Genomic DNA, 116,234 nt, shown 5'->3' with positions numbered 1-116,234 from the left:
TCTGACAGATTTAATTGGCAGTTAGTGTTGGTTTTCTCCTGTTTTATCTTCAGACTGTCTATCTAACTAATTAAATACATTTGATGGAACAAAAGGCATCCCATAACCATTTATTTTAAACACATTGAATGCTTTACCATGTCCTTGCTCTTCTGTTTTGATTTGCAAAATTAAAATGTAAAACAACCCCTGCAGCCTTCTTAAACTTCTTTAACTCTAAACTCCTCGATTCTTCTACTTATCTATAAAAAGGGATGCCCCGATTGACCACCCACCCAAACCACCCATTTTTGTACACACATCAAATTTGAGGCAATGGCACTGCAACCTACTCTAGTTATCAGGTTTAGATTTTATTTGAGCAATATGATAAGTTTCGTTTTTAGTGAATGGCATTTGGTTTTAAGAATTAGTAGAGTTCTTTATTTGTTTGTTTTTTGATGAAAATCTTAAAACTGTCACTGAAACTTCACCTTCCACTGAATTAAAGCTAAATGTTTTGACTTTGTGGTTGTTTAATATGTTAAATATTTCTCTTTGTTGAATGTGTTAAATATATTTTTTAACAACATAAAAGAATATTCTTTTATGTGTCTGTAAGAAACTGTGGGGCTTGTTTTCTGCTTTGGCTTCACTCTTTTCAGTCTAAGAAGTTGCTGATTTCATTAGACTGTGAACACAGTTTATAGTCTTTGTTCTCTCTGCTGATGGATAATTGCGACAGACAAGCACCATCATCACCGCACTGTTGAAATTTTGCAGTTTCCAGATACTTTGGTGTTGTAATATCTGATGTTATAGTGTTCTGTGGAAGGGCTTATTGCATTTATAATGAGGTTGTCCTTAATCATGATGCTTGCATGATCTGATATGTGGTGTTTTACTGTTGCATAAGAATAAAGCACAGAGCAGAGCAGCTTTTGAGGCACCTTTCTTAAATTTGAATAATTTTTTGACTTCAGAGATGAGTGCGACAAATGAACTCTAGATCATCATCTGCATCAAAATTAGGCTGAACATTACTCACAACAACATCTGCCTCATCCACACTAGCACTACTCACTTTCAACAATAACTCTTTCATCAAGGTCGTCATCAGGATCATTTGCATCAGCATCATGATCATTATTTACAACATAATCTGTATCTCTATCTGTATTAGGTCCAACATCAGCATTAATCATTCTCCTTTCTATATACTGCCGCCCCTCTTGTAAAGGGGGTATAATTGATGGTTTATATTAGTATTGTATTTTGTATCGTCTTGTTTATTCTTGTCTTTTTCTAACACCCTACGTATGACTGAGAGAGCTCTGCACAAGAATTCCAACAGCTGGTTTATGTATAAAAGGGAAACAATGAACCTTGAACCTCGAACCTTACTCGAAGCTTTCAACACCGTCCTCTTTGGCGCCATCTCGTGGCCAAAAGTATGAAGAGCAGCTTGGATCTACAACTTGAAATGAACTTCGTCATTATGATAGCCAACTCTACAGAGCTGATTTGACAGGTTTTGTTTATTATCCTGTGACAATTCCGTGTGGTATCAGGCTACCATTGTGGTGCTTTGAACATGTTTTTTGGGGGGAGGCGGTGAAAAAAAATAATGTTATATCTATTTGATTAATAAATATTTTTGGTGAATAAACACATGCTGGTTAATGAATGGTTGGCTGATGGCTGGTTGATGAATTTTTGATGAATTCCAGGTGAGTGTTACAGTATGGATCAAAGTGACAGTCTGGTTCCCAGTGCATCTATGTGTCTATTATGTCTAATATCTTTGCTCATATTGTTAAATAGTCTGCAGTCTACAAGATTTCTGAAGGGGTTATATATATTAAAGAAATTACCTGTTTTGCGAGTATCTTTATTACTGTGTTATTGTACATACTCTAAAATACAACGTAATACATCATAGACCAACAAGTGTTTTACATCCTTCTCAATACAAACAATAATATCTTGGCAAATACTGCAAATCTTTTTTTTTGGCAGAAGATAACTTTTTTTCAGCAACTTTTTTTTTTTAAATCTTGAAAGCAGTAACGTCTCTTTCAAAGGTTCAGCTCAGTCACATCTATGTGTAGGAAATCCCTCACCTTACACTGCTGCCAGGCACAGACAAAGTACATGTATTTTCAACCTGGATGGGTGAATAGAAGAACCAAAAAATAGTTCATCATTAACAGAAATGTAAGTACTATATAGCTGGCTTAAACAAACTATCACCTGTAAATCTTGTATTTTGTTGTTTGAGTGCAGGGCAGAAAAGTTCCCTTAGTATTAATTTGACACACCAATGTTGTGTCATAACAAACAGAGGGAGCTGTTGCAACTGTTAAGAAACTCGAGGGAGACAACTTTGCAAAAAAAACCCTCAAAACACTCAACAGTCTTGGCTTCAGATTTTGACTTCTTTTCCACCTTGTCAGCGCTTATGACGCAATATGAGCAGGTGGCAAGGGGATGTGGAGGTGGTACAGTTTGGTGTTAAGGATGTCTGGGATTATGGTGTTGAATGCTGAGCTGTAGTCCATGAAGAACATCCTCACATAACTCTTCTTGTTCTCCATTTGGTTCAACACTTTGTGAAGGTTGACAGTATCCTCTGTGGACAGGTTTGCTCTGTAAGCAAAATGGTAGGGGTCGAGAGAGGGATGTAAGCAGTCTCTGATGTGCTATGATACCATCTGTTTAAAACACGTCAGGATTACAGACGTGAGGCCTATGAGTATGTAGTCATTGAGGCTGTCTATATCAGTCTTTTTGGGGATAGGAATGATGGTGGAGACCTTCAGACAGTTGGGAACGGTGGCATTAGTCAGGCAGAGGTTGAACAGCCTGGTGAGGATCCCTGACTCAACTCAATACGTGACTGTATGGTAAGAATTGAGTAAATGTGTGGTGTGTAAGATTGCAGAGAATGGTTGTGTGGGAAAAGTTGATGTGTGTGTAAAAACAGTGAGAAATGGGATTTCAAAATGTTGAAAATGGGGAACAAAAACGAGAAAAAAAAAAAAGAGAGAGGAGTGTAGAAATGTGTGTAAAAGTTGTTTCCAACTAGAGGGAGAGGGTGGTACTGCAGGCCACCAGCTCCCCTATGGTGGACACACATGAAAAATTCTTTTTAGCAAAATTGTTGATAAAAATAAACAAAAAAAAAATAGGAAGAGGGTTTGGTGTTTTTCAATGTAGAACAACTACAATCTCTCTGGGTTTTTAAGAAAGGGGAGTTCAGAACCAGAGAGGGGAGATGTGTTGTTTTAAGCAATGAGAAGAATAATCAAAATGTCTCAGTGTGTCACTTGCAGGTGAAGAGCAGACCCGGATCAATTTTCCACGTGCAGCAGTCGGAAGAAAATTATAGGTTAACACCATTAGAAACACTCAAGCCAAGTTTTGGTTGAATTGTTTTACAGCTTAACTTCCATGTGTTTGTCACCCTGAGAACACAAGCTCCAAGAATCTCTCCCTGAAGACTAGAAATGCAGTTCCAGAACAACGATGGATCTCAAGAGCTCACAGCAGCATCCTGAGCAGTGAAGAAAAGCTCCAGCAGCAACAGCTGTGCAAGACAGCGACAGCAAGGAGAAAAATGGCATCATCATGACTGGATGGATGGATGTGCATTTCCAACGAGCTGCACCTTCACTTTGAAAAGACTGCTTGAGTTGGACATTTGCCACTTTCGGCGCAAAAATGGCAAAATGAGACAGTGGAAAACACAGGACAAAGCTGAAAGACAACTGACTCTCACTGGACTGCTGCAAGGGGGAGAGATGAGATGAGACCACAGTCAAAGGAGAAGGGGACAACATGGAGGAAGGCTGTTGTAGTGTGGGAATGAAATTTGTGTTTAGGAAACTGGGAAGAAAAAAACGACTGCCTTGCGTGGAGAATTGAAAAGTGTCTGGAGCACCGCAAAGAGGAGAGGTACACAAAAATTACACAAACAGAAAAATGCATTAATCCTACTGATAGGTTTGTAGCTTAAACCTATTCGCTGGAACGTTGAAGACAATATAATTACACAGCAAAGCAATACACGAGTAGGCAAAGTTCTTCATGTTTCTCGTGCACGGGAGAGAACCGGACAAACGCCGTTCCTTCGCTTGACCCCAGTTGCTCTCGTCCGCTCCCCCGTAACACTGCTCTTTTATTGAGGTTACATGAATATGCATAGGTTCATTAACATACGACGTCTACATACAAACAAAGAGTACCTTGCCTGTGTGTGTGTGTGTGTGTGTGTGTGTGTGTGTGTGTGTGTGTGTGTGTGTGTGTGTGTGTGTGTGTGTGTGTGTGTGTGTGTGTGTGTCTGTGTGTCTGTGTGTGTGTGTGTGGTCAGAGTGTGACCCCATAAATGACTTCCCTAAACCTGCTGGTCTGGAAGTCCAGCAGTTCATCTAAACAAAAGGCACTTAGCCTAAAACAGATATAGCTACGTTTATCCTACCATAAAACAATAAGAGAAGGTACGACCTCTTCCCATGCTCCCAGGATGTAGGTGTGGATTCCAGAACACTCTGGAATGCACACCAAGCCTTTGCAGCCTGCTAAAGATCACACATCCTATCACTACACAATTAATTATACACCTCTAAGCATATATGGTTAAATATTTCTAAGCATAAATGACAATCAACAATACAAAACCTAACATTCCCCCCTTTTTGACCTTTATGCTAGAAAAGTTCCCAGTTATGATCACCTCATGTCTGACAGTTTCAATGCAAACATTTTTATACACAGCATATGTCAAATCACCCTAAATTACTGTAAACACACACAGTTTGACAAATGTAGTAACAGTTATCATATTTCTCATTCAATGGTAAACTGCATCCTACGAGCAAACAAATGAATTGTTAATTTAATAGTTAAAATAAGAAAGTAACATTTTCAAAAACATCTCAGCTCTGCGGTGATCACCCATCATCGGTGCAGAGTGGTTTTAGTTCGGCAGGGCGTCATGAATGTCTCTTCCAGTTGTTTCCATCACTGTCCATAGGACCAGAGTCCAAATGTATGTAGAATAGAAATTCAAACATACCAGTTAGTTTTGTTGTTTGTCAACATGGGTCTCAGTTATCTCCAAAGCTGCAGACCTCTTCAGCACTCGGGTTTTATGGCCTCTACCAACCTCCATCACCTCACTTCAGGCCTTCGTCCTGCGAGGGGGATACTTATGACTCCTCCATTGTCCATGCTCTGCAGAAAAACCCCTCTGTGGAAAGGATGCTGGGTCCAGTTATCTTACTGCTGTTATGATCCCAGCAGTCTTCAGAGTGTCATCATATGCACAGTACAGTGGCACAGCATTAGGTGATGTTCATAGGAAACTGCTGCCATCACCACCATAGCTTCTGGTTCATGTGCTTTTCATAGAATCATGATGTCATCCTTGGACTCCCTCTGCGCTGTCGATGGAGCTTGGCACGCTCCCCTCATCCTTCAGGTGCCCGTCTGTTGTTCACAATCTCCTCTGTTGGCCTCTGGAAAGCCCCCTTGGCACAGATCTCATTCCAACGCAGTTTCGTGGTCCTTGCTGGCACACGCACACGCACGCACGCACGCACGCACACGCACCAAGCACAACTGGATGACTGACGTGGAGTCTCACGCAATGATCCGTGCATGCGTGTGCGTGTGTGTGCCCGCGATTGTATGTGTCCTGACGGCTGCTTCTATTGTGTTCCCAGGAGAGGGGTGGAGTGCCAGACAGCAGCCAGCACGGGGAGTGCTGAGACACGGGAGCGGAGAGCACAAACACTGGGAGAATACACACGGGAGTCTGGGGAAAGCACGGGAATTTACTGTTGTTATTTCCACACACTGTAAATAAACGCACTGTTTATACACAGAGCACCGCGCCTGGGTCCTCCTTCCCCACACCCCCCACGGTTTGCCATGCCATACCGTGACAGAATAATCCAGCGTCGGTGGAAGCTCCATCACTCTTCTAAATAGCTCCACCGACGAGCCCAGATGAGGAGCAGGTGTGCGGCAAGGACTTCGGGTGTGGCCAGCCCTCAAGTCAGGCCACGCCCCCAGGGCTGAAGGTGCCTGTAACTTGGCCACAGAAGAAAGGCAACACAGCCACCTGCCTACATACAGATGTGCACAGGGGCAGTGCAGACAACACACCAAATAATAATAATAATGATAATGATAATAACAATAATAATAACAACAACAACAATAACAACAGTCCTAGTCCCCACTGCCCATGGACCCCGAGTCCCCAGAGCCGGGTCCGTGACAGTATGCATTCTTAGAAAAACAAACATTAGCAACACACATTGACCATCCCGGTGGTCAGGCGCAGGTCGACAGGTTCCAGAAGTGCCATAAAAAGACCATAAAGTTAACCATCCATAGCTGTGGAAAGAAGCGACACTAGTTTTCAACACAGGAAATTTCTCACATGTTATTCACATTGTCAAAGTAACCTTCACATTTTCCCAAAAACACAGTGTAACAGCATCACCACTCATAACCTATAAACACAGTTTTCTTCACACACAAACCCAGAAATACTGTAGTAGAAAAACATCAACCAGCTGTCCTGGTATAAATCACATGATCAATTCACATGAAGAACTGTAATGCTGTAGAAAAGAAAATGCAAATGTTAGCGCTGCGCAGGTGTATACACACTTTCTCACAGTTTCCTCTGTGAGCAACACAAGGTAGTGAATAACACCCCTGGTAGATGCACAGACACAGAAAGTGGCACTTAAAAGGTTAAATGATCATGCAACCTCAAATGTTGCTGGCATCTTTCTGCTCCTGTAAAAGGAAACACACATAGATTCATCTGCACCTTTGTTAGGTGGGGGTTAACTTCGCACAGTCGTGTTACATCAGTAAAGTCTTGTCAGCTTTTGTCAGCTTTTTTTTCCCTTTCACTCATTCATTCATGCATTCATTCTTTCTTTGCTGATAGTGGAATCGATCGTCGCATTACGTTTCCACTCTCAGCAAAATGACGTCATTTCAAAAAGAAAAAGAAGAACTTTAGATCGGATTACCTCGCTGAATCCTTTTTGGACAGGAACTTACTCTCTAATTGTCCCAGATAAGTGACTTTCTCCTGAGCCCATTTTAATGTGGAGAAACTCACTTGTAACAATTTTCTCGACGACGTGTCGTACAGCGCTTTCTGTTCTAATCGTGCAGATCTGCTCAAACAGAGATTATCGAACAAAACTTTCAATGCACGGTGAAAGTAACAAAATAAAAAGGCCTTGTTAAGTCATGACACATGCTCCTCATCTCAGGAGGGTAAATCATACCATTAGCATGGTTTATCATACCATCATACTAATTGGCAGGCTCAACTTCACAACAAAAGAAAAATCATCAGCTAGATTCACTCCAAACCAACCATCAGCTGCACAACACACAACATAAGCCTAACATCTTATTAACTATGAGTTTAATCCCCAAGTCTGTGCTCTTCACTCATTTAGGCCACAGATTTTATTCAGTTTTCCTTTTTCCCTTCATCATAAAACATGTGACATGTTGTCATGCACTTCACAAAAGAAGTTTGTTCTGATGTATTCAGAGTTGTGTATTTAGGTACAGGATTCACTCGCACATCAAAACAGGAAACTCAGTGTTTTGGAGTCTCCACTCAACACACAACAAACTCCAACACATCCCATTCACTCGTGCTAGAATTCAGTCACCTTTCCTTAATCTAAGAACGATCAACTAATTTGCATATCAGCTATTAACCCACTAAGATGACAGGACAACAGAAATGCATATTCAAAATGTTATCACAAAAATAGAATTTCCCTCATACAGTAAATTACTTGTACTGCATCAAACAGGAAGCATCTCCCAATTTACTATATTAACAGCTAAATTTATTGTCTGATCACTGGTTGGTCAAACCAGAATCTTTTTTTTCCACAAAAGTTAAACTGTTGTCCTGCAACCTAGAGAGTTAGTTGTCAGCATTGGATAAATTCAGCATTTGATAACAAGTGTCTGTTAAATTCACACTATTTTAACACCGATGAAAGATAACAAGCTGATCTTCATTGCATGTGTGTTTGTGTTATTAGGCAGGTTTAATCAATGTCTGTGGAGCTGCATCTCCAGCAGGGCATGTTCTTAAAGCTGCCTTTCCTACACACTTCTCTGCTATTATTTGATCATTTCTTAACTAATGTGCTATGAGTCCACTGGTCTTTACATCACACTAAGTGACTTGGACAAGATGATAAACAGACTCACATGCTTAAGATGTTGTCTAATCTTCATGAGCTCTCTTGTGTTTGTGTTAGTAGGGTTAATGCATGTTTTGCTTGTGTGTGTGATTTTGTATATGTTTCTTTTTGCAGTGTTTCAGACTCCTTCTCAATTTTCCAACTTAAGCAGTCAGTTTTCTTTTCCCCAGGTTTGCTAACCCAAATTTTGATTTCCCATATTAAAAACAAAATTCCTATGTGTTCTCACCACTCCTCTCACTCTGTTGTCCTCTCCCACTTCAACAGTCCAATAGCAGGCAGTTCTCCTTCAGCTTTGTCCTGTGTTTCACTGTCTCTTCTTGCCATTTTACTCCAAAGGTGGCAAATGTCAAACTCCAACAGTCTCCTCAGTTCTCCTCAAATGTTCTTGTCACATGCACAGTGAAGTTGCAGCTTGTTGGAAACACAGTGCCATTCATCCAATCAGGCAGAATGATGGGTTTGCTCTTCTTCTCTGATGCTGTTTGTCCACACTGCTGCTGCTTGCTGGGACTCTTTGCTCAGGACTTTGCTGCTGTCTCTTTATCTGCCATGTTATTGCTCTTTGGAACTGCATTCCTTGTCTTCAGGGAGGAGTGAGAGCTAGCTTGTGAGTTTGAGAGACACATGGTGCTGTAAATACGTTAGCCAGAAACCTGGCCTGAACGTTTCCAATGATGTTAACCCTTTAAGACCTACCATAGAACCAAGTCCGCCAGAGCTTATATTATATTTTTACATGCTGTGGAGCCATTTTTGGGAGCATTTCAAGTTGCTATACATCAATACAACCATTATAGCCCAGATTTTAAAAATATGTCTGCATAAAGTGTATAGTACTTACATAAATTGCAAAAAAGTGCAATAAACTACAAAAGAAATTAAAATCGTTTTTGTTTTTTTAACATATATTTATAGTTAGAGAAATTTAAGAGGCTTATCCCTCAAAACTGTAAATACAAAAAAGTTGCACAAAATAGTTTCCCACCACAGGAAATTTATTTTGAGTGTCTTCATAGTTTTATTTTTGAAATACACCAATTTTTATACACTGCAGGAAAAACGAAAATAAATGTTATAATGCAAATTTGCAAAAAAGCAGCATATGCATCAAAATAAACTATTTCCAGCAATGCAATATGAGTCCTAAGCATCCCAGAAACGACACAGGAAGTCATAAAGTCAAAGATAACTTTTAAAAACACCAGTATAGGCTCGTGAGGCTATATGGTAAAAAAAAACTACAGAGGTTTTCCGCGAAAATGACGTCACTTCCGGTTTCGGGCAGGTCATGGCGGACATGCGATAGTTCGCGCTGACGTCTATTCCAACGTAGGAAGTGTTATGAACAGCTGATCGGATCGGCAAAGCGTGTTTCTGGAATATTATGTTTTTGTTGCTGCAAGCGCTTTTTATGCAGTTTTTGCAAAGCTATATGTGGAAGGAAACTGTGACCGAGGACAAGCTGATGGCATAAGATGTAAGTACAACTCCTCCGGTTTCATATGGAAAAAAAATTATTGCGCTAGCTTATGTGGTTGCAGAGCTACCGGGATTTAAAAATAGTTATGCAAAACAGAGCATGCCGCTCTGACCGGTTTTAAAGGGTTAAACTATAACTTTCTTCCGACCGCTGCATGTGGAAAATTGATTCAGATCTGCTTTTCATCTGAAAGTGACAAACTTAGACATTTTCATTATTATTATCACTGCTTAATCAACACCCATCTCTCTCTGTTTTTTGAACTCTCCTTTCTTAAAAGCAGAAAATGAGATTGTAGTTGTTCTTGGCTGATAAACACAAAACATTTTTCCTATGATTATTTTTCATCTACAATGTAAATTTTGTCTCTTTTTTACTCCTTTTTTTTCCCCTTTACAATAGCTGGTGACCTGCAGAATCACCGCTCTCACAATCAGAGGCAATTACTTTTACACAGCGCACAAAAACACTGTGACGTCAGACACATTCACACTCACTTTTTTCATCTGCGTAAATAAATCATTTGGCCAATGGCATGTGCCATGGTGATCCATAAATATGATCACAAGTTTATTTAATTATTTTCAACCCAACAAAACAAATAAACAAGAACATGATGCTGATGCTATGAACACTCTACACACATGAGTCAAGATGCAGAAAAACTGCTGCGCATCTGAAAGAAGAAGCTGAACTCACAGAAACGCTGCACACTCCAGTTATCACACTTATCATAGTTCTGTTTCCCTCTCTTTGATGAGTTCTCAGACAGCTCTCGATCTGATAATGTGTAGCTTGCTCATCAGCTCAGAAGAGACCGCAACGCAACCTCACACAGTGGTTGCGTGCTTTTCCCCACACAGTGGCAAAGACTTGCACTTTCATATTCAATTCAGCTTCTCCATCAAGTACTTTTAGCTGTTTCATACAGGGTTCAGCATATTAGTTTCACAGGCGTGCTCTATATCTCAACAATGGCTCATATTAGGATGACAATTTTTCCAAACAGGTCAAGTGCCTCTATGCACGTCATTAGTTTAAATATTTACCTATTTTACTTCAGCTCATATGTCATTGTACTGAATTTGAGCAACCCTAAGCTTAATGCAGATTACTTTTAACAATTATCCACCTCAATTAAATCTATGGTCTGGAGCACAGGCTGTTGTCGATCAGGGCAAGCTAAAGAATAAACATTTTGTGTCAGCAAGGGGTTGGGGAAAGCCATTCACCAGAGCATATCTTAAGTGCTGCTGATGTGGGCTGGCCTTCTCCACACGCTCTTCAAGGCTGGTGTGTTTTCTGAAAACTTCTAACATTTGAATATCTTCCATTTATAAGCCTGCGATTAACCGCACGGCTCAGGTCCGCGTGAAACCCGCGCGACCGTGCTCGCGTGAACCCGCGCAGCTAAGGAGCCGTCGCTCTCTTTTATTTAATTACTTTGCGCTGCCAGGAGCAAAGTCCAGCATAAACGTCTGTCACCCTCTGACGCACTCTTGGTTGCTTTGGAACCCATGATAACAACAACAGCCAGTGTCACAGACCACGTGTTCTGCTCCGCACCCGCTCACACAAACACACTCAAACACAACAACAACAACAACACAAAATAGGCCTACTCCGGACTCGCACCGGACCGCTCGGGACACTAACCCAGGTGTGGGACACTAACCCAGTCGCGCGACAAAACCCAATGAAGGGACGCTCGGGACACAAACCCAGGGCGATTTCAAAACCAGACACTCACCGGACGCTTGGGCCCTTGGGCGATTTTACCAAAACCTCTTCGGGACACTAACCCAGTTCTGCGGTTATAGAGTCGCTCTCTCAACTTACTCGGCGTTGCTTAGCGTGTAATGTAGCCTCAAATCATCGAGGAGAAAAGACAGACAGCCAATCCACCTGCCCGATGACAAATTCTCACGTCTCGGGACTTTACTACAGGAACTTCCTGGCTGACGTCAGTCTTTCAGCGTGTCTCTTCTCCCCTCGGTGAATGTCGACTCCAGGGCTCCGGCTCTCGAAGGACCAATTAATGATAGGTTTGTAGCTTAAACCTATTCGCTGGAACGTTGAAGACAATATAATTACACAGCAAAGCAATACACGAGTAGGCAAAGTTCTTCATGTTTCTCGTGCACGGGAGAGAACCGGACAAACGCCGTTCCTTCGCTTGACCCCAGTTGCTCTCGTCCGCTCCCCCGTAACACTGCTCTTTTATTGAGGTTACATGAATATGCATAGGTTCATTAACATACGACGTCTACATACAAACAAAGAGTACCTTGCCTGTGCGTTGTGTAAGTGTGTGTGTGTGTGTGTGTGTGTGTGTGTGTGTGTGTGTGTGTGTGTGTGTGTGTGTGTGTGTGTGTGTGTGTGTGTGTGTGTGTGTGTGTGTGTGTGTGTGTGTGTGGTCAGAGTGTGACCCCATAAATGACTTCCCTAAACCTGCTGGTCTGGAAGTCCAGCAGTTCATCTAAACAAAAGGCACTTAGCCTAAAACAGATATAGCTACGTTTATCCTACCATAAAACAATAAAACAAGGTACGACCTCTTCCCATGCTCCCAGGATGTAGGTGTGGATTCCAGAACACTCTGGAATCCACACCAAGCCTTTGCAGCCTGCTAAAGATCACACATCCTATCACTACACAATTAATTATACACCTCTAAGCATATATGGTTAAATATTTCTAAGCATAAATGACAATCCAACAATACAAAACCTAACACCTACTAACACAAACACACATGCAATGAAGCTCATGAAGACCAAATAGCATTTTAAGCATGCATTTCTGTTACCATCATCTTGTCCGGTTCACTTAGTAGGTTAAGAAGTGATACATAGACTAGTGAACTTGTCACGGTCTGCCGGGGCAAGCCGTGTGGTGGTTATTTAGGACCCGGAAGCGGCAGCTCAGGTGCAGATGAGTGTTTATTTACAAAAGGAAAATACAACAGCAATGGCGCGGGTGAAGCAGTAACAGAAAACCTAAACTGTGCAAACTAACAAAACAAACCAGAAACGTGGAAGCAGGGAAGTCCGGGGAAAAACACACAGAGAGACGGATGGAGAGACGCAGGGAGACCGAGGGGAAACAACACAGACGAACCAGCGACGACTAAGACAGAAGACACGACTTAAAAACACTCAGAGAACACAGGGAGATTACACACAGGTGGGGGGCACAGCTGGGAGTGATTAACGTGACGAGACTAGGGAGGCAACTGAAAACACTCACATAAGACGCAGACCTTCACAATAAAACAGGAAACACACACACGCAAAGACACCGACTAGGAAACGCGGACTTAACAGAATACACTAAACAGGAGGAATAGAACCAAAATCACTAATAGAAAACACAAAACGCTGGGTCAACAGGACCCAGGATCATGACAGTACCCCCCCCTCAAAGGCTGGCACCAGACAGCCCAACAAGAAAACAAAAACCAAAAAACAGAAAACAACCCAACCAGGGCGGGCGGTGGGGGTCCAGGACGGAGGGCTCGGAGCAAAACAGAACAGGCGCACAAGAGGGACAAAAAAAACAAAAAAACAAAAAACAAAACACGAGCCAGCACCAAAAGCAACAACAAAAGAACACACCGGCGCCCAAGAAAACAGTGTCCAAAACAAAAGAGTTCAGGGGGCCGGCCAGGGGGCCGACAGCACAGGAGTCCAAACAGTTCAGGGGGCCGACCGTGCGGACGGCAACGGTGGCGACGCGGAAACAGTTCGGGAGGCCGACCGTGCGGAAGGCAACGGCGGCGACTCAGACGAAGGGGGTCCGGAGGCCGGCCGCGAGGAAGGCCACGGCGGCGACGTGGAAGCAGTTCAGGGGGCCGACTGTGCAGACGGCAACGGCGGCGACCCAGGCGACGGGGGTCCGGAGGCCGACCGTGCGGAAGGCAACGGTGGCGACTCAGACGAAGGGGGTCCGGGGGCCGGCCGCGAGGAAGGCAACGGCGGCGACGTGGAAGCAGTTCAGGGGGCCGACCGTGCAGACGGCAACGGCGGCGACCCAGGCGACGGGGGTCCGGAGGCCGACCGTGCGGAAGGCCACGGCGGCGACACAGGCGACGGGGGTCCGGAGGCCGACCGTGCGGAAGGCAACGGCGGCGACGTGGAAGCAGTTCAGGGGGCCGACCGTGCAGACGGCAACGGCGGCGACCCAGGTGACGGGAGTCCGGAGGCCGGCCGCGCGGAAGGCAACGGCGGCGACTCAGGCAAAGGGAGTCTGGGGGCCGCTTAAGACGGCGAAGGAGGCCGGCCGCGCGGAAGGCAACGGCGGCGACTCAGGCAAAGGGAGTCTGGGGGCCGCTTAAGACGGCGAAGGGGTCCGGCCAGTGGCCAGGAAAGTGGCCGGTTAGCTGCAGCCCCAGTTGAGGCTGGACCAGACGAGGGCGAAGCGGATGCAGCCGGACCAGACGAGGGCGAAGCGGATGCAGCCGGACCAGACGAGGGCGAAGCGGATGCAGCCGGACCAGACGAGGGCGAAGCGGATGCAGCCGGACCAGACGAGGGCGAAGCGGATGCAGCCGGACCAGACGAGGGCGAAGCGGATGCAGCCGGACCAGACGAGGGCGAAGCGGATGCAGCCGGACCAGACGAGGGCGAAGCGGATGCAGCCGGACCAGACGAGGGCGAAGAGGATGCAGCCGGACCAGACGAGGGCGAAGAGGATGCAGCCGGACCAGACGAGGGCGAAGACCTGGAGGCTGGACCAGACGAAGGTGAAGAGGCCGCAGCTGGCGTGGATGAAGAGGCCGCAGCTGGCGTGGAGGAAGAGGCCGCAGCTAGCGTGGAGGAAGAGGCCGCAGGTGGCGGCGTGGAGGCCGAGGCTGCAGGTGGCGGCGTAGAGGCCGGAGGCGGAAGCACTGCAGGCGGCGGCGTGGAGGCCGGAGGCGGAAGCACTGCAGGCGGCGGCGTGGAGGCCGGAGGCGGAAGCACTGCAGGCGGCGGCGTGGAGGCCGGAGGCGGAAGCACTGCAGGCGGCGGCGTGGAGGCCGGAGGCGGAAGCGCTGCAGGCGGCGGCGTGGAGGCCGGAGGCGGAAGCGCTGCAGGCGGCGGCGTGGGAGCCGGAGGCGGAAGCGCTGGAGGCGGAAGCGCTGCAGGCGGCGGCGTGGGGGCCGGAGGCGGAAGCGCTGCAGGTGGCGGCGTGGAAGCCGGAGGCGGCGTGGAAGCCGGAGGCGGAAGCGCTGCAGGTGGCGGCGTGGAAGCCGGAGGCGGCGTGGAAGCCGGAGGCGGAAGCGCAGCAGGCTGGACGGGTCCCTCGGACCCTCCAGCGGAGACAGAAGACAAAGGCCGGAGCGGTCCCTCTGACCCTCCAGCGGAGACAGGAGACAAAGGCCGGAGCGGTCCCTCGGACCCTCCAGCGGAGACAGAAGACAAAGGCCGGAGCGGTCCCTCGGACCCTCCAGCGGAGACAGGAGACAAAGGCCGGAGCGGTCCCTCGGACCCTCCAGCTGAAGCCATCACTAAGCCAGCAGTCATGGAGGCTACTAGCTGACACAAAGGTGACCGGCAATTCACTGAGCACTGGCTCTGCTCAGGCAACGCTGACATGGTGCAGTTCTCAGGTGGCTGCTTAAACTTCAGGGGTCCAGAATCAGCTGGGGACTGAGACCTAGCCTCTGGGGAAGCCCTGGAGCGGCAAACTGTGCCAATGGCAGCTAGACCATGAAAAGCACCCTGAGTGGTAATAAGACTTTCTCCCTGCATGGGGTGAACGAGTGACACTGGAGGCGCAGGGGCCTGGACTACAGGTGACACTGGAGGCGCAGGGGCCTGGACTACAGGTGACACTGGAGGCGCAGGGGCCTGGACTACAGGTGACACTGGAGGCGCAGGGGCCTGGACTACAGGTGACACTGGAGGCGCAGGGGCCTGGACTACAGGTGACACTGGAGGCGCAGGGGCCTGGACTACAGGTGACACTGGAGGCGCAGGGGCCTGGACTACAGGTGACACTGGAGGCGCAGGGGCCTGGACTACAGGTGACACTGGAGGCGCAGGGGCCTGGACTACAGGTGACACTGGAGGCGCAGGGGCCTGGACTACAGGTGACACTGGAGGCGCAGGGGCCTGGACTACAGGTGACACTGGAGGCGCAGGGGCCTGAACTACAGGTGACACTGGAGGCCGCGGTGACAGTGGAGCTACGGGTAGCGGGGGCACTGGAGCTACGGGTGACACTGGAGGCACTGGAGCGCGAGCTGAAAGTGACTGCGGAGACTGAGCTGAAAGTGACTGCGGAGACTGAGCTGAAAGTGGCTGCGGGGCGGCTGGCTGAGCTGACAGTGGCTGCCGGGCGGCTGGCTGAGCTGACAGTGGCTGCCGGGCGGCTGGCTGAGCTGACAGTGGCTGCCGGGCGGCTGGCTGAGCTGACAGTGGCTGCCGGGCGGCTGGCTGAGCTGACAGTGGCTGCCGGGCGGCTGGCTGAGCTGACAGTGGCTGCCGGGCGGCTGGCTGAGCTGACAGTGGCTGCTGGGCAGACGGCAAGCTGGTCACACCTTCATCTGCTGCGCAGAACACAGCCCCTGAATGAACAGTCACACAGTCAAAAAACGGAAAAGAGTCACCACTCACCACAGCCGGCGAATTAGAAGTCCGAACGTCCGGCTGTGGGGTGGCGCGCCGGCGGCGCGATCGGCGTTTCCTCCCCGCAGACGGCTCCGACGGGCCGGGCAGGATCACATCCGACGAGTCGGGCAGCGAGGCAGGAGTGGCTGAGAGAAGGTGGGGAGTGTGCTGGAGAAACGCCTGCATGGTCGGGGGAAGTGATTTCAAAAGCCATGGGAGGCCGGAAAAGAGCCGTTGTAGCCGCTCTTCAACGGTGCGGCGAAGCTCGTATGGAGGGTTCTCCAGCCACAGCCCGAGGAGAATCTCCACGTTGTAGCTGATGTCATCCTGGAGCTCCTCGGACGGATCGAGTGCCGCAGGGTCCATGTTGGCTGGTTCGTACTGTCACGGTCTGCCGGGGCAAGCCGTGTGGTGGTTATTTAGGACCCGGAAGCGGCAGCTCAGGTGCAGATGAGTGTTTATTTACAAAAGGAAAATACAACAGCAATGGCGCGGGTGAAGCAGTAACAGAAAACCTAAACTGTGCAAACTAACAAAACAAACCAGAAACGTGGAAGCAGGGAAGTCCGGGGAAAAACACACAGAGAGACGGATGGAGAGACGCAGGGAGACCGAGGGGAAACAACACAGACGAACCAGCGACGACTAAGACAGAAGACACGACTTAAAAACACTCAGAGAACACAGGGAGATTACACACAGGTGGGGGGCACAGCTGGGAGTGATTAACGTGACGAGACTAGGGAGGCAACTGAAAACACTCACATAAGACGCAGACCTTCACAATAAAACAGGAAACACACACACGCAAAGACACCGACTAGGAAACGCGGACTTAACAGAATACACTAAACAGGAGGAATAGAACCAAAATCACTAATAGAAAACACAAAACGCTGGGTCAACAGGACCCAGGATCATGACAGAACTAGTATTATTTTTGGGGAAGGATGATTGAATCAGCGGTGAACAGAATGCTGCAGGAGGGTCAGATGAGTGGGGACTAATAGATTATTGAGTTTCTGGTTTCTGATGTGTGAGGGAGGTCTTATCATGACACATGGGGAAAACAAAAACTCATTTTCTAATAGAATATTGCTGTTGTGTGAGGTGTGTGTGACTGGTGGATGAAAGTTTTGGGGATTTACGTGGCTGATGCATTTTCTTTTGGTACCACTTTGAACCTGCCAATTAGTTTTGTTTTTTCATCATTCTAACAGAGTATGCTTAGACAAGTCCTAAAACTAGGCCTTCATATTTTTTTTTGATTTTTAACAGTGCACTGAGATTTTTGTTTGGCAATTTTCTCTTTTTCAAGCAGGCCTGCAAGATTGGAATCGAAAGCGCTACACAACATGTTGATCAATCGCAAGTGAGCTTCTCCAAAATTAAAATGGGCTCGGGAGAAAGCCACTTATTTGGGACAATCAGAAAACAAGTCCCTGGCAAAAAGGATTCAGCGAGGTAATCCAGTCTAAATACTTTCTTTTTCTTTTTTGAAATGACGTCATTGCTGGCAGTAGAAACTTATTGCGTCACGAGAGGTTCTACTGTCAGCAAATAAAAATGGGGACTGACTGGACTGACAAAAGCTTTGACTAAGTTGACACCAGTATGCAAGATTGCACCTCCACCATGACCTGACAAAAGGGTGGATGTATGTATGTTTCTTTTTACAGGAGCAGAAAGATGACAGCAGCAGGTTGCATGGGCTTTTGGGCCGTGCTGACTTAACCTTTTAAATGCCACTTTCTGTGTCTGTGAATTTACCAGCTGTGTGTTTTTCATGACCTTGTATTGTTTACAGTGCAGAGGTCACTGTGAGAAAGTGTGCATACAGACGCGTTGCGCTAACATCTACATCACTTGCATGCATCATCTACAGTTGATGCATGCAGGTTTGACCTGTATAGGACTTTCTTTCACTTAGGTATTAATCACGTTATTGTAATGCCTTGGTGCCACTGGATTTTAACATGTCTGACACTCATACTTAAGACAAATGGTAGGGGGTGTAGTAAGAATGTTGGGGGAAACAGGAACTCCAGAGGACCAGTCTTTTGTCTCTTCGAGGACTCTGGGAAGTAGCAAGGGAGTGTGAACCTTAAGGTGTGAAACAGCTGGGTACTGGCTTTTGTTCCTGAAGAAGGTATTTAACTGAGAGCTATGTTAGGCTCAGAGAGACTCTGCTGACCGTCTGTCCCGCGGTCATGCAGGGACTTCATCAAGCTTGGTTGTCTGTTCTTTGTGTGTGTTGATTAAAGAATGTTAGCTACCGCTCACCGCTCGTCTGCAGGCTTTATTTAAATGGAAAACTTCCACAACAGACCACAGACCCTTGGACCCAAACCAAGCAAAGAACGTGTTGAGCGCTTCTCCTAGATTGTAACAGTATCAATAGCTCATCAGACACAAGTGGGTGACAATTCTCAGGGGTGCGGGGCACAGACTCGGAATGAGTGCTACCCATGACTTGAACACAGAGTGAGCAAGTGAGAGACCCTGGCAGCACTCAGGGAAGGCTGGGGGACCATGACAGTTTGTGTCTTTGTCTGCTTCCCGTTTTATTTCGGTGGTCTCTCGTCTTGTGTGCTTGTGTACTTGTGTCTGGGTCAACTTTGCTAGCAAGAGATAGAGAAGCGTTGAAAGGCTGCTCCAACGGAACTAATTGTTTCAGAGAAAAACACGAACACAGTGTACAGTCGAGTCTTATTTCTTCACGTCATTAGGCCACAAATAGAGGTGACATGAGCCACATGATTGAGCCACAGGCATTACAGCCTCTTATTGCGTGTTTCGTTTGGGTTTCCAGCGATGCGTGGAATTACCAAAGATAGAGAGGGCATAGCCTAACATATGAAACAGGAAAAGACCGCTGTGTAATCCATTTATTGCAAGAAAGTAACCATATTCTGAATACCACCTTTTTTAAATAGTAACTGTAACGGAATACAGTTACTCATGTTTTGTATTTTAAATACGTAACACCATTACATGTATTCTGTTACTCCCCAATCAGCATCAAACTCAAGGGGTGGATGAAGGTGATAGACAGGTCTGGTCTCCCTGGGCAGTTCAAGCCATGGGTTTAGCAGCAGATTCTCTCATGAATTATCTGGCCCTCGCTCGTATATGAGGTGCCCATGACTATAGTCCCATTTCTTGCTTGCTTGGACAGCAAGACTGGGAGGAGTTGGAAGGAAGAAGAGGCAGTGCTGGGATTGGGAGCATTCCTTCAGTCCTGGTCAACAAGAAGGAAAGACGTTAACTAGTTCTTGAGGAGGTGCACTTATTCTGATAAAGTGGGAGCAGGCAATGAAGCAAAATGTCAGCTGGCAAGATATCTGCTCATGTAACCCCCAGAGGATTAAATTCCTCATCCAGGAAGTTTGACTTGCTTCCCAGATGTTCTCATGGTACAAGGTTGAGTAGCCAGCCTGTCGCCTTTGTTCAGGGACAGGGACCCTCGAGCACATCTTGAACACTCGCTGTGTGGGACCGAGCTAAGGACCAGATCCTAGAGTCTATTGCAGAGGCAATCAGCAAGGGGATTAAAGATAACTGGTGCAGCACTGTCGTAACCAGAACCATCAGGATAGTCACTGCTGGATAGCAACCAGAGAACCAGCCCAAAAACTGAAAGGGAGGCTTGATTGCAACCGCATAAGACTGGCAGTTCAACAGGTTTATTTAAATTTGATCTTTTTAGGTCCCACAGTAACTCTATCCTCCTGCCTTCTGAAGGGAAATATTCTGAGCTGTGGCTGCTTGACTGACACCTATATATCTACTTATATGGACTGCATTATTTCAAAGAATTCTACTGTGCATATTCATCTCTGTCTCAACAAATGAAAGAAATGTGGTCACTGGTAAAATAAGGATACCAGCCAAACTATCTATTTCACAACTTGGAGTCATGGAGACCGACAGAACCCCACATGCTGAGCACTGGAAAGAATTCAAAAGGTTTATTTACAGGTTTGTTTGAGGGGAAAAAATAATGTAATCAGTGAGGCATTTTAAGGTCCCTAAGTGGCAGCGAAGGTATTATGGGTTTCCAAGGCACACACACACTCTGAAGTATAAAGCTCACAGGCCTCAGGCAAACATGGAAAGGTCTGCACAGAGACACAGAAAGAGTTATGTACCCACCTGACGCAAAGATCTGGCAATGACTGAGTGTCTGCTCCAACCTTAAGTAGCCGGCCTGATTGTTCAACTAGCTGCAGGTGATTCAGATCAGCTGAGCAACCACTGAGGGAAGGTAAACACTATACCCACAAAACACATGCACAGACTGACAGGGGAGAAAGAAAGAGAGAGAAAAAGAGTGACGGAAATCCAGCATGACACCGGGAACCCACTGCTAAATAACACAGAACAGGAAGTTAAAGGCAACGGTTATGTGTGTATGTAAGTAACACTTCTGATTACATTTTTGTGTGTATGTCATATTGTTATTCAAAAAGGTTTATGCTCAATTTCTTCTTTGCTGATGTGATTCTTGCTCATGGGAACTGTTTTCCTGATTGAATGTGAAATGTTCTCTTACATAAATATATTCCAGCATCAGGTTGTTTGTATTGTTGTTTAATCTCCGGAGCTATGGAAGTGTATGTTTTTGTTAAATACATTTGCACAAATTTGTTTCTAATGCTCTGAATCTATAGGGTCAAATATTTAGCAGGTATTATCTAACAAGAATAAAGATAAAACTCTCAAATGTGAAGGAAGCTATAACCAGAAGTGGCTGTTAGCAGGGCTAAATTATGCCAGAACAATCCAGAAAGGCATTTGGCACCTTCAGTTATTAAGCAATTAATGCAAATAGGGTGATGAATGCATAATACCATTGAGTGAGTTATTTTTTTTAAAAAAATATAAGCTCTCATTGCTTCCAGCTGAGGGCATGGAGATATTTGCTCAACAATAAAAAAAAAATAGTCGCATCCCACACGCTCTGCTTACATCTTCAGCATATCCTGTTTTCCACCTCTATCACTGTAAAGTGGACGTGGTGTAGATAAGATAAGAGTTGGATCTCAATATATTATTTAATAATATTTGGGTATTGTTATCAGATATGTAAGATATTTAGCAGATGCTATGTAGATCACCATCTAATATCTCTGAAATATTTAAGCTTAATACCTAATCTCTTAATGCTTTATGTTTCTACTCTAGAAACATGAGTTTTTGTTTCACAGAAAACTGTTGTGTAGAAAATGTTGTTGTGTTTTCTGATGGCAACAAATGATGTTAGTATTTAAAATGTTTGAGATTTGTTTGAAATTGGTACACAATTAATTAGTTCTACTTAGGGTTGGGCGATATGTAAAAATTTTCCAACCGACAATTGTAAGCCCAATAATCAACGATGGGCAATATATTCGCACATACGCAGACTTTTAAAGGGCGGGGCAATGTAATCATGAAAAGACTGATTTGCATGTTTACAAAACAGAAAAACTCCAAACATGGACGAACTAATTGCCAAAAAATATAAAGTCGCCAATTTGGGATTTCTTTGGCTTTAAACCAGATGAAAGAAGTAAATCTAAGGATGTAACCAAAGCGGTGTGCCACTTGTGCAGACAATGCGAGAATTTGCTCGCGGATGAAAGACGGTGCTGTTAAAACATCGCAAACATTATTTTTTCTTTTGACTACTTTTACTAGCTCTATCATTATGAGCAGATTTACACATGGACAAATAAATCAATCAATCGCCCTTGTAAAAACGATAGTCCATATATTTGTCCAATCGCCCAACCCTAGTTCTATTGTAATTTTGGAATATTTGACTACAGGTTTTCCTTATTATTGATACAGTCCAGTCACTTGGCAGTGTTCATTCTCATAAAGAAACCTAAAATGGCCATACAAATGAATGTAGTACATATAACCAAAAGAAACAATAGGCAACCAAAACAGCAAGTGAAAATGAAGCAAGCTCCTTAACTTTGGGATCTACTGTTTTGTTATAAATTTTGACATACATGTACATACAAGCTCTTAATGTTTCTGTGAAACTGGAAAAGGAAGTTGTGGTGGAGGGTTGCAGCATTGGTGTGTCGCTAACAGCAACCTTCTATCTACACACTGATTCAGAAAGCCATTGAACCAGAGCAGAATAAATTCAGCTGAGAGTAAAAGATTTCCTTCAGCAACACCACATACTTCTCTTAGGTTGAAAAACAGCCAGCGATAAGTGTACGGTCGTTTTCATAACTGGCCATTACTGTTTCAAGTATAAAACGCATGAAGAGCATGAATCAGACTGAAAGTCAATATAGACTCTTACAAACAGAACTACATTTCCTGAATTACACTAACTGTATCTTTTTTTTCTATTGCTGATGCACTGGACTTTTACCCCCTACAGGGTGTGCACTGCAACATTTTTTAAACTACTTACATGAGGACATTTGTTTTGAGTGGTAAATGGACTGTTTTTTTTATATCACTTTTTTTACTCTACCAGAACTTAAAGGGCTTTATACAACATGCCCCATTCCCCCATCCAAACACACATTCATACTCCAGTGGATGCCACAAAGAGCAACTTGGAGTTTGAGTCTAGCCCAGGGATATTTGTCATGCAGACTAGAGACGCCGGGGACAAAAGCACCAACTTTGCAATTAATAGATGGCCTGCTCTACCTTCCGCGCTATGGCCACCCCTTTACATTGTAGGTTCCACACAGTTGTCCCCATTTCAGTTACATATGCTGAAGTTATTCTACTTAACCATGGGCACCGATACATTTTAAAAGATTAGCATAGATTGCAAAAGGACCAGTGATATTTTTAACATACTTGATACCATAGGTATTTCCTGTTGCAAGAGATGTCAATTTCGGAAAAAGAAAATCATTGACAAACTGTTCCTAAGCAACAGAAAACAGAACTATAGAGGTTAAAGCCTACATGTTATTTTCCCCTGCGCTGCTGGAATCACAAATATCTTAAAACACTATGAATTAATTGTCTACTTGGGGAAAACAATGTATGTATAAAATGATTATTTCTTCCCTGAGTTTTGTTGTAGGTGTAACTATATCATTTTTAATTCTAATTATAAGTTCATAAATGATTACAGGAGAGTAAAACATAGGAAGAGGTCCTTTATTAACCCATCTAAGACAAACTGTTAACATGCTGCTGTTTTGCATCGTAGTTAATATTAACCACTGGTGTTAGTTGTTGCTTGTTATGGGATGAACAAAGAGGTGTGTCACATGTGACTTCAGCGTGACTGTTTCCGGCTTCTAACATTTTATATCAGTTAATCTTTGAACTCTCGAGTTACATCCTGAAAGTCTTTGATGAAAGTTGCAGAATGGAATTTTAGTTGTTGTTAAGTCTGGAAACTTTCTTCTGCTTGGTGAGTAAATACATTTACCTTATCACACCAAATACAGAAGATTCTACAATTTGTGAAGTTCTACAGCTGATGCAAAAAGTCGACTGCCTCATTTCTTTGGCACTGATCAGTGATCAAAGTGAATAAAAGACATTTTATTCACCACTATATAAAATGCAAATATCAAAAGTATCAACTGAGCAATATTTAAGGTGCTTATTTTACTTCTTTATTTATGCATTTAACTATTTACATAGATAGGTTGGAAATAAAACCGTTCAATATAATGTGATGGATCAGTGAACGTTTGAACAGGCAGCTGTCTTTTACTCTGTTTTTAAATTGTCTGAAAAAAGCTAAATGTTTTAGTATTATGGAGTATATTTTTTCTAAACTGTGATTGGTATTTTGTTCTTTTTTGGTTTAGGTCCATAATGGAATCTACCGTGAACAGTGGAGTGATTCTTTCAGTTTACATCATTTCCTTCCTGATTGGCTTCCCCTGTAATCTCTTGGCTATCTATGCATTTAGTACTAAGATTCGCTCCAAGCCACTTCCAACAGACATCCTGCTACTCAACCTGTCTGTCTCTGACCTGCTGTTTTTGATCATTCTGCCTCTCAAGATGCACGAGGCAGCATCTGGTATGAAATGGAATTTACCTTATTTCATGTGCTCCATCACATCCTTCACATTTTTCTCCACAATCTACACCAGCTCCTTGCTGCTGATGGCGGTCAGCGTGGTTCGCTACATAGGAGCAGCATTTCCTATCACCTATCAGAAGCTGCACAAACCCGTGTATGCAGTTGTTATCAGTGCTGTTATTTGGCTGATCTCGACAGCACACTGCAGTATTGTTTTTGTCATCCAGCATCACCCATCTTTGGCCAGCAATAATTCCAGTACTTGGTGCTATGAGCATTTTACAGACGAGCAGAAGCAGATCCTCCTCCCAGTACGTCTGGAGTTTTTCTTTGTACTCTGCCTCATACCTCTTCTTATTTGTGTTTACTGCTACTTGCGCTGCATCTCGATTCTGTACAGCCGGCCCAGGATATCCCAGATGCAGAAACAGAAGGCCATTGGCATGGCCTCAGGGACTCTTGCTGTGTTCCTCATTTGTGTTCTGCCATACAATTTATCTCATTTAGTGGGTTACATCCAGGGACAAAGCCCAGAGTGGAGGTACTACAGCTTGCTGCTTAGTTGTTTCAACACCTGTATTGATCCAATCATTTTCTACTTTTCCTCCTCCATCTTCCGCTTGTCAAGTGAAAAGTTCATTTTCAGGAATTGTATGCTCAGTCCTTCACGGTTCCAAGGACATGTCAACAGCTCTAGCTAGACTAACATTTCCTTTCATTAGTAATTGTTCATATTTAGTTTGATTATATTTGTTTGAGTGCACATTACAAAGATAAAATAATATGCAGTATGTAATCTCATTACAGTCTACTTAACTCTTATGTCTGGCACATTTTATCTTAATCTAAAATATATCCAAGTTTTCTGCTCCCCACTCACACAAACTATTTTTGGTGATTAAAAAACATTGTTGCATAACACTGGTGGCGCATAGTGGAAAAGTGAGGTCATTTTGATATAAACTGATGCATTATTACCTGATCTAATCACTTTGCATGTGTTTAGAAAATGTGTTTACTGATAGCGAGACATAAGAATTTTTTTGAAATAGCTGTACAGGGTTTTTCTGAACTTCCTCATAACTGCTGCATTTTCAATGACTCAAAATAAAATGTTAATGAAAATAGAAGTGTTTATAAAACTGAAATGTATTTTGGATTTTATTTTTTTAAAGCAAAGATGGCATTTTTCTTATTCTGTAATGCTATCTATTGATTTGTTTTACTATTAGCATAATACCTTAATATTACATATCTTGAAAACACTCATTTACATTAACAATCCTGCGCAGAAGGTCATAAGCAGGGCCGATCAGCCTCGAATGCTTGCCTGGAAACTTGCCTGTCACAGCACTGTAAATGGCCACTGCACGCAGTTCAAAGAAAATTGGTCTGGTATGCAGAGAGGTGCACGTAATATAATTTATCATTCTATAGGTAATGCTCAATTCAGTTGCTGTGAACATTTTGAGAACTTTATTTAAAGAACATGGACACAAAAACAAACAAACAAAAAAACAAAAAAACAACAACAATAATAATAATAATAATGATAATAATAATAGACAGAAGAACATCATATTAAGTCAAACCGACAGTCTTCTGGTTAAACTTATTGAAATTTACTATAATTTACTTCTTATTGAAGATACTTGAAAGGTGAAATTAGTAATAAGCAGATGTTCAATAGGTTTGATTAAATTTGGTCTATTCAGATCCCCCAGTTATCCTTTCCCAGTCTACCTGTCTCCTGAAACAAGATGTTCTGAGAAGTGTCAGCCAAGTAGACACAATACCTTTGACACCCATTCATCCATTTTCTACCAATTCAGGGCCCCAGCTGTCAGAGGGCAAGAGGTAGGGTACACCGTGGACAGGTTGGAAGTCTCTCACAGGGCTAACACAAAGACATAGACAGACAACCATTCACACTCACATTCACACCTATGGGCAATTTAGAATCACCAGTTAACCTAACCCCACTAACTGCATGTCTTTGGTTTGCGGGAGGAAGCCAGATTACCCAGAGAGAACCCAGAGAAAAATGGGGAGACCACGCAAACTCCACACAGAGACCCTGGCCTGACGGTGGAATTGAACTCAGGACCTTCGTGCTGTGTGACAACATGATACCTCTATATTATTTCAAGCGATTCTTTAGTGCTCATTCAACTCTGTCTCGACAAATGAATACAAAAATTTGGTCTCTGGTAAAATAAGGATCCCAGCTAAACTATGAACAGTGCAACCTGGATAACACTCAGAAATAACACCAGACAGCTGTCTGAAGGCAATGTGTGTATGTTAGTAATATTTCTGATTAAAAGTTATTGAGTGTGTGTCATATTGTTACTCAAAAAGCTTTATTCTCGGTGGCCTCTTTGCTAATGTGGTCGTGCTTGGACCGCATTAGTATTAGAAGTTGGAACTGTTATCCTGATTGACTGTGAAATGTTCTATAATAAAAATATATTCCACCATCAGATTGTTTTGTATTGTGTAATCTTTGAAACTATAAAACTGGATATTTTGTTGAATAATTTACACAAATGTATTTCTAATGTTCTAAATTTAAAAGAGACCTTTAATTGCTTGGTTAAGGTCACATATTATTCTTGACTAACAAGAATAAAGATACAAGTCTGAAAGGTAAAGAAAGTCAGCAGATGTACTTTGGCTTTTAGTAAAGGGTTAAACTGGGCAAGAAGAATCTGGTAAGGCATTCAGTATTTTCAGTAAATGAGAAATTAAATCTGAGGTGCTGATTAATGCATAATATCGAGTGCATGGTGATATTTGCTCAAAAACTAAGAAATAATCACTTCCCACAGTCCTCCTTACATCCTTAACACATCCTGTTGTCCTGCTTATCACTGTGATGTGGGCACGGTGCAGATAAGATAAATTTCCCTCAAACTAAATCTACATCTAGCTTGTACTACAGAAGAGGAGTGAACAGATTTTTTTTTCTGTTTTTGTGGGTTTTTCAGAGGGATTATTTTTTTTAAGTAAGGAGATTTCTGATGAACTTTTCACGATGATGATTAGATTCACTCACCAAATTTTACCTTTGATACCAACTTTATATTGTCTAGGAGAGTGGTCCCCAACCCCACGGGCCAATCATTTGGTACCGGGCCGCGAGAGTTGAGGCAGCGAATCATGAAGCAGCAACAATTACAGTAACTTGTTTTTAAATTATGTTTTCCACACATTAAACCACTATGTTATGTATCTTTTTCTCATCTGTCAAACCCCACTTTAACCCCTGGTGGTCAGTGTTAGTGTTTTGATATAACAAGGAGTATATGGGATAAACTCAGGATATAGAGCAGACCGTCAATCTTCAGCTCTTTCAGTCTATGTGCTGTAAAGTCCTTAGGCATGACATAAACCACAAATCGCCCCTGATGCATCCAGTGACTTTGACTTAAGGAGAGTATAAACTCTCCTTAAGTCAAAGAAAACAGTTTTTATACTAAAGGCTTCATGTTTAGGTAATCTCCACAGTGCTCCTGAAACCACAAATGTCTCATGGATCAATGGAAAATAATTTATCATAAATTCTAATATATGCAGGTTTCTGACCTGATAAAATCCAAATTACTATGATAATAATTTATTTTGGTGACAGGAGGTCCTTTGTTAACATATCTAAGATGAAAGTCAACATGAGCTGCGGTTATTTATTTTAGTTAATATTAACCTACTGGCGTCTGCTGTTAGTCATTATAGTGTGCCCCAGTGTGTCACATGGAGTTTTAAGCTTCTAACACTTTATATCAACTCATCTTTAAACTTGGATTAGAAACTGGAGGTCTTTGATGAAAAGAACAGAACAGAGTGTTAATTGTGAAGTTTTGACATCGGAGAAATATTTTACCGCTTGGTAAGTAAAAATATACCAAGATCCTATTTGCCACTGAAAATAATCTACTGATGACAGCTGACTGTCTCATTTGTTTTAGCACCTCTAAGTGATTGAAGTAATGAAACACATTTTCCTAAATAACTGTATCTATACTAACGTAAAATGTTAATTGTTTAGCAAGCAACACTGATGCTCTAGTATTATCTATTGATCATAACTGCAAGACACTGATTTTCCTTTATTGTTTGACTAGAGACATTCACTTTCTGAAGTTTGAAAATTCCTACATTACTTGCCAATTAACATCTGTAAATTTAGTGTATTCCTTACTGTTTGATTTGATATATTAGATTTAATAATACTGTATAAGATGTATGAGAAGCATAGAAGAAGAAGTTAATCTGTGTTGTTTATTTTGGTTTAGGTCCATAATGGAGTCCACTGTGAGCAGTGAGATCATTCTCTTCATTTACATCATTTCATTCCTGATTGGCTTCCCCTGCAATCTCTTAGCTCTCTATGCGTTTAGTGTCAAGATCCACTCCAAGCCACTTCCAACAGACATCCTGCTACTCAACCTGACTGTCTCTGACCTGCTGTTTTTGATCATTCTGCCTCTCAAGATGCACGAGGCAGCATCTGGTATGAAATGGAATTTATCTCATTTCATGTGCTCCATCACATCCTTCACCTTTTTCTCCACAATCTACACCAGCTCCTTGCTGCTGATGGCAGTCAGCGTGGTCCGCTACATAGGAGCAGCATTTCCTATCACCTATCATAAACTGCACAAACCCGTGTATGCAGTTGCTATTAGTGCTGTTATTTGGCTGATCTCAACAGCACACTGCAGTATCGCTTTCATCATCCAGCATCACTCATCTCTGTCCAGCAATAACTCCAGTGTGTGCTATGAACACATCACAAAAAAGCAGCTGGAGATCCTCCTCCCAGTACGTCTGGAGTTTTTCTTTGTACTCTGCCTCATACCTCTTCTTATTTGTGTTTACTGCTACTTGCGCTGCATCTCGATTCTGTACAGCCTGTCCAGGATATCCCAGATGCAGAAACAGAAGGCCATTGGCATGGCCTCAGGGACTCTTGCTGTGTTCCTCATTTGTGTTCTGCCATACAATTTATCTCATTTAGTGGGTTACATCCAGGGACAAAGCCCAGAGTGGAGGTACTACACCTTTCTGCTTAGCTGTTTCAACACTTGCATTGATCCCATTATCTTCTACTTTTCCTCCTCCAACTTCTACTTCTTCAGAGAAAAGATTATTTTTAGGAAGTGTAGGTGCACTGATTCAAGGCTGCGAGCGCAGACCAACAGCTCTAGCTAAGATTGAAAATGTAAAAATTACTTCATATTTAATATCACATGTACATATTCATTTTATTCTATTAATTTACTATAAATTACAGAAATTATATCAGGATTTGAGCCTTATATTTAACAATTTATACATACAGACCTGTATCTGAAATCTTTTAAAATATTCAAGCTTAAATTTGGATATCTTACTATTGCTTATGATCCTAAGCTGTTTAATGGGATTGTCTTATCCTTGACCATTTTCTTTAAATAATAAATAAATAAAATAAATTAAAAAAAATACACATTTGGTACATATGCAGTTTTCCAAATTTTATTGTTTTCCACCACGGTGCCAATCTTTAAATGTAAACTAATGTCTTCCGCAGCCCTGACACACTTTTTCCTCTTTACATTAACGTGGGCCAGCCACTCTTCTGCACTCATGCATTCTGTAGGCACACATGTAGAATATACCTGGAAAACATCAACAAAAGTCATCTTTAAAGAGATATAGAGACAATTTCTATAATATAACATGCCAAAGAGACTTTGATTTCTGATGGTAAGACATATATTTTGTGTATGAAGTAGAAGATTTAGAAAATATATACTGGATATTTTGACCTGTAAAGACTGTACTAACTCAGAAATGCAGCAGCTTTAAAATATATAAGTATGGATAAAATTTTCAGAGAAAGAAAGTGTTCATAAAACTCAAATGTATTTGTGTTTTTATAATTAAGAAATTGATAAATGAGACCTGCTGTAATGTTGGTTTATTCAATGCTTTTCTGCATTTCCAAAAACTGATAAATATCACTGTACTGATACTAAGATTGATCTAGATAAACAAACCTGCAAAGAAGGTCATTAGCAGGGCCACCCAGCCTAGAATGTAGGACCAAGAGAAGCGCCAGTCACCAAAGCGCTTGCCCAGGAAGTTCACAGTCACCCCAGTGTAAATGGCCATTGCAAGCAGAACAAAGAGAGCTGGTATAGTGGACACACAGTTAATCATCATATAATTCTTGTGTGCAAAAATAATGATACTTTCAGTTTCCAAATAACCACTTTACATAAATGTTAGAATGTAAATTGTTTTCTGCATCAATGACTTACTAGAAACAAAGAACATGATTCCAGCGGCAAATGATCGGTTGAACCGCTCAAAGGCAGAAAAGTGGGCAAAGGAGAGGATTCCTGCGATGATGCCAGCAAAGCATGACATGGCCGACAGGATCATAAAAGCACGAGTGGCATTCCAGTATGCTGAGGAGGAGTAAAACAAGAAAATACTATGAAGATGTATGCTAGAAGAACTACAACATACTAGCACTACCCAGGAAATTACAGATGTATTTATTATATATTTTAAATGTTTAAAAAAAGATAAATTTGAGTTCAGAATAAGATTCTCTCCAAATATAACTCATAAACTTGTAACTTTCTCTGTTGTAATGCATAATATAAATAAAAAAACAAAACAAAAGACAACTTTAATCAACTTGAACTTGCATTGGAATATATTAATAATTTAATATATTTACTAAAAATATTTGAGATCTATTTTGGGGTACGGACTCTTTGATTCCTTGTGCGGTGTATGGTTTTAATTGCAATTAATACAATTTATTCCTATTTCATTTATGACATCAGCAGCAGCTGTTATGGTAGCCAAACATTAGTATGATGTAATGCTGAAACCAAGGGGCATCGTGGGTTATTGCCACCAATACGGGGATCCAAAGTTAGTCTTTTTGTCCTCAGAGTGACATAGATTAGTTGGATGAGGTGGGAAGTTCAAGTAGTGGACATAATGATCATTTTAAATTACATATTTGAAAAACTGATTTTTCATAGTCTGCAGTTGTCATGTCCAAAACTGCCCACTCTCAGCAGTCCTTTGTATTATAAACACAGATGAGCCACTTTTAGCATGCAAATAAGTTTATTAAGAATAAAAGGTAAACCATTATATGTGCTAAGCATCAGCAATGTAACTGTGATCATACTGGCATGCTAACATTAGAGCAAATACCACAGAGGTTGGCTATAAACTTGGTCTTGGACTTTCAATCTAATAGTATAAACGTAATGTCTAATGAAAGTCAAGAAATTCCTGTTGATGCACCTTAAAAGTAAGAAAAGTTGGCTTCTGACCAGATAAACAACTGTCTCCGAGGAGGATCACTGTTCCTTACAAAGTTTTAAATGTAATGAATTTGGGTGGAGGACGATTTCCCTACTTACCAATGCTGTCAGTTTGCATGTAGCACTTTCCAGACATGCAGTATCTCCACAAGCCCTGATGGGCGAAGCTGCCAGACAGACGGTACTGCATCCAGTAGTCTGTGGCTGTGGAGACCACCAACAGGATGTTCCCCACAATGGCACAAAAAAGGCCCCCTCCCATGAAGCTGTACATCATGAGTGATCCTATGACTGTGGTTAAGGCTTTATGCACTGTCAAAAGAAAAAAGAAGATAGGAATCAGTGGTGCAAGAGTAAAGCTGCAGGAAAGAAAATAGTAATTTTCTTTACAGCATGGTGCTATAATGTTAATGTTTATTAAGTAGGGAATGGTTTTAAGAGACAGTAACACCATGAAGAAGTAGATGGAAAGAATAAAAACAAAAACTGCCCACATGTAGTTGCCACCACATGTCTGTCACTATGGCGTTGCATTCATTCAGACTTCATTTATATTAAATCAGAAAGGCTAAATGCATTCTTATAAAACCACTTCACTTCCAGGAATTAGTGAATATATACCATTGCACTCCCCGAATCCTAGCGTGACACATAGTCAGTTTGTGAGTCAATCCAAAACAAAGCGATTGCATTATTAATAAAGATATTTTCTATCATGTTCTATCAAACATGAAGTATTATGTGGGTCTTATAGTTAATTGATCTAAGTTTATGCATATAATTTGTTTTATCAACGCAGTTATCTCTCACAACAAAGCAAAGGACAGCTGCAGACCTGGATAAACAAATCATGCCACCTGCAATGCAATCAGCTCATAGCAACACGTGCTCTCTCGCTCACTCTTTGAATGTGTTTTATGTGCTTACAACTGCATCAAATAAACTGCCACAAAAAAACAAATAAGGAAATAGACTGGCAGTATAATCAACAAATAACTTCCAATGATGTGAAAGGCAGTGACAGCTGATACAAATAAAATCTGGATGTAACTAGAGGTCATTTTAGGGTAAGGGTATAGTTGCATAAGTAATCAGCACTCATGGATCAGACTAAACCCATCTTCATACTCATCCTTTACTTTAATTTCAGCAAAACATTTGTGGATTTTCACGACTATATCTTGTGTTAACAAACTCTGTCCAGGTACAGACAGATATAAACACTCAAAACAGCCTTTGTGGAAATTCCAGTAACAGTTTCCATTTTGCTATTATGGCACACACACATACACATTGAAAACAGTATCAGCTACAATACCAACTATGCACTTGCACTATCAGCCTTGGTAAATATTGAACAACTTTAAAAACATATCAAGCATCTGTTCCAAGTCATGTGGGTTCAGTTTTTCTCTGAGCTGTAAGAGCAAAATTAAGACAGCATACATCTGCAACACTGGTGTGTAACATCTGAACATCATATTTCTGTCAGGATGTATAAAACAAACAGACAAATCTACAATCTCAAGTTCTTTATGGGATGAAATCTTTAGAATCATTAGAAATGCTTGATGTATTATTTAAAACTATCTATGAATATACTGAAAATAAAGACCCTGAAACATGAAATATACACACATTATTACGAAATAGTCACAGTGCATGAAAACTGGTTAGCATCCAGTGTTATCCATTCTAGTTTATAAATTCTACTGCCATTAACAAATCCTCCCCCACCATCATCTCACCTGAATTCCTCAGGATAAATCAACCCTCTTAAGTATCAGGCTTTCCTTAGGGAAAGAGTGAGAGAGAGTGCAAGCCAGGAGTGAGCGAATGTCAAAGAGGATGGCCTAGGCTGAATTCCAAAAGGTTAACCCCCCACTTTTCTGTTGATGGAGGCAAAATCCTTTAAAACAATCAGCACAGTACAAATGGATATGAGTTGGTGTGCAAAAAGCCATGTGACACGTTCCTGCTGAACTACATGGGAGCATTTGGGGAGGTGGTGGTGGTGGGGGGGGGGGGGGGGGGGGGTCAGGGGATGCTATTGGGGTAAGGGGGAGGGTTTGTGATGCGAGGCCGCAGCAGCACAGTCCTTGTCTGTTGTTCTGTTTGGTGTTCTGGAACTGTGGATGTGCAAAGGCTTGCAGTACTGCTGCGGTCAATGGAACGTGCTGAAGTGCACACTTTCTTTCAGTGTAACTGGGGCGTGGTCATGGGGACACGTTGATGCTTAAAACAGATACGTAAACTTACACAGTTCATGTAGAGTGTGCTCTGCATGTTCACAGTGAATATGTGATGATGTTGACAAGGCAGTTGCCTAACAGTTAAAGGTTGCCGTTTATTGCATAGTTAAAGAAATATCAGCTAAACCTACCCTGACTGGATTTATTCTACTAACACTAGCACACGTGTATCAGTAATCTCAACGGCCGGTAATCTCAATCGTTTACACCATCACTGTTCTATTGTAATCCATTACAACAATTATGATAAATTGTCAGGGGCTGATGTAATGTGGTTGGTTTTTGTTGGATAGAAATGGTTTAAATTGAACTGTGTTACTGAGTAGTGTGTTTGACCCACCACACTACCACCACCACCACAAACTACAACCAAATAATAAGCATACAATAATATTGATCTCTTTGACAGCATCATTTCATAATCTTTTCTGGATAAATTACAGTGTATAAACAATCTAATATTTGCCAAATATTAGGCAACAGTAACCAGTCACAGATTATATATGATACATCTGTTTAAATCTCTAAAACTCTTTGTTTCCTGAAATTTGTTCTTGCCCTGTGACAATAAGGGGAGACCACCCACTCATTGTTACCCTGAATGAATTTATCATTAGTAGGAAAAAGATTTCAGCATCTTACTTGCACACTGCACAACACAACACACCCCCTCAGTGAAACCTTGTCTCCTAGTTCCTCATTTCTGCAATCATTTTAATAAATGTTACGCCATGGCTGTACTTGGCTAGTTGTAGTCTAGTCTGTAAGCTGTCTGTCTGTAACCTAACATATAACTGTAGAGTTGTTTCTTATTTACTAAGCAGAAATTAATAGTATTTCACGATGCCACTTTTTTCAGTTCGTATTTCTAAGTACGTGCTGGTTTCCAGATAATGCTGCTGGCCACACGTCATATAACCTCGTGATAGAGATAAAGAGATAATAGGATTGATAAATGCAAAAATCCCCTAAAGGGGGAATGACATAATGTGTTGTGACCTTTACTGATCTCTTGTCATATTGTGTTTTTTTTTTATTCACTGTTTATGCATTTAACACATTTTTACTATGAATGCACTGAGGGTCAAGAAGCCAAACAACCCACAAATTCTCTGTAATTTTCACAAGAAGAACTCTGATGATGCAATTGTAGTTCTTCTTCATTTTGATCATGAATGCTGTCAGTCAAACAGATGAGAAAGAAGTTTTAAGTCAGACCCACAGCTGCTGTGGTGTCATGTTTGCTTAAAGACGGTGTTGACAGGTTTGTTCATCTAACCACCATATAAATCTTTCACAAGATCAACTGCACATTTGCAAAACATATGATCAATATGATTGAAAGAAATAGACTGTTGTTAATTAGGACTGAAGTGATAATACACTGACTAAATTATAACTATTTTGTTTAGTATTTAAGACTGAGACAAGCAATAAGCACTAAATAAACATCTTTAGGGAGTAATCGCACGCTGTACTAATGGTCCTCACTCTGTGAAAATTAGAAGCTTTTGCCAAGTTTTTCCCCAAAAGTCAATGTTGTACCATGTGGCTGAAAACTGTGAGAAATCATGAGAAAGAAGAAGAAAGAAGAGGATAAAATGAAACACCAGACGAGAAAATACAAAAACAGAGGATTGTCAAGTTAAAGCAAAACAGCGCTGACCAAACACTAATGAAGCAATTTCAACACAAGTGTGACTGTCGTAATTTTTTGCCACTTATGTTCTCTACTTGGAAAGCTAAAACCTCAAGAGCACTTCCTCAAAGTGTATAATAGTGTTGAATATTAGCAGCTTAATTTGAAAATCTGCATTATAAGATTTTCAAATGACCAGATTTGTGTGCATTGTTCATTATTTTCATGGATGATGCACATAAAGATTTAACTGAGAGAAAACTGTAACTTTTTCACTATTGTTATAGGGTTAAATAAATCCTTTTACTAAAATATTTAATTTAGCAATGCATAAGAGTGGCAATGAGTTTGTGAGCTTATTGCAGATTGACTTACTTTGCCTGTAGTAAACTACAAAATTTTAGAGGATAGAGGAAGCCAAATATTATAAATACAGACTTGTCAAACCATGTTTAACCATATTCTTTCCTCTACTTTCTTCTTTCAAGTTCATGTTCATGTTACGGCACTAGAGCACCATCTACTGCACAGATGTATAATATCAGCTCACCACAATGAAAAAAGCATTGCTGAGAGAAGCTGTCACTAACCACCACCCTCACCACTAGCCATGGAAAGTTATTTTTTCTCACAGTGTACCTAATGTGCATGCAATTTACATAGGCATTTAAATTTAATGTTACTCCTTGAGATTGTACTTATCTCACCTTGAGGTGTGTTATTGGTACTTTTACTTAAGTAAACTGTTTTCTCCTTCTACCACACTTCACCACTTCTGCATTTCTGTGCCTCCCAAAGACAAGATCACCTTATTCCGAAGTAAAATCTGCTACATAATTATGTACCACAAAAGAAAATGACTGTCATAAAGGATGATGAAGGGTCTATAAATGAGCCCCACATGATTTCAAGTAAACATTAGAAATGAGAATTGATTTTTATACCTTTAAATTTAGTTGCTTATGTTAATCCTTGTCCATTTGTGTTCATCAATTCTTTCCATTATGCTGCAGCGTCTTGTGTGGATGATGCTCAAGATTTGACATGAATGTTTATCGAAACATTAGCACTTCTAGCATTGGGCTAGAAAAGGATAGTGCCCACTAGGTCAACTGACCTTTTGAACAAAAACACTGAGTTGCATCATGGGATTTTTGCATTTAGATGATTTTAAAACAGGGGCTGATCCAAAAGGACCATGTCAAGTCATATTCTTGTCTCAACAGGGGAACTCTCGACTCTCACCACAATGAAAAAATAAAAAGTTAATCAGTCCATAAATATTATGGTGACGATGGGATCTAATGGTGAAACATATGGCTTGAGGATTAGGATATGCAAAACAGCATTTGCTGGGGAAATCAGCTCTTCCAAGGAAGTGATCCTTCCTTCTTCACTCTTTTTCTAACTGTAGTGTAATTACTTTAAACATTTATAGAGGTGGTCACACTTGCTGACGATCAGTTAATAGTGCTCTCTTAATATCTATGAGAGCAGGAAGGGTATAGTTGGCTTTTCACAGGACTGCTTCTGCATTTTGGCCTAATTTTTCCTAAATAAATAACTATACAGTGTAACATGCCATGTTTGTAGTTCATCTCTAACATAATTTTAAGAACTGCTATGAATCTTAAAAGAAAGTTATTTTTCATGACATTAGATTCCCCAGAAAATGTAGGAAACAAACAGTCAAGAAAAACTTGAACAAAATCAAGATTTCATTAAAAATTTTAAATTCAAATAATGTTTGCCAATATTTTTAAAACAACAGAAAAACCTGGGCAAAAGCCCATGATGCTGGCCTACGAAAGTGCACTACTACACAGGATATTAACTTGTCCTGTATTTTAAAAATTATCCTTTAATTTTTAAAATTAAAGTGAGTGTGTGTGTGTATATATATATATATATATATATATACACACACATCCATCTACAAGTGGAAATCTCAGTTCTCACTTATAACAGACACACAGAATGACAGAAGAATAGAGATCCTTATTTTAGATATACAATATACAAAATAAATACACAAAAAGGGTTACCATCCACATCAATACAATTTAAAAAAAAAAAAAAAAAGCTTAGACGGTTGTAGCAACTCTGGTAGGTGGTGGAGGGATAAATGCGGGCAGAGACACTGATTTTTCAGAGAGAGTCTAAAAGAAAAAAGAGAAAACCCTTATTTTCTGTGATAAATGGAAGCAGTTACCCACTACATCTATTTATTTGCTATAGTAAGACTACCTTCTGTAACCTGTAGTAGTCAGGGGGGGACTTCAGCGCTCCTTTCAGCATGTTATTCACGGCGATATTTGGTTGGCTGTTTTTTACCTGTGGAGGGCATGACATGCACAAAATGTAATCATCAAATATAACAACGATTCATTGTGCAATGTGAATTCTTTTTTTTAAATAAACCAGGCTTCAACACAAATGCAATATGAGTACAGTGGGATAAATGTAAGTAGTTAACTGTAACTAGCAGTAAAATTATCCAGATAAATTCCTGCACATTAATTATGCTGGCTAGTGTATTTCAAACCTTATCAACTGCTCTGGGAACTGGATATCTTGGCTGATGACCTATGAAAAGCAAACATAAAAGTCCAAAGAAAAGCATCACAGTAAGTAACTAAATAAGTCAGTGTAAATGTGATTTATATTTAGTATTTAAATTCACCTACTTTTGTTCCTGATGCAGTAGACACCAAGGTAGATGAGGCCAATCAGCAAAAGAAGGAACAGAAGGCTGCAGGGGATTCCTGCTGCAATGCCAGCAATAGCAGGACCACTCAGTCCTTCACCTGCCATCAACACGACAGACTGTAACCAAAAATGTTACTGTAGGCTCATCACTAACAATGAGATAAGAGCTGTTTCACACACACAGCTGTGCTATACCTGGACCAATTCTTCGGCTCTTAGACGGCTCTCCATTGGTCATACGAGCTTTGGGGATGACTTGAAACCAGTAGGTCAGCTTGGGATCAAGGAAAAAGATATCCGTACTCCTGGCAGAACCAGGTTTCTGCTGGATTGTGCGATATACATTTGAGCTGCTTTTAGTCAGAGAGGCATTGCGATTTTTGCTCAGAAGGTCTGGTCCTTTCATTTGGATGTCGAACCCTTAACAAAATCACATACAATTCTGTTTTGTAGCATCACAATTCACAGAGGAAACCAGTTAATTCTAGCAGATCTCTCAAGATTTCAGTGATCAATGTTAGAGCTTACTGAAACGGGTAATTGTATATACATAAGCTAGCCGATACTAGCCATAACCAAAACTGGCATATATTTTTCCTAGTAGTTTCATCTTTAAAATATTTTGCCCAAAACACAGCTCCATGTAGATGGTAGTTTCACAGACAACACATTATTTACACCCCTATCTTCTATTTTGAGTTTCTGTTTTCACACTAGCAGTATTCATTCACATGGGTTATGGAATATCAAAACAAGAAGGGTGAGTCTGTGTTTTTTCTTTAGAGATAATCTTGTGAAGATAAGTCAAACTAGCACATTTAAGACCTTCCCTTAATTTTAGTACCTGTAACAACAGACATAGATGGGACCTCCCAGGTCAACGTGACGATGGTCCCGTTTCGGTTAGGGAACAAACTGGAATCTGAGATGGATGGTCCTGGAAAGAGAGAGGGATTGTGAGAGTAGGGGAGATCAAGGAAGGGCAGAAGAAGGGGGGAGGCGAGGGTACACCAAAACTGAAGAGCTTTGTCTGAAAGGAAACTGCATTCTCAGGTATTACTTAGCTCTGTTTCTGAGGGCCCATTGTGCCTTTGTTTCAGGCAATGCGAGCAGTACTCCAAAGCAGCAGAATCCTTACATTTTAATGGCACATATTTAACTTTAGAGTCGACACAAAAATGTCAAAATATGTTTAAATATTTTATTTTTAAGTGGATCTACAAATAACAATTACTTTGATACCATTTTCTCAACTTTGATTTGAAAACTCTAACTGCTTTCTAAACATTACTGCCTCAGAACTGAGAACCTAAAACAAGAAACTGTTGGTTATTTTTGTTAGTTATTTTAATTATAAAACCAGCTGAAGATTTATGTCCTTACATTTTCACTCATCTGACCTGACTTGTTTCCTTTACTGTTTTACATACAAAAATACAATTTTATACTTTTATCTACCTAGATATGAATGTCAACTATTACTTTTAGTTGTCAGTGTTTTTACATAGTCAGACAGGTACATTTAAAGATCTGAGTAATCAACCCCTTTTTTAACAAATTATTTTAACTAGTAACTTCCATCACCTGTTAAACATGGTAATGTAAGAAATATATTTCTCTATAAAATTAAATTGAACAAGTGACTTATACCTTGTAGCTGAATTTCTCTTTTCTTGCTGCCCAGAGGGTTCCTGCATGTGCAGGTGTAGTTTTGGAGAAGAAAGTTGCTGACACTGTAATGACGAATCATAAGCTGTGAGGTGTTGCTGCTGATCTGGTATGTGGACCCGTTGGTGACAGTCTCATTGCTACTGAACCATGACACAACAGCTTTAGGTGATGCCTCACTGAAACAGCGGACTGTCACCACTATTTTGCCCCCAGAGTCAACTGTGGTTCTCATAATTGGAAGGAATGCTACAGGACCACCTGGAGAACACAAGGTGCCTGTTTAGACTCGACTGCCAAAGTCAATAAAGCACATTATGCATACATTATGTGGATTTGTTATGAGTTAAAAATTTAAAACTTGCTTGCAGTGATATTGCACTTATTATGTTCAACCGGGTGTTCTGCCATGCACTGGATTGTTTTCCCATTTAGATTATCTGATGCATTGACGGTTAAGCTGAAGTTCCCTGTTCCACTGCTGGAGTTGCTTAGCTCTGGAAAAGACAGCTGGGCCTGTGGGGTTCCCCCTACCCATTCACAGTGATATTGCAGGTTGATGGCATTCACTGACTGCACCGAGCACTCAGGGTTGCCCACCGGCCGCTCTGTCCCAAGATAAAATGAATCTGTTATTAATGTCTGGGTACACATTTAAATATTTTATTTAGATAAATGTAAACAGCATTAGATGAGTACTATGTACTATGTACAGCAAACCATGACAAACTAAACTATAATTCTCAATCCAGATTGAGAACAATTTCACAAAAACATGACCTAAAAGATAAAATGTCTACTTTTCCACATACCATAAACAGTTAAGGTCATGTTCTTTTGGCGGCTTTCGTTTGTATCTTCATTGACCAGCCTGCATGTGTAAACACCTCCTTGACTGGTTTGTACATTTGTTAGATTCAGGACTCCTTTTAGGGAAATGATCTTCCCACCAAAGACCCACTCAGCGATTGGCTGTGGGAATCCATTAGCCTGACAGGAGAGGTTCAAAGAGTCTCCTGCTAAATAAAAAGACTGAAGTGGAAGGGCCTCAAGTGTAGGCTCATCAGGTCCATCTATAACACACCATGGAGAGTTATAAGAAAACAGGGATATAAATAAAGAGACTTATAAGTATATAAATAAAGAAGACTTTAAGCTGTAAAACTTTTAAACTGTTAAACTTACACCACACAGAGACATTTTGAGATGCCGTTGCATTTCTGAAGGGGTTTGTCAGTAACACAGCGTACTCTCCTGTGTCATTTCGGTTCGGCCTGAGGATCACAAGACTATTTGCCTGTGTCTTCACTAAATAGTGTGAGCTGTTTTTTATTTCAATGCCATTGAAGAACCACATTTGTTGCTCAAACACTCCTTGGAGCATGCTATGCTGCAGGGTAAAGTTCTCAGTTCCCTCTTTGATAAGACCCGGCTGTGAGCTCAGAGTCAAGCTCTGGATGTATTCTGTAAATAAAAACATGAAAGGAAAGAAGAACCACTAGATGATTATATCTACTCTAGTATACTGCCTTTCCTTTCTAATGCATCAGTCTTATTAAGACGGCAGGTACATATAAAAGATAAACTGCATAACTTGTTGTTTAATATTTAAAGAGTTATATTTAACATTTTATCTAAGCCATCAACAACAGCACGTCTTCCAGGAAGATATGCCCACTCACCAAATATTTTCAGAGTGAAAGTAGTTGAGGCTCTTTCCATTCCAGATTTAACCATTTCGATGGTGTAGTCACCGGTGTAGTTAAGTAGAACATTAAAAAAGGTGAGGGATGCACTTTGTTTCTCTATCCTGATTACCAGTGTTGGTCAAGTTACTTGAAAAAAGTAATCAGTAATTAATTACTGATTACTTCCTCAAAAAAGTAATCCCGTTACTTTACTGATTACTTATTTTCAAAAGTAATTAATTACTTAGTTACTTAGTTACTTTTTAAAAACACGATTTACAACCTGAATAGGTGATAAAGCGATAGATCTTTCAGCCCAATTCTACTTTTTCTGCATAATCCATCATACAAAATGTAATCAAATGGAAAAGTCTCTTTTTAAAACTTGTTTTGTTAGTTTTAATCTTTTAACTTTATGCATGAAGCAAAATTTTAATTATATGCACCATTCTCTGACTGGAAGAAATTAGTTTAACATTTAAACCTATTTTCTGCACTTTCCAGCACATAATATATATATATATATATATATATATATATATATATATATATATATATATATATATATATATATATATATATATATATATGTGTGTGTGTGTGTGTGTGTGTTTACACTCACTCTTTCAGATGCAAGTAAAACACAGCAGAAAATAAATAAAGTCAAAGACTAGCGGGCCTTTTGCTCTATTTTCACCTGTAAAGCAGGAGTAGAGTAGGCGGAGGTTTATCCTGGTGCAGGTGTGCCGCAGCGGTCAGTGGAAGGATACCGCAGTTTCTCTGTGAGTTTCTCATTACGACGTAGCTACTCGGTGCTTGCTTGGAAGTTTAGGGGGTTTTTTTCGCTGTAAAAAGAAGTTTTCTTCCCACGCACAGCGGACACTAATGTTTTTGTCACTTTTTACGGAATCAAACTCAAAATAAGGTCAGTACGAACATCACACTCGCTTACGTCACTGTCATGAGACATTCTCGCAAGAAAATCACGGTTTTAGTAACGCAGTAACGCAGCGTTCCTACGGGAAAGTAACGGTAATCTAATTACCGTTTTTGCAATAATAATCCCATACTTTACTCGTTACTTGAAAAAAGTAATCGGATTACAGTAACGCGTTACAAGTAACGCGTTACTGCCCATCTCTGCTGATTACACTACTGAAAGTTGCAGCTACAGATGGATCAGCACTGGAATTTATAGTCCATGTAGCAATACTTAAAACCCCCTTAAACCAGCTAACAACTGGGTCAGGGGCACCACTGAAGGACACAGCCAGAGTCACATTTTCGCCAGCTACAGCATTCACCCTGGGACCAGCAGGAGAAACCAGCAGTTCACAGCGGGCACCTGTGAGGATGTAGCCAACTGAATTAGGAAGGAAATTGCAAGGTCACGCAATAAGTCTGCTAACATCAAAATAATGCCAATTAAACAGGATTACTGTCGTATAATCTTACAATCCGGAACAATGCTGTCGTTACAGAAACGCACAAAAAAGCCCTCTTTTTCTAACCCTAAAAATGACACAAAAATTTCTAATACTAACAAACAAAATCACACAGATAAGTGTCATAAGGCGTAACTACGCTTTAGTCTCACCTTGGAAAGTAAAAAATGATAAAATGGCCAGAAACAACGAGCTTAATCTCTTGAATTCCTTTACACAAGGCATTTTTTGTAAAACTTTAAGCACGCTTGTTATTAGAAGCAACCGTTAGTATTTCCAGTACAAAAGCAGAGACGAAAAACAAAAACGTCTTGTAAAGTCCTAAAGCGGTAACTTCTGTATCAGCAGAAGCTCCAGCGGACAGCCAGGCGCGTGAGTATCCCACCTGTACTCACTCGATTGTGCACGTGAGGCCACGCCCCTTACGTAATTACACACAACAGCCCCTTTATTTGTATCTGCTTGCTGATAAAATAACATAATATTTCCTTAATACAACTGGTATAAATATACCAGGTATATTAACTAAAGAAGAGGTGGAGAGAACGTTTAAGTAACAACTTTACCTGCGTCACCATAGTTCTGGTACCCTCATCTTAGCAGTCAATGATGTATGCTAATATGGGAAAGTCAAGAGGCCTGCCTGTCCATGTACGTGTTCATACAGTACCCAGTTTTAAATCACATACCTATGTGCTAAAAACCACCAGGCTTTTTGTATGGAGACCAAAACCTAAAAAAAGTGACATTTGTAGTTTGGAATAAATCAACTGAATATATCAAAACAATAAATCTGTAATAAAGTGCTATAATAACTAGGCTATATTTTGAAATTATGCTGTAAAGTGTAAAAAAAACAAACAAAAGAAACCACATTTTCAAGATTTATTCGCAGGTTACTTTTACAATTTCTCAGTTTATTCTTATTTTTGTAAAGGAGGAGGCAGTTTTGCTGTTTTATTCTAAGCAAACAATGTTGGAACTTCTTCTGAAACCTGGATTCCATTTTTCTTTTCACAGGTGCTCTAATAATACATTACAGATTAAAGACACATGACCTAAGAATCACGCTTTTACTGGTCTTAAAAAAAACAAAACAAGTATTAGGACCACACTTAAGGTTAAACTCGAAACACTAGTTTGAGATTAAACCTGTTGTTTTAAGTCAAAAACCTACACAGGTACTATACCACTATACCCTTTACAAAATGCCTTTTGTAGAGAGGTTAGAGGAGAAAAAAAAAGGAAGAAAGAAAAAAAAAAATCATACTTAGGAATCAGTTTTGGTAACTTGGAAATTATTTGTCTTTTAGCACATAAACACAATATGGTGGTAAATAAGACACAATAAGATCTGATCAACACATTTTGGACTAAAATGGAGTAAAACAGTATTTAGCATTTAGCATTAATATTTAGCATTTCAAGTTTAATCTCAAAATGAACAATATTCTTTGTGTCGCTAATACTCTGCCGTACAAAATGAACATCAGAATTAAAAATTTTAAAATAAACTGCCATTTCACAGGTTTTAAAAAATGCCTTGCAGACTATATTTAAAGGATAAAATGTAAGCTACTGTAAACTCAAAGGAAATACCAAGAGACCAGACACAGCTGTAGATATGAAAAAGACTGGCTGCTTTATTGTTATTGTAATGTTCTGTACAATCAAAAGAGAACTTAGGCGCTTACGGTAAAATTCCAATTTAGGATCACGTTCCCCTGCTCATACTGAGAGACACCGTCTAGTCAATCCTCACAGTCACAGTAGTCAAGATATTAATGCTAGCAGACATCTTCAAATCAACATGTTGGGTGGTTCTGTATTTACATACGTCATTTACAAAAATTGCACCTCTTAACATGTCTGACTACAGATATACAAGAATTAACAGATGAGATGAAGCAGCTGAAATGCATCAAACTGGTGAAGTTTGGGTACAGTTCAATACAAACAGCAGCATGAGTGATGGGAAGATTCTGGATTTAAATTACTGCATAAACACCGCTTTTTATAGCATTGTGATAAAATGAAACAAATGAACTACTCTGCAAGTTCAAATGCATTCACAAGACAAGATGATTCTTTTGGGCTTGTCTGACTGCGGGACAGTGTGTCTCAATATTTCTCCACTTCTATCAGTACCTCCCTGCATATCCTCAGGAGCCACAGTTTCAAACAGAGGGATTAGACCAACACATAAGCTTGTCCTGTGGTTGGGCTTATGTAGTTCAGTCTCGTTATTCATTAGAGAGTCCTGCAAGGAGAGAAAATAACATAGATAAGTAATTCAAGACAAGAGTAGCAATTAGCATCTTTAATTACTTTTTCTTTAATCGCCACAAGACACACAATATCATTTGCCATAACAAAATAAATGTGACTTTTTCCCCCCTCAAAATGAGATGAGATTGTTATAAAAAGGATAATAATGCTCTACACAAACAATTCTATCATTCATCACAAGAGTTAATTTTACTGCACTCTTAAAAAGTTGTAATCAAGAGGTAGATATAGGTCTATTGTGGATAATTAATTTGTGGTATGCAATTTTCTTTTACCAATTCATTAATGATGCATTGTTCCTTTTCCCAGAATACCTTAAAATTAAAAATACTCTATTAATCTCTTTTTGTAAAAAAGGCCTGTTATAATTACTTGATCTAATATAAAATTCATACCTTTTTTCAAACAAATATAGTTTAGAGTTTGCACAGAAATATAATTGTGGGATTTTTAAGATATAGATACAGGTGGAAAGGTCATAAATGCATGAAACCTATTAATACTAATACATGGGATCACCAGCTGAGAAGATCTAGCATACGTTGCTGAGGCACACTGGCAAGGGGAAAGAAAATGAAAATAGCAGGTGAGCTAGAAGGTGCTTAGTCATGCCAGAGAAAATGACCCTGATGTCTTTAAAAATGTAACTTTTTGCTTAACTTTCTGATGAAAACTATTAATTCACTGATACTCACCTCTGTTAGGTTCTGCACTCCCAGCTTATGTGCTTAAGCCTCTATACCCTCCCTGCCTCTTTCAGTTTGACCACTAGGTCTTCCACTGTCTCCACCTTCATCCCTGCCTGCCTCTGTGGAGGCTCCTCCACTTTCAACACCTCCAACCGTGAAGTCACATCTACCCCCAAGTCTGCAGGCTTCACAGTAGCAATCTTCTTCTTCTTGGCTTTCTGAAACAAGTTATGCACAAAGGGTGAATAAAATAATTACTCCTCTTTTTAACTACTTTATAGCAGGTTAGGTCTTAAAGGTAAACCCAGCAATTACAGTCAGAACCTGTCTCTAATCTTGTCCCAGAAATCAGCAACATGATCTTAATGACTTTTTAGCGTCTTTCGTTTCTGAACATCATTTCAGCTGCTTACCATGATATTAGGCAGTGTGGCATATCTGGGGGTGTTGAGTCGAAGGTCTGCAGTGATCACTGCTGGTGTGTTGATCTTAATATGTTCCAGACCACCATCGATTTCTCTGACCAAATTAATCTTGTCTCCTTCCAAGGACACCTCTGATGCAAAGGTACCCTGCAATGTGAAGATACGTATAATTTCACAAAATAAATACATTAAAAAAAATTCAGAGTAGGATCTCCCCTGGGAACTGTTCCTCTATTTTCATCTGCTACACATTATATGGGACTCAATCAGTTAATGCCATCTGCTGGTTTGCTAGTGTAACTACAACTACAAATAATCTTGACTACAGGAGTAATGTATGCAACCCAAATTTATAAATAATTTTTGACATTTACATTACAATGTCTGTCTATCCAAGTGCCCAACCTGGACACTGTAAATAAGATTAAAATGCTCTGTTTTAGCCAGCCAAAGGAGAACTTCACTCCATCTATCCAGGCAGCCTTTGACTTTGGCTTTGTTGATATGTGCAGGATTACTGTAGATCTTACTGACTCAAACTAGCTTTTACCAACTTTGATAAGGTTAGTGAAGGCTATTGGGAACAGGAACATATCCTCTTATCATTACTGCTATACAACACCCACGAAGAAACAGAAAACACAGAAAATCTACAAAAAAAGAAAAGAAAAGAAAGAAAATAAACTGATACCGACATAATTATGGGGTCAAATATCTCAGTGCTACTATTTAAGGTAGTCTTACCTGAGGCCAGTCCAGTAAAGCTGCTGTCATCTGGCCAGTCTGATTGCAATCATCATCGATGGCCTATGAAATAAACACAAGTCCTTAATTACTTAACAGCAGTGCAAGTATTGTTTAGAGTATGCAAACTAAGAACGCAATTTGAGAGAGTGTGAGGAAAATAAACTAACTGAAATCTTTAACCTGTTTGCCAAGGAGAATAAGCTGAGCATCCTCCTGTTTGGCAAGAGCTGCCAGGATCTTAGAGACCTGAAGGGGTCCCAGGTTTTCATAGTCTTTCCCACTCACATCCACATGAATGCCACGGTCAGCCCCCATGGCAAGGGCAGTACGGATGGTCTCCTGAGTTAGAAAAAACACATGTAAGAGAACTTTTCTTTGGCTTGATGTTTGATGACAACCCTGAAATTATAATTGCTGATAACCTTAAACATATTAAAAGTACATTTATGTTAACATCATAATAATCACTTTCTGCTTACTGTGAGTCTGACAGGTTATATGCATGGGATTTCAAAAGTTCTTTTACATGTAAAATAATACACCTAAAAAAAACTCCAACAAGCAGTTAACTTGCTAAATTACTGTCTCGCCCCAGCTCATTCACCTGCGACTGCTGTGGCCCACAGCTGACAGCCACAACCTCCTTAATAAGCTTCTTCTCCTTCAGCTTGACCGCCTCCTCTACAGCAATCTCACAGAAGGGGTTCATTGAGTGCTTAACACCATCTGTCACCACGCCAGTGTTGTCTGGCTTCACACGGATCTGTGGAGAAACAAAACAATAGTTTTGGTTCCACAACCAAATGACGATTTTAGGCTAACATTAGCTAGCAGAGCACAGAATGTCAAATAAGTGAGCAAAGAAAAATACATTTAAAATCGCGAAAGAAAATAGGTAATTTGACCTAAGATATTACCTTAACTGCATAGTCAATGACACGCTTAACTCCGACGAGAACACGGCCAGACATTGTAGCTGAAACGTTTAACTATAACAGACAACTAGCGCTACACAGTCACCGCAATGAACCTTCACTGAAGAAGCAGTCGGAATTATTTCAGGGTGAAACCAGAGGAGGGACTAAAGTGACCGCCCCCCACTCTAGCCAATGAAATGTTGGCATTATCCAGTGTTGTAGGTTACGATTGGCTGTCGTGTGTAAGTTGGTTGCTAAACTCAACAAAAAGTCGCCGGTCGCCGCAATTTCGTTGACTGAATAACAGTTCAAACTTACTGCGATTGTTGGTGAATGACACTTATATCACTTCCATTACTATCGTAATGATTATCTTATTGATCAACTTGGTTAAAATGAGTGAATTACGATGAACCACATACGAATCACACGGTGCCCCACATATCTATGTAATAAACAAAACCCAGAGAAGAAAAGTTCCGCTTATATGGGGCAAAGGTCACGAATAACAGAGTGACATAATGACAATCATATTGAGTGTCAAAAAACGTTTTAACTCCACCTGATAGACGATAAGTCAGTGTACTCCTCGTGCCAGTCCCTGGCTAAATGGGTTGGGTTAGATCAAAAAGGTCATTCAACATAAAGTTTTACCAAATCAAGCATGCATTAAGAATGCTATTTACATGCAAGTTGCCATCAAGGTGCCAATAGAAACTGTGCTACTAGTGGCCGGAGACAAAGAAACAGGAGAGGGGAAGGCATGTTCAGAGCCAAAAAGAGAGAAAGATAGGCGGGAATGAGGTGAGTGTGTGATTGTGAAAGCAAAAGAGCTGGCTGATATAATGAAGCGAAGGAAAATAGATATATTGCGTTTAGAGGAGACCAGGTGGAAGGGAACGATGGCCAGACAGATGAGGTCAAGCAAGAGTCTCAGTGGACTATAACATTATAGTCTTAATGATAAAGTTGTGAGAGAGTAAGGAGCAGGTGGAAGAGAGCCTGGAGAGGTGAAGGTCTGTTCTGGAGAGAAGAGGAGTGAACGTTTATAGAACTGAGATATAATATGTGTGTGAATAGGAGGAAAACAGGCATAACAGTGAAGTTGGTTGAGTTTAAATACCTGGGGTAAACCCAGTATTGGCATTATGGATGAGCCCCAGGGGTCCAGGCCTGCCAACTAAAGCCACTATGCCACCTCAGTTAAATTCTGCTAATAAACTTGAAGAATTTATACAATTTGGTAATGAAAAACATAAAGACCAGTACCATCAGTAAATTATTGCATTGCAAACTCAATTTAATTATTCAGTTCACGGCAGTTTAGTACTTCTACAGCAATCATGTTAACCAGGAGGACACTGAGTGGATAGGCCTATGCAGGTCAGACTTTGGGAGGTACTTCTCATGTCTGTCTGACACCAAAAAAGATCATTCATCAGCTTGTGCATTTGGTTTTAAAGCATGACCCTACAAGAAAGCTGCAAAACAAATGGAAATGTGTTGAGGATATGTGCTCATCTGTCCTAGTGCATGGTGAGTTCACTGATCCCCCTTTGCATTTAGAGAAAATCTAGCTCCTGCTTTGTCTCTTATAAATGGCTACATTTCTCTGTATGTGTATTATGTGTGTACGGCTGTAAGTATGTATAACATGTATAACGTATGTATAACGTATAACATAATGGTGATTAGTGACAGAAGGATACTAGCAAGAGTGCAAATTTACAAGATAGTAGTAAAACCTGCTGTGATGTATGTACAGGAGGCAGATCTTAAGATGCAAATATTTACATTGGGAGTGACCAAAATGAACAGGATTAGAAATGTGTACATCAGAGGGACAGCTCAGGTTGAGCAGTTTTAGACACAAGGTTAGAGAGACATGGCTGAGATGGTTTGGACATGTGAAGAGGAGGGATAGTCCATGCATTGCACTAGGATGCTGAAGATAGAGCTGCCAGGCCGGTGGAAAAGAGGAAGACTACGGAGGAGGTTTATGGAGTTAAGGAGGATATGCATAGGGTAGTGTGGAAGAAGAGGAGGCTACAGATAGGGTGAGAAGTAGGCAGATAGTCTGCTGTGGGGACCTCTAAAGGGAGCAGAAGAAGGAAGAAATATGTGAGTCAGTTTATCGTTTATCAGGTTGAGTTAAAAAGTTAGAAAAAAACACACACACACAGACAAAATATTCAACTTTTTTAGCTTCCTACATGTGGACATCACATTTTTGGGTTGTCTGACAAAATACAAAATTTTGGTCTTCAAGTATAATGTCCACTTACGAGGACATTATACTTGCCACTGTTCTATCGAAATTTAAAACGAATGTCCTCATATGTGGATCTCATTTATAATATGTCCAGTGTTCACTGAAAATGTGTTATTAGCACACTTGTTTTGCTTTACTTTCTTTCTTTCGACTTCAGTTTGTTTTGTTTTTCTTATTTTGGCCCGCAATAATTAGTAAAATCATGGAGGCAAAAATAAAAGAATAGTTTGAAATAATCTTCTAAGCTTATTTTGTTTTTTGTTATTAGAATACACTTAAATGCCACTTTGTACGCAAGTCTTTGTGTTAACGAAGACTAATGCGCTCATAAATAATAACAATATTGCATTAATACCTGGTTCAGATCTGAGCCAGAACATCGTGCCACTCTCTCGCGCATTAATAATAATAATTATAATAAAAGCTACGTGCATAAGTTACTTGTGGAGCCTGTTCGTTACTCCCAGATCACCGACAGAGAAGCTTTTTGTTTGCATTTCAATTGGTTTGCAACACTCGGTGTCTTCCCCACGCTCTAGCTGATGTTAATTCGCACTTTTATGGTCACGGTGGGGGTGAGAAACCGTAGCGAAACGTTATCGACCGTGGTCCCCGGCAAGCAGCAAATCCCTCCGGCTCGACAGCTGATCGAGAGGAGTTACCTCGGATCACCCAGCGACAGCAGCAGCGGCCTCCATTTTAACTTCGACACCGAGCCGTACCTCACGTGTCCTGGGCTGTCTCTCTCACATGACCCGAGTGTTTGTTCCCGTGATCAGCACTTCCATCTCCGTCTGTGACACCGAATATCACTTTTTATTTCAACACTGATGGATATGCTTGAACCGAGTCTGGACACCGCAAGGTAACTCGGTCAAAATGGCTAACTGAAACAAGCTAGCCGCAACATGCTATTTCACACAGCTAGTTTACGACGCTAAACAAGGCCTTACTTATAAAGTGTTGTCAAAACGAATTTAATGTGTAGACTACAGCTAAGTTAGCAACACAGGTGGACAACTCTTTAAGCGGTATAACTTAGTTATATCCAAGAATAGTAGTGTTCATAGTCAATAGCTAAGAGAGCTTAAGCTAGCTTTTAAAACAAATAACTATTCTCAGCCACTCTTGGTAAACCAAGGGCAGTTGCTGTGCTGTGTTTTTCATTATAATTGTCCTGCTGGCTGACTGACTTCCCAGACATCACTTGCCACCCCTTACGGTGAAGTGGAGGGTCAGTTATTACTTTAATTTAATACATTGATATATAATTTTCACGAACATTAGCTGGTTGCGTAGCTTCTAACAACTGAGGTATTTCTGTATCCGCTTTGCAGCCAAGAAAAACAAGAAGAGGAGGTTGTCCAGGGATCTGAAGGTAAGGATTTATTTACTAAGCTGTCATTGACCACACTGTAGTTTTGTGTGCGTACACAATACTTTAAAAAAAAAGCCACAAGCTCTTTCCTCGGTACACTTGCTTTTCTTTATGTGCTGCAACATTGAGCTTCGTTATTTACAGCTACACTCGGGGCTTTTTAGCTGTGTAGTTACTTTTCCATTCTAACTCCTGTTTCTTTATCCCCCTTTTCCCTTGAAGACGGGACAGGAGAAGAGCAGACAGCTGTTACAATAGCCAGTGTACCTCAGGCTGCAACATTTGGTGACCATAACATACAATATCAGTTCCGCACCGAGGGTGGGCAGGTAAGTAGTTAATGGATGGAAGTGTGGACACTACTGATTGTTGCTGTTTAATACCCATTTCAGAAAGAGTCTAAGTGTTCCTAATTGCATAAGGGCCTAGACAGTTAGCATAAATTGCCTCTGTTTAGCACTTATGAGAGTACACAAACAGCACAGAGTGGTTAAATGTCCATGGGGTGTTTGTGCAGCACGATAATTACCAACTGAGAACTCTCAGCTGCATATTGATGGAGGTGGTTGAAAAGATGCTTGGACATATGGCAAACAACAGTGAGTGATTATATATGTTGAAGAACCATACTCCCGACAACAGTCCTTAATGTTTAGGCTTACATTTTCTTTTTATCTGATTGTTTTTCTTTTTCTGGGTGCTTTGACACCCTCCTTTATTACAAAGTCAGGAGGAAAGCACTCAATAAATTCCCTGAAGGTATCAATGTTTATAGTCTTTTTTTATAGCCTCAAAATTGACTGTTGACCTTTGTACAAAAGTGTCTCCTTCCTGTTCACTATGTGGTTTTCACACCACTGTTGGTCAGTGGTAAACAATGGGTCAGTAATGCCAGCATGTACACTAAAAAAAAGGTATTGTGACATTCATGTTGGTTTACCCTTACTGGGTGATTTGCGCTGGAGGAAATTGAGTCAGTGATCCATGTGGTTCAGGCATAAACAAGACTAGTGTGAGCAATCATGTGATTTCAGTCTGGTCTGGGATTGGCATGAGACTGCTGTCACATGTCAGTCAGGAGGAAAGTCACATGATAGAGGGATACAAATACTGATTCTTCGAACAAACAAGCTCATTTTCCTTGCTATTTAAAATTAAATCAGGCGCATTCTGAAGCGTAAGCATATTGTGGGATGGTGAGATCAGTGCACAAGTGAGGTTAGAACTGTAGTGTCAGGATACTAGGCTGAGCAGTACGGAAGCAACAGATATGATAAACAAATCAACAAGTCAGGTAAGGTGCTGTTTTATACACGGTATGATTGAATAATGCAAAAAGAAAAATACATCGAGTAAGGATATAAATGGAGAAGCAACTAGTTGCTCTCTTTGTTTTCTTCTTATTCTCTCTTTTTACCCACATTTGCTTTTCGTCTGTGCAGGTGACGTATCGTGTTGTCCAGGTGACTGACCAACACCTTGATGGAAGAGATGATGCAGGAGGAGCAGTGAGCGTTGTCTCAACAGCTGCATTCACCGGGGCTCCTCAAGCTGTGGCACAGGTATCAAAATTTTACACTTTTGAATGGACCGAAGGGAAACCACTAGTAGTTTAAACAGTTTTTTAAAGCTTCCTTTTTTTATTTACGTGTTAAAGGATAAGGTTGAAGTTAATTTCTGCGTATTGCCATTTGTAGCAGTCTCACTGAAAACAACTAAAACCAGTGTTATTCTAATTTCTTTTGTTTCTTTGCACACACTTATCATGTTTTAAAACATCAAGTTTACAAATACTGTTAAAGACATGAAAAATATCATGGATCAGTATATACATCTATTGGCTGAAAAGTAGGTATATGAAGTTATTACTGTCTCAGTAATATTATTTTAGCTATAAATTATGTCTGACAGTGCAGAGTGTGGCTGTAAGTAAAGCACACAGCCATGCTCTTGTATTGAATCATTTTTTTCCCCCGCTTTATGTAATGTTTTATGCAGACCAACACTAACAAACATTGCTGTCTATGAGTGAAACAAGATGGTGTAACCAGTTTTTGGTTTCAAGCTGGTAAAATAGTATTAACTTGCAGAAAGGTGTGTTGTTTTGGTTACTTTATGCTTATTAGCAAATTGTGAACTGTTGTGAGTACTTTTGAGTACACAGATAAAGCTTTTCGCTTTATCTGTATATATATAATTCAAAAACGTAATAGGTATATAGTTAATACAGATCATTTCTTATTTGTGGTATTTGGGAAAAATGCAGTTTAAAAAAAAAACAGTGTTGTATATCTATTATTATCAGTTATTCTCAGTAGTACTTACATTCCATATCACATCATCTCTACTTCACTGATTCACTGAAATTGTAGCAGCGGCTGTAATTTCTCTAAGCTTGCCAAGATGGAAAAAATGGTCTAAAGAGTGAATTGTGTGCCCGAATATAATATCTAGTCAACACAAAGTGAGTCATATAGGTGTGTAGTTTCAATGTGTGTAGTGCCAGTAGTTGTTGCACAAGAACTGCAGTAACAGTCGGAGCACAGTTTGAGCTAAAAATATGCAATTTTTCTAGCAAGAACAGACCAAATTTGTTTTCATTAGTGCTATACTGATGGCTTTACTGACCTTGCTATTATCCCTGCTAACAAGATCACTGCTGCTTCTTTGCCTCCCTTTATCCTAGCTGTCAAATGGAACTGTGTCTTGCTTGGGGGGGTTTAGCAGGGATACCAGTATTGAGTCTGACAGAGGATGAGGTGTGTGTTTACCTGCTGTGACTGCTCCATTGCTGCTCGTTCATGGCTCTCCTCTGTCTCTCTCTTATCTGTCACAGGCTGTGATCCAGAACCCTTTCAGTAATGGAGGAAGCCCAGCAGGAGAGGCAGTGGGAGGGGAGACCCGCTTCGCTTACTTCCCCGCAACTGCGGTGAGCGACGGGACTGTGTCTGTGCAGGCCGCCACGGACCCCACACTCACACAGGCAGGGGGTGAGTCAGTTCTCGCACCTAATTTGGGCTGGGGCTTATCACAGTGCTGCAGAGCTAATTAAGCTATTATTTTCAGTGACAAACAGAAGTGTGTTTTGAAGTACCTTAAGGACAGAATAGCTGTCCTTTTTTTTTTATTAGTGGAACACGATCCTGACAGTTTGAGCTGATAACAAAGAAAGCAGGGCCATATACAGCAGATACAAAGAATAAGCAATATATCTAATCCCTCCCTGTTGAGATAAATTATCTATGCTGAGCCTCTAAATATCAATATTTTCATTCTGTATGTAGCTTTTATAAATAGATTTCCTCACCAGCTTGATTTTCTAGAGTGACTACCCCACGAATCCCAGTGGTGGTGCTTTATATGACAAAAGTGGGTGAAGTAATACATGTTCATTCATATTTACATATGTTCACTAATATATATTTGGTGAGGAAGAAGCAAAGCAATCCAAAGATGATAATGACAATTGCACTTGCTTTTTATATATATATTTTTTTTACACATGATAAACCTAAATATGTGTTGCAGAATCAATTTGCTCTGTGATTCCTTCCTCCCAATTTGGATATTTTTGATCAGTAAGTTATTTTAAAATGTAATTTATGATGCTGGAGAACGCAGTTTTCTCCAACTGTGAATCAGCAATTTTTAAGGGTCATTAGATCTTTATTAAAGTTGTAATAATTATGAGAAATATTTTAAATTGCACATACCCATCAGCTCATTTTAATCTGTTTCAGATTCCTAACTTGGCAATGTGACTGAAACATTTTTTGCCATGACTAAAGTTTGCCTCCTCCAAGTCAAATATTATCAGATGCCAAAATTAAATTTGCCATGCTTACCATGTTTACTTGTTTACTTCATGTCACATGTCTTCCTCTTTCCTACCATATGCCATCATCTGGCTGTATTACCCGTCCTTGTGGTTTTATGCTGGTTGTCAGGGTCAGGCTATCATTGGCTGAAGCTGTGTTCACTGAGCGTTGTAAGTGCTCAGTTGACCTAGAGAACAAGATGTAGGCTTTAATGCCTTTTTTTAAACTAAAAAATAAACAAAACAAAAAACTGCCATCTACCTATTATGGATTATTCCGCCAGATCTAGAGCTAGCAGGCACACTGTTACTGCTGGCTGGCAGTTGACTGTTGGATGGTCATTATTTGTCTTCAGGATTGTTATGAAGGAGTCGAACATTGCGGGTCTCCAAGGATTTTATGTAGGAGAATGTACAGCCTGGACAGGAGTTATTGTAGGAACTTGTAATTCATCACCCAGTGTTCCTGCTGCTGGCGGTGCTTCTTGCTGTCATTTTGGCCCAGACTTGGGGTCTAAAAATGCTTGAAACTGTGATTCAACATATCTCCAACATAAATCTATAGACCCAAGGCTGAAAGAGGCAGTTCAAGTGCCACATTTAAGATTTTAGCCCTATACCTCATACGATATCATATTGTCCACAATAATTTTGGTATAACTATTTGCAATACATAAAAGTGTCTCGTCTTGATAAATATAGCATTTATGTTCGCTAGGGTACACAACAAGTCCAAGCATGTCTTAGTCTGAGAACTACATGTCAGCCTCCATTGATGATTTAGTGACCAATGCTTTGCAAAATACACAAGAAAACAGTTCACCCTAAAAGTAGAAACAGCAAATTTGTTTAACCACTTGAAGCAAAGGGCATACAACCAGGCTATGAAGAAGATGCTAGCTGACACAAAAATAAACAAATGCGGCTATTACTCTAGTTGCGTTTGGTATGACTGGAAAAGCAAGCATTGCATGAAAATTACTGATGTGTTGTTTAAAAAGCTCCAAGCAAAATCCAAAATTCTGGATAAAAAAAAATATTGTTAAATTTCAATTTTATTATGTGCTCCTAACTAAAAATGTAAATCGCTTTTTGTGCGTTGGAAGAAAAATTCCACAAAAACAATTAAATGTAACTCCCGCTCATTGTCTCACTTACCACTAATACGTATAATAAATTACAGCTTTGTAATTTAATAAACTGGAATTACACAGTTCCACAAAAACAATTAAGTGTAACAGTGCAGGCTGCTAAAGTGTGGCTGGTTTAAGTTGCTTTTTTGTTAAACTAAAATATTAGGCAGTTATATTTTTATTTTACCTAAAAGAAAAAAAGGGTGGAGAATTCCCTTCATTTTGTTTGCACTGATAAATGCTGCTGCCTGCAAACTGCAATCACCAATAAAATGTTCAATATTTTTCTTCTGTGTCATCAAAAATAACATTTCCTTGAACTACTGTGATATAATTTTGAGGCTACATCACCCACCCCTAATATCCAATGTGACCTTACATTATGCATTGTTTGTGTCTTCTTGAGAGAGATGGATACTTTGGACATATAGAAATAAGACAATATTTTGCTGACTATAACATATATATGGATGTATGTAGTAGTTTGTGGCAGCAAAACTACACAAACAAGTAGCAGGCACATGGCACTGAAACTTTCATAGTAAAAGAACAAAATAATGATTACTTTTTTTTGTTATTGTGTAATCCAACTCATGTTTATGATTAAAAAACACAAATGAAATGGGTTTAAAACCCCACCTGAGCACCTGAGCTCAGTCACGCTCCAGTAAAACACCTATTTAGAGGCACATCTGGGGTCACACAAGGTCATTGCATTGATTCCTTAAATCATTAGGTTTCTTTGATGTAGCTCATCCATTGCTAATTACAGACATAGCTTGTCAAGCTCATGCAGCACATCCACACACACACTGCTTTTCTCTCTCGCTGAGCATTGTGTGTCTACTTCCATCACATGACTTAAACCCACAGAAGTCAGACACCCTTAAGGCCATATCAGTTGATGCACCTCAGCTGTAACTTGTATAATAGGCTCGGCTAGGTGCAGCTTTAAGAGTGAGATTGGAGCCAAAGTGTTAATGCAGTTTGATATAAAAAGCAAAGCACTTAATGTGCATTGAGCATCTTAAAACATTAAGACGTGGCCTCATTCAGAGGGAGCATCTGCAGTCTGCTTTAGCAGCAGATTGGAAAGCCAGAGTGCCTGGTTAAAAGACTGAATGTACCTTGCTGTTTTCATCTGAGAAATACTGATTTTCTTGTGCGTTTTCTGTTAGTGACTGATTCTGCGTTTTAGTCCTTGATCACATTCTTTGAAAAAGAAATAACTACAGGCTGAATGTCTGTGTCAAGACCTGTTATTTGGGAAGGTTTTCTGTGAGAGGACCTTCATTGTTTGTGGATTTTTTTTTTTTTTGTGGCAGAAAATTGTGTTGCTCATTTTGTTTGTCAGGCCAGGTCTGCCATCTTGCTGACCCAGATGACAAGATTAGGTGGCTTAAGATAAAATAAGTGGATTTATTTCTTGATGATGTTTTGGCTCTTGAATGAATATGGTATGGATGAGTAGTGTTAGTAGAATATTCTTCTGTCTACATCTTGAGTTGAGCCTGTTTCTACACAGTTGGCACAGTTGCATCCTTACAAGAAATTTCGGGGTTCCACTTTGCTAGTTGGCTTAAGGATTTCTGTGTTATTTTATCATTGTGCCAGATGTGGCTTTTCTCTACTTTCCTCCCACAGTTTAATGACATGCACGTTAGGTTAGTCGGTGATTCTGAATCAGTCGTAGGTGTGGATGTCAGTTTAAATGGTTGCCTGGCTCTTTGTGTTAGCCCTGTGTTGAGCTGGCGACTTGTCCCTGCCTGTTGTCCAATTTCAGCTGGGACAAGCTCCAGCCACCTTCCCCTGGATCCTCGTTGGATAAGCACTTAAAAAATTAAATGAATCAAGTCAGTCTTCTGTGAAATGTTGAGCTGTCTTACTCTTCATTGTTGACTGATTACACCTGTGCCTTCCACAGGTCAGTTTTATGTGATGATGACCCCTCCTGATGTCATTCAGACAGGAACACCACGAACCATTGCTCCACGAACACAGCCATACCCTGCGTAAGTATCATCTCTGTCATCTGCTGTTTGTGTGATGGAAACAATATTGCCATTGCAGCTTGAGACACATAAAACTAGGCATGTTTTAATTTCACTGTTTAAAAGTAGATTTAATGACAAAAGCTGTTAAATAAATCTAATATCATAATAATAAAGTTACTAGGTTTCAGTTAATTTTGATAAGGGCTTTACGCATTTATTGCAGCAATAAATGATTTGTGTTTAGCAGTGTGGCTCTGCTCTCTTAATGCTTCAGAGTGCATCTCTACAAAACACATCCTTTCAAGAAATGGTATCCATCAGAGTCTGAATTAGTACTGTCATAACAACGAGGGCATAGATTATCATTAAAAGATAAATATAACAGCAAGATAAAAATGTTTTTTGCACTTTTTCAAAAAGCCTCTAAGATTGTGATGCATTGAAAAGGCAATAAAAATCAAGTGAAAAGCAAAACATTGAAAAGAGTGATGATAATAAGACGGCACTGTGAGCAAGGAGAAGAGCTGCAGCTTTGTGAGCTATGTTGTGTGTGCATAGACTGTATAAAAGAAGGATCTGTTTTCCCAGGCATAAAAAAGGACTCCAATGTGGAATTGACTTAAACCTATATACTTTCTAATGGCCAGCAGTGAGCGACCCCTGTGGTTACAAAAAGAAGCCTATGAGAGACAACCCTAGTGCTCTCCAGCAAACATTTTCCTAATGAGCTTTTGGTCTTAATTGCTACTTTTAAGTCTTATTTAACATAGCAAGATGTTCATTTTGTGAATTATCATTCCTGTTTTAAGGTATACAGTAAAGCAGTGTAAGTTTCAACCGTGTGACTAAAAAGGGTTGCTACTGTGTTGGTTTTGGAGTCAGATCTACCCCTTTTTCATACATCTAGTTTCAAAAAGCCAAGATATTGATCCGCAAATTGCTCGAATCGAGGTGGCAGAACAGAAGCTAAAAAATGAAAGGGTGAATATGTCGTAATAAACCGTTTAAAATAGTTTCCTAAATTCAGAATTTAAATGAGATGTATTTTCAAAATCAGTATTTAGCACGCTATAACTGTAACTGCTAATGCAAGAGGAGAGTGTAGAAGTAGAGTTAAACTGCAATGCAGCAGATTGGAATGATGTATTAGTAGTAATCTATCTGAGCAAAAATGAATGAATGTTCTATTCAAACATGACTGAAAGACTATTGTGACGTCCATTTGAACAACTGCAAGGCTCAAATTTCTCAGCCTTGCTGCCACTGCTGTTTTCTTTTACTCAAGGCTGTTTTTCTGCCCAGGTAATCTCTCTTGTGTTCACCCCGAGTTCATGGTTATGATTGATTTTTAAGGATTTTTTTTTTGATTTTTTTTTCACATGGAAGCCACAAATCTTTTTTTTTTTACCTTTCGAACTCTCATACTGTTTATCGCTAAAATTCACAACATCCATTATTCTAATCATGTATCAAAGGGATCCATCTCAGACTCTCCAACTGTTAGCCACATGCTGGTGATTGCTGTTATTAAGATCATCAGCAGGCTCACCTGAGCAAAGGGTTTTAATTTTAATTGCATGCGAACCAAGCTGGTTTTGGCCTACTACTGGTTTTTATTCAGAAAAGGGAATTTAAACAAGCTTTATTTATTTATTTCATGGTTCATTTGAGTGCCAAAACACACCGGCACAAGAGCCATAGCCCTGTGAGATTCAAGGCTCATGAATGTCGGCTAGGTTTTGTTTTTTTGTTTTGTTTTTTGTACCCTGTTTGGTACGAGCCAGTTTTTTGCCTGGTTGGTCACTTAAAAATTAACACATGACCCAATATCAAATTGAGTTAGCTCCGAGCCTAAGTGAACATTCCTCTGATTTCATCCAGGCCTATACTTAACCTTTAACTCGTGAAAGTGATTGGATTGTGGTCAATCAGATAACACTGCTATAAGGAATAGCAACCAGGATACAGCACTTTATCTTCTATTTATCTTCTATCTAAGCTGTTTTTTACATTTCACTTCTCATTTATTTATTTATGTATTTATTTATTTATCTATTTATTTTTCCAAGAACTAGAGATTATTTTTTTGTTCTTCTGTTCAGGGCACATTTAAGGGGAGTTGTGACTTACTGTACATGAATAATTTATGATTTTCAGTGACTTCAAATAGAATTATATTTACATGTAAAGTGATGAACCGTGACGTTTTCGTTGGCATGTGAGCAAAGTGAATGAAAACTACCCAACCTATCTGCCATTCACAGAGATGAAAACGAGCTGCTGCAACATGAAGTTTTAAACTGGTGAGGACAGTTTCCACATTTCTCCCCACTCCTCTTACAGCAAATGAACTAATCAAATTAGATCACAAGAAGCAAAGAAGCACACAAACCTCTGCCCTTCACTTTTCTCCACCCCTCCCTTCCTCCCTGGTGATTCTCCCTGCTCTTGATGTGTGAGACACAGGTGTAGCAATTTTTCAGCGCTGACCCTGATCCATTGTTGTTAGTACTGCTTGTGGCAAATGTATTTTTCCATTAGGACTAGAAATCAGGTCATTGTTCTCCATCTGGAAACAAATGGCTCACTCCACACTTTTATTTTAGTATAATTTTCAAAGTGTTTTTTGTTATAGCCATTTGAGTTTGGTTCTCTTTCAGCCTAGTTTTAAAGTTGGTCATAAAACTATATGGACAGCATTTGCTCTTTAAGTGCATTTTGTTGATATGACAGGGATATTGAGATAAATTGAGCCAATGGAAGCCATGTGCTTTCACTTGGAACATCTACTTTCAAAATAAGTAGTTATTTGTGAATAACTAGCTAATACTCACAAATTTTTGTGCTCATTTTTTGAGACCATGACAGTAATATACACAGGATCTTTTAAAAAAAGAAATTTTAAATTATTATTATTATTTTTTTTTTTAGAATTATTTTTCTGAACTCATCCATCGAGGTGATTTGAATCTCAGCCTGCAGTCTCTTGTTTTTCACTGTGTAATTTAATGAAATATTGTCAAGGCCATGGCTTGGTGACATAAAAGTAAAACTTTGGAAGAGGGTGGAGAGTGGAGGTGCATTGGTAAATGATTACATTTGTCATTTTACAGATCAATAAAAAATTGTGCAGACCTTTTTTGTTTTATACATGCTGTATTCAACATATGGAAAGTCTTCTACCAGAGGAAACGTACTCTTAATTCTTGGGGTTTCTCTGACAGCCTTTACTCTCGGGGGCACTTAAAAGAGGTGTGCAGGGAAAAAACATTCCTCTAGGCATGTACATTTAGTTATTCAAACCGCCATCCGCATATTTTAACACTTTGCCTAAGAGTACTGTTTGGCTGCTGAATCCATTATACAGCTGAAATCCCATTAAGATGTGTTAAGATACATGTGAGAGTGCCGTTTGGCTTAGCTTCATTTGAGATAGTCAGCTATCAGCAGTCAAGTTGTGTTGATTGGACACAAATTCTCTGCAGTAGACTAGAAAAGATTTGTTTTAAGGCAGACAATGAAGACAAACAACCTCATAGGTAATTTATTACATCACGCAAATTGCAGGCAAAATTGCAGTGGCAATAAGGAGTAGTTTAATTTATTTTCAGAATTTTGTAGTCCCCGGTGTTCAATTAGTGAAACCGACACTTGGTTGTACAGCTATCAACCACAGCTTTAAACCTAGTTGAAAGGAATAACATTGATTACCTTTTTATAATGTAATGCTCTGTCAGGACATCCCGGGTCCTGCCTTTTATGTGGCAGGTGCCTTCAGTGTACACTAGACCACGTTTGATTATGCGTGAGTGTGTTATTGGTCTGTTCATGCCATGGTGGGTGGTATGATAAGTCTCCTTGTCACGTCTCTGAGACTTAATTAACTGAATCCTGGGGGAGGTTGCAAAGACAAGAGACAGTTGTGTCATTAGGTGTACACCACAACTTCAGTAAGCAGCATCTGGTTTTCTACAGTGTTGTAATTTTACAGCATAATAAAGCATTGCACTTCCTCCAGGCCACACCTGGGAAGAGGACAGCCAGCTAAAGTAAGGAGGCTAGCTGATTCTCAGTATTCCAGACAAGGCAGCTTGGCTCAAGGCTGCAGGCGTCAGGACTGCATATGTGACCTCATAGGGCTGTGCATCATTTAATATTTCTACCAAAGGCACTAACCATCTTCAGAGGCTCATTTTAAATGGCAATAACAATAGGCTTGAATTTAAAGATAACAGTGAAGAATGGTTTTTAATAGGCAAAGGATTTGGAGGATTGGATTGGATTTGTGTCCGATTGTATGGAGCGCAGAGATGGGAGATATTGTAGTGTATGAAAAGTGTTTTATTTCCTGTCTATCTGCAGGAAAATGGATGGACCCCGAACACCAAGAGATGAAAGGAGAAGAGCACAACATAATGAAGGTGGGTAATTAGTCATGATTGTGGCTTTTGATTTCATCAGACAGTCTTAACACAATGCCGTGTGGTGCCTAAATGGAACATTTTTTGATGAAAGAAAATCACTAAGCCCCCTCAAAATATTCTGTTAAGAGTAAAAAAAAAAAACAGCATATTATTTTGACCAGCCACTAGAGGTTGCTGTTGAGCTGTCAAAGTCAGTCAGGAATGTCGGTACTGACGAGATCCGGCGGATGAAAACCTTGTTTTGTAAAACAGAATGACCTGTGATCTTTTACTGTAGCTTAAATTAGAAATCTGGAAATGTGGCTTGTATGCATATACTCCTTTTAAAAACAGTTCTTCTTTCATCTCTGTTCATCAGTCGAAAGACGGCGAAGAGACAAGATCAACAACTGGATTGTCACACTTTCCAAGATTATCCCAGACTGCAGTATGGATAGCACCAAAACCGGAGCAGTAAGCAGTTTGTTTGTCTTTTAAATTTGCGCTTGACTCATTAATACTCTATAAAAATTTTATTTATCACAATAATTATATTTCTTTCTTTTTTAAAAAAAAACTGTGACAATGCCTCTGTATTTATAGAGCAAAGGAGGCATCCTGTCTAAAGCTTGTGACTATATTCGTGAGCTGAGGCAAAGCAACCAGAGGCTGCAAGAGAGTCTGAAGGAAGTGGAGAGGATACAAATGGACAATGAGTTGTGCAGACAGCAGGTATGAATATCAGTCTTTGCTCTAGGCTGCAAATGGGGCATCAAGTGAAGTTTCCGTGGCTTTGGTAATGTGTAAAGAAGGGCTATGAATGATAATTCAGAGTCCTCCTTTGAGGTGGTTGGGTGTAGCAGATAAATAAACTTGCGCATAATAAGGCAGGCATACTGGGCTGCATATGTGGCTGTGAAGATTGCCACTGCATTGAATAGATTAGTTTGCTTTATAATTCAATGCAACATTCTTTCACTTAAGTCTCAGAAGCATGAAATCCACCTAGCCCCCATATGCATCTTCATTTCTCTGAAACAAACCCCCTGAGACTTCAGGCTGCATAGCTGATCATCACAGCCTGACAAAGTGGATCAAAGAATTTGCACTCAGATAATGAGAAGTGTTACCTGAAATCAGTGCTTTGAGAGACTGTGGGAATAATATACACAGGGGTTGTGTGGGAACTAAGTGCATGCTAATGCACTCAAAAGTATTGTGAAATCTTGCAGCTCTGAGTCTCTTGCTTGAATCTTTGGTCTGCAAGCGATTCAGTGATATATTCTTATTCAGATGCTCAAAGCTGAATATCCTTCCTCAGTCCCTCAGTGGGGAGGCAATGAATTCAGGATTCGCCCAGGGGAAATGTAGCAGAGATGACATACCTCAAGATTTGATAATCCAGTTGGTTGTGGGCATCGGTGTCTTACAGGGTATACACACACTGCTCTCTAATCTCAGGGATTGCATAGTCCTGTGTATACATTAGTCAGCTCTCAGTATTCAAAGGAAAAAGTTTGGTCAGTAAAGTTAAGGCTGTATTTTTCTGTGGAGAATGTTGTGGATGATGCTTTTTTTCTTCTTTGGTTTAAGATTGAAGAGCTGAAAAATGAAAACGCATTGCTCCGAGCGCAACTCCAGCAGCACGGCATCGAAATGGTTGGAGAAACGCCACCACAGTGAATGAAACCAAAAGAGCAGCGCAGGGCACACCCACTCAGACATATAACTGACACAGTGGGAAACAACGCAAGAAAAAAAAACAACAACAAAAAAACGAGAGACTTTATGGAGAATCACTTTCTTTTTAGTGAATGCATCCTCCCCTGGGTTCCCAGGTTGTGAACCCTTCACTAGCCGATTTTGGCTGCACTTGACTTTTCCAATCGTATTGAGATAACCACCCGCTGCAGCTGAGTAGAAATGTGCTCCAAGAAAAGATGCCCACTCACCTTTATCAGGGTGCTTTACTGTAGGACTAGCTATGAGAGAGACCCTCTGCTGCCCTTCTTTATTTGTATTTATGTAGCTTCATTCATGGACTACGATGTTTGTCAGTTATTTCTTTCCTTCCCAAACCCTTTGCCTCGTTATTAATTTTGACTTACTTCATGCTTTTATTCTGTTTGTGTTTTTGAGTTCTGTATTAATATTTTGTTTTTAGCCCCTTTAATTTATTAGTCTGCTTGCTGACAGAAGCCTTGATGGAGACCCGTTACGATGAAATTTATGCATCCAGAGAAGCCGACATCAAAGTATGAAAAACATGATTCTACAGACAGAAATAATGTGACACACATAGCTTACCTAGACCCAAAGACAAACAAGAATCTGTGCTTGCTGATGATTCTGGGCTGATTTATGTAAATATGGCTTCTCATGTTTTAATACAGATGTTACAGAATGTTAAAGCAGATTATCTCCGGGAGTAAACAATCAATAACTCATTAGTTCCATGCTGGCAATTGTCAAAACAATTACAACAAAGTGTGTGCAATCTATGAAGTTCAGTTTGCTGAGGCTAAAATGTGGTTTACTTGAAGTGTTGGGCATTTGCTGGTGAAGTGGTATTTAAATACAAAGTGAAATGTTAGAATGTGGAACATGCAGACACGTCAAACTTCATGTTGTGGAGAGGTGAGCGGGGCAAATCCCAACTTTTGCCACATAATATTTAGGTACTGTGGGTTTTGTTTTCATCCTTTGTCGTGTGACTTACCTGTGTCCCAGTACATGCAAGAATAATCCCCATGTTTCATTTCAATCTGTTTGCTCTATTTTGGTATTGCAACACTTCAAATGGAGCTCAACGCACAAGGGGGTGGGGGGCACCCTGGAGAGCAGTGCTCAAAGACTTTGCTCACTATAGAAAATGAGTACACGGAAATTCTGTGTTGCAGTTCTTAGTTGAGCATGACTCATTCTCTACGAAAAGACTAAATAGTTTGCATGCGGGTAACTTGGAAATGATCTTACATATTTCTCCACCCACGCAGGCAAACAATAAGAAAACTGTAATTGGTTGTACAAACAGCAAAAGGCAACATTAACGTTGCTGAAGGTTTTGTGAATGAATATAAATGATGTGTTTTGTTTTTTTTGTTTGTTTGTTTTTTCCAACTTGGGAAAATGTGAGTGGAAGAAAGATGTCAAACTTCACTTAATAGAGCACGATTGCTTCTCCTTGTATCAACAGCTCAGGATCCAGCAAAGAAAAACCAACACTCAGACCCCTGGCAACATCGGGCAGCCTATCACATTTTAATATCTCAGACTTGCTTGTGCTTTTAAAAGTGCTGTTCTGCTGCAACAACTGGATTCAAACCTGGGCGATATAGTGCAAGTGTCTGGTCTATCAAATAAGGCTCCTAGCCAAAGTCGAATGATAGATGTTTTGCAGTAGATTTTTTTTTCTTTACACCTCAGTGAGGAGAGATGTGAATGTGAAGAAATGAGTACTGCTTAAAAGATGGTTGATCACAAATCAAAGGTCATTCGTGGCTTACTTTTTTTTTTTCTTGCATTTCTTTTTTGAAATGGCAAAAGGAAGAAAAAAAAATCCTCTTTTCCTCTGTGTAGCAGCCTCACTGTTCTCAGGTTAGAGACATGTTTTCTAAGCAAAATGGTGGAAAATAAAACTTTCACTATCTAAACATCTTTGTCTGTGGATCATCGTTTACCAGATCTTAAGAAAAGCTGAATATATATTTTATTTCCATCTGCCCAGTAGCATTGTATATTATTATATACATTATTATAAGTTTCATTGTAATTTAAGACATTGATTTCCCTTTACCTTTTATTCTTAAATACATTTGCTCTAATTAAACCTAATCATCCCATTGATGTGTAAAAATTCAATGAAAACTAACCTTATTATGACTGTAAAATAAGTTCAATCCTTCTTTTTTTTAAAAACAAAAATTAATTATCTAGAATTACTTGTCCCTAACATAGATATAGTAGGCTATCATTTTTGGCTATCAAATCATTAAGTCAACACAGTTTACATAAAAGAGTGGGTGTGACCTGTAGGAAACACAGACGGGTCTACATGCAGCCGAGTGGGATATTTAATATTTTAATGAAGTAAAATAAAAACGGCTTCAAACTAAAATCAGCACGACTGCTACGGGAAAAGCAGCTGTATATGTTTTAAAATGTGGTACACTATGTTTAGACAAAAAAAATTTGCTGTGGTTGGTTTAGCTTTGACAGCACTATATTAATAAATTCTATGTTATGCCAGGAAGAAAAGCCAGCAAAAATACTGACTGTGCAAATGAAGCGGCCTATCACTATCACAAGAGGACCACAACCATGTATTTAGTTAAATTAGTGTGCAACTTTAATAAAAGGTATTTGTGTGAGGTGTAAGACAGTTTTAGCTGGTTTGTTTTAAATGCAACCCTGACGGTGTTAAACAGCTGGAGAGCTGCTGATTCATAGTACACACCCCAATCCTGTTTAGTGTGCTTTCTTCCAAATGATTAATATACAATGTGCATGTCTCACCATGCATGCAGCCTGTTGCTCCTATTATTTTTTTCTTTAATCTCTACTCTTTGAACTTTTTAAATTTTGCACTTTCTCAACAGTTTCCCCCTGAGATTAAAGTATTCTGATCTGATCTGATAACAACAAATATCCCACCAGTTTTATAAAGATTTAGGTAATGTTAAGTCCCCATTTATAGAGAGATGGATAGCTATTAAGTCTTTTAAATAAATCTTAATACTTAGACAAGTAGGATTTTTTTTAAATGTGCGACCTCAAACGGTTACAATACCTTTTTAAAAAAGGAGCTTTCAACATAGCATAAAATAGTGTCATTGATTTGCATTAAAATTTTCCAAAAGGCACAAACAATAAAAACATCCAGTTCCATCACTTGAAAAGCTGAGGCGACACCTAGCAGATAGCTGCTGGTTACAGCTGCCTCCTTTAGCCCGACCATGGCTCTTAACTTTAAACCTTAACTCGTCCATTTTAGGTTTATTAATTCCATGAACGGTTCGCAGCCGAGTGTGAAGCGGTGGGAATGAGAATCAGCACCTCCAAATCTGAGGCCATGGTTCTCAGCCGGAAAAGGGTGGAGTGCCCACTCCGGGTCAGGGACGAGTTCCTGCCCCAACTGGTAAATGGCCTGTATTTGTAAAGCGCTTTCCTAGTCCCTAAGGACCCCATAGCGCTTTACATATCCAGTCATCCACCCATTCATACACACATTCACACACTGGTGATGGCAAGCTATACTGTAGCCACAGCCACCCTGGGGCGCACTGACAGAGGCGAGTGGAGGACTTCAAGTATCTCGGGGTCTTGTTCACGAGTGATGGGAGAAGGGAGCTGGAGATTGACAGATGGATTGGTGCAGCGGCTGCGGCGATGCGGACGCTGTACCGGTCTGTTGTGGTGAAGAGAGAGCTGAGTGTAAAAGTGAAGCTCTCCCTCACCTATGATCACGAGCTGTGGGTAGTGACCGAAAGAACGAGATCGCAAATACAAGCGGTGGAAATGGGCTTCCTCCGAAGGGTGGCTGGCCTCTCCCTTAGAGATAGGGTGAGAAGTTCGGCCCTTCGGGAGGGGCTCAGAGTAGAGCTGCTGCTCCCCCACATTGAAAGGAGCCAGTTGAGGTGGTTCGGGCATCTGACAAGGATGCCTCCTGGGCGAGGTTTTCCGGGCATGTCCCACTAGGAGGAGGCCCCGAGGCAGACCCAGGACACGCTGGAGAGATTATATCTCTCGGCTGGCCTGGGAACACCTTGTTGTTCCCCTGGACAAGCTGGAGGAGGTGACTGGGGAGAGGGAGGTCTGGGCTTCTCTGCTTGGGCTGCTGCCCCCGAGACCCGGCCCCGGATTAGCCGAAGAAAATGGATGGATGGATAACTCCATAAAACCTTTTTTTTTTTTTTTTTGACCAGACTGTAAAAAGATTATGCTATGAAGTTTGTCACTTTAACATGGGAGTCTTTAAAGGTTTCATTGCTTTTGGTGCAGTATGGCGGAGCGGCTGTTCGCAATGTGGTTCTAAAGGTTGCTGATGGCTCTAATCTGAGTAATTTTTAAAAGTCGATGTGGTTTTTACTATATGTGGCTCAACAGTGGAACACTACATTTCATTTGCCACCAGTTGAGAGTCCTGGATTTGACTACCTTTAAAATGTGCTTTTTTCACAGCAGTCTTTGGACATAATTGCAGGAAGAAGCATGGGTGTCCATGATAACCACTGCCTTTCACTTAGATGTGCATGTGGCAGGGATCTGGTCCAGGTCCTGGGCATGTTAGTTAGTAATTGGGACAATACATCTTTCTTGTTGTGAACAGTTGGCAGGTTGAACTAACACAAAAAATGTCTATATTCTCAACAAAACGTGCAGGGTATAGGGTTATATTGTCTTGTCAGTGTGGAACAGAGATACAGGTTTAAATATATTTTTGAATTTTCTCTTGCAAGGATAGAGTTACTATGGGTTACGTGTCCCATGTGTACTCAAATCCACACAATCAACACACTGGTAAGTATTTAGAAGATATAGAGGGCACCTTGGGGGAGAAAGATCAATGATGGATGAAAGCTATATCCAAGCCCTTAGTGAGATTGCGTTGGGCAGGGCTACATTCTGCTGTTCTTAAAAGAGAAGCTGCTATTTTATATAGATAGATAGATAGATAGAGATATATGTAGACTGCTGTTTGCACAGGCACAATAACACATGCACTGAGTATTCACTTGACTGAGAGTATGTGCTAAATTTGATTTGGTTTTGTTTTCAGGCTTGTCAGCTGCCATTTAAACATGCATAGACAACCAGGCAGGCAGGCAGGCGTCTGTGTGTCCCTGTTTCTGTTTGAAGTGGATGATCTCTGATCCCACGTACCTCTCTGATTGGGACATGCGTAGTCTCTCTCCGTCTGTCTGTTTTCCTTCTTCAACCCGAAAGCGTTCTGAATTGAGTCAGGCAAAGCTGAAATAATACTGAATTGGAAAGGAAAATTAAATGACATAAAGACATGTTTCTTTAATAAATGTTATAGGAAGCATGTACCAGGGAGTTCAACCTTCACCTCTAAGACCAGATAAATCACTTAGAATTAATTGATGTATTAATTGGAAGAAGAAAGTCTCTCCGCTTTGAGCAATGGATTGTTATTGCCGAAATTGTATTTAATGGATTTGAATCAGTGATTTAGGTCTGGTCAGTACTCAGTGAATGTCTGCTACACATTTGCCTGCAGGAAGGGAGAGAAAAAGCCACTTCTATAAAATCCTTTATGTGATTTGGATAAGTCCTTTTTTAATTTTTCTTTTGTTTTTTTTGGTGTGTGTGTGTGTGTGTGTGTGTGTATGTGTGTGTGCACATCTACCAAAGGACATGGTTGAGTGATTTTCATTGAACTCATGCTGGCCAACACATTCTCCTGGAAACCCACAGTTTCATGGCCTGCAGGCTTGTCTTACCTTTGTGCTTTTTTAGCTACAGGAGCACACTGTCAGGAGCATGTATTGTCCACTGCCCGAGCTTGTTACACATTCCCCCTCTCTCTGAGGTTATTTGTTGAAAAAGCCTGACAGAAAGAGTCTTATTCCACCTGACATACAATGTGCCTCACACCACACTTACCTCTTTCTTGGTTGTACATTAATAATGACATAGCACCTGTCACACTCATAAGAGAAGTATCAGCACAAAGGTTTCTATTCTGCTGCTGTCATAAATGGAGCATAGGTTTTTTTGTTTGTTTGTTCGTTTCGCCTTTTTGTGCATCCAGAGTGTCATATTTGACGGTATTTCCAGCACTGATCAAACTGACGCATCAAACTGGTGCACATGTTGAAAGACGCGTGTCTCTGTCTTAAAGCTGTGGGTCATGTAGTTTGGATTGCACCAAACGTATTGTTTGAAGTACCATCGCTGGGGATAAACACTGAATATCTCCCTGTCTGGCATCGCCATTTTTATCATGGATCTGGTGTTTCTGAGAAACCAAAAATCTCAGTTCAGGAAAAATAAATGTATATGTAGAGCTCACTGAGTGGATTATACCCTGTGCAAAAGCCAGTTTAACCAAACAAAGATTTAACATCTTTTTAAGCTATAAAATATCATGTATAGATGCTACATTTAAATGAAACACGGTTGACTGGAAAATTATGAGTAAAGCCTTTCACTTTGGCAGACAACCCCAGGTGTGCTTTTACACTGTCATGGCAAAAGATGCTTTCCATTATGAGGAAAATGGGGGAAAGGAGTCATCTTCCCACTCTGAAATATCACCATGGTATAGTTGCTCATGAGATACTAGATGCTGAAAAGCCAATTCATACTTTCTTTTCAAGCAGACTGCAATTATTGTGTTCTTTAGACTTCTATCCAAGACTAAAAGAAATCTCACCTCGGTGGTAAGCTGGTTTCCCCCCATGTGTTGTATCTGAAGGTACCCCTGAGAGACAAAATCTGTTTGACAAATTAAAACATTTCATAGCTTTAAACTACATTTTTTTCTTTGTAATGTTTAGCTTTTTTAGCCCTCTTTTTTGGGGAACATTATGATTTTATAATAGATTTTGAAAATAGATGAAAGGAGACCAGACAGTAGAGTTGCACAGTGACATTCAGCAAGGGTGCACTGAGCGTACAGTTTATAATTTACATTTTTTCATTCATTGTTTAGTTGAAGTTGCTATGGTAGTATGAATAAGTGCTCTCTTGCCCGTTATTTTTATCTATTACGACTGGTCGTACTTACTGAAATTTCGGAAGTTCCAGTAGCATATTGTAACCTGCCTCTCACTCCACACTGACAGGGGAAGTCCCTGCATTGACCAGCAACCCATTAACCTGTACTCCATACTCCTCCCCCCTGAGTGATGTCCCAACACTGGTTCACTCGTGACCCAGTTTCGAGAGAAGACGTATTTAGGGAAATAGTTGACTGCGTCGAGGGGCACTGTTTTTGTGTGATGGCTTTGGCAGCTGGCAGATATAATGTATGGATTGTCTTACAGCAGCCTATAAAGCATGTAGGAGCAAGGGGGAGGAGGGGTGACAAATGGATGGGGACAGCAGTAGGGTATGATGATGAAACAGAGACAGACGGGGGCAATGTCCTCGACCGAGGGCAAAGAAACTGGTAGAGTGGCGCCTGCTGAGGTGAATCTGTCCGCCATGCTGGTGCCGGCATTTGTTTGGCAAGTAGATTCCTACTGATAGCCACAGGGACTGCTAACAGACTTGCGCGCTCAGGAAAACAGGACAAAATGTGCACTTGGAAAACCCTGCTATGAATTCTTAAAAAAAACAACTTCAACGTCAGACCTTTAATTTTTCTTTTTTTCTTTGACACTCTGAGGAAACTGGATATATTATTTTTGTCTTTGTACTGTTAACAAGCGTCAGATCTCACATCTCACGAGTCATGCTTAGTGAAGCACATCAAATAAAATGACATGTTCATTATTTGAAGACATAACGTGGACTAGATAATGGATTAGAGCCTCTTCTCCTCACACGTGAGCACACAAGGCAAAAATCAAATGCATAGTAAGTAATGAAAATGTGATGATCTTGTAAAAATGATAAAACTATGGATGTGTTCCAACAAATGCGGAGCCATTCGTGGCTGTATTTGTTGACACTGATGTTGTGGTCACCCAAAGCAAGCACGCGGGCCAGCGGGGTTATCAGTAAACGAGACAGACTGACGCAGAGGTCCTGTGACATGTTGTTCCTTAATTGAGTCAGGACGGGCGATTGGAAAGACTTTGAAGGTATAATGAGAATTCAAATGGCCTCTGATTTTTATCAGCCTCCACGGCGCGATCATTTATCAGTTTGTTCCTTTATTTAGCAGTTTTCTTATTTCATTTCCACCATTATTGATTTTTGTGTTTATTCACAGCCTGATGTTCCTGTGGAATAGTTTTCTTCCACTGGCTGGTTAATTAATCTGTAGGTGTTTCTCATGGCTTCAGTGGCAAATGAAGGAATGAGAAATGCGGTTTTCCAACAAAACTGTGCGCAGTCGGCTGTTGTTATTATTATGCCATTAAATAAACATGGTTTTAATTGTGCACAGTTCGAAATTTATTCAGAAACTATGAGATTGCCAGGAAATGAGAAATGTTTTGAGGAAACAAAAGCAGCTGTTATTTTGTATGTTGGTTCTTAATTATCTGCTCTAAGAATGATGCATGAAAGAATAAAAACTACGACATAGAACAGATGCAGATTAAAACACCAGAAACAATGCAATCCTTTGTTGTCAACACATAATCAACCTCACTACATTATTTTATATTCATCTTTAACTCTTGCGTATTGAAACACCTTGACTCTCAAATGGAGCTTTTTAATCCTGGCTACTACTCTCCAGCTCTCAAAGGGATTTAATTTGGTTCAACTGCAGGTTCCTGTGTATTATGCAAAAACTGAACGTGTTGAAAATGAGGGGCTAATTATTCCATTTGAGAGGTTGTAATTACATCCTTTAGACTGAGCAATGGATATTCCAAAGTGGCTCCTTCTCCTTAGTGAAGGATTTCCTGGGTCGAAACAAGTGCGACTCAGTCAGCCACGCAATAGATTGACCTATGCTGTCGAGGCCTTTTGCTGGAGAAAGTACTGTGCTCTTACCAGGGTTCCTCCAGAACAAAAGTCCAATTTACATAATACATATTGCTCTCAGAGATTGTAAAAATAATGGTCTCCAGCAGCGTGTTCATGTGTGGAATTATGTTCTCGCAGTGGAAAGTTATTCCCTTAAAAAGTCTGTAGATGATTTCATATCTTTCTCCGACACTGGGACCCCACAATCAAAAATAGATCAGTGAATTTCCCCTAGTATTGCAGAACTACAGTAAGGAGAAATGAAGAGGTCAAAAACTTCCCCATTGGAATTGGGTAACTGTTGCCAGGAAAGGGCTGGGCCTCCAGCAGCGATGAGGCAATACTGAGCCCAACTGTGTATAAAAACCAACACAGTCAGCATACCATCAAACAGGAGAAGGACACGAGCTGACAAGGGTCAGTGAAATATCTAAAGAAATCCACTTGCCCAGGCAATCACCATCCATCACTGGACCTGAAGAATAAATTGAAGGTATTGTGGTGTTCTTCGCTGCACCGGCACCCATGAGAGGGAAGACCTATCAACTCTAATCTTCAAAGGGTACAACAACTTAACCATTTAAACCCTGACCAAAATGAAGGCATTCAGCATTGCAGTTGCAGTGACACTCGTGCTCGCCTTTATTTGCATTCTGGAGAGCTCTGCCATCCCATTTGCTGGGGTAAGGATTCGTCTTAAACTCACTTCATTTGCTTATTAGATATAAATGTTTTGCCAGGACGCTGAGATGCGCCTCCTCAATGTGCATAATTCATTAACAGGTGCAAGAGCTGGCGGAGGCAGGGAGCAATGACACTCCAGTTGTGGCACATCAAGAGATGTCAGCGGAGTCATCAATGGTATGTTCAATCGACTGAATGAATTAAACCAATTACCAAGAGCAAATTAAAATTTAAGTGGATGCATTTTCCCTGCAGAGTACCTTGGTATATAGAGCGGATGGAGTTGAACACCTTGCTCACGTCTTTTGTCTTTTACACAGATGCCAAATCACATCAGGCAAAAGCGTCAGAGCCATCTTTCCCTGTGCCGCTGGTGCTGCAATTGCTGCCGAAGCAACAAGGGCTGCGGCTTCTGCTGCAAGTTCTGAGGATTCCCGCAACGGCCACAAAATATTAATTTATTATGCTTATTGTCTGACTCTTTCTTAAAGACTTTCTCCGTAGCATTTACTGTGCTATACACATTTTACATAATTTTGAGGAGATAAATGAAGAGCTTCTCTACTGTATTTATTTTATACATTTCAACCATTTTGTGAATTTCTTTTAAAGAGAAAGTCAGATGTGGACATTTCTTTCATTGGAAAAAAGTTGATATTTGGCACTGAATAAAGAATACATATTAAAAGCAGCTGCAAAAATGTTTTCTGTCATTTTTATGGAAATGTTCATCTACAACATTTAGCAAGAGATTCGGTCTCAGGTTTGGGTTATTATTAATCAATATCCTATCCCAATTTTACCTTTTGAGATTCTACTTTGTTACATTAAATCATTATATCACTAGAAACAGCTGGCATGTTGCATATGCAATGTTTAATACTCACTACACACAACTCATACACAATTAACATCAAAATTTGTTCTGCTCTCCATCGCTGACAAATCGTTTACACACTAGTAACTGAACTGACAGTTTATGGTCACATTTATTGTTAATTACTATACATGGTGTTCTATTAGGACTCTTAAAATAATACACAATGAGTTTTTCTTGTTGAGACAAATTACATATTAAAAAAAAACGCTCTTGCATGTTACCTGAGGTTTATCTGGGGAACAATAAGCAGAAGGTGAGAGCAGAAGCAATATAAACATGAATTAGCCTCCTCAGCTGGGGCTATATTACAGATCATTATCATAATTTCTTATCTGCTGAAATGCATATTGTGATCAGCTCAAATTGATTAGCTTTTAAAATGATCTCTAGAGTAAAGGGAAATAATGGAAAGCAAATAAACAAAATCAGTGCTTATGTGGAAGAAGAGTCTCCTTCTCTGTCTTATAAAGCATGTTAGGTAAGGATGTAAGGGTGTGCTGGGATCTTCAGGTTACCGTCGTGCTTAGCTAGTAGTATTAGAGTTACTGCTGGTAAGAAAAAAGTTTGTGAAGTCGACTCAAACTCAAACATGTGGCTTTCACTAGTTGACCTCGATGAGGATGGTGAAAAAATGGTAACAAAATGTATTGTTTACTAATAATAATACATCAGGTTATGGGGAGTAATGAGGAGTGATGGGGGGTGTTTATGGTTTATAATAAAAGTTTAACTGATCAGGTTTCAGGTAGAATGATAAATTATTGTATAATTAGAACTATATTGTGTATTTTTGTGTAAATTATTATATAAACAAAATTTGCACAGAAAGAGCAGTTCTGTCATCCTTTTATGGATTTCTTTTCTATCACTTAGTATCGTGCATATTATGTATGCTATGTTATTATCACACCAGACCATAGAATAGGTGAGCTAAATATAAAAGCTCGTACTACTAAATTATTTTGGGGAAATGCAGTGCAACGCCACAGCAGGAATAAACTCACAGCAACAGCATCACAAATGCTGCCAGAATAAACAAGCTCATAATTTGTGATAAGCTGTGACCAGCTAGGGGAGCTTGCTAACATAGCAAAGTCAGTTCAGGCTTCTACGCATATGTTTAATGATTTCCCCAGAGCAGACAACAGACACAGGCGGAGGTGCATGCATAAAAGCAGCACACACAAATAAATTCACTGGAATTAGTCAATTTGAACAAAGAATTTGTTTTATAGCGATAAATGTAAAATGGTGGGAAAGCATTGTAAAAGCACTCTCCTGCACATTGTGCATATTTTTGCATCACCACAACTGTCATGCACACTCTAGAGGAAAATTCCAACTGACACCCTTCAACATTTATTATAATCTAACAGCAGCGACTTTAAGTGTGGCTGTTACGCCTTTCATTGGTGCATGCATGAGGAATCAAAACATATTCCTTGTGTTTTGGGCAGATTAGCAGATGAACATACACAGGAGCAGGAATAAATAGGAGCTGAAATGTTCCAGTAGGCAACAAAAATTGAACAAAAAAACAAAGATCTTAAATGTAGAAAAAGAATATATATATATATATATATATATATATATATATATTACTAGACCCTTTTCTTTGAGAAAAGCTCTACCTCGAAAGAATCAAAATCTTTTTTGAATCATTTTTACATACAGCAGTGTCTTTTCAAAATAAATTGAGTAAACAACATGCTTTTAAACTGCACTTTCATTTAAGTGCCTGGGAAAATGAAAGAAAGAAAAGAAATTGCCTACTCAATGGCCAAGAAATCATATTAATGGCGCTATACACTATACATCCAAGCTTTTAAAGCAGAATTTCGCCTTCTTCATAAATCTGAGCTGCTATGTTTATTTCCAGTTAATTTGTGGAATGATCATTACAAATATTCATTATTTAAGTTATTATAGGTCCCAATACAGTATGGTGTATCCACCAAAGCAAATGTTTTACCTCTTGTGCATTTAAGACCATGCAACTTTTAAACTAACTTTCTAATTCTAATTAGAAATTAATTCCTTCAGCCATAAGCTGAATAAAAATGTGCATACACCCCTGTTGAAAGGTGTACCTGAGGGAAATGCACTGAAATGCCAAATTAAGAAAATTCTGATGTCAGGAAGTAGCAAAGGTAATGAAGCACAGCTTTCAATAGTTAGCAGAATGATTAATAGCAGCTATGAGACAATTCGGTCTGAATATCAATACACATTTTAGTGGTATCATGTATACTTATCTGGTTCTGATTCCTCAACACTGCTTCATCTTTTAACTTTAGCTGCCTGAACATACAGCATTATATTGGACTGGATTAATAAAAGACTTCTCTGGGAAGTAGTGTGAACAACAAAAAATTGTAACAAAGCATGGTGCAAAACAAAAAGAAAACAAAATAAAAAAGTCTAGCGCTAAGTATCAGCTGTTGTCATTTTCTTTTTAGAAAAGGCAATCAAATTGAACTTTCATTCACATTGTTTCCATAAATGTCTAAAATTCATAGATTACTTAATATTGGGTGGTTCTGTCCTTTTCACATGCAGAGCTCTGTGTTTCTTCAACACCATGCACGCAAGAGTAAGAAAACAAAACAAAGCAACATATAATGGAAACCGAGCATTTAGAACAGTCTGATACTTGGGCTTGCACAGAGGTTACTTGTGCACATACTGACCATGTTTAATATGAGCATCTATTACTGTACCAGTATTTGACAGAAAATAAGGAAAATCCAAATAGGTCAGCTCTGAGAACAATTTTGAACCAAAAACAGAATTATTCTAGAAATCAAGTGGCCTGCATTTGCTTACTGCTTACACATCTTAGGCTACCTCTGAGTAGAAGATTTTCAGAGAACCGAATGAACCTGAGTGAAGTGTTGAATCCAAGCACGACTTCATGCAATAAACTCAGACCTACTTAATAAAGCCAGGCTTTGGCCTTTATTATGTCCGGGCCACTCAAATGCTAAGAGGAGAAAAGAATCATCAAAAGAAAATCAACATGATTGAGGGCAAATAGAACTTCAATAAGCATTTTTAATGACACAACAAGAATGAATGCCAAAGGCATAACAAGCACAATGATCCCTGCGTTGTCTCGTCTTTGATAGTTTAGCATTTCCACCCCAGGCAAGTTTGTTTATTGGATTTTATTCAAATTAAAGTAGCCTCGTTGAGTGTAATAGTGCGTGTGCGGAATTTTATGTGTTAGGGAAAGTGACGAAGAGTCCATAAAAGTTGAAGGCTTCACAGGCAGTATATTGTCAGTAAGATCAGGCTGACACCTGGCAACAAGCTGCCAGATGGACGAGGCAAACAAACAGGTAGACTTTGAAGCTCAAACAACACATAACATAACATAAGTCTAGCAAGTTGAAAAACTCCCTTTACTGTGCAGTGGGGACTTAAAGAGTAAATGAGAAACAGCTGTTCAAGCAGGTATCAAGTAAAACATACTGAGGGCATCTAGTGGACAGGTATGACATTACAAGAACAAAAAAAAAAAACAACTTATAAATGTAGCAAGTAATGGCCCCACCTTACATTCACTCCTCCACATGGCTGATATTGCAAATTTTCTGTGTGTCATCAAAATGACACAAAGGCTACAATGCTGAGATCAATGAAAATCGATGGAGAAGTGCAGCATGGGCTGTAGAATCTGTTCATCTATTGTGTGTTTGTGCATCACTTTCTTTGAACATTGAAAACATGTTCAAAAAACATGTTGAAGCTGTAGCTCCAAAGGGAAGCAGTGGACTGGGAAGGAACCAACCCCCTTATAGGAAAAAAGACTATAAAATCAGGGAAGCCTGGAAACATGTTCGCAGGTTTACTGAGGTGCAGAATAGCATCCAGAGAGACAGGTCCTGGAAAAAAAAGGGAAAACAAGATGTCCATAACTGAGGCTCACAACCACAGATATACCAGAGAATAGGAGAATAAATGGGCTGCTCTCCAAAGATCAATCCAGGGTGTACTCTCAATGATAAGAATAATAGCAAAAAGGACAGACTCACCCTGATAGAAGAAAGAGGGAGAAAGAGGCATTACCATTACCATCACACTACTGCCAATTGGCTAATGGATCTATCTATCTATCTATCTATCTATCTATCTTTGACCCCTATCAAGGCTTGGACCCCAACTAATATTTGGTTAAATGCCCCTTAGGAAGCTGCACCCCTACCACATGTTTTGGTAGCCTGTCTAAACTGTTTTAACTTGCAGCATTTATCAGGGTTTGATACCTGCCAACAGTATTGAAATTTCATATTGAATTAAATGACCAAAATCTTCTTCGAAGTACCTTTATACTCAAATCGATTTTCTAGAATTAAATTCGAACATATTTTACAGTTGTGATAGTGCCTGCGGTATCAAGAAGGTAACTATTTGTCATAATTACATATAGATCTAGGCAGTACACCCTTTAGGTAGAGGAGCACTCCACAATGCATTTATGTGTGTGTGTGTGTGTGTGTGTGTGTGTGTGTGTGTGTGCGCGTGCTAGAGGAATGCCAAGATGGCCTAAGGACGCTTGAGACCCAGTGTGATTTAAAAGGACAGGGATGGGAATAGACAGTTGCTCTCTCACTCTCTTCCCCATCTTTCATTGATCACCAGATACCTCAGAGGCTGAAGAGTGAACATGTTAATCGACTCCTTAGCTGCCGAGAAACAACCTTCGCCATCCCAAAGCTTTTGGAGAACATTAAGAAGAGTGGTATTGCTATTGACCTGCAGCCATCATTGAGATTCCAACTCTTTTGCCTGAAGAAAGGATCTTCCTCCTGCTGCCCATATCACTTCTCTATACACCTTGTATAATGCATCACACCATACCATTTGCATTTAGATCACCTTTTTTTTTTTCTAACATTGCACATTGTGTGTTGGGATCCGAGTCGATACTGCGGTGCGCTCCTAAGGAGAATGGATGGAGGTGGTAATGAAGGCGAACCACCAACACAAACAAGCCACCCGGCCGTTCCTCTGCCTAGCACCATGCAGCACCTGGAGTCGTTAGTTTTAATTAAGGGAGGGGAGTGATAGGAGCTCCTCACCCCCTCCTCTCCCACCTATCCACCCACCTATCCCCTCTGGTAAAGAGCAGCTGAGTACTGCTGTTCTCTCACACTTAGACTCATTCCGCATATTTTCTTTCCTTTCGTTATTAGTGCTTAATTGCTAAAACAAAAGGAGAAAATAAACGGTGCTTCTACGATCTTCTAAGTCAATATATTGGTGAGAACAGTCAGGACTAGCCAATTAAAGCCTTTTTTCTTGTTTAGTTGTCCATCCCAGTTTTTCTCTTAACATATGCTGAACTGGCAAATGTACAGACATTATTTGTTTAAGTATAAGTACAGATGCCAGTGGATTAGGGTTAAAAAATTAAATACTGATTGAATTTCTTTACTCAATTGAAAGTGAAAGAGTACAGTCTCTGAAATGTACTCAGAGTTAAAAAGTATGTCTTTGAAGGATGTTTCTACAAGCTATTTCTGTGCAAAGTTAACTAAACCTCATGCTAAATTATTGCAATAATAAAATAACATCAATAGCTGGAAAGACAATTTTTTCTTGCTTTGCTTTCCATACCTGAACACAAAAATTAATACAGTGAGGGGTTAAAATAGAATTTACCCGTAGATCAGCTGCAGAAGCACAACCCTCAGTAATTTCTATTGAGAGTTCAAGTAGATTTTCTTTGGGTACAAGCTGTAATTGGCTGACCTCTGCTGCTGCATCACTTTGTTGATTTACACAACGAAATTCAACAAGACATAAGCAGATGCTCCACAAGCGATCTTGGCTGATTTCCATCCCCTACACTGAAAGTATGCTGTTTATACTGCCTTTATACTAGGCAGTATACAGCTGTTATAACAGCTGAACTCAGTGAATGAACCTGATGTAACCTAACACTGACCATGAACATCAAAAGCCACTGTGCGCCGGTCCGACACAATGCTTTGCTGTAAATTTGCACAGCACATCAAAGCAACCCAATTTATCCTGCACTAAACTGCTGAGTGTTTTCATGCAACATTTTGACAATACAAAGTTCGAATGCCTAGGTTTGTTTTGCAGGACGTTTGGCAACATAAAAAATGTAAAAGAACTTTGCATCATATGCAGATTCAAAGTCTGATTTAAAAAATGAGGACACTGCAGGTTTAAGATTTCAGTTTATCGAAGGCCGCTAAAGAGTCTTTAACTTTAAATACAACCTCTCTTCTTCCTCTCCTGTCCTGTCTTTCTTACATCTTTCCCCATCTCTGAGTGAACCTATCTCGTACTCTTTTCTCTCACTGGGGAATACAGCAGCTGGACCTTTAGCTAGCAGGTACACTGCAACGAAATGCACACAGTCTCTATGTTTGTCATTATTTGTTGAGTTGATAGAGACTTTACATTTGAAATTACCTGCCACTTAAAAAACATTACCCACTTTATGCTCCTCTTTAGCGTTAGTGCCACTTTAACCATTGAATATAGTGCTATAGAGTCTAATAATCCATACATATATATTGCCTCTTTCATCTCATGGTGCTTGTGCGTGTACCAATTTTATATGTTATTGTTCTTTCCATTCAGGCTCAGTGATATCTTACCTCAAAGCATTAAACCTAAAATAATGAGACTACGGTACATGTGTAGAAATGTAGGGAGTACAACAAAAAAAAAAATGTCAGAAAAATAACTATGAAATTGTGAAAATTCTACCTAAGTAGAAACCGTGAACACGTGGCTGCGAGAATCTTTAGAATCTGTGCTGGCAAAAAAGTCAGTTGAGAGCTGAGAGAGAGTGAAATATAGTTTGTCAAGTGGACAGCACTCAATAGCTATTTCATGAAATTAACCTCCTGACAGTTGCAGAAACAGTAGATTCCAGCATCCTTAAACATCGCTTCCCCTTTGTGACCCCGCTCTCAACACTGATAAGACCATAGTCACCTACACTGCCCTGACATTCCACCCACACACTACACAGATGCCTTGTTAGCTCAAGAAGAGGAAAAAGCAAAGGCACCGTCCTCTAAATTCAGGCAAAAGCATGAGATTAGCCAGTAGGCACTGATAATGTCTTCTGATATTTTAGAGAACAGTATTGCAAATCTCCTGTTTGTCTAATATTACGGTCCCTATGATGGCTCCTCCAAGCTTTATCTATTTCATTCTTATTCAAAGCTGCATTTGGAGGATTTGGTTCTTGATAGAATCGCTCTGCTCTAACCCCCTCCCTCCTCTCCACTGAGGCGTATTCCATGATTTACATTACCTATCAAATCTTCCAGTCTCTCGCTGTCAAATACTTTACACAGACTTCCAGCCTATACTGCAAAAGCTTAGGCCCTACCTCATCCTCACAGTGCATATGTGCCAAACTGATGGGATTGGAGGGTGCAGCATTTTTTGCAGACTTGTTTCTGAAAAATAAGTCCAGTGTTTTGGAAACCTGTAACACTCGGGTAATCACATTGGTATGTAAAGTCCTGTTCAGACTTGGTTCAGACATGTGGAACTTTTTTCTCATTTTCCAAAGCTTCTCCAGTCCCAGCCACACAGTAAAAATGTATACAGTGTAAAACTATTGTATGCTCCAAGTCCACGCTTGCACTGGGAAATGAGGCAACTTGTGTGGGAGAGGTAATGCCTCTGAGGTGAAGCAGAACTCCGAATCGTCCTCTCTTACAGTTCGTTTCAGCAAAGCTGAAAATGCACTTATGGAATAGTCGTTCTTGGATTGTGAATATACACACATCCACATGAGAATTTCCACACTGTGTGCTCATATAGTGACCTTTAAATATTTCACTGTTTGTCAAAACCTGCACAAAAAAAAGAAAAAAAAATGCTACTCTTATATAAAATATTGCACATAGCCATGTGGTGAAATCTGCATAAATCATGTCAGTGTTACTCAGACTTATATTACCCTTGGGAGGGCTATGTGTTTGAGTGCTGCGCAGTACCCCCTGGTCCATGTTGATTATATCAAACAATATGCAGCACGACTGGAATACATAAGGAGACTGGGCACACTCCCCCCGTGGCTGAAACTCTGCAAGAAGAAGCTTTATCTCAGGGCTCAGTTTAATACTCCAGACTTCGGAGAAGCCACCCTGGGGTGGATAGATAGGCCTTGTCATTGTTTTACTGGCTCACACTCCACAATGCAGCTGTATATGCTCCCCTGTGTGCCTCTAGTCAATGTAACGGTGCTACAAAATCGTAGAGCATGGATTTGTCATTCCAGATTTCACGTGTGTTTCATCTCCTAGCAGCCGAAGTGTAGTGAGTCACAAAAATGGATGTCATTTCATAAATGCCTCTGCATAAATGTAACTGTTTCATATCAGAATGAAAGAAAAAAAAAAAAGATAATGAGTTTCTTTTTTGTGCCCTACTTCAAAGAGACACTTTGTCATTTGGTGCATGTTAATATGTTATTGTACGAAGTTGTATGGATTGATACCTGTAGCAAAGGAACAGACTGTGAAGGCGTATCTAGAGATAAGTAGCTAAATTAGTCGCAGATTTATATAACAAACTAATACAAGACATATACATTGCTCGGTGATCATGCATCAGTGCATTTCCATGTAATACTGTAATGCCTTAGAAGACTTATTTAATCTGTTTTCACACTCTAAAGGTCTTTCTCTTTCTCTGTCCGTCCCTCAGCCTTCAATCACATCCATCACGGTGAATGGCCGGTGGCCTGAAACAAGCTTGCCGCCATATAATGGATGGTTCCGATTAGCCGCTTCTGCGTATATGCTCAACGGAGGCATGGTGTGTTGAGCACTGTGAGGCTGGTGATTTGTTAGGCCACGTGTGGCGGTACAGTGGGGATGGATATTAGCGAGCCGTTTGGAGTCCCAGGAGAGCTGACTCCATCAGATCTGCAGGGAAATGTGCATCTATGTTTACTGATGCTCAGTTACCATTACCACGGCTCTTGCGCAAATAGCTTCCTCCCATACTTAAAAATGAGCTTTAGTTGCATCATGCATTGATCTGGAATTCCTTTTCCATCTCCCTTCCCCCAGTGTTTGTAAGGTTCTTTGTCAAGCCATCCCACTTCTCATGCGTCAGCTTGCTTCCCAGCTACATAGTTACACAAACTGCTCTTTTCTTTTGGTGAAAATTCAATTCAACTTCATTTCAATTCAGATTGTGCCAAGAAAGTCTGGATGAGTATTAAAGAAAGAAAAAAAATATGATGGGGACTTTCTGGGGGAAAAAAAACAGCTAAAAAGGGGGGAAAGTACATTCTTTTATCTGAAAGTGGGTCAGTAAACAAGAAGATGACACATGAATATATTTTGGTGAATAGCGCATGTTCTGATTTGTGGACAGCTGAGTATCTGGTAACTCATCTCTAGTGGTGCAGACAATCCAAGGACGCCCCAGACCAAAGCATTATGGGAAAGGAAGAAAATGCATTTGAAGCTAGTGCTGGAGGAAAATCATCCTTAATTAAGAAAACCCTTGTGTGGTTTGTTTAGTGTGCTGCGCTGTGCTCTTACATGCATACGCCCCCCAAATTCCTTGCATCCTCTTATGTAATTCTGAACTGATTCCCTAAGAGAGAGCCTTAAAGGGATTTCCTAAGCATCTCTTGAAAGGAACATGTTAACGATAACAACACAGCATTATTTGTTCTTCATGTCACCTCGAGGGGCTTTCGAGAAGGGTCTTTCTGTTTGTTCCTTGGGAAACTAGCTACAGCTTCCTTCCAAGCTTCGCTGAATAATTCTGTGTGGATAAGAGTGAACGTTTGTGAAAGCTCAGCTGTTTCGTTATGATTGAAATGATCAATAAACTTGTTCAAATAGTTGTTATGTCGGCCTATGTCATAATGGTCCTCATTAAAAAATTATCATATATACACTACATGGGGGGGCAAAGACTTTCCAAAGGGGCTTCTCTACTCCTTCGGGTAAAGACACTAACTCGAAGAGGAGTTATTTATTAGAGAGACATGCAGCATCTTTCCATCCTGCTGACTCGGCTCTCTAGTGGCACTCCAGAGCATAAATCAGCAAACCCGGGCCTCATTCCCTAAACATTCATCTATATATCCCTGCCCCTGGCCCTGTGAAGTGCTGCAGTATGTGTCTATCATCTGTTGAAACCAAATCTCCATCCAAACTAACGTTTCCCAGCGTGATTACATTCTGGGAGTCAAATGGCTACTGTACAGCATAGCCTGGAGGGGTCCCCCTGGTGCTCAAGTGTGACTCTCCTCAAAACACATCCCATCTGTGCTTGCTGCTGCATGACAAGCTAAATGGAGAGGAACAGAGTTTTGGGAAGGGGAGCAAAGATGCACCCAGCTGTTCTCCCCCATCAGATGAGCTGTGCCTGTCCTGGCTTCAGTTAGGGAATCGTGTTAATCCAGTACAATCCCACCTATCCTCTGAATGCTAATTTGCATTCTGGAAGACTTGTTTTCCAGCAAAAGATCAAGGATGAAAAGAACCAAAGTGTTGGCTGGTTGAGTGGGAACTTAGGAAGGGAGCATTGGCCATTAGCATTGTGGATGGATTACTAATCATCGTACTAACACAGGCCAATAGCCCCTTGGATCAGATTCAAATTAAATTCTTGCATTCAGTAACATGAAATTTTTGCAGCCAACTTGGAACACCTCTGGGCAATTACACAAACTGGACACTTCATTAGGTACACCTTACTTACTGCTAGGTTTGAGCCTTTTTTTGCTTTCAAAATTGCCTCAGGTCTTCACAGCACAGACACAACAAGGTGCTTGAAACACTCCTCAGACAATTTGGTCCACAGTGAAAAAATAGCATCACGCTGTTTATGCAAGGAAAGATAGATTAATACTTTAATGTAGTTTGTGCAAAAAGGTGACTGTAGCATCCAGATGCTGTAGCAGAAATTGGGACTAATCAAACCAGGAAACAGTTCTCCAGTCTTCTAATGTCCAGTTCTGTTGAGCATGTGCAAACTGTAGCCCCAGCTTCCTGTTCTCTGTTGACAGAAGAGGCACCTGGTCTGGTCTTACGCTTCTGTGGTGTATCTACATCAAGGTTCAATAAGTTGTATGTCCAGAGAGGCTCATTTGTATACGTTAGCATTAATTGAGTTATTTGATTTACTGCTGCCATTGCAAAACTGGCCGTTCTCCTCTGACCTCTGGCATAAAAAAGCAATTTTCACCCAGAGAGCTGCCACTCATTGGATAGTTTCTCTTTTTGGACCATTCTCTGTTAACCTGAGAGGGGAATCTGATCTGCCAGCAAAATCCCAGTAGATCAGCAGTTTCTGAAATACAGAGATCAGCCTGTCTGGTACAAACAACCATATCATGTTCAAAGCCCCTTAAATCACCTTTCCTTCTTGTTCTGATGCTGAGTCTCAGCAGAACATCTTGACCATGTCTGAATGCTCAAATTCACTGAGTTGCTGTGATGTGGCTGGCTGAATTAATAAGCATTTAAATAGGTGTAACTAACAGAGCGGCAGATGAGTATATTACCTTAATGAAATTGCGTTTCAGATATAAATGGAACATGAAAATAACATGTACACAATAGTGAGTCAAATTTACATTACCAAACCATAAATAATTTATATAGCACTTTAAAAGCAACAGATGGCCGACCAAATTGCAGCAGAAATATAAAAAGTACAATAAGAACAATAAATAAATAACAATTTGATTAAACGGGGTTTAAAAAGTCTGCTGATTTTGACCTGAAATAGAATTTTAAAGAGCTGTTGCTGTTTTCCCATATATTTCAATTCAGACATTTCTAAGTCTCATATCTCCTCATCATACAATCTTTATACTAATCTTTTACTACCAGCAATGTTGGGAAGGTTACTTTTAAAATGTATTCCACTACAGATTACAGAATCCATGGCCCAAAATGTACGTATTAAGTTCATCTACTTAATCTGAGTAACGTATTCTGAATACTTTGGATTACTTGATATATTGTTATGAATGTACTATTGCTGTGTGATTTATACTCATTACTGAAGGCTACTCGCCACCTAGCTGACATTGTTAGCTGGCGTTAGTTCATAGACCGCAGACTGTAGAGTTGATGGATAGCATTAACAACCTGCTAGCTGAAATAATCATGTGCAGTTCTGAAAGCAATACCAACTAGATTTTTAAATCTTAATATAAAATGAGTAACAGTAGGGTGGACATTAGATAAGGCTTCACTTTTTGCAGTGATCTTGTATAGAAAACTATTTCTGTGTCAATAACATGTTTTCTTTCTGTTTGCTTTGAGAACCGCACATGATCATTTGCAGCTAGCAGGTTGTAATGCAGCCTTCAGTAATAATAATAAATCACACAGCAATAGTACATCGAAGATACTGAAGTGGCACATAACCCAGGTAGCTGCAGTAGGCTAAGGTTAATTTTCTAAAAAGAAATTACTGCCAGATGTTTCTTTAGGTTGGAGACACTGAAAGCAGCTCGGTTGCTGGCAAACAGAGTTTGCATTGCACGGTCAGATTTCCAGTGTTGGGGAGTAACGGAATACATGTACCGCCGTTACGTATTTAAAATACAAAATATGAGTAACTGTATTCCGTTACAGTTACCGTTTAAAAAGGTGGTATTCAGAATACAGTTACTTTGTTGAAATAAATGGATTACACGGCGGTACTTCCCTGTTTCATATTGTGGCTACGTTCTGTTGTTCGAGGCGGCAGCGTTACGGTTGCCATGGTTACAGGGCGACGCTCTCTCTCTCTGCGTGTTTCCTGGGTGAGAGAGCGCCTTTTTGTTGTTGTGCTAAGCTAATAGGCAGAATGCTACAGGTATAGCCCTAAAGAATGTAGCATCATGGGCAGTGTAGTCTGTGCTGCAGGGAGAATGGACTGTCATACACGTTATGTGTCTGTGAGCGAGGGAGGGAGAAAAAGGAAAAGTACGAGCTGTCATCGAGCAAAAATGGGAGCTGGAAGCATGTAAATATAATAATAACCACTGCAGCCAAGAAGAGTGTCTGACGAGCCCAGTTGTAAGTAAGCTATTAAGACTCGACTGTACACCGTGTTCGTGTTTTCCTCCAAAAACAATAAGTTCCGTTGGAGCAGCCGTTCAACGCCTCTCTCTGTCTCTCGCTAGCAAAGTTGACCCAGACAACAAAGTAAAGCTAGTTTTCAGCTACGAGCCCGACACGAACCCGACGTATTAGCCAGAGGTCCCTTTACTACGGTTCGGAGCCGCGGATTTTCAGTAACAGTAATAAATCACAGCAATAGTACATTCATGTAGTTGTAAACAGCATGATAATATATTAAGTAATCCAAATTATTCAGAATACGTTACTCTCATTGAGTAACGTAACAGAATACGTTACAGAATACATTTTGGGGCATGTATTCTGTATTCTGTAATGGAATACATTTTAAAAGTAACCTTCCCAACACTGCAGATTTCTGGTCAGAACCTCTTATTGGATGTTCTGTTTGGCAATCCGTGGAATTACCAAAATTAGAGAGGAGATAAAGAGGGGATAGTCTAACATATGACACAGGAAAAGACCGCCGTGTAATCCATTTATTTCAACAAAGTAACTGTATCCTAATTATCACTTATTTAAGCAGTAACTGTAACAGAATACAGTTACTCATATTTTGTATTTTAAATACGTAACGCTGGTACATGTATTCCGTTACTCCCCAACACTGATTACCAGTAGTGCAGGACTTGCTGCACTTTGTTCAACACAAATTGATTTAGGAGTGTCCATGACTGCAGGGTATTTGAATTCACATAGCTGATACTTGAAGTCAGTACTTAAGGTTATATGTGATTCATTGTTGCATTAAATGCATACATATAACATAACTGTTAGACTGAGTAAGCGATGAAGCAAAGAACCAAGTGTTTCAATGTGCGCCTTGACATATGTTTTATTCAGTTTACAAATGCCTCCACTACCAATACAAAAGTACAGAAAATGTGCTGAAGCTGTCAAGGCCAAACCTGACTAACTCTACAAGAAAAAAAATGTTATGCTCAGAAAGGCTTTTCATTTTCTCATTTTCTCTAAAAATAGTTTGTGTTAAGATAAGGTCCCTGGGGGAACTTGTATAAAAACCCACTCCTTGCTCTTCCTTTTTTATGTTCTCCATTATTCTAGCAAAGCTGATAAAGTATTGACTTTTGAGCTTGTAAACCATTATGACCTTTAGTTGTTTTTCTGTGGAACAATTGTGGAAAAACAAAACAAAGGCACCAAAAATTTACCAGTGACTGTTTACTCTGGCTGAAAGCTGGAAGGGAATTATAAAATATGCAAAAGTGACACCAAATGAATACTAAGAATAACAGTTACTGATTAAACTTTAATTTGAGCTTTTTATTCATATAAAAGTTTTGAAACTTGAATATTGTCAGCAAGCTGTAGACAGCTATAAACTGGTTCCTAACCATTCAAAGTTTCTTGAAATATAATTTGTTGATAAATCATAACGAATAGCATTATGAATTTGAGCCTCTTTTTATTCGGTTGCATCCTAAGTGCTTTGGGTATTTTTTTATAGAGCACTTTACTTCTCAAATGTAATATCTCTTTCTTCTCCGCCTTCTGAGCCTCCCCTAAAACATAAATCCACTCTAGACTAGCGTGCTCCGTAGTCCGCAACGATTCCACCGTCTCGCAGATTAAGGCAGAGTGATCCAAACAACTTGGCAACACTCTTCCTGACACTGCACTGATTTGCAAACTGATTACCATGTAAGAGGGAAAAAAACACAGCAGTGGATCTGTAGGGGTGTCATTTTTTTTCTAAAAAGGAAGCAAATGACACAGAAAGTGTAAAAAAAGGCAGAAGATGGCAGAGCAGGGAGGAGGGAATAGAGTGAGGGAAGAGGAAAAAGGGGAAAAGGAAAGCTACAATACTACTGATTGGGATGATCTATCTGACAAGATGGGAAGAAAAGGGAGAGTCACAAAAGAAGATGGGTTACCTGCTTTTAGAAAAGAATAAGTGGGGATGGGAGGGGGGAGTGATGATGTTAAATTTGCAACTCCTTGCAAAAAGTAAAAAATGATGTATTTCAGTCAGCTTTTAAAGTACCTATAGTGTAGCTACTTTAAAATAAGACAAGGTCAAAAATAAAAACAGCATGCACAACAGACATGTAACACTTTGCCAGAAATAAATGTCATGGAAAAGATGGTGTTGCCATGTGGCTGTGGGGAGTCCTAATGTCTGCTTTTGTGTATTTGTGTGCAAAGCCATAAGCTTGCAGCCAACCTCCCAACATGGAGACGGGCCACAGTCCAGAGAGCTTAGGTAATTTGACAGATCATGCCACTCAGGCTGGTGATGCTTGCAGCTCTCCCTTGCTATGGATTGTTTCCCCAAGCTTGTTTGGCCAGGCTGGCATGCCGACATAAGATGAATAGCGGCTCCTTCGCCCGGGCTGTCTGTCTCTGATCTGTCCTCGCTGCTCCAAGGTCAGCCAGCCGCAGAGTTGTGGAGAATAGGAATGTGGGCCTGGGTGGGCTGTTTGGCTGGCAGGCTGAGTGGAGAGAGAGGGATGGGGGCAGAAGCACCAGCAGAGGTGAGAGGAAGGTATGCGTGTGTGTATTAAAGGGAGAAGATAGATTTCAGGGATGCTACAAGGAAGGCACATGACTTGGGTGTGAGCAGGTCTGCAGGTGCCCTGTCTTTGTCCTGTGTGTGCTTTTCTATTTTTGTGTGTGCAAAGAAAGAAAAGCGGTGAGAAATACATCGAACACCATCAGCATGCTGCTGTGATGGAGCCTGCATTCAGTTTGCTTGGCCACCTGCAGTTAAGTGCATTGGTCTTGCTTTGGTTTCCGCAGCCTCTTGGAATGGAAATCACCACAACTTCTTCTGTTTACCCAATGCTGCTGTTAGATGAGAAATCATCAGCCCTAATAGATAATCTGCAGGAAGAGATACAGGCTGTATTTCAGTCAGAAACACTTACTTACAAAAAAACTGAAATGGTTATGTAATTTTGTTGTTGGAAACCAGCTCAAGGTTTTGAGGATGCTCTTGATGAATATGAGCAAAAAAGATTAATGAAGGAGAGAGCCGTTCAGCTAATAAAAACATTCACTAACATATTATCAAACAAACAAAATGCAATTTATGAAACGGTTTTCAGCCGTTGAGTGTTATGTCAGGTGACTAAAACTGATTAAAGGGTTAAAGTAGGGATGCAACGATACCAATTTTTTCAAACCAATACGATACCGATACTTGGATCTGAGTACTTGCCGATACTGAGTACAAAAACCGATACTTCTACCACACACACACACACACACACACAAATGCAATGAACTGGAAGACAGATTTTATTTTATTCTCTGCCGATAAAAAATAAAATCGTAATAAAAATGACCACTAAAAATTTCATGTGAAAAATAAGCACTTCTGTTAAATTATTGCGGAGTATCCACATTGTGATTTAACAAAATATCACTAAACTATTGGGCACTGTCTCGAGCTTTCAGAATAATAAATAAACACTTCTGTTTGGAATAAAATAAATACAAATTAGGTTTGAGAATAAAATAAACTTTTAAATTATTGCAGAATGTCCAATTTCATATCGCGGCTCGAGTATGCTGAGAAGACGGTTCAATCCTATGCTTTCCACGACCGGCATTGGCTGGTCATCCAGAGAAATAAAACGAGTCAGAGCCTCTGTTATTTTAACTGCCCGTGGATTTTCTCTTGACATTTTTCATCGCTTTTCCAAAACCTGAGTTAAAGTTGGCTGTTCCGGTCCACACTGCTGACATTTTGTTTAGCCTAGCTACAGCAGCCTCCAGTTTCTCTTTTTTATCTGGAGCCACCAGTCTCTCTCGCCTAACCCTGTGCCTGTTTAGCGCGGGATGTCCCCCTAGTGACCAATCTAAAAACTACAACAGAAATGACCAGCCACCCTCTGATTAATGAAATAAGTTAGTATCGGTTCATGGTATCGGTTAACTTTTACGAGTATGAGTACACACACATTTTACAGTATCGGCCCCGATACCCGATACCAGTATCGGTATCGGTGCATCCCTAGGTTAAAGGAAAGCTCACCCAACACATGCTGGTCTTGGATATGATCTGGATCTTGAAAGTACGTGATGCATGTCTAATCACCAAAGTGACATCTTTTCTTTCTTTCTTTTTTATCTGGTCCTCACTGAAGCAAGGGAAAGAAAAAAAATGCAGGGTTGTGATGGATTGGATGTAAAGGAAAGCTTGAAATTTGGGAGACATGTAACTTATAGGTGTTTGAGCACAGGCCTCTTCTGAGCCATAAAACATATCATTTTCAAACCAGATGCTCAAATAAACCAGAACACAATGCAATGCTGTGGTATGGAGGTCATTTTTGGATGTGTGCTTTGTTTTCCTGTGCTACCTGAGATCAAATTCTTTTTTTTTTCCCAGATTGTGACAAATTTGCTTTTGGCTATTGTTGTTACTCTTTACACCCACTTGTTCAGATGTGGGTTTTATGTACAGTGTGTATCTCTGGCTCTAGTACCTTTCTGTTTGCATACCTGACCTGAGGGGTGTGTGTATGTGTGTGCGTGCATGTGTGTACATGTGTGTCTGAGTGAGTATGTGAGCCTCATGAGTGTACTGTATAAATGTCACTAGATCATCTCTTTGTGGATGCGGCTGAGTAAGTATAGCTCAGAAAAATCAATTTTGTGGCCCATAGGGGAAACATAAAACCACATTTTTTCATCATTTCAAGGCATGTTAGATAAGCTTTAGTTTTAAAGCGTGGCCCCTAAATCATGTGACCATTTTTTTTTAGAATAACGCTGCTGATATAAAAAATAAAAATCCATGTACACTGCATTTTTTAGATTTTGAGCAGGTGACTGCTAAGTTAATTTTGGAAATTTGACAGATGGTGCCACTCCTGTCGCTCCTCCCAGCTACTTTAATTAACTTTCCTTTTACATATGTCATATGATTTGTGTTGGGATGCAGTATTTATAGCAAACAATCTCTTGCTTGGGGACATGTGTTTCGAGTGGCCTCTTGAGCTTTCCAACATCCAGTAATGATGTTTTTCTGATGTGCAGTCCAACATAGAGCCTCCTTATTTCATCAGCCTACACATCACCCCTGTGCCTTTCACTTTTGCTCTTAACTTATTTCCCTCTCCTCTCTCTTCCACCATGCCCGCACCCCCTTGTTCAATCTCTGCACTGTCTGTTTGTGGCTCTCGTCTCTCCTTCAGTCATTGATCATGGTGGCAATAGTGTCGTGTTTGCTGGTCTGGAAATGTGTGGCTCAGCAGGGAAGGAAAGGAGATCAAACACTTTAATTACAGCAGACTTGTAGGTGGTGCCAGCTACAGGCAGCAGTCATGTAACAAGGACAGGTAGAACGCCTGGGAAAACACGGCAGCATCGGAGCAAATACCTGTTTAATCCAGATGCACTCACTCTCGCGCCTGCACACATACATTGACAAACATCATAAATACCTTGCCATTCTTGTGCTCATATATCGTGCTGACATTGATGTGCCCTGAATATGTATCAAATATGAATGCTAGTGAAAGCTCTACTGAACATATTTATAGGAGAGGGGATCAGTCACTCATGTGTGCAAACACCGCAAGTGCATTAGCATACATCAAGAGTCAAAAACCAGCATGTGCATAGCGTACAATGCATAAACATTCATGCAGTTCATCCATAGCTCACTTACTAATCAAACTAACAAGCTTCATTAGCCAGTCTTCCACTAAAGATTCATCATCCTGTAAGACCTAAAAACCTATTGTCATCCAGCTTTTATCGCACCGCTGATTCATTTGTACGACCTGCGTCGATTCTGCAGAGAACTACATAGAACGGAGAGAAAGCCTGACACACACTGGCACTGTGATTGATGTCCTGTCTCGCTCATTCCAATGCTGATTCAGAGCTCCAGGCACTGTGGGAACCAACTCTCTACTTGACTGGTTTTTATTCCTACCAGGTAGTGCCTCGCTGTCACTCAGGACCCAGTCATGACTGCACACGGTGTCAACCAGCTGATCGGGCGGGTTGAGACACCAGGACCTGTCAGTAATACAGTGCTTTGAAGACAGGCTCAAATGGTTGAATGAGGTCAAGAGATCGGGCTATGTGACCTAAAGGTTAAGAAATCAATATGGAATTGTAATCAGCTTTGGCAATGTGGTAACAGAGTGGGAGAGAGGAATAAGTGAGAGACTGATGAAATATAACAGATAGGATCAAGGAATAGGTAAATCATGAAAAGTCAACGGAGAAAGAGTGAGATAAAGAATGGGCACTCTAATTAAGATAGCTACACAAAGCCTTTTGCTGTTAGGATTAGGTTATAATTGTTTGGGCTGCTTTGTGGGTGTCTGCCACAGAAAGCAAATTAACTCAATACTGATTTTAGTTCAGCCTGAGCAAAGCGTTTTCATTTTTCCTTGTGAAAAAACAGAAGTGCAATAAAACAACTTGGCACAATGTAATCAAGGAGCCCAATCCTGCGTTATTGTTTGTGAACATAATTGATATTTGAATTCAGATTCTCCACATATGTATTGCCCCTGACAAAGACATTGAGGACAAATTTAGAAAGATGTGTGAAATAATACACGACAACTGACGGTTGTAATAATTTTAGTGTTTCATCATTTCACATTCTGCAGTATTACTTTTTATCCGCTTAAATGTAGTGTTTCAACCATTCCCACATAGACTGCCAAACACATATCAGCTTTATGGTTGTTTGGTCTGGCTTGCACCACAGAAATTGATTATTTTTTTTCATAAAGAAGCGAGGTCTTTGATATGGAGCATCAATTTTTCAGAAGTGTTTTTCTTTGATAAACAAGGGCCTTTTCCTCACCGGCTGAACACAGGCGCAGGTTTGGACCTAACCCAATGCAGGCTGGAACGAGAGCAGTCAAAGAAATTATGGAGAAAATAGAGAGAGTGAGACAGAAAGATGGAGGAAGGGGGGTCTTGGAGGGGCACAGCTGAAGATGGAGGCAGCAGCGATGAAGAGTAGAGAATAAATATTTATTTCCTGTAATGTTTTTGCATGACAGATTCTATATTATATTTCAATGTGGTGCTGCACCTCAACCAAGAGAAATGTGCTGGCAATGAATTGCACACGCCAATAAAGCACATTGGGGGATTTGGAAAGAAAGAGGAAGGATAAACAGATAGTAGAGCTGTGCAAGAGGGAGGAAGCTGTAAAAGATAAGTGAGAGAGGAAGCGAAGGAATAGGAAAGAAAGAAGAAAATAACTGATATGAAAGGAGGAGCCGAGGGAGGAGATACAAACAAAGCGCCGACATCAGAAATTGACATCACGGGCACGGCAAATGGGACAACGTACATCAAGCAGATCACGATAGTGTACACAGGGAAAGATGGCAAAAGAATGAAAGAGAGATTTGTGGCCTGCGGAGTGAAGGGCATGAAATGAATTGATCCAGGGACCCACTGGAGTGTGCCCTGGAGGATATGTGCGGTTGGGTCATGGAGAGGAGTGGGCTGTGGGAGCAGGGATGGTTTGGAGCTCTATAGAGCCAGCTAAAAGAAAAGAAGGAACAGACAAGGCCCATTAACTCAGGAATAGTAAGATCACCCAGGGAGGGGTGGCAGTTTACATCTGCACTGACATGGGAGGGGAATGAGGAGGTTTTAAATGGGAATCTGTAAAATCTTCCGTTTTCTGTATTTATGCCGTATCGCTTTTGGTGAGCTGCACAGTTTTGCACCATACTTACACCAACTTTAAGACACGATCTAGAGTTTCTTCTTAATATATGTAATTATAACAATATTTACTTTACACTTTGAACCATGCTTAACAACTAAACTACAGAAATATATATAAAGAAAGAGAGGGCAGAAAGATTTTTAACAGTATCTCATCATGTGAAACGAAGGATTGTTGGAATATTTTGCCATTGTTGGGAATTGTGTTCATTTATTTATGGTTTAATGACATTATTTAGCATCGTAATGTTGGTCTGCTGGCGAAGAAAAAACATATGGAAAACCGGAAATAAATGTATGGAAACTACATGTGCAAATTTCAGGAAGAGTATGCAAATACTCATATAGAACTGTAGTGGTCATGATTTTCACACCAGCAAATTTTAACAGCATAGCCAAACCTGTACAGTTTAACAAACTTATGTGCTTTATCAACAATTAAAAGAAATTATCATATACAATCTTTAAAACCTACATTACAGTAAAGACATAAAACCCGCCATGTGGGACCACAAACCAGAGTATTCCTGTGGTAGGTACTTCAACAATTGGGAGGAACATAGGGTTACGTAAAAGAGTGGAGGAAAATGTACACTGCTGGATTTATCCTCTAGAAAAGTTGCCATCTGAAGGAGAGAAGAGAGTGCAAGGTGGTGTCAGGGGAGAGTATAGCAAGGCAGTATCAAACGCTAGTCTGTAGGATGACTTTGGAAATCAAGAAGGAAGAGGGTGAAGGCAGAGGCAAGGATTTGGTGGTGAAAGTTGAAGAAGAAGAAGAACGTTGTGCTGAATTCAGAGAAGAGTTGAGATAGACTGTGTGGTGGGGAAGAGTTACAGGACAACTGCGAAGGTACAGCTGTACTGCTGAGGGTAACTGCCAAGAAGGCGTTTGGTGCCTTTGGAAAAAGACAAGAAGAGTCAGGGGTGAAATGAGGAAATACAGGAAAGTATTCAAAGGAAGAGGTTAACAGGAAGCCCCGGGGCAGACTCAGGAGCTGGCCTGGGAACGCCTTAGTGTTCCCACAGACAAGTGGAGGAGGGGAGAGGGAGGTCTGGTTTTGTCTTTTTAGGCTGCTTTTTTTGTTGATTTTTGTTTAAATATCTGTAAATCAGTTTGTAAAAACATACATTTAGATACAAAGTGTGGGTTTTTTTGTTTGTTTGTTTTTTACATGGACATCATATATTTTATCTGTCTGTATTTTACATATAGCTGGGACCTTACACCAGATTGTGTTCACTCATCAACAATTAATAGAACATAACATTTGTGTGCAGTTATCAGTTGGTAATAGGTTCTCTAGTGTGTGAGATAAGCTGTGAGTAATAACACATACTTTTGTATTTTTACATAATTATATTAACATAATATTGCCAGAGTTTAGCGATTTAAGACGTTGGCTGGTTCCTAGCTTCAGACTTTTAATGTAGACAGAAAATATGTGGATGGTACACCACAAGGAGCACATGTTTCAAACCGAGTTACAAATGTGATAATGAATGAATAAGAAGAAATAATGAAATATATAACAAAGACAGACTGGAATAGGGGAAAAATCCAATTCACAAAAGATTAATTTAACTGGGGTGTATCAAGTGGTTTGTAATAATTGCAGTGCTCGATTTTAGTTTAATCCACAGGGAATCTGTCACGTCTACTCTTTCAATATTCCTTGTGCCAGGAAAAGTGGTGGCAAATGGTGGTGAAATCAATGAAGGCATTTGTGTTTTGCTGAATCAGACAGATGTGAACCTGCAGAAACCTGCATTCAGACTTACAGTTAAAGAGAAGGAGTTATAACTGTGGCGTTATCGCCAATATACGATAACTACAGTTTTAGATTCCTTTTAGCCACTTCTACTTACTGTTTTAGTTTGCTGTTCTATATTGTTGAGTCACTTCTGACTCAAAAACTCCATGTTTAACTGTGGGCAGCCACATTCATGCACACACAATCTGATTGTAGGCTTCCTGCCCAGTGTGAAATGATGGCAAGCCAAATTATTTGAGTGGCTAGTGAACACATCCGAACACCCAGGAAGCCAGAGGGAGGCAGCTGTTTTACTGAGGAGTTGGCTGACTAAAGTGTGGCAAAAGTGCCAGTGAATATTGGACTTCATTCAACAGGTGGTGAGAAAGAGAGATCCAACTGAACGCTTATGTTGCTCTGTTTCTTCTGTATGTGTAAGCAATGCTTGCTAAATGTTTTCTAACACATTAACACTTTGATAAATGAACTCTTTATGAGAAATGTTGCTCTGAGCTTGATTTAGAGTCTGATTTCTGTGTACTACCCATCAAACTAATTCGCACACCATTAATTTTGCCATCCAAGTTGAAGGTGTCCAACAAAATGCACTGATTAGAACGTAATAGTAATAACAAGGACAAACTCAGTCCAAAGCCTTTGCAGTTTGTTCACATTGCAGCCTTGCACTATATATGCACACGAATTTGCCCATGCACTTAAATGCCGTACAACACTGAGAGGAAGCATTGATGTGTGACAGACTTGCCTGATGGCTGCCAATGTGCTTTGCAGGCCATATCAATGGAAGTGTCTTCCTTGCTTCCCCTAAATGCACTCAGACAGTGACAAAGACAGAGGCTGCAGTCTGAATCACTGAAATGGACAGCCTTAGGACGCTGAGTGAAAGTCAGACAGTTTAGCGGAAAGTAGTTAGAGACTGAAGCCCAGTCTCCCGGATCCTGGTGAAACAGGTGAGTGTTGCAGTGGTGCAGAAGTTGACATATGCCAAGGTGGAGGGATAAGACCTCCTGGCTTCAATGTCATCTGTCGCCATTAGAAAATATGTGCCCATGTGGTCAAAAGAAAGAAAAATTATAGAAAAAGGGCAGAAAAAAGGGCAGAAATCCTAGGGAAGAAGGAAATGCAACTCTGTATTCAGAAAGATAGGCTGGTGCGTAACATGCCGACGTTTTGTCACGTCCCGGGGCGTTCCTGAGGAACGCAAAAGGAGACCTTCGGCGTTCTTATGGTACGCGGCGGGTTATGGCCGAAATCCAGTGCAATGACACTCCCGCGGTAATAGACGTTCCAGGCCTGTATTCCAGCCCTAAACCTAACCTTATCCCTAGCCCTAACCATAACCTTTTTCCTGAGGTTAACCAGGACTTTAATGATGTTAAATAGCGTGTTTCTAAGCAATTTGAAGAAAAAGAGCGAACATGTGTAGATTGAGTCCATATGGTTCTCATATTTCCTCATTTTTCCGAGGTCGTCATTTAGGAACGTGGTGGGTAGCCGAAAACGTAATATGTTGACGATTTGTCACCTAGCGTAAAATGTTAGGCTTTGGGAGTGAGAACGTGTTGTATATTTCATAATCCAGAGCTGACAATCTAAACTATCAGTAGTACTCAACATAAAAGTGAAAACTTACTTAAAAATCCAGCTTGACATTTAAAATTGGCTTTATAGCTGTGGATGTTGGATCTATTTATCAGAAAAACTAAAGAGACTCAATGTTATTTAATTTCAAAGTCTTAAAAGGTCTCAACCACTGTGCAGTGTCAAGGTACATTATTGTGAGGTCAAGCTGACACAATATATATATATATATATATATATATATATATATATATATATATATATATATTTGATAGAAATGCTGCCTATTCCTTCCCTACCAAGATTAAAAAAAAGCCATGCATTAAAGAAGCTTGATTCATTAGACATTTGTACTAACAAAGACAGATATTTTTACCAGACTGCAGTTATATTCAATATACCCAATTCTCTACGTCCCTTCAACTTTGCTCTTTTGGTACACTCTCACTGCTGTGATATAAATTTCAGATGGTGCACTCAACTGTAGTCTAAAAACAACTGGCCCTTATCTGCCCACTATCAAATGTCCAGCAAACACGATTAGGAACTGGCAGGTGAATATAGCGGTGCATTCAGCAGCTAAGTGGCTAGGTATTTCCCTCAGCACCTGGTGGCAACCAAAACCAGGAGTAAATGAGAACTATTACTTCATGCTCACGAGACCTCTGTATCAAATTATAAATATTGTTGTGTTCAAAGGTTGTTTTCCTGTCCCCAAATGTCCCCAGAATCAGTTCAATAAGGACAGATCATTCGAAAGAATTGGACATGATTTATAGAAGAACAGAGTTTGAGTAAAAAGTTGTTTGGTGATTACGCCAAGTTACACAGCAGAGTGGAGTCCAAAGTGGTAGAAGTAGGTCAGGGCCCCCCGGAATGTCGACACTGGTTGTAGCGGAAGAAATGTGGCAGGTGGAGACTTGGATGAGGATCTCTTACTGGCCAGAATGAGCTGGAGGCGGGAAGGATGCAGGTTGCACGAATGAGACCTGACAGGGGGAATGACACTGCCTCTGAGGTGTGGAAAATGCAATTAGAAAGACAGTAACGATAGCTGGTAAGTTGGTGGGAATTGCATTACCAAGCTTTGAAAACATTTATAGGGACCAGGCAAATAACATTGTGAGTGATTTGAGACACCCATTTGCCTCCTCCTTTGAATTTCTACCATCTGCACAGTGCTATTGCTCACCAAAAACAGGTCCAAATGGTCTTTTATTCCTCAAGCCATCAAACTTCTGAACACGAGCAACACATACGCTGGCAAGCTGGCCAAAATCGTCCCTAAAATACAAGGAGAGTGAAAGCCTCAGTACATCATGTGCTTTATGTTTTTTGTTGATTCGTTTTTTTTTTCTTTTCTTTTTTGTCCTGTCCTGTCCATGTAGCAACCAGAATTCTTGCCTGAAGCCCAAAAAATTCCCAACAGATTAACTTTTCCAAGTGGACCATTTTGGTATTTGCTATAATGATCCACTTGATAGTTATTAGATCTTTATTAGGAGTTTTTTGTTTTGGGTTTTTACAATTACAGCGGACAAGACTGGGAGATGGAAAAGAAAAGAATAATGAAAGAGAAGTTGGAGAGAAAGTTAACAGACGGGGAGGGAGAGGGAAAATGGAGAAGAAGATGGATAGAGAGAGAAGCAAGAAAAAAAAAATCAGAATCTGCATCAATACGTGCTGAAAAACAACAACAACAACACAGCTGACAAACCACAGCATCAACCAACATATGCATAAATTATAGTAAATAATAAATATTAAATGTTCCTGAACAGAACACTTGTTTTACTCATTTAGTGAGTAAATGAGCCTCAGTAATTTGGCATTGTAACAGATGAGGTTCCTCTTGCTAAACACCTTGGCCAGCATAGACTATGAAAAAGTCGGTTTCTTCTATAGTAGATTAACAAGGAATGGCGTAACCATGATGGAGAGGAGACAGCAGCTCTGACCATGTTCGGTCTAATAAAACAGGCAAGTTGAGCAGGTGCAGGCTCACTGGCACTTTCAGGTTAGCATCTATGAGAATGTCTGAATCTAGCAAATGTTGACAGTTAACTATGTCACCCAATGCTCAAGCCTTTTTAATTCAGTTCGTTTTTTGCTATTGTTACATTTTAATACACTTTTTAAAAAATTCATTTGTAAATCAGTGTTTCTGAGCTCATGAGCAACAATTTTTTTTCAGGACAGCCGCTATAAATGTATGATTTATAGGATATGATGCTGGACATTAAACAGAATATAAAGCACTTAAAATGAGATTAATCTTAAACATATACTGAAGCAGTAATGCTAATCCATTTAACACCGATTTAAGTCTTCAGCCAGGATGGAGTGCAGAAAGGTGAAGATGTCCTGGTGGGGTACTGACAGGCAGCACAACGGGGGTCGTTTCTGCTTGCCTTTGTGTAAAAGTCACTGCACGCCACTGACATGGTGTATACAAATGTGTAATGATTTCTGTTGTAATCAAATTTCTTGACGGGAACAAATAAATTGATCTAGCTATCATTATAAACACATGAAACAGAGACTGATTGGTTCACACAACGCGGGCCAGAAAATGATTGGGCCAGAGTGATGACGACAGAATTACGTTGTTATTATTGTAGATAAGGGTAAAGAGTTAGACTTCTGCTAATTCAATCAAAATGTATTTCAACATTTGGTAGATTAAAAATATTCCACAGATTACAGAGCAAGCTTAGCTTCAACTTTACAGATGCAGTAAGTAAACTTTTTTTGTCTGTTTTTCCATCCTTCGGGGGCCTATGCAACGTTCTTCAGTGGCTTACAAAAATTATTTTTTCTAAATCTAAAATATTCTGTCATCACCAAAGACTTCCCTTGCAGAGCCTGAAATAAAGCTGGATGAGAAAAAGAAAAAGTTCATTCAGCAGAGCTGAACTTCAAGAAATCACACACACTCGAGCACATAGGCACTATACTTTATCAGTCAAGTAATGCAAGCAATTTCTCATTTTATTTGTACTCCCCCCCCCAACCCCCTTTTGATGACAAGCTGCAAAGCCAGGCCCTTACATGACACACTTTCTTTTTGAGCCTATAACACCTTATAACCCCTCTTGAGTTCCAATTTATTATCAGGCAGCCGAATGAATAGTAGTTGAGGGACTTACAACCTATGATGTTCCCTTTCTTCCTTTTGTAGTCAAGGTAAAAAGGACACAGCTCAGCAATAAAGCCGTAAAGCTAATCACAGTTATATGTGTGCCCAGCATGCATTTAATACTTTAATACATTTACTGCGCAATCTACATTGTGCCTCTACCAATCCACGCACTTTTATAGGTGGACTTAATAATTAAAACAAATTTGAGGACGTTGTTCTTTAGTATAACACAATTTAATTTACTGACTAGAATTTCCAATTAACTTCACCCACATCAAAACAAAATGTTTAATAATTTGTGAATTAAATACCATGTTTGGTCCTCTTTTCTTTTATACCACAATATGTATCTGTTTGGAGAGTTTGGCCTGTCAAAAATGCTACTTAATCCGCCTCCCTCTCGATTTAGTAAAGACCTTGCTTCACCTCCATCACTGCACTGTGAAACATTTTGTTCTGAATACAGAGCCTTCTGCTTCTGCCCAGTGTCTGCCTATTTTTCTTTTTTCATTTACTTCTTTTCTTCTCTTTTGCCGCAGGGCACAGCATGTCATTGTGCATAGCCGGTATTGCTGACAGAGTGTGACGTTTAGGTGAGAATGCACAATGGCCTTGCAGGTCACTTTTATTCATTATCAAACTTAGATCACAGTGAAATATTCAGCACAGCTCTTAATACGCGTCACCTGCATTGTCACTGTCGAGGTTGAGTCAAATCTCCCGAGTGTAATATCTGCCAATAGCCAGATGAGCTGATCACTTATTCTGAAATTACTTTCCACCTTCCCCAGAGCTCTCCTGTTGTGCTTTGAAATTATCTCTCTGGGTTCTAATATGCTGCTTTCAGAGGTAATCTAACAACATTACAATGTTAAATTGCTTTTGCTTAAGACTTGTGGAAGTGGTCACTATAATAAATCATTTTCTTTATGCAATGAAGTCAAATGGATGCTTTTGTTGTTAGCGCAGTTACTTTACACGGTGCAGGTGTTTGCTTTGACTTATTTATTCCGTATGAATATATGAAATGTAATCACTCAAAATAAATATTCTGTTTGTTGACAGCCACTGCGTCTCCTACATTAATATTCTCGAATGTGACAAAATTTAGATCGAAATAGTCAACAATTTGATTGGTGCAAAAATTCAGTGGGCGTGGCTTTTCACCGTGCTGGGTTAGGTGGCAGTTTTAGTGGTGTAGCTAAATCCTATTAATTATTTTGCTCATCACATGGATTATATTGGAGCAATACACACACACACACACACACACATATATGTATATATATATACACACACACATACATATATATACATACATATATATATTTGAGTGTTTTCATTTACAGAATTTGATCCATTCAGTTCATTAGGACTAGAAGACTGTTTTCTCCTATTGATGTGTGTGCAGTGCAGCAGGAGGCTTGGTTACAAATGTTACAAATGAAGGATACTAATGTGTATGCTCTACAGGCCTTAAATTGAAGAGTCCAGCATCCGGTATTCATTTCTGCATAATACATTAATAATGAGTCCTTGCAGGCAGTGAGGGTGATGGTGTTAGCTTTTGGTTAGACCAATTTATAATGTAGGTACGCCTTTTATTATTCTGATTTGATCTGAATCACTAGGTGTGTGAGCGCTGAAAATGACTCAGGAGGTTTTGAAATAACAAAAATGAATAGGCCTAATAATGCTATACATGAGATGATTAAGTTTAGATGTTATTAAATACAAACTGTAATTTAGGCTGATGATAAGCATTTGAGTTTATTTTAAATCCATGTGATTTGAAATTTTATTGTTTTTAAGAATCTATTCTGTACACATGTACTTTTGAATATAAGAATATGAAGGACGGATGTGACCACCGTGACATTTGTGATCTTTAAAACTTTTCAGTTGACAGACCATATTTAAATGAGAAGATTGAATGCTAAGTTATCAACTATTACTATCAAGTCTGGTTAGCAAGCTGCAGCTATTACGTGTATTATGAGTACAACGCAGACTATTAAAATTTCATTTTCACACACCAAAACATGACCACAGACTTCTTTGTGAGAGTATACTTCACAGCAAGTTGCATTACTTCCATTAAAAAGCCATCAGTGCCACAAACACAGTGGAGAGGTCCAGCTCAATTACTTAAATTAGAGGACTTAGAGCTCAGCAGACAGCTGTTGGCTACATTTACTTGTGTCGGCACACCTGACATTTTAACACACCTAACTATAAACCTTGAAAAATTCCAAATATAGGGATTTAAACAAAAAAATATTAACTCACCCACTGTACATTTGTTGTGAAGGGCCAAACCAGCTATAGATGAAGTTGTTCCCTGGAGTTGGACTTTTTAGAGGCAGTATCAAATCATCATTTCATGTTGAATTGTTGCTTTTGGGACTTCTGCACTGGCTTCATATTCATTCATCCAGCCATCCATTACTGTCTGCCACTGGTCTGGTCTGATCTGTGTTTTGATCTTTTGTGTTGGAAGTGCAGAAGCTCTCCACCCCTTTAGGGGTTGAATTGGAGCCTTTTCCACTCCCTGGCTGCACCACCTGTGCCTCATCAGTTTAATCAGCTGCAGTGCAATGGGACCAGCTCAGCCACTCAGACCTTGTCAAATTATCACTTAACTCATTGTGCTAAACAGGCCAGTCTCTTTGCTGATCCTTTTGTAATAATTTCCTTTGAGAACAAACAATGTGTTCATTATCTCTAGTGTCTGCCTCTGCCGGTGGTTTAGCCATCATACTCACCTTTCTCCACAGAACGTTGGTTATCTCTCTTTCCTTAACCAATCGGACACTCAACTGCTTCCTTCACTGATCGTCCTCCTCAAACTAACACCTGCCTGCTCACTCTCTGATGGCTCCTTCTTTCTCACCGATGACAGTACTCCTCGCTGGCGCACTGGCGATGCACTTTGCCCGGTGCAGTGGAAACCGTTACTGCGTGCCGCAAGCAATCGACCCTTATCCCCTCTCCACCATAAGACTAATGTTTGTGTGTTTGTGTGCGTGTGAACCACAAGGACCACACTGCTGTCCTTGTGCAGTTCTTGCGCTTGAGTCCATTAGCCTCCGGTTTAGCCGGTCATGACACCATCCATCCATCTTCTTCCGCTTATCTATGACCTACCCCAGCTGTCATAGAGCGCGAGATAAGGTAGACTCTGGACAGGTCGACAGTCTATTGCAGGGCTAACACAGGGAGATAGACAACCACTCATACTCGTAGCCAACTAAATGCCTTCTTACTGTACCAGAGAGAAGCCACACAGACGCAAGGACAACATTGACCCCATATTGCTAATATGAGGAATTTGGAGATATAATAACTAAATTTGTTTAATTCAGTTTGATTTATTTTACAGTTGCATTAAGACAACTGAAAAGAGCCACATTTTGTGAACAGCCTTTGACCTCTGATGGGTGAGTATGTCTGATGAATGAATAATAAGCACACCCTAACTGGTCAGATGTCTTTTTGAGTTTGCCTTTGAACTCATTTGTGTAACAACAGCTAGAAGATATGTTCCTGCTTTATGACTTCTGTATTTCAAACCTATAATTACTTGATATCTTTTTCTCTTGTGTATGAAAACGTTGCCTGTGATTCTATAGTTTGTGGTTCAAGTCAGACCCTAACTTGTATCAGATCCCTTGTGGCCTCATATTAATTTGAACTCCTTCCTAAAGTTACTTACAGCTAGTTAAAAATACTTATTATAAAAAAAAAGAAACTAAAATATTTATTCAGCTGACAGTTAGATTGTGTAACTGGACACCATAGTCGAGCTAATTTTGCCACATGGATGTTAATGAGTTAAACATATTTTTCTCTGGCAGTAAATTATAAGGGTTCAAGATTGTGTGACTCACAAACCATTTGGAGCAAACTGAAGCCACACTCTTAGTCAGAAATATGAGGAAACTGAGTTAAGCAGGGAAATGCATCCTGCTTGGATGGAAGACCAGCAGTGCATCTTGAAGCTAAGCTTTTGGAAGCAGCCACCCAGAAGTGGTGCCTGAAGCTAGAATTATACTGCTCCACTCTCAGAGTCAATCTTTGCTGTGGGGAAATTGGTACTTTTGGCCTCCTTAAGCAGGCTCAGCATCCAACACCTGCTGCAGTCTTGGGTTACAGGTGCAGTTCTGTCCCTTTAGGGCACTATTTAGCAGCTCAGCCCATCTTCCCAAGACAGGAATGATGCAAACTCATGTCAAATGTTATCTGAAAGACAACAGAATCCATATCATGAGAATAGTGATTATTTGAAAATGCATTTGACATGTACAAGCATGCAAGCTCTTGGGAATATAATGAGCTATTTTGCATATAAAATACTTTTTGTCACCCACATTTTTCATTTAGTGTATCCTGGGAGTAAATCCCCATTTGAATTTTGTGATTTTTATCACAACGCAATCAGCAGAGCAATGTGCTTATGCAACTGCCTTAAAAAAAAACATGTCTATCTGGAAAACCTTGAGAGAAATGTTTTTCTCAAGGCAGCTTTTTCATTGCCTTCACAGTGAGAAACCTTTCACAGCAAGCCTTAAATGCTTGGGCCTGAACATGAGGGCCATCACTCACTGACGCCTTCTTCCAAAGCCACTTTCTACCGATGAAGCTCGGCACATCTTCTTTTTAAAAAAAGTCAAATTCTAAGCAGTGTTTTTAGAGTGTCAAGACCTCGTGTCACGTCAGTTCAAAGACAAAGGACCAGAGGAGTCCCGGAGAATCAGATTCTCCACTTTTATTCTGTCAATCACAAGACAGCGTCGCAAGCATTTCTGCTGTGGAAGGATTTTTTGAAGGCACTGGAGGGAAAAAAAGGGGACACAGAACGAGATCAGTGAACACTTCTCCACTTTCCCAGGGAGGACTTCTCCAAAGGTCACAGTGCCCATTCACACACCAATTTACATTGAGTAGCACTCTCCACAGTTCTTCTGCGCCAAGAGTTTTGCCCAGAAAGACCGCCATAAATCAGTCATGGACTGAATCCAGCATCAAGTAAAATCTAAAATCTCTTCTTCCATATAGACAGTAGCTGCAAAGGAAGCTTTTTTTTCTCGAGATATTTCTTTGTGATGTTAGATATCGTTTGGTTTTGCTTCCCTAAGCTTAGTTTGCAATTGATGTAGATCAAAGCAAAGAACATTTCACAAAGAATCAGACTGTGAATCCCAGCGGTCACTTGAAAGCACTGACAAAATCAGTAAATAAAGAGTGATGATAAATTCTCCTGACATTTATTCAGTTAATCTGTGTTTGAACATTGTTGAGCTGTTTGTATGATTAATATATCACTGCACGCTTGTCTTAATTGAGGTAAAGTGAACAATTATTATGATGATCAAGTCAGAGTTAACTCTCTATTTTGCTGTGTCTTCTTTTTGTTGCTCTGCACCTTCAGTTGTTTTCCCAGGACACCAGATATTAGACTTGCATGTGCATCTCAGCCAGCTGAATATATGCATACTACAACACATGCAAGCCCATGAATATGAAAACTGAGCACACCAGGTGGTGAGAGCCTAACAGCGATGTATGATTTTTCTTAGTATATATGTAACAAATGTGTAGTCATGTGGAACTCGGCACCAGAGCAACTGCTTCAGCATCACCACATAGACAAGCAGCATACAGAAAAGCCATTATCGCCTGTCATCACTCTCATAGTTATTGTTTAGACGTTTTTGTTGCCAATCCAGAAGGTGTGTTATCTTGCTGTGATAAACAGAAAACAACATGTAGTACACTTCAACCTTTTCAAGTGAATAAGTCAGTGAAGAGTTTCTGCGAAGTTATTAAATGCTATCCTTGAAAATGTTTGTAGAATGAAGTTGATATTGTGAAAAGTTGATGTTTTTCCAACTCCAATCAAGTCATTGTTAGTACTTATTAATTACCTTAGTACTTATTTAGTGCCTTATTAAGTAGTTTTGTTCTCCAAACCTAATCAAAAGACTGACATTGTGAAACATTAATTTTAAAATCAGGTGTCAATGTCATGTCACTGTCATTATACTGATTAGTTGTGGTAGAGGTTTTAGTCTATCAACTGATAATAGCTATTAATGCCAGGTATTATTCAAAATAAGACACAAAAAGCTATAGGCGGATACAGTTAGCAATTTATGAGATTATTTAATAGGAAAAGAACAAATACGTGTGTTATCACAAGTTCAAATACTTTTATGTTTGTAGATAGAGAGTAGCAACATACTTATGTCACTTCTAATGTAAAAATCACAGACAAGCTATGAATGCCCATAGAACATGTCTTTCTTGTTCTGCTCTCTCCCTCTTCCCTTTCCACCTCATCCTCTTCCTCCTCTTCTCAAGCTTCACTTCCTGAGCTGAAGTCAGGGCTCTGACACTTGAAAACGTGTATAAACATTTTTATTTATTCTTGATATTATTGCAGTTACTTACTGTCAGCAGATTAGACACGCGACTCTCCCGCCTCCCATCAGCAAGCTAGCTACAGAACAACAGTTGATTATAAGCTAACTCATGCTGAGCAATGTAAGGCTTGAGTATCCTATAAAATCGCATTTTTCCTCTAATAAACAGTTCAATTACATTCTCACATTATATGAGTTTATTTGCTAACCATCCAAGTCCAGCAATTTTAGATCTACTCTGAAGAAAGTTTGACTAATGCTGACTAACAGCAGCTAACAGCGGCAAAAATAACAGCACTTACTGACAGACAGCCGCCTCCAGAGTTAATGGACATCGACACCAGACATATTGCTAAGGTAAATGGCAGGCTGACAGTCTACACTCACTACAGATGAATGGTCTCCATAACTAGGATAATACACTTGATTTAGGAAGGGTAAAGTCGGCTGGTTTCAGTCATTATGCAAATGTACCGTTTATAAGATTGGGGAAACCTGCAGTCAGCTGAGACTGAAGAAGTCACTTGACAGTGGGAGTGACGAAACGTTTCTCCCACTGAAAACGTTACGTCCAGATGAACACAATCAACTTTTGGAGATTTACTTACCTGGATGATTGAGCATGCATCAAGACATAATCCAGTAGATTGAAGTATGCAATGTATCGATATCTAATATTGACATTTTACACACCATACCTTTAATAAATCATCTTATACATCCTAATTCTGATTAATATGATGAACTGACAAAAAATACTTAACTAATCTAAACTAAAGACAAACTGTAAGAGCAGGAACACAAAGCAGAGACCCGGGAGAACACAGGAGATAGACTCAGGAAGGCGAGCAGACAATCTGACAAAGACAGAGTGAAAGACAAAACTAAAGGCTTTTCTCATATCTCTAATTTGTGCCTTATTGTCTCCCCTGTCCTCTGTCCTGTGACCCAGAAATCAATCTCAGTGTGCCATGCTGAAGAGTGTCTCAGTGATATTGCAATTCCTAAAATGCATCTGGAGGACAGACGAGATTTGAGACAGCAGACTTGCTAGTTGTAATCGAGGATGCACAGGTGTGTCCTTTGCAGAAATGTTCTTACCGTTGATGACAGCATGACACACAGCTGCAATAAACACAACACAGTGGGAGGAGGAGGCTTCTGAAAATCAGTCCTTTGTATTTATGGCTCGTTTCAGTTAGTTGATCAACTGCATGACTGAAATGACTGAACTGCATTTCACTGTACGTCTGTGTGGGTGATTAAAATTGGCCTCATATCGTGTCATATTATACCGTATTGGGAACTTAATCAGAAGTAGTCCCATATATAAAAAATGTCATGAATGCTCTGAGATCATAAAATACAGCGATAGTTTATTGATTTGTTGAGCTAGAACAATTTATGATGCAGCTGAGCCTACGGTCATATTTAATTGACATGACTTTAAAATGACAGCTCAGAAGCAAAGATGTCTCATTCAGTTAAACAACGCTGTTGCCACAGCTTCTCTCTCCTCGTGTATATTCCTCATCTCCCCCTCTTGCATCTTTGGTGAGAGACACTAAGGATGTGCTCGCAAATTTCCCTCAGAAAGTTCTTAACTGAGTGAAGTAACCCAGACGTTTCTGCTTAGCCGACTATTTGGAAAGGTGCTTCAGTGCTTTCTTATTTTAGCACAGGATACACTGGCACATCCTTTATGAAAGGAAAAGTGATAAGGCCATCCCATCAAACAAACCAACTTGTGGCAGTAATGGCATGTGAGTGTTCATTTTTATTTGATGCCATAAGCTGCTGATATGTTTTTGCCTTGTGGTGTTTTCAAGGAAAAGCGATTAGGAAATGGAGGCAGGGAGTGATTTGGAGATAAATCTAGGATATATAACTGAGAAAGAGGTTAAATATCCACAGAGGGTTGATTGAGATCGAGGTGGGAACAAATCACATGTGAAAGCACTTAAGGTGGGGCAGATGGTCAGTAAACGAGGGAAAGGAACAAAGGCACAAAGTAAACACCACAACAAGAAACAAGGAAACCTTGTAGCACAAAAACAAGCAAAAGTATTAAAAGGACATGTCAAAACCATCATATAATAACATTTGAAGCAGGTGAATAAGACCTTGATTTCCCCCACTTATTCTATAGTTCATTATAGTCATGAAAATAACAAAACTGATGTTTTAGAGCCAAAGCCTTTAGCATCTTTATCTGCTATTGTCCTGCATTTCCAAAGCGCTATGAACACATGTAAGTAAGCCACACCTTGGGTTGCGATTCTTAAATTGTCATAAGTAAAAGTATCAAGATGGTATATCTGATATGTTAACATGTAACACGATTATATGTTATTTGTCTAGGTATGCTCTGCTTTTATATAGATATATATATATGTGTGTGTGTGTGTGTGTGTGTGTGTATTGCAGGCCTTTTATGACTACTGCACTAAACACTCTGTCTCCCTCCTTTAGCACAAATGCATTCTTTTCAATGTGCTGTAGGTGTTAATGCGTGGGTTGATAATTGTCTATTTTCAGTGTTATCCCAGCTCTCACCTTATAGCTCCATCTGCTACACAACCCTAAGCTGGATAAATGGTTCAATAGGTGGATGGATGCATGGATGGATGGAATACTTTGATTGTGGCTGCTGTTTGTAAATTGTTCCTTAGAAGTCCCATTCTAACTATTTGTTTAACTTTCCTAGAGTGTGCGACTAGTATGGGTGCTGTGTTGGTGTGGCTTACAAAAAACACTTCAGTGTTCTGTAATGAGCCGTACACCGGCATTTTACGGTACACATCATATTTGCACCAAAATGTCTCCTTCAGATGCCTCAGGACATTTCAGTAGAACCTGAGGAATTCTACTTGAACTGGCTATTAGTGCGCAAAAAAAGATGACCAAGCAAATGTTTGTGCTCCCGCTGCCTGATGCCTCACCTCGTAGTTCTATTCTGCAGCGTCATCCAATGAAAACTGCTGTTTGGTCTCTGGGAAACAGCCCGAAGCCCCCTGGTGATGATCCTTGACAAGAACACTCAGACAGTTTTACACAGAAGTTGATGTTTGCTTTCTCTGCAAGTCTGAGGTCCATTATGAAATGTCATACATGGAGGTGACCAAAATAGACCATCTAGGGGTCTAAAAATAGTAACTGGTCTGGGAAGAGGTCAACATGGCATGACCTGAAGAAGATCAAGAAGAAATCTGTTTGTTATAAATCAGGTATGTTTATAATTTTTCATGACCTGCCGTGTAACATCTTTACAGTATATAGCACACTTATGTTTACGCATTAACACAAAGTGTGGACATGTAATTATTCTGGTATTTGGTATTCTGGTCCACAAGTGTGGACTATGGAAAAACAAGATAACGTTATAATTTAATGTGAGTTCTTTCAACAGTTCAGTTTCAGTTTCTCAGTTTCAGTCTGAGTCAACCAGCCAATATTCCCATTCTAAGAATCACACAAGTCATTAGCATGGCTGCAGAGCAAAGTGCCCATCTATTTTAGAAAATTTAATTATATATTTGGATGCATTTTTAAAGATTTATACTTGGAGCTGAGTGGCAGACACAATATTGCTTTTGGACTTAATAAGACAAATGTAATAGTAACACCTCCATTATCCTTTTATTCAATAATTTTGTCTCATAAAAAATGATTTTCAGAGTTGGTGGCCTCCTAACAGGTGGCATGCTGCCATGGTCTCAATGCCAAAATAGATTATCCTAAAGGTGATGCTATTTTGCAAATGCATGATAATGAGATTCTCACTGAGTTGCAAATCTGTTAGCGTCAGAAATTTCAGTGAACGGCATTATAGCAACATCTGCCGTCCTGTCATGACAACTCTATCAAACAAGACAAAGCATTCGGTCTCAGTGTTCATTTCCACTCCAAATTGTCCTGTATCATTTCGCTAAGAACATTACAGTTCAAAAATAACACCCAAAACTTGGACACGACATCTGGTTAAACTTGATCAATGTGAATCCAGAAAAGAGATTTTGAGGGAGGTCAAAAGCGATGGAAGAAAAAGCTGCAGGAGCTGAGAGATAGATGGATATCAGCTGGGTGATTGAAATGCAGAGCAACACGGACGGACAAGTTGAGAAGCCGGTGATGCATCATTGATTGGCACCGTCTCAGAGTCAGGACAGATACTGCATCACCGCTGAGGTGTTCGATTCAAATTGACAAATGTTCAATCATGTTTTGGAAGGGTAGAATGTGTTTAATTATTGGGTGAAATGAGGGGTATATGTGACCAGTAAGCAGGGCAGAGGGGAAGGGCAAAACTGTAACTCCTTTACACAAATTGCAGAGAAGCTTGGCGCTGTCAACAATCAATACATTAATTACGGTAGTGTGTGATAATCAAGGAGCGATGCTGATGACAGTCCTACTTTGATTAATGATTTCGCTGGGAGTCGGTCCAAGCTCAAAGCAAATGTGCCAGAACCGTGACATTAACAGTATAGCATATCTGGTATACGACTGTTTAAATGTCTCTTGATAGGCCATGGTAAATGGGTTAAGGCACAGCCAGGAAATGAATGGCATCACCATAAACAATCAAACATTTAATGGCACATTCCATTCCACTTAGCGTATTCAGTTCTGTGCAGTAATTGATTTTAAAAGCCAACTAGTTTGGTATCTAGAGTGCTGAATCTGTGTCTGGATAGAATTGAATGCGCTGTAAGCATATTAAAGTCATGTTGAAACCTTTAATACTTCAGCTCACACAGTGCTTTATCTTCCTTCATCTCACAATTCGAGCCCTTGTTTTTTTTTCCTCTCTTCCACTAAATCTTTTTTCTTTGCAAGCATTACAAACACAGCAGAAACCTTCTGAGAAAATACAGTGTGGCACAGATTGATTACAGGTCTCCGTTAATACATTGGAGACCATCATAGTGTTGGGATGCTGCCGAGTTTTGAGGGGAAATGAATAAATCTAGCAGTAAATGCTTGTCTGATTGAACTGCACAAACAGCTGACTTTAGCTTCTTTTAGAATTTCGGTAAGTCTACAAACTGATGAGAAGTTTATAGCGATGATGAGTGTTAATACTTTTGTATACATTTCTGTTTGTCAGTGGAAACCTGCTTATCAATTCTCTTTCATTTTTCCCCATCAATCACACGTCCCACACTGCGGTACTTCTCGAGGCAAAAAAAGAATTAAAAAAATGTTTCCAAGCAACTGCTGAACAGCTGAGACACAACTATCAAAGAAAAGAATTAAAACACAGCACATTCGTGTGCAAGGCCATTTAGCTGCTTCTTCAAAATACTTTGGGGGTTAAGCTGAAAGAATCGATAGCTGCCCTTTCTGGTTCTTGTAGAAAACATTTGTTATACTATGAGGCAGCACTGACGTTATTACTACAAAACAACTTGCATGTTTAGCATGCTTTTGTAGGTTTAAAGGTCTCATTCATCATTCAGTGGATTTTTTTTTTTTTTATCTGACTTCCACGGTTGCATTTATTTTTCATTGTCAGAAATCATCTCTTTAGTTTGTTTAAACACAGGCAGGAGGCATTTTTAAAATCCAGGCACTCATTATTTTGAAAGGCAACGAGACATAGCTGTATATTGCTTCTGAGAGGAATGTACTGGATTTTTCATTAAGCCATGAACAGAAGTCAATATGGTACTTACATGTTTGGCAATTTTTCCTTCTGCTTTGAAAACTTGCTCCATGTGTTGCTGCTAAAGGCTTGGCAAATGATGGATTCACTCTGTCGCTTCACTCGAGCATCTCTTATTATCAGTATACTGACTTTGAAACAAACATTCTCACTTGGTAATCTTTCTTGCAAAACTGTACGGCAGCCACATCAGCACTCTGCTGATAATGAACTAATGGCTGCCAACATATTGCATGCGCAGCACCGGTTCTGCAGCACAGAATGCTTAGCAATGCCAGCCACATCCAATCAAGACATTGCTCCAGAACTCTGTGGAGGTTACCAAGTAAGAGGACAGAGCAAAGGAAGCACATATGTAATGAGTTGCAGTGGAAACTAGAGCAGGGTAGATAGAGAATGCGATAGAGGAGTAGAAAAAGAGTGAAACATATAAGGCGAATGGACTGGATGAGCTGGCGAGAGCGGATTGCAGAATTGCGTCAATGATAAGAAATGGTGAAATCAATTCTGCACAAATTGAGGCAGATTGATTTGTGAGTGGAAAAAAAGGAAATAGTGATGAGAGTAGTTACGGGAGAAAGGAGGGAGCGATGGAAGGATGGTAGAGAAATGGATGTCACCTATAGGTGACTAGACGCCAGTGGAGAAGTTTCTTTTTAGGTTAGTTAATGTTCTTACTTTGGACTAATTTGTACTTTGATAAAAGCATCATCAATAACACTATCATCATTTATTAACTCTTTTGGTTTATTTATTCTCTTTTATTCACAATTCATTTCCTCTCTTCATTAAAGCCATGGTAATATCAGTCCCTAGTGATCTTTAAGATAAATGAGAATATCTACAGTACCATTATTCTTTCACCTCCTCTTGGCAGAGTTGCTGGACTGTGTGGGTTGCCTTGTGTGTCTGACAGCGGGTATCATCATTCGATTTTTACTTTTCTTAACTAGGGGAACCTTGGAGAAGCAATTAACAGATAATGATAAATCTGATGATTCCCAGTGGCTTAATTGTTTATTGTACTCAAATTATAGATACTGTGATAATAATCACAGATGATTTATGGATCATTACAACTCTAAAAGAGCTGCACATGCTCACACGGTCCTAAAAAGCAACTATTAATTTAAACATATAGCTCTCATTTTGCACACAGCCCACTGCCAGTCTTGCTTGACTACAGTCACACTGAGAGGCAGGAGTGCATTTGTGCATCTGCTAAATTCATTACTGCAAATGTAAGAACTACCTGTCTGTTTGTCTGTGTCCCTGGCCTTGCTCTCTCTCTTTTTCACTCATCCACTTATTCCCTTTTTACACCTCGGGCAAAAAGCAAGGTTCCTCTCCTCATTAACCTCCCCGCCTCTCTCTAGCTCACCTCAGGCCAGCCCCACCTTAAGCTGCACTCATTACTGCTGAATGGGCTCAAGCTGGGTAGACGGAAACTGAACTGAAGTTGGGAAGCAGAGAGAAGGTAAAACGGTGCGAGACAAATAGTCGGTTGAAGAGGGAAGACAGTCTCT

General features: G+C 40.1%; 7 protein-coding genes across 10 annotated transcripts; 4 read left to right on the top strand and 3 right to left on the bottom strand.

The window, feature by feature from the left end:
- Positions 1-20,616: 20,616 nt before the first annotated feature.
- Positions 20,617-25,043, top strand: LOC148100554 (free fatty acid receptor 3-like). The gene is made up of 2 exons (XM_087847807.1): positions 20,617-20,741; positions 24,122-25,043. Exons 1-2 carry the CDS (start codon positions 20,617-20,619, stop codon positions 25,041-25,043), a joined length of 1,047 nt encoding a protein of 348 aa, XP_087703933.1.
- Positions 25,044-28,644: 3,601 nt separating this feature from the next.
- LOC102789298 (free fatty acid receptor 2-like) lies at positions 28,645-29,556 on the top strand. Its single transcript, XM_087847940.1, has one exon. It carries the CDS (start codon positions 28,645-28,647, stop codon positions 29,554-29,556), a length of 912 nt encoding a protein of 303 aa, XP_087704066.1.
- Positions 29,557-29,854: 298 nt separating this feature from the next.
- Positions 29,855-33,584, bottom strand: lim2.5 (lens intrinsic membrane protein 2.5). Its single transcript, XM_006791727.3, has 5 exons — positions 33,431-33,584; positions 31,782-31,994; positions 30,651-30,800; positions 30,387-30,521; positions 29,855-30,005 (listed from the first exon to the last, which is right to left on the bottom strand). Exons 2-5 carry the CDS (start codon positions 31,957-31,959, stop codon positions 29,944-29,946), a joined length of 525 nt encoding a protein of 174 aa, XP_006791790.1. The 5' UTR covers positions 31,960-31,994; positions 33,431-33,584; the 3' UTR covers positions 29,855-29,943.
- A 4,073-nt stretch (positions 33,585-37,657) lies between these two features.
- On the bottom strand, positions 37,658-43,308 carry vsig10l (V-set and immunoglobulin domain containing 10 like). Its single transcript, XM_087847805.1, has 13 exons — positions 43,236-43,308; positions 42,770-42,983; positions 41,633-41,760; positions 41,136-41,414; positions 40,763-41,023; positions 40,316-40,558; positions 39,933-40,211; positions 39,127-39,219; positions 38,478-38,702; positions 38,261-38,380; positions 38,119-38,159; positions 37,821-37,907; positions 37,658-37,732 (listed from the first exon to the last, which is right to left on the bottom strand). Exons 1-13 carry the CDS (start codon positions 43,306-43,308, stop codon positions 37,658-37,660), a joined length of 2,118 nt encoding a protein of 705 aa, XP_087703931.1.
- Positions 43,309-44,702: 1,394 nt separating this feature from the next.
- Positions 44,703-51,165, bottom strand: etfb (electron transfer flavoprotein subunit beta). Of its 2 annotated transcripts, none has more exons than XM_006791721.3 (7): positions 51,085-51,165; positions 47,838-47,996; positions 47,414-47,572; positions 47,231-47,293; positions 46,475-46,633; positions 46,068-46,279; positions 44,703-45,343 (listed from the first exon to the last, which is right to left on the bottom strand). In XM_006791721.3, exons 2-6 carry the CDS (start codon positions 47,940-47,942, stop codon positions 46,109-46,111), a joined length of 657 nt encoding a protein of 218 aa, XP_006791784.1. In that variant the 5' UTR covers positions 47,943-47,996; positions 51,085-51,165; the 3' UTR covers positions 44,703-45,343; positions 46,068-46,108. The 2 variants fall into 2 exon arrangements, with proteins under 2 accessions (XP_006791784.1, XP_006791783.1); XM_006791720.2 differs by lacking the exon at positions 51,085-51,165 and adding an exon at positions 48,151-48,288.
- On the top strand, positions 50,883-66,800 carry usf2l (upstream transcription factor 2, c-fos interacting-like). 3 transcript variants are annotated; one of them, XM_006791724.3, is made up of 11 exons: positions 50,883-51,287; positions 51,760-51,800; positions 52,023-52,129; positions 53,243-53,362; positions 54,637-54,790; positions 58,675-58,762; positions 61,009-61,047; positions 63,107-63,165; positions 63,527-63,621; positions 63,751-63,879; positions 64,741-66,800. In XM_006791724.3, exons 1-11 carry the CDS (start codon positions 51,253-51,255, stop codon positions 64,828-64,830), a joined length of 957 nt encoding a protein of 318 aa, XP_006791787.1. In that variant the 5' UTR covers positions 50,883-51,252; the 3' UTR covers positions 64,831-66,800. The 3 variants fall into 3 exon arrangements, with proteins under 3 accessions (XP_006791787.1, XP_006791788.1, XP_035764033.1); XM_006791725.3 differs by lacking the exon at positions 61,009-61,047; XM_035908140.2 differs by lacking the exons at positions 50,883-51,287; positions 51,760-51,800; positions 52,023-52,129 and adding an exon at positions 52,849-53,094.
- A 7,331-nt stretch (positions 66,801-74,131) lies between these two features.
- On the top strand, positions 74,132-75,130 carry hamp (hepcidin antimicrobial peptide). The gene is made up of 3 exons (XM_006791719.3): positions 74,132-74,441; positions 74,542-74,619; positions 74,763-75,130. The coding sequence occupies exons 1-3, from the start codon at positions 74,355-74,357 to the stop codon at positions 74,868-74,870; spliced, it is 273 nt and encodes a 90-aa protein (XP_006791782.2). The 5' UTR covers positions 74,132-74,354; the 3' UTR covers positions 74,871-75,130.
- The last annotated feature ends 41,104 nt before the right edge of the window (positions 75,131-116,234 follow it).

The sequence above is a fragment of the Neolamprologus brichardi genome, chromosome 11 (assembly GCF_056152115.1).
Source record: "Neolamprologus brichardi isolate AB-2024 chromosome 11, ASM5615211v1, whole genome shotgun sequence".
NCBI classification, from domain to species: Eukaryota; Metazoa; Chordata; class Actinopteri; order Cichliformes; family Cichlidae; genus Neolamprologus; species Neolamprologus brichardi.
This window is presented reverse-complemented; position numbering and strand designations above follow the sequence as displayed.

Bases quoted from the DNA above. Each gene is read 5' to 3' on its own strand.
- LOC148100554 (XM_087847807.1), top strand. From the start codon at position 20,617: ATGCACAGACTGACAGGGGAGAAAGAAAGAGAGAGAAAAAGAGTGACG. The intron at 20,742-24,121 runs GTAAGTAACACT...TTTTTGGTTTAG, and splicing joins GGCAACGGTTATGTGTGTAT to GTCCATAATGGAATCTACCG.
- LOC102789298 (XM_087847940.1), top strand. From the start codon at position 28,645: ATGGAGTCCACTGTGAGCAGTGAGATCATTCTCTTCATTTACATCATT.
- lim2.5 (XM_006791727.3), bottom strand. From the start codon at position 31,959: ATGATGTACAGCTTCATGGGAGGGGGCCTTTTTTGTGCCATTGTGGGG. The intron at 30,801-31,781 runs GTAAGTAGGGAA...ACTCCTCCTCAG, and splicing joins CATGCAAACTGACAGCATTG to CATACTGGAATGCCACTCGT. The intron at 30,006-30,386 runs GTTTGTTTATCT...GATGTTTTCCAG, and splicing joins GCTAATGACCTTCTTTGCAG to GTATATTCTACATGTGTGCC.
- vsig10l (XM_087847805.1), bottom strand. From the start codon at position 43,308: ATGCCTTGTGTAAAGGAATTCAAGAGATTAAGCTCGTTGTTTCTGGCC. The intron at 38,703-39,126 runs GTACTAAAATTA...GATTTTGTTAAG, and splicing joins ATCTATGTCTGTTGTTACAG to GGTTCGACATCCAAATGAAA. The intron at 38,381-38,477 runs GTATAGCACAGC...TGTTGATGGCAG, and splicing joins GAGCCGAAGAATTGGTCCAG to GTGAAGGACTGAGTGGTCCT.
- etfb (XM_006791720.2), bottom strand. From the start codon at position 48,204: ATGTCTGGCCGTGTTCTCGTCGGAGTTAAGCGTGTCATTGACTATGCA. The intron at 47,997-48,150 runs GTAATATCTTAG...GTTTCTCCACAG, and splicing joins TCATTGACTATGCAGTTAAG to ATCCGTGTGAAGCCAGACAA. The intron at 47,573-47,837 runs GTGAATGAGCTG...TTTCTAACTCAG, and splicing joins GTGGGCCACAGCAGTCGCAG to GAGACCATCCGTACTGCCCT.
- usf2l (XM_006791724.3), top strand. From the start codon at position 51,253: ATGGATATGCTTGAACCGAGTCTGGACACCGCAAG. The intron at 51,288-51,759 runs GTAACTCGGTCA...TCCGCTTTGCAG, and splicing joins CCGAGTCTGGACACCGCAAG to CCAAGAAAAACAAGAAGAGG. The intron at 54,791-58,674 runs GTGAGTCAGTTC...TGCCTTCCACAG, and splicing joins CACACTCACACAGGCAGGGG to GTCAGTTTTATGTGATGATG.
- hamp (XM_006791719.3), top strand. From the start codon at position 74,355: ATGAAGGCATTCAGCATTGCAGTTGCAGTGACACTCGTGCTCGCCTTT. The intron at 74,442-74,541 runs GTAAGGATTCGT...ATTCATTAACAG, and splicing joins CTGCCATCCCATTTGCTGGG to GTGCAAGAGCTGGCGGAGGC. The intron at 74,620-74,762 runs GTATGTTCAATC...TCTTTTACACAG, and splicing joins TGTCAGCGGAGTCATCAATG to ATGCCAAATCACATCAGGCA.